The sequence below is a fragment of the Cibotium barometz genome, chromosome 32 (genome assembly GCF_041138505.1).
Source record: "Cibotium barometz isolate CiBa-2024 chromosome 32, ASM4113850v1, whole genome shotgun sequence".
Taxonomy (NCBI): Eukaryota; Viridiplantae; Streptophyta; class Polypodiopsida; order Cyatheales; family Cibotiaceae; genus Cibotium; species Cibotium barometz.
In genome coordinates this window covers 25,257,846-25,402,024 of record NC_141077.1, presented here as the reverse complement: position 1 = coordinate 25,402,024, position 144,179 = coordinate 25,257,846, and the positions used below count along the sequence as shown (strand labels likewise).

General features: G+C 41.7%; 2 protein-coding genes and 1 long non-coding RNA gene across 31 annotated transcripts; 2 read left to right on the top strand and 1 right to left on the bottom strand.

Moving 5' to 3' along the window:
* The first annotated feature begins 10,953 nt into the window (after nt 1–10,953).
* LOC147620012 (mitogen-activated protein kinase 13-like) lies at nt 10,954–14,368 on the top strand. Of its 2 annotated transcripts, XM_086772141.1 has the most exons (7): nt 10,954–11,202; nt 11,245–11,567; nt 11,901–12,030; nt 12,209–12,346; nt 12,468–12,800; nt 12,958–13,141; nt 13,294–14,368. In XM_086772141.1, exons 2-7 carry the CDS (start codon nt 11,341–11,343, stop codon nt 13,464–13,466), a joined length of 1,185 nt encoding a protein of 394 aa, XP_086628267.1. In that variant the 5' UTR covers nt 10,954–11,202; nt 11,245–11,340; the 3' UTR covers nt 13,467–14,368. The 2 variants fall into 2 exon arrangements, with proteins under 2 accessions (XP_086628267.1, XP_086628266.1); XM_086772140.1 differs by having other exon boundaries at nt 10,954–11,567.
* Nucleotides 14,369–44,502: 30,134 nt separating this feature from the next.
* Nucleotides 44,503–46,504, top strand: LOC147620011 (protein trichome birefringence-like 25). The gene is made up of 3 exons (XM_086772137.1): nt 44,503–44,954; nt 45,383–45,660; nt 45,746–46,504. The coding sequence occupies exons 1-3, from the start codon at nt 44,750–44,752 to the stop codon at nt 46,502–46,504; spliced, it is 1,242 nt and encodes a 413-aa protein (XP_086628263.1). The 5' UTR covers nt 44,503–44,749.
* Nucleotides 45,756–108,171, bottom strand: LOC147620010 (uncharacterized). Of its 28 annotated transcripts, none has more exons than XR_015261709.1 (5): nt 108,127–108,171; nt 107,467–107,660; nt 107,086–107,180; nt 106,756–106,833; nt 45,756–46,715 (listed from the first exon to the last, which is right to left on the bottom strand). It is a non-coding gene; the product is annotated as an uncharacterized LOC147620010 (long non-coding RNA). The 28 variants fall into 28 exon arrangements; XR_015261736.1 differs by lacking the exon at nt 108,127–108,171 and adding an exon at nt 107,211–107,259 and having other exon boundaries at nt 106,756–106,821; nt 107,068–107,125; nt 107,467–108,120; XR_015261735.1 differs by lacking the exon at nt 108,127–108,171 and adding an exon at nt 107,211–107,259 and having other exon boundaries at nt 106,756–106,925; nt 107,086–107,125; nt 107,467–108,120.
* Nucleotides 108,172–144,179: the final 36,008 nt, after the last annotated feature.

Here is a 144,179-nt window from a genome sequence, read left to right as displayed (position 1 = left end):
ATTCTAGTTCTTGAATTTACACCTCAAGAATACTTCTAAGAATCTTTAGTCAATTCTTGAGGTTCTTAGGGTAACCTCTCCTTTTTTGCTTAAGTCATTCTAGTTCTTGAATTTACACCTCAAGAATACTTCTAAGAATCTTTAGTCAATTCTTGAGGTTCTTAGGGTAACCTCTCCTTGAGGCTCTTAGGGTAACCTCTCCTTGGGGTAACCTCTTCTTGAGGTTCTTAGGGTAACCTCTCCTTGGCAGTCCCTTAATTTTAACTCAATCCTCAGCTTCCTAAGTCCTATTATCATCACACTTCTTAAGGATTGAGCCTCCTTGAATCAAGCACATCAATCCCTACTTTTCTCATCAAGATCCTTATTTTCATATGTTAATCCCATTTTGGATTAACAAATATGCTTCTCCATTTGAGGACATTAATAAGTGTCATGCAAAGGCACTATAAAAGTTGTACATTACGAGATATTGGCCACTCAAGGCCTTAGTTAAGTAAGTTTTGGGCGCCCAAGTGTGAATAAGGGCCAATTGTATATAAGGCATTTTCTCATAATGAACAGACACAATCCCCCTTTGTGCTATGAGAGTTTTTGCTTTTGTCTTGAGAGAGAGAATTCTAGCACTTATGCCTTCTCTATACTTGTATGTTGTATGCTAGTATGGAGGAGTGAGAGAGAGTGATTGCCTTGTGTGGTGGTGTGAGTGACTCTATGGTGACAGCGTGGAGGTGAAACTTGGAGGATTGGAGCTTCTCAAGTGAGCTTGGAGACCTCAAGGGACATAGGCTCGAAGTGTTGGCAAGTGCCCTACACGACAGTTGTGTTTTATTGCTCTTCCCAAAGGTGGATGCATTGAGTTCCTTCTTGGAGGTGTGGTACCTCATAACATTTTTGGCACCGTTGTCGAGGAAACACCTTTGTTTCTTCCATCCTCTTTGAGTTTCATCTCCCATTACATAAGTCTCATCATTGCCTTTTCATTTTGGTAGTGCATTGTGTATGAAATGAATGGATAAGATTTGAGTGGAAGTGAAAAGTTTTGAGAAATTGGTTGTTTTTATGGTGTGGTTGTGTAGTGGAGTGGCTTTGGAAGAAAGCTCCACTGTTTTTTCTAGTCAATTATTTTGATGTTTGTATCACCAGAATCGTTAATGTGAACGAGCAGGGTGATATTTTGTTTTTCTTTCCTTGTAAAAATTTATAAAAATCATAAAAATAAGGAGCCATTGATTGTGTCTTGAACTCATATTATATTCTTTATGCGTGGCACAATCATTTTGGAACTTGGAGGATTGGAGCTTCTCAAGTGAGCTCTCAAGTGAGCTTGGAGACCTCAAGGGACACACGCTCGAAGCATTGGTAAGTGCCCTACACAACAATTGTGTTTTATTGCTCTTCCCAAAGGTGGATGCATTGAGTTCCTTCTTGGAGGTGTGGTACCCCATAACATTTTTGACACCGTTGTCAGGGAAACACCTTTGTTTCTTCCATCCTCTTTGAGTTTCAGCTCCCATTACATAAGTTTCATCATTGCCTTTTCATTTTGGTAGTACATTGTGTATGAAATGAATGGATAAGATTTGAGTGGAAGTGAAAAATTGTGAGAAATTGGTTGTGTTTATGGTGTGGTTGTGTAGTGTAGTGACTTTGGAAGAAAGCTCCACTGTTTTTTCTAGTCAATTTTGATGTTTGTATCACCAGAATCGTTAATGTGAACGAGCAGGGGTGATATTTTATTTTTCTTGTAAAAATTTATAAAAATCATAAAAATAAGGAGCCATTGATTGTGTCTTGAACTCGTATTACATTCTTTATGCATGGCACAATCATTTTGGAAGCATCTGGATAGGTATTTTGCACCCAAACTCATCTCAGTCGACGTGGGAATTTTCCATGTGAAACAATAAGAGACCAATTCATGACGTGAACTACTCTCTGCAATCTCACGGCATGAAACGCTCCCAACACCATTGCCATATAATTAGCTCCACAATTCACGGGATTACCTTACTAAAAATCGGTAGCCTTATCTTGACACCTCTGGCACCACGGGTCTGACAAAATTAAGAACCGTGAACTAGTAGAAAACATTTCACGACGTGAACTGATTCAGAGCATTTCATGACGTGAACTGATTTCCTTTCACGATGTGAGCCGATTTCCTTTCACGACGTGAACTATTTCTGTAGTTTCATGCCTTAACCAAATCTCGCTCACGAACCTGTTATTGTCAGATTAAGATTAAGGAAGTTCTTGAAACCAGTAAAAATTATAACAAGGTAACGTGGATTTCTGAGTCTGAAGCAAAAATTTTGAACACGTGAGTGCAGAAAATTGTTCGACGTGAACGATTTTCTGACTTTTCATGCCGTGAACTATTCTCTGCAATCTCACGGCCTCAGAAAACAAGTCAACAGTATCTTACCAAAATTTAATTGGGGTAGCCAAATAGCTTATCAAATCATATTCACATGCACTTGAGGTCTAGAAAGCTCATATCGGAGACGACCTCACTCCTGATGATAGTGCATTAAATCACCCAGGATGTTCCTATCAAAAGAGTGTTGGTTCAGCCTCTCAGTAAGCACTCAATTGAGTGTCTTAAGGAATCTAGCCACCGTCGAGACTAGTCTGAAGAATCCATGGAAGAAGGGCTGCGATACTCTAGGTTTGGGAAGAGGAGAAACCACCCTTCCCTACCAGATCCAGTGGTATCATAGATATAGCGCGGGGATTTTTTGGTCTCCATACTAGCAACAATGAAGAGGTGCAATCCGCGGGCACAAGTCCGTCAACCAATGCTGGACTTGGTCCAAGGCAAGAACTACCTATCCAACCTTCAAATTCTAGGCTGTCAAATATCAGCACCCCCCAAATGAGAAGAGACATGGAAAGTGCAGCCAGGATAGGTCAAGTATTCTTCCCAACCTCAGAGGAAGTAGAATTAGATCTAAAAAGGATTGAAGTAGAACGGCATTTATGAGAATTGAGCTTAAGGAAACAAGAGCTCAATACTTGAAAGGCTAGGGCCGAACAAAAGGAGATGGGAAGTGTGAACTTACTTCAAAGAGGGATCCATTAATGAAGAGCCAAGACCGGAGGAAGGGTTTATAACCCTAGATAAAGGGGATAATCTACCAAGAGAAGCGGGTGAAGTGGAAGACTGCCTGTACACCAAGAAGGACATCGAGGAGATGATCAATCATCCCACGTTCTTATAAGACATGGAGCTTTTAAGTGTACAAAGGCGACTAATGATGATGAGCCATTCCAGAATGAAGTGGCCGGATCGTCCTATAGACCGGAAATGCCTAGAAGGGCCAATGTTGGAAGAGGATGAGCTCTAGGTAGGGGGGAGTAGCTCCTCAAAGACCAAGGGTGGATCGAACCATAGATCTTAATGCAGCCACAAGGACGGATTTGTTGAATATGGCTGTAAAAATGGGCCGAGGAATGGTCAAGGAACTAGGCACTGCTCTACAATCTAGACCCTCCCAAATGAAGCCACACATCATTTCGAAGCTCATACAAAAATTCTTAGGGGATGGGGATCCGATTCAACATGTCAAGATCTTTGAGTCCACATGTGAAACTTACGGGCCAGTAAGTGATGTAACCATGATTCATACTTTCTCACTGACCCTAGAAGGAAAAGCGGATCAATGGTTCTGAACCCTCAAACCCAAAGATAAGATTAATTTCACGTGGCGGCTCAAGAATATGTTTGTGCCAAGCTTTGCCAAAAGTGGTGATAGATGGAGTTCTGTGGCACAGCTGCACAACATCAAACAAAAAGAAATGGAGTTGATATGCGAGACTATGTGTCTTAGCTAAAGCACTTGAATTCAAGGTAAAAGGTTCTCACGAGGTGTATATATTTATATAATGGTTATTACTCTAAGTGAGATATGAATGTAAAAGAGGGAGAATGGATGGATTCTAGGTGATGTAAGCAATGATGCAAGTTGTATGATGTCATAGAGCCACATGGAATGATTTGAGAAAATCATGGAGAGGTGGAGTGATTGTAGGAAATTATAAGAGAATCATGTAGAGCTGGAGTGATTGTAGGAAATTATAGGAGAATCATGGAGAGGTTAAGTGATTGTAGGAGATTTGGTGGAGATGATTGTGGATCTAGATGCTTCTTTGGTGAGCTATAAATTAATTTACTCCCATGCTCATAGAGTAAATTTACAATGGAATAGAGTTCTATTTATGTTTGATTATTTTGTGTCTTTAATATTTATTCATGTTAATTATCTTCCTTGATCAAGTAGGGATTTCATTACTTGCTACAACTCTCATAATTTTGATCTTGCCATAGTGGGAGGAGGCAACTACGGGAGGTGGGAGCAGACATTGTGAGAGGAGGAGAAGGAGGAAGAGTAGAAGGAGTAGCCATAGTGAGAGGAGGAGGAGGAGGAGGAGGAGCCATAGTGAGAGGAAGAGGAAGAGTAGTAGCACCCAAAAGGAGGAGTTACGTCAAATGAGAGGAGGTGCTACAAAAGTAGTGCAAAGGAGGAGGAGGATGTGCAACCAAATGCAATGGAGGAGCTACAATAGCCCATGAGGGTGGAGGGGGAGATCGGCCATAGCTAGAGTAGAAGGAACATCACCAACTAGATGAGGAGTGGCAGCATCCAGGGGAGGAAAAGAAACTAAAGGAGAATGGTGGGGAAGTGGAGGATGGGAAACAACAAAACTAAATGAGGAGGTGTAGCTACATGATATGTTTGGTATGTCCATGTGTATGACATGTCATGGATGCTTCACTCTCCAATTTATTTACAATTAAAAACATCACCAATCTTGTCATGTTGGCCTAGTTTTCACACATTAGCTCAGTATAGTTAATTTAAACACTATGGGCTTTTGAATGTCTATTATTATGGTGGTGCTAAGTGGTTTTTTTATGCGGGCACAATACAAATGGGGACCATTTTTGGTAAGCATTTTTCACCAAGCAAACATTTTTCATATGTAGATGCCAACATGGCCTTGCTTATTTCCAAGTTAGCATGCATGTGCCAACAAAAAGGGGGAAAAAGGAACATACCATACACACCATTAAAAAATGAAAAAATGGGGAAAAAAAGAAACATATCACCATTAAAAAAGGGAAAAAAGAACATATCATACACACCATTAAAAAAACAACATATCATACACACCATTGACATACCATACATACCATTGACATACCATACACATTGGCCTACCATACATACCATTGGCATACCATACACATTGGTGTACCATACATATTGACATACCATATGTACCATTGGCATACCATATACATTGGCCTACCATATGTATTGACATACCATACACATTGGCCCACCATATGTATTGACATACCATACACACCATTGACATGAAGTGGCCGAGAATTGTTGTGCCTAAGAAAAGGATATATAAAAGTTTTCTTTGATAGTTATATTAGAATGTGCACTAATTTTTATTTGATAGTTATGTTAGAATGTGCAATGTTTTTTTAAATATTTAATTCTCTTATACATACGAGTATCACACACACACACACACATGTATGCATGCATACACATACATATGAGTATCACACGCACACACACACACACACACACACACACACACACACACACACACACACACACATGCATGCATGCATACACATACACCTTTTTTTCTATTAAGGTGTGTACCTATATGATCAATGATTTTACAATGATCGTTAAAGCAAAGAAATACTTGTTTTCGACTAGGGTGCACTATTCTATGTCATTTTGTTAGTTGGGAGAGAATAAGGTGTTCACGTGTGCTCACAACATGATCTCATGGCACTCTTCATATAGTCACTCCATGTAAGATAAAAAGATGCTGTCAATTTCTAGAATTTGAATGGTCTCTCATGTAACTCCTGAGATTATTGTGGTCAACTAAAGTTATTAAATATGACCATGCTTTCAGCATAATTGCACTAGTGCCTTTAGATATTAATATACTTTCTATCATAATATTATTCAATAATAATTTTATTGTTATTTTAAACTTGGGTCCAAGTCTTTGTTAAAAGGGCTACATAAAATAATGCATTTTTTCATTAATTTCATCATATTTTAGGCTTCCAAAACTTAAGAACTTGTAAGATGATTAAAATTGATGTTATTAAATAATTAAGTTATAATTTAGTGTAATTACGTCATGTACCCATGAAAGTGTGATAAACATTGCTTGAGGGGATTTCTAAGATAAGGAGGAGGGATAGACTTTGGACCATTTTCAACCCTATAGTAACATATTTTTTGAAGACAAATACATGTGGAAGATGAATTTGCTTACCATAGTAGTAGCTCAAAAACTCAAAGCTCGATGGTCTATTTTTTGACCACATCCTCCACTCATATGGGTTCCTATCGCTAAGATGAGTCTAGTATCGTATTATGGTCACTTGGCTCTTTTATGTTGAAAGCAAAGTGCAAGTTTTGGGATATATAGACCTTGTCAAGGTTAAAGAAAAGTTTCTCTAAGAAGATACAACATTTCTAAAAAAAATTAATTTACATAACATCTTCTTGGGAGTCCAGCAAATATTAACATAGCTAGCTTTGGAAAAGAGAATGAACTTGACAAAAGCTTTGTAATTGATGGTGCAAAATGAGGTATGTAATTATAGATTATGGCAGATTAGAAGTGTACTATAAAGTCATGCCCAAAGTGCAAGTTTTGGGATATATAGACCTTGAAAAGTGTCTCTAAGAAGATACAACATTTCTATAAAGCTTAATTTTCTTGGGAGTCTTATTTTGATGAAAACTCATCTAAAATAAAGCTTGAATTTACCAATCAAAGTTATAATTTTAGAAACCTTACCTCTTGAGAAATTAGATAGGGCTATATATATGTGTGACCCACACAACCTTTTATCATAGCGATCCACAATGGTAAAACACTGAGTGTTATGGGATCCAGTGGATGCTGGTAGAGGTCCTACAAAGTCCATAGAAATGAACAAATTATGCTTTGGAATGGTCTATCTTCTCTAAACCCAATGCATTAGATAAATAATATGCATGCATACGTGGTAAAGTTCAATAAAGTAGCAAAAAATAGCAACAAGGAGTTTTGTCAACTCCAAGATTGTGATCTTCTAGGCTAACTTCTTCTTGAATTTCATGGAAAAGTTTGAGTCCATATTATGCTCATTAGCCTAGAAGATTGTGATCTTCTAGGCTTGTTCTCGAATTTCATGGAAAAGTTATGCTCATTACCAACAAAAAAAACTATAAAACTTTACATTCACAACTTTTCATGCAAAATTTTGACATTCATGGATTGATTCAACTTTTCATGCAAAGAGTGTCAATATGTTTTCAAAACAAGAAGTTGAATACATAAACATGAATTTAAGATGATGAAGGTAATAGCTTTTTTGTGCTTGTAATGGTTTGCATTACCTTATTGGTTTTGTATTTATACTTTTAATCACCAACATGTTTGGTTTTCTTTCATCTCTTCTTTCCATAGCATGATGTTTTTGATAAGTATGGTTAGAATTAAAAGGTACAATACAAAACCACTTTATATGTCATTGCTACAATGGACTTGCTCACTTGGAGATAGGATTCCAATTCACAAGTCATGAAGAGTTCTTTATAACTTTACTTCACTTAGCATTACTCATAAAAAAAGAATAATTTCTCCATAAGGGTTTATCTTTGTTGCACATGCATGCACACACACACATACGCACAGAGAGAGAGAGAGAGAGAGAGAGAGAGAGAGAGAGAGAGAGAGAGAGAGAGAGAACTTTACCTTTCTAGAAGGAAAGTGAAAGGAAAAATAATAAATGGGTGATAAAAAGGCAAAGGAAAAGGAAGATGCTAAAATACATTTTTATTATTATATGAATATTGAGTTAGAGAAATTTCCAATACATCACTGAGTACTTGCCTTTATAAAGGCAAGCCAAAAACATGATTATTAGAATACAATAAAAAAGATCCCTTAGCATTTTGTTCTCTTTAGTTTGTTGTTAGTGTGATGTGTTTCGTTTTTTCCTAACTAGCATAGATATAGTTCATAGAAGACTCATGAAGATGGCATCAACACCTAAGCAAGTCTAGAGAATTAATAAAAAAGATCCCTTAGCAACTTCTTCTTTTTAGTTCATTGTTAGTGTGATGTGTTTTGTTTTGTCCTAAGTAGGAGAGATATATTTCATAAAAGACTTGTGAAGATGGTGTCAACACCTAAGAAAGTCTAGATATTTAATATTTTTTCTAAACATTTTTTTATACTTGATAAAAAGGTATTTTATATACAATAAAAAGTATGTTCACTTTGGCCAAGTCAACATTGTTTAAGGAGAAGCATGTGGAGGTGCTTTGGCATCAGTCAAATCACCTTAATATAACTTTTTAGAAATTTGTTATACATTGCATCCACCATTTGACCCACTAGCCACTCCATTCATGTCAAGGGGATGTGAGTGATGTATTAGCAAAAAAAATTCATACAATGACTACTAAGGTCCATTCTTTGACATCAAGTTTGACGTAGATAAAGAATATAATAATACATGTGGCGTACACAACATCATCCTCCAAGATGAGTGCAAAAATCATGATATATCAAGAAGGTGAGCTCTTGATAGATATTCTCTAAACGAAAAATCATGATATGTATTCAAGCACAAAAGTGAGATCTTTCTAGATATTCTATAGAACCCTCCTCAAGCATGATTGTAATTAACTAACAATAGTGTTGTTGCACTTGGCTCCTAGATTGAGCAAGTTAGCTCATTATGAGTGATAACGTAAAAGAGATTTACCCTAGCATATATGGAGCACTAAAAAGACAATAGTGCATCACCTTCTTTAGCTTTCTACCTTCTGATTAACTTTGATACCTTTTGATTAATCCATCCAAGTTAACTTTGTGCATCACCTTTTCAACTTTGTGCATCACCTTCTTTAACTTTAATACCTTGTGTTTGGTCCAACCTAGTTATTCTTAACTTATAAACCCATTTACATTTAGACCAAGTTTGATTATTGTCTCAAGCATCTAGCTTCCCATCCATGGCTTGTCTCATTCTAATATCCTTAAAAGTTTATGTACATAGAAAAACTCACAAACCTCCAACCTTCCTTACCAAGTTTTTGAATGAATTTCTTTAAATTATTTCCCTCAAATTCTCCCACACTAGTTGATTTTTTCTACCTTAATAGTCACAACTTGAATGAGCCATTATATTTATAGAAGGGTATAAAGGATGTGTCATACCCTAAAATTTTCATAAAATGCTAAAACGGAACTTGAATAATTTCATCATCATGACAAATTTTAACAATCTCATGAGCATGAGGAATATTGAATTCCACACATTCAATCTGTCGAAATTAATCTATCATCATTGACCAAGTTCACAATTGACATATGTAGTAAATGAAATCCTATATAAATAACAAGAGTATTGGATACATAATGAAAAATGATAATCAAATTGGATTAAAATTGAAGGTTAAGAAAAAAGAATTGGGATTATACTTGCAATATTTACAAAGGTTTTCATATTGTGAATTTGTGAAGACAGATCCAAACTATTAAATCATCAACTATCACTTCATAGAAAGTACACTTGGGGGAGGTCTAGAGAGAAGGATGGAGAGCTATCACTTCATAGAAAGAATTGGGATTATACTTGCAATATTTACAAAGGTTTTCATATTGTGAATTTGTGAAGATAGATCCAAACTATTAAATCATCAACTATCACTTCATAGAAAGTACACTTGGGGGAGGTCTAGAGAGAAGGATGGAGAGCTTTGGAGAGAGAGAGATTTGAGTGGTGTGAAGAAGAACATTGAACACTAAGGCAAAAACTCAATATTGCTTGCCAAAAAGACACAATTGTATTCCATGATATGATTCTACCGAAGCTTATGACAGTGATCATGTCTTTTGGTGTTGTTGTAGATGTGGATAATGTTCTTCTTGCAAGGGGGTTTCAAAAACAATGTGGCCATCATTTGCATAGTACAATGTGGAGTTGTACTAGGTAATGATAATGTTCTTCTAGTAAGGGGTTTCAAAACAATGTGGCCATGATTGCTCTAAGAAGGTATTAGCTATGTAATAACATATTGCCAAAAAAATTGACAATTTAGCAAAAAAATAAAGTGTCTTTTTTGGTGAGCAAAATGACGTTTTGGTGAGCATTATGTGTGTATTTGTGCTATCATCATCCTCATCATCTTCTTCTTCGACACATTGGTTATGGAGGGCCTATGTAAGATAAAGTAGTTTTTGCTACAAATTTTTTGCTTTGATAAAGTTCATCAGCACACATAACGCAAGGGTTCAATGTAGTATAAGTTTTTTTTTGGATGTTGCCTTTAAAGTCACATGAGGACATATGTATGATCTGTCAGATGTCCGTTTTGAAGTACTTCATCAAATTTACTATTGAGTAATGGAATTGTCACTCTTTATGCAAGTGTATTTCTTTGTTAGGGTAATGCCTATTCATAAGTGATACTCGACAACTTACTTTTGATTAAGAGGTCTACTGCTTTTGATTAAGAGGTCTACTGAAATGGGTCCAAAACATATAGGGCAACTGGATCAACAGAATCCAAAAAGAGGATATAAAGGAAGGGTGGGGTGGCATGGTTGAAGCTAGAGCAAATCTCTTATGACCACATCAAAAATCATGTGATCCACAATCTTTCCGTTCGATTGTTGTGCGTGTGTGCGCACACGCGTGTCATCAGGAAGTGTTAACTTAGTCCAAAGGGGGGAATCTCAATCAAATGAGTTGCATGTGATGTATCTTGTATGTATCAATAATCAAATGTACACACTATTAAACTGGTTGACTAAGTTCAAAGGAACATTGCAATGTGGGACTATATTTTTGTTACTATATAAATATAAAACGGAAGCCTCTCTGACCTAGCACCCATCTGAAGGAAGAACTGTTCAACAAGCCGCGTTTTCGCCTCTCTTCGACGTCACACACAGAGGAAACCCTAATTACCCTCAAAGACCATAGCCATAGCCATAGCTATAAACATAGAGGAACCCTAAAGGAAACTACGACTACCCTCAAAGGTCATAGCCATTTCTTCCACATCCTGCTATCGCCATTCTCCTCTCAGAAGGTCATAGCCATTTCTTCCACATCCTGCCATCGCCATTCTCCTCTCAGAAGGTCATAGCCATTTCTTCCACATCCTGCCATCCCTCTCAGAATACCCTAATTCTCTCTAAACAGTCTTTGAATTCCCTGCTTTAGCCCTTTCCTTTCTCCTCAAGCGCCTTCCTCAGAGAATTTTTCTGGGCATCAGAATGCATTCTGAGCAGGTCGAGCAGAAGCAGCAGCAGGAGGAACTAGGATTCTCTTACGAAAGAGACGAGCGCACATCCATCCCGCCTGGCGAGAATGGCATCGGCGGTTTCCTTTCCCCCTGCGGCAACTTCGCCCACTACAACATCTACGGCAACGAGTTCGTGCTCACCGCTAAGTACCAGCCCCCTCTCCGCCCCGTCAGTAAAGGAGCCTACGGCATTGTCTGGTAAGCATAGAGGAACCCTGTATTTCCAGTTGAAACCCTAATTTTCTGAGCATATTTTCACCCGAACACTAATGCTTTGAGCTTCCATCTACTGATTATTAAAAGATTTCAATCCCAACCCTACTTTCAGCCGAAATTCCAAATTTTCTGAATGAAAGCATAATGTATTGTGATAAGCTCAAGCTATTCTCTGACTGAACTTTGTATCAGATATGTTTTGACGAAACCCTACCTGTTTTGTGGTTTCCTGAACAGAACAGTGCATTTCATCTATGCATTCAAAATTTTTATAGCTAAAATTCAAACTGTTTTTTGCTGCTTTTGTGTACTTAGTGCTGCTTTCGACTCCGAGTCCAATGAAGAAATTGCAGTGAAGAAAATCGGGGCTGTGTTTGACAACAAGGTTGATGCCAAGCGGACGTTGCGAGAGGTCAAGCTTCTGCGCCACTTGGATCATGAAAATGTAGGTGGCCAATTGAAGCCCTAACCCCCATGATGGAGCTTGTGTTCGGTCTTTTTGTCGAGATTTAATCCTGAAATTATCAAGGTTTCTACAAAGTGCATCCCAAAGAGATCTTGGGTTTGAAGTTTCTTACAGCTATAAGGTGTTTGATGAAGCATTTTTAATGATTTCTGTGCAGATTATTGCCATTAGGGACATTATTCCCCCTCCCAAAAGGCAAGAGTTTGATGATGTCTATATAGTCACAGAGCTCATGGACACTGATCTACACCAAATCATCCGCTCGGGTCAACCCTTGACAGAGGAACATTGCCAGGTTCACTTCTATATACATTCACCTAGACCATTTGCAGGGCCTCATGCAGGTCGCTGGTTTCTTGGTGATGGTTTCTTTGTGTCTCTTTCTCTAACCAGTGAATGATGCTTTTGCCTTGCAGTATTTTCTCTACCAAATGCTGCGAGGGCTCAAGTACATCCATTCTTCCAATGTCCTTCACAGGGATCTCAAGCCCAGCAATTTGCTTGTCAATGCCAATTGTGACCTCAAGATATGTGATTTTGGGCTTGCTCGGACCACCTCTGAAACGGACTTCATGACGGAGTATGTTGTGACCAGGTGGTACCGAGCACCAGAGCTGCTCCTCAATGCCTCAGACTACACCGCAGCCATCGACATGTGGTCTGTGGGTTGCATTTACATGGAGCTCTTAAACAGGCAGCCATTGTTACCTGGAAAGGACTATGTACATCAGCTGCGCTGTATCATAGAGGTAAAGCTTGAGTAAACCCTTTGCTTAGGGGGACTGTGCATACCGTAATGTTTTTCTTTTAGCGCTTTCCAGGCCTCAATTTTGAGACCAATTTGGTTTTGTCATGCTGAATTTTTCATGGTGAAGTGAGTACTGATGATGGTTATGGAATTTGCAGCTCATTGGCTTGCCAAACGATTCGGATCTGGGGTTTGTGAAGAGTGAGAATGCCAGGAAATATCTGCAACAGCTTCCTAGAAGCACCACACAACCACTTGCAGAGAAGTTTCCGGAAGTTTCACCATTGGCTATGGATTTGATAGAGAAAATGCTTACCTTCGATCCAAGCAAACGCATAACAGGTACTTCTCCAGCAATTAATTAGTGCTAGTGTTCATGTGCTCATTGCTCCCATCCGGGCCTTTAGACCCAGGCCTACACATACACACATTTTGCTTGTTTATTAGCTCTCTTTGTTTGGACCACTCATTCATTATTTCTAATGACACTGCAGCGGAGGAAGCTCTAGCACATCAGTATCTGGCAAATTTACATGACGAGGCGGATGAGCCCACGTGCCCTACACCATTTGTTGTTGAATTTGATGAGCTCTCACTCTCAGAGCAAGACATCAAGGAACTTATCTATGAGGAGTCCATGCATTTCTATCCAGAGCTTCGGTCTTGAGCTGAATCAAACCAACCTTACTTTTCCAATGGATCACAGCTTGAATGCTCACTTGTGTCTTGACTACGATTGCTCAAGCTTTGTATGGCAGGTATTATTCGGGTACAAACCCTCCTAAGCTTGGGTTTAAGAAAGATTTTCTTGCTACCCTTACTCAAGTGCTGCAAGTGGTGCACACATCTTAGTCCCAATCATATCAAAATATACAAGGCATGTGCGTGCATTTTTCCTCCATGAAAGAGGAAGACTAGCAAATTGTTTGTTGTAAGGGAAGCTGCCATGAATTTATTTTCCATCAAAAAACTTTGTGGAGAGCTCACTATTGTGCAGTCCATCCTCAAAACTTTTATGCATTGAAGTGTGGTGTAAAATGGGTGTGCCATATTCTTTTGGGCGGTTTACTCATGTTTTTTTCTGAATTTTGGATGGTGAGGATTGCGAGTTGATTGCAAGCAGAGAGAGTTGGGCCTGTCTGCATAATGAATGTAGATGTTTAACCTGGTGGCTACTGCACATTAACAACCAATGGGTAGGCAAGATGGCGAAAAGACTTGTAGGACCCTTAGTCCATGCTCAGCTAATCCTTGCTAATCATCGTGAAAGTTTCCACATTAAGCATTGGTTGTATTATATGTGTGAAGAAAGATTCTTTGGGGCAAGAGCATTATTGTGCACACACTTAATGCTTGGCAACCAATGAGAGTTTGAGGTTCCATGATGCACTAACAACTACCATGTTGTCAGATGTGCATTATTGAAAGCGTGCTATTTTAAACTATTGAAAAGCATGACACTGTGTTCACACATAGAAAAGTAAGTGAAGAAGAGAGATGTCAGCACAAACTAGTGCATATATTATCTGATTGACTGGAATTGAAATATTTACAATGATACTTACAAGATCCAGCTCTTGATGTCTGTTTACTATTGGTGGTTTGAGTTTTGTAAAATTGGCACAGCCCTCGGTCCCTTGGATGCATGTGACGTCCCCTCTATTTGCTTTATCCACACCTCAAATATGCATGTCTTCAAGTCTTCTACCTAGTTTCGGAATGGATCTTGAAAAAACAGCAGCTCAATTTCATCTTTTAAACAAAGATCAATGTTATTGGCACACTTGTCCTCAGCCAATGAATGGAGTACAATCAGATTTCTATTTGATAAAGCCTATGACTGAAAACTCAATCGTCATGATGTCTCAGCTCCTCCAGTTGTTTCAATGTGAGGAACCCATCCTCCATCATTAAGCAAATCCACATGCTCAACCATCTGAATTCTTGGATGTTTACACCTGAATATGATCAAAATCCAAATCGTCAATGTAGCATACAAATGACATGTGATGGCTTATCTACTGTATAAATTCATGTCAAATCGTATGGTTATTGTGGACACCATGTCTCCTCTAGGTACCTCGAATTGGATTGTAGATTCTTCTTTCAACTATGCTTCCGAAACTGTCAGAACATCTAAAACATTTGATACTTTTTGTACTTCAGAAATGATTGAGACAACTTGGACTTTGGTAACTTAAGAATTGGGTAGAAATGTACGATCTGCCTAAATTGATATTCTCCTCATCATTCACTTAGTGAACTCGGGGTACCAAAGAGCTTCTGACTCTTCAAAGTTAGAAAACAGCACCTCCTCTTGAAACTTCATTGGTCCAAACTCTAGGATAATTCTTAGTCTTTGAAATTTTATCAAGAAAACTTTTTCTTGCTGAGTTTTGACTGTTGTTGAGATCTTGCCTGTGTCTATCAATTGAGTTCACTTCAAAGTCTTGGTTCCCACACTTCTCTTCTTCTGCCATAAATTTGATGTCTTTTTGTAGTGTGAATCATGTGCTCCAATATTTTGAGAGAGAGCATTGCTGATATCTTTGAGAAAAGATCCATGGGAAAAAACATTTATGGTTGACACTAGAGTATACTACCCAAGGCTCTAGCAACCTATGCTTTCATACCAATGTGATATGTACACTAACAGAAAAGTGCTATGTCAGAAGGCTACTGATATGCATAAACTAAATTATCTCATTAAAAATTAATGGCAGTGCCGTTGTGCAAAAACTAAATGAACGGAAAGATGAACCATGCAATGCACATCTAAAGTTGAAATATTGTATGAAAAGAGTGAAATCTACACAAACTAGAGGAGGGAGGGATAGATTTACAAGCTTCTGACTGGAAAATAACACACAATGTAGTATAGTAGTTTATGATTTCAACCCATTCAAGTCTTGGTGATGACTATATATATATATTTATCAAGTTCATGCTTGAGATATTCGATGGGGGTATGAGGGCCCCACATAGAGTGAGGTGTATAATTTCTATTTAGTAATTGTTGGGTTGAAAGAATATGACCTACTGTTTTTTCCTTTTTTTAAAAAGAATTTATATATTTGTATATATGTAAATACAACTAAACAAGACCTCTGACGTTTACCAAAAGAATCACTGGGATCAAAAGAAAATTCCCCATCAAGGGAAAATAAGCTTGATTTATACTTTGCGCTCAACCGTAGAAGTGAGCAAAAGTGTACTTTGAAGAATGGCAAATAAGCTTGATTTATATTTTAAGCTCAACCCAAGAACTGAGCATGCTAAGGTCTACTTTGCTACTCTATAATTGAAAGGATGTGCACACACGTGGTGGCGGCATGTACCAAAAGATGGTCATGTTATCACCACTCAGTTGGAATTCAAGAATAAAATAAGAGATGATTTTTTTTTGAAATTGCATGGTGCTCACAAGCTTAGTGAGTGGGATGAAGACACAAAATGGGAAGGGTGAGAGATTACAATCACATTTCTCAAACTCATGCTCTATGTCAAAGGTCTTAGTGATGATTTTCAAGGCGATCAAGTACATCAAATGCCTTATGAAGGACATAAGGGTTGATGTTAATGCTCAAAGACCAACCACGCTTGAAGAAGCTATCATGTTGGCGGAGATATATGAAGAAAAATATGCTATGAAGGGTCGTTATAAGAGCTTCAAGGGATTGAAGTTCCCCCATCTTCCCATGTGAGATCCACAAGCAATGCTCCTTCACAAATGTGTCCATTTTGAGGTACCCTACTGTCTATGGAAAGGATGTAAAAAGAATCTCAGATTTGGTAGTGGTGCTTCAAAGGCTTCAAGGCGGGGATGGAAAGGCCTGGCAGAAGTAAGACAAAGTATGTCAAAGAGGACCGGCTTAATGAGCATAGGAGGAAAGGATTGTGTTTCAAATGGGGCGAGACATGACATAAAGACCATCCAAGGCTGGAAATGCTACTCTCAATGTCCTACTCCATGAAGATGGATGGGGAAGATCGTGCAAAAGAAATGGATGAGTTTGTAGAATGCAATGAATTAATGGGAGAAGAGGAAATGGCTGATCTGGAACTGCTAAGATGGAGGTTGTATGCTAGTAGAAGCTAGGGTGTAAACTCATAGTGATAACTGATGAATTGTGTGAAGAAGGGGCTAGCAATGTAACTATATAGGCCTCTATATGTGGGGAATGCCCTAACATGACCACGTAGATCTGTGGTCATAGTTGGTGCCACCATCCACACTGTAGACTTAGACCATAAAGATGTATTAGAAAATGCATAAATAGCAATCATCCTACCTATCATGGTAAGCCGAGCTCATCGTGGTCCCCATTCGGTCTCCGTAATGTTAGGATAGGGTCTCCAAGAGTAAAGTCTACCTACTCCATTCGGTCTTAGTAATGTTAGAATAGGGTCTCCAACAATAGTAAAGTCTACCTACTCCATGCGTGGACTATTATGAGATAACAATCTAGTGTATCATGTAGCCTATTTGGCAGTGTGCCAAATCGAATCCAAGCCATCTCTAAACCATCTTGCCTTATAGGCCACCTTCTCATGTGAATATGGAGATGCCAGGTGCTCAGGCTGGTCAACCATGGCTACTCCTCATAATGGGTGCCATACAAACGTGAGCTAGTGAGTGCCTGAAAAATACAATATAAGAGTGGAGCATTGCTATACAACACTTACCCTTAATGTCCACCTGGAGGTGAAACACCTTTGTGGTCTGATATTGAGTCGACTCAAGATGTCACTCCATTTGATCCCTACTAAGAACCTTTGTGAAAATGTCTACACAATACTCTGTCTCATCGGGCAATAGACCATCTCAACCTCCTTAAACATGATGAGCTCATGCACAAAGTGATATGAATCTCAATGTGTTCTATGCAAGCATGAAATATAGGATTTTGAGGAATTGCCATGCAGCTCTAGTTGTCACATTGCAACATTGTAGGCTATCTCATTGCACCACTCCCATATCCTATAGAATGCTCCCCAGCCACAATGCCTCACATGACAAAGCATGCAACTTTCTACTCAGCCTCTTTGAGGAGAGTGCAACTATGGGCTATTTCTTATTGATCCAAGAAATGTATCTCGAACCAAAAGAAAAACAATACCCAATTTACTGAGTGCCTAGTGTCAAAGTCACTCACCCAATCTAAGTCACAAAAGCCATTGAGGGTCTTGCCCATAACATAGATGATGCCGTACTCTTGAGTACATTAGATGTATTGCAACACCCACATACCTACTTTTTAATGATTTGCTTGAGGCTTATTGGAGAACATTCTTAAAACACCAACAACAAAATTGATATTTGGTCTCGAGTATTACATAAGAAGATAAGACTACCAACCAATTTCTTGTATAAGGTCTAAGGTGATAGCTTCAGATCAACCTCGATTGGGGCACCATAACTACCTTGCATTTAGTCACGCCAAATGCCTTGAGTATCTTACTTGTATATTTTTGCAAGGAGAGATGAAAATGTTATCTGGCTTCTACTAGATCTCAAACTCTACACAAACTCTATACTAGAAACTATTGTGTTTGTGAGATATTTTTGTGGTGATCTACTATCAAGGTGAGGTCATTTTCATAGACAACAATGACCCTATACTTCCCTTGCTCACAAAGTAAAAGACATATAAATTCATATATGAAGGATTGCGTAAGAGACCGATACTCCACAAAGTAAGCATCAATCCTTTGGTACCATGCTTGTGGGGGCCTGTTTTAGCCTGTAGAGTGCCTTCCATAACTTGCAAACTTTTCTTTCAAAATTAGGTACCATGAACCTGGGTGGCTCTTTCATGTATAAATCCTCCTCGAGGTTCCTATCGAGAGGAAAGCAAATTTTACATCCATTTGGAGAACAAGCCATTCCCCTTGCATTACCAATGCTAGAATGGCACAAATTATGGTTAACGTGGTTGTAGGAGCAAAAGTTTCTTGAAAGTCAAAACCTTCAACTTGTGTAAAACCTTTGGTTTGACAACCAACCGTGCCTTGTGATTTTTCAAAGTACCACCAGATCTGTATTTTGCTTTTTGTAAACTAACTTATAGTCCTAAGTACCTCTCGCCTTGGAGGACAATCTACAAGGTCTCAAGTGTGGTTTTTTAGGATGGCACCATATTCTGCTTGCATGGCTACCATCCACTCTAAATACTCTTGTGCTTCAACAAAGGTAGTTAACTCTTGAATCTTTGTCATGAGATAAAAATTTACAAGATTCTCCCCAGCCCTGTTTTTCTCCTCTAACCTTCTGGATCTATGAACATCTTGAGGCACATCCTCAAGGCTAGAGGTTCTACTCTATCCAAAAGTTATCTGTACCACTTAGGGAATGGCTTACCTTTTCATGGGACATCATGCTCTTGTTCTTTGTCTTCAAAATCCATGTCCATAATAGGAAATGGGATGGGCTGCCCTCCATCAAACCACCGCAAGGAAGCTCGTGTTGCATGTGATCAAGATATTGCCAAGAATTACAATCATTATAAGAAAATGCCACCATGTCTTATACCATTGCATTCTCAACATAAAAATGCTGTCATACCTCGTGCCCACAAGCCACATTAACACAACCTATTTTTCCCGGTGCCCATGGAATTTTTTTATGTTGAGAGTGCAAGAGGATGGGGCATGGCCTTTAAGCATTAAAATCATTCATACCATGGAGGCATGGGTGTATTCCAACAAAGAAGGTATTCAAGCCATGTTGGCATGTCATTTTTCTATAAGGTGACAAGCCTTGATAGGTAAGAGGGGTTGCATTACCTCTCCAAGGGCATAGCCTCATTGCCAAGAATACAAGAATCACAAGTATCATATACAAGGTATCAAACAAGCAAAATGTTATAGTTACCGACATAAGAAGGGAGATGATAATGCGGTCAGCCCCAACACATATGCCCACAATGTACCCCTTGTGTAATAAATACCTAATGCCCCTAGAGGCACACACATCTATATGGGCTTGCAGAGGCTTTGGCATGCTAAGGTAGGTCCCCAGTCTGCCTAAGGAGCCCTCTTGTGTAATAAATACCTAATGCCCCTAGAGGCACACACATGTGTAATAAATACCTAATGCCCCTAGAGGCACACACATCTATATGGGCTTGCAGAGGCTTTGGCATGCTAAGGTAGGTCCCCAGTCTGCCTAAGGAGCCCTCTAGTCTTCCACAAAAACAAGCTTGGGGGAGTTAAAGATAGGAGGGGTTCCTTTGGACTATATACCCCCTTTCATCTTCCACATTGTCTTTGCATGGGATTACTTGTTAGATCTTGCAATCCCCTCACTACCCGTGCAAGATTTACACCTTCAACATCCCCCTCCAATCAAGCATGGAGGGAAGTGGCCAAGGACTATGAACTAGGGCTTTGATACCATCTTGGAAACTAAGAGCTTTCAACACGAGGAGGAGGAGGATGGTCATTGCCAATGAGCCCATGAGGGCTGCTAGCACCCCTAGACCCTAGAGGCACAAACAACTGTAAAGGCATGCGGAGGCTGTGGCATGCTAAGGTAGGTCCCCACTCCCCATTAACCAACCCTCTAGTCTTCCATAAGCTTTGGGGAGTTGAAGATAGGAGGGATCCCTTTGGACTATATACACCCTTTTATCTTCCACACTACCCTTGCATGTGGGATTACTTGGCATCCCTTCTCCCATCTTTTGTGATCCCAATACCCATGCAAGAATTGCACCAACACAAATGCCTCCATGTCCTTACATTCTAAAAATAAATTAAAATTACATGGCATGGCATTTTTTTACATGTTGAAAATGTAAGGGGATGGGCATTCCAATGCAAAGTCTTCAAGCATCAATAGTATTTAAACCATGGGGACATGGGTGCATTTTCAAGCCATTCAAATAGACAAATTCCCACCTCCGTGCCCTTGCAAATGCATGCCTCCATGCTTGCTATAAAAAACAATAAAATGCTTTCCTCCATGCCTGCTATGAAATTAGAAAATGCTTGCCTCCATCCCTTCTATTCAAACTATCAAATGTCTACCTCCATGTCTTGCATTATCAACATAAGTTTCACATGTAATGAATCAATGCAGTGATAGCTATGATCCAAGAACAATATAGGGATTGCCTCTATACTAAACGTTGAGTCAAGCAACAACTTCGAATCATATCCCCAATTGTGAATTGAGTGAGCTGGACTTTTGGTTTTTTCCCTTTTGGGGATTGGAGTAGAAAGTCATGGTTATTTTAAATTGATGTGTTTTATTTCTCTTGATATTTTTCCATTTCCCTCTTCCTGTTGAGCTTGGAATGTACCTTAGTCTTCACCACTTGGGAGATTGAATTTTTTGGAGCAAGAAGGAAGGTGGGCTCTCAAATCCAACTCTCCAACTCTGTAATTTCAAGAGATATTGCTAAAGGAGTGGTACTCTCTACCCTAGTCCTTTATGCTTTGTTAGTAATCCTCAAAAGTGTTACCAATAAAATTGTATATTTTAAATCATGTTACTCTTAGCATGTAGCTCTTGACCACCCGTATCTTTTTTGGCTCATATGCTACTACAAGCTTTCAAGCTGTGCAAAGAAATGCAAAAACATCTACAAGTAGACCCTCATGCTCTAGTTGTTCCATCCAATAAGGGCTTTCTCGACAAGCCCTTAAATCACTCTACTCTTAGCATGTAACTCGACCCTCATCTTTGGCTCATATTCTACCACAAGGTTTCAAATGCTATAAAGAAATGTAAAGACATCTATAGGAAGACCCTTATGCTCTCTATAAGCCCTTATTTAGCTTGTAATTATAGCATTCTATGTAAACACATCCTAAGCTACATGGTCCTTAAACAACTCCTCTAGTTTTGCAAGTGACCCACAAAAGCATTACTACTAATGAAAGATCTCTTTCAAATCCCCCTTTGGCAATATAAGCATCTCATATTATGTATATGTAACATAAAACAATAGTTAATTAAGGCAGTGCAAATCCAATGTGACCAAATCGCTCATGCCACAAAGCCTGCTTGTGCTCTTATTTGCAGTTTACTACGTAGGGCACTTAGCTCATTTTCAGATTGTTGCACCTTACTCCTTTGTCGACTATCTTGCCACAACAGCATCTAGAACTTTTGCTTCAGTTTTCTTGAAGCATACTTCAAGTCCCCATGATCTATCATCATAAAACAACACTTGACAACAAGTTCCTCTTGATATGAGATACATAGAGCACATCTGACAGGTTCTTCTCTTCACCTGCACTACCACAAAACAGATGGTTCCAGAACCCTTCGGCTAGACATTTAGCATTATTTCTAGCAACAACACTGATGGGTTTTTATGGAGGCTTAACTATACCAACCCTTTTTACTAGTCATGTGTTGGGATGCTCCACTATTCAAAATCCATAAATCATCAAAAACTAGAGCTTGAGTAGATGAGCATACCTCTTCAATGATGACCTAAGGTTTAAGCTCAGTCTTGGCATTGTTAATTGATTCTTTTCCCTTCCATGAAGACTTCATGGTCCCACTCTTCTCATCAGCCTAAGTTCTTTCTATAGTGTTTGACAACATGACCCTTCTTGTCAAAATAATAGTAGCTTCCTTAAAACTTCTTCTTCTTTCATCACAAGATGCAGTGCCTTTATGTTTAGCATTGGCCAAAAATGTAGCACCACCATCTCGAGAGTATTTAGCCCTCATCTCCTACTCAAGCAACATAGCACTAAATTCTTTAAATAATAGAGATGGTACTCTAACATGAGTGTTTAGTGTTGTGACCAAGCCATTGTACTTTTGTGAAAGAATTCAAGTGCACCTCCGGGATAGTACCTTAGTGGTCTTAATAGTCCCCATAGCAACCATTTAATCCTACATATTTTTGATCCGCGTGATAAATACTTCAATAGCTTCTCCTTAAGTAAGCTTCTCAGTAGTAGCAAGATGATTCTCTAGGTTCTGAATCTTGCTCTGATTTTGGGTCTCATACTAATTCCTCAGTATGGTGCTTTTTTAAATTGCAGTAGATGTGAAGGAATGTGATGTGTGTCAAAGGATCGGGTCCAAACTTGTTAGAATTACCTCCCCCTACACTCACCTCTTCACCTCCTCCCCCTACAACCACCCCCTACACTATTCACCTCCTTGGGAGCTCTTTGAGTGTTGGGGAATAGTTTTTGTAGGCCCCATCACACCTAAGTCACATCGAGGTAGCTATGAGTACATCTTAGTGGCATCATATTATGTAACAAAATGGGCACCCCCTACACGATTCACCTCCTTGGGAGCTCTTTGAGTGTTGGGGAATAGTTTTTGTAGGCCCCATCACACCTAAGTCACATCGAGGTAGCTATGAGTACATCTTAGTGGCATCATATTATGTAACAAAATGGGCAAAAGCAAGGGCTACAAGGAATACAACACTCTCATAGTAGCCAAATTTTGATACGATCACATAGTCACTCGATTGGGATGCCCCATCGAGTTGGTCAATGATAGGGGTAAGCACTTTGTTAATGACACCATGTTGGCTCATTACCAAACTTTACCTAATTTATCTTGTGTATACTATGACTGATCCAATAGGCAAGTGGAGAGTGCTAACAAACAGTTGGTTTATTTACTAGATCTTCCCTCATTTATCTTGTGCATACTACCATCAAGATAATAGCAAGCAAGTGGAGATCACTTAACAAAGAGTTGGTTTATTTACTAGATCTTCCCTCATTTATCTTGTGCATACTACCATCAAGATAATAGCAAGAAAGCGGAGATAACTTAACAAAGTGTTGTGCAAGTTATTTCTGTGAATGGTCAAGGAGCACTCTTACCAGTGGGACTAAACCTTATTAGGAGTGCATTGGGCCTACCACACACTACTTACAAAGCCACAATGCAACACACCCCCCTTTCATTTTGCTTTCTGCCTAAAGATCGTGTTACCTTTTAAATTTAATGGCAACATCTGATAGAGTGAGAAAGTCAAAAGACCCAAGCTTTGGAGCAACTATGTGGCATGACACATGCAGCTAGAAGCATTGGAAGAGACTCAGCAGCTTGCCCACATGGCTCTACAAAAGTGGAGCAATGCCGCTGCAAAGCTTAGCACAACAACTGCCACCTTCGTCAACCACAGTTCAAAGAAGATCATGTTACCTTGGTTTATAATTCTAAGTATCTTAAAAAGGTTAAAAAATTAGTGTATAGACTCTTCAAGGTCATGTTGCCCTGGTTTACAATTCTAAGTATCTTAAAAAGGCTCAAAAATTGGTGTATAGACTCTCCAAGGTGGTGGAAATCCTTCCTTGGGGTGCAATTATAGTGATTCTCTAGGAGCATGGTTGTTGTTGGAAAACGGGTTGTGTGTGAAGAGGTGGAGTAGTAAAGAGCCAGCTTTGATGTTTATTTTTTATTATATTTTTTTGACTTTTAATTTTCTTTTTATCTCCTTAAGCCACCACCAATCGTGAGCTCCAAAGCTCCCGAAGGTTCGGAGGCTCCGATGGCTTCGGGTGCTGTCGGAGGGCATGGGCCTTATTTTTCTCCCCTTTCAAGTTCAAATTCCTTTTGGGTCTCTTTCGTTACCTTTTATTTTACATCCTTTACCATACATTTGTGAATCGTAACTTTTTGACTTGGGTTGCACATGGGCCTCACCGACCCTTCCCCTTCTCTCTCATCTTTCTCCCCTCTCTCCCTCTCTCCCTTCCTTCTCTTTCCCTATCTCTTCTCACCAAGGCTCCCCTACTCTTCCTTCCCCTCTCCCCTTTCCCCATAGCCTAACCCACCATGTCCTCCCCTTGCTCTGCCCTCTATTCTTCCCTCTTCTTATTGATTGAAATAAAAAATCCCCCCTCTTCTTATTTCATTTGCTATTTTATTTTTATGGTATTTCTTTTTATTTTACCTTTTCTTTTTCCAAAAGAAAAAACTATCCCCCTATTTTTTGTTCTTCTTTCTATCTTCCTTTTTTTTTCTTTCCCCTTTACTCTTACTTTTTTCCTTCTTTCACACGCATTTTTTCTTGAACTTTGAATTATTTATGGATTTTTATTTATTTATTAGCCTCACCCCGCCATCACCCAACCCCCCCTTTCTTTCCCTCGCCTCCTCACACCCCACCCCCAACCTTTCCCCCTCTCTCTCTCTCTCTCCCCCTTTCTCTCTATCCTCTCTCTCTGTCTCTCTCTCTCTCTCTCTCTCTCTCTCTCCCCTCCTCCCCCACAATCGACCACCCATCCCCATAGCTTTCCATGTCTCTCCCTCTCCCTCTCTCTCTCTCTCTCTCTCTCTCCCTCCCTCTCCCTCTCCCACGACCACCCATCCCCCCCACCTTTCCCTCTCTCTCCCTCATCTCTTTTTCTCTCTCTCCATTACCCCTCACCCCACTAACCCCGCCCCCTAGCCTTTCCCTCTCTCTCTCTCTCCCTTATCTCTTTCTTCCTCTCTCCCTCACTCTCTCTCTCTCCCTTATCTCTTTCTTCCTTTCTCCCTCACTCTCTCTCTCCCTTATCTCTTTCTTCCTCTCTCCCTCACCCCACTAACCACCCATGCCCCCCTCACCTTTTCCCCTCTCTTGCTCTCCCTTACCTTTTTCACTCTCTCTTCCTTATCTCTTTCTCCCTCTGTCCCTCACCCCACTAACCACCCATGCCCCCCTCACCTTTTCCCCTCTCTTGCCCTCCCTTTCCTTTTTCGCTCTCTCTCCCTCACCCCACTTTCGGGCCCACCACCCCACTTTCGGGCCCACCTCTCTCTCTCTCTCTCTCTCTCTCTCTCTCTCTCTCTCTCTCTCTCTCTCTCTCTCTCTCTCTCTCTCTCTCTCTCTCTCTCATCTGCTCTCTCCCTCTTGTAAAAACAAACCAAAACAAACACACACACAAGAAATTCAAGAACCCCCCCCTCAATTTCAAGGAATCAATCGAGCTACCAACCCTTTTTAGAAACTAAAGTAAAACCTACTTCTTTTTATTTAAAAAAGTTATCTTAGGTGTTAGCTTCTCTTCTTATTGTCACCTAGTGCTCCACCATTCCCTCTTGCTATGGTAGATGGGGCACCTCCTCGCTTGACAATTCTACTAATGACACCCTTGGCCTAGAGATTTGGTATCATGCACATCATAATTTTCCACTTGCAATACATCTCCTTGGTTGTTAAGCCCATCGCTGACTTCAATCTCTCCAACTTGCAATTTGTTAGTACCAACTGCCTTGATGGGTACACTCACAAAGACGACACTCAGACCACCCACTCCCACTCTCTCACACCTGCTACTATAGCACCTTATGGGGGTGGTGGATTATCATTGACCTACGACACCACTACTTGCATGGGTATCATTCCCATGCCATCTAGAAGGCCCTTATGCCCCCATGGAAAAGACACAAAAAACAACCACTTTATCGTGGGGCTTTGCCCAACCACACACAGGAGCATAAAATAGTTCAACCAGCCAATGTTCCATGACCTAGCTCACAAATGCAGGGGGGCAGGGTGTGTCACTCACCTCATGAATACTTATGCTTGGGCTCCTCGTAGGTTGCACTGCCCCATAGGAGCACTCGAGAGCTCTACTCCACCACCACCGTCCTGACCCTCCTCGCACTCAATCTCACACACTTACTCTCACACACACATGCAATGAGCACACAAGAGCTCAAATCAAAATAGGTAAGCAAGACACAAGAGAGAAAGAGAGTAGAGAAGAAGAGCACTCTATTGATTATGCATAAGAGAATAAATGGTGAGAATACAAATTGACTCTTATCTTGGCCCCCAGCATTCACACCTTGATCGGCCATACTTAAAACATAGGTCCATGGCTATCTAAGCCTACCTAGGCTTGTGTAAACACTTAATCTAAGCATGCAATCTCAATAATTAATCCCATGGCATGCCTTCATAGACAAGCGGTGATTGCACACATAAAATATACAATATTAGCATTTCTAATGCTGATGGCCCAATGAAGTGATGGTTGCCAATGGATGGCGTCGACTTTGATGGAGATTCCATTAGAATATGTCGATTCAGATGCATCAATGCCGTATATTGGATGCATGGTGGCATTGGAAAGGTCGAAGGTCTTGTAAGTTCTGCAAGCAAGGCAACATGGTACCAGTAAGGTGTTCTTGTGGAAAATAATTAAAATTGAAGCCCAATGCAAACACCTAATTAATCAATGATAAGAAATATAGTTGTGTCAGTCAAATTTTTCTAGTTAAAGACAGGTAATATCATGGTTGGTCCAAATTCGATCTATACTACGATGGAGCAAAGAGCATGCCTTGGGTTATGGCCCTTAGTCTTTACACACTATCACTTTGGTGAAATCATCTCTAGCTATTATCTAGCCTCATCAATGAAACCACTAAGTGATTATTATATGATTTTGCCTTTTTTTTTAAAAATTAATAAGAAGATAAAAATATAAAAGTAGGGCACCACCCAGAGACCCAAGAAATAGCCCAAAGACCTTATACACAAGAGTATCTAAGAACCACTAAGTATCTCTACAATGATTGTTTTTTTAAAAGCATTTTATTGGTAGGTTTTAAGCCACAAGGTCCCATCCCATGGAGATCAAGGCTACGGTCCCAAGGCTCCATCAGTAAGAGCTAAAAGTCCTACCTAGACTGTACATGGTGATGGTTATCTTCTTAGGTTTTTTTGTATTTTTGGTTTGTTGTTTATTTTTTGTTTAAACTAGTTTCACTTTCACAATTCACTTAGAAGGATCTATTCTAACTAAATAGGGCACACTAAAGAAGGTTGAGTACTAGGCATACTTTAAAATCGATTCTAGAATGGGTTGAACTAGGACCAAGTGAACTAGGACCAAATCTTGAATGGTTATCCAAGTAATAACTAGAAAAGTGATAGACCAATCACAGTACAATGCAAGCAAGCACTTGAATAAACATTAAATTGGGAATTATAAAAAAGATTGAAATTCAAAACAATAACATTAGTTTAGGATGGGTTTAGAATACACCTAGTTAGTTGTATGGTTGGGAAGTTGGTCTTGTGAATTGTACTTGTAATGTTGAGAACTTCCATTGTGCTTCCTCTGAACCTTAAAAAATCTTCAAAAGTTAGCCAACAGATTGTCATCAAATAGCCGTAACTCATATGCTAGGTTAGAGTCAATGGAACTAAGCTCATTATCCTCACGATTTGCTTCTAATATATATCTCCTCTGGTGTATGAGGCAATGGTTTGAGTGCATCCTCACTATGATATGGCATGGGTACTATAGGTAAGTGAGTTAAGTAGCGACTGCTAGCTAAGCTCTCTAGGAAATGACCCACCATGCTCTAGAAGGGACAAGGAGTCGGTAACATTATTTCATAGAATGATTGTGTAAGTACATAAGCTCTTTCCCTCTTCCCCTTCTCTACAAGCTCTTCGTGTGCATTTCTTACTTGATTGGGTCCTCCCACTGGGTAAAGTACACTCATGATGTCATCATGTCGTTGTGGTGTCTCTCCTACCATTTCTTACTTGATCAGATCCTCCTCCACTAGGTAAAGTACACTCACATCATCATGTCATTGTGGTGTCTCTCCTACCATCATGGACTACAAGAGTCATGTCCCATAGTGCCTAAAATAAGTTCTAAAGTGCCAACATATGTATGACATTGTGTACAACGTGTGACGCTTACAATGGTGCAAGGGGATGAAATTGTAAGTATAATAGGTCCACAAACATGGCTCCACAACATCGCTCCCCTAGTGGTGCATAAAAATAGCATGAGTGGGTTTGGAAAAGGAGGAATATTTAGTTGCCCTTGATAGTACCAATCTAGGCAATCTGAGTCTAGGATAGGGTCACTTGTATTAATCCACGCAAAATTCATGCTCACGGCCTGTAGTAACAACAGAGTCATACTTCATTATCTTATTTTGACATGTGCTTTTTCTCATCATCTTTTTTTAATTTTATGGTTAGTCATATTTTTAGTATGTGTATAGGTGCTATATTGTTGTACATGTTAGTACAAGCTATATTGTTATGGGTTAGCTTTTTCCAATAGGCTCCCTCCTGCTATGGACATGAAATTTGTCAAGGAGTGAAATATGGGGGGTAAAGATTTAGGCTTTATGGAAACGCCCCCCTTCCTACTGTAGGTCATCCCTAGACTTCACGAAGGCTTATGTAAGATTTCTATAGCCATCATCTCTAGCTTTTATCTACTTGGTACTCTTGCTTTGGGGCGCACTTATTTGTTGATGTTGTTGGTGGTAAGGATTAAAGGTGGTAATATGCTTTCATAAGCATGGATAGAACTTGCAGCTTCTTGGAGAGGTGTTGACATTAATGGGAGAAATTGTTGGATAGCAGGCCTTTCCTCAAGCACTGGGCTTTCATGAAGTACTTTTGAAAATGGAGGCTGAGTATGTGTTGAAGAACTTGTAGAGGCATCATGGGAACTAGAGGCTTTGTTAGAGTCTTCTTTTCTTAAGGGCCAGGCCAGCTTTTAAACAGATTTTGCAATCCAAATCTTGTCGGATGTTTGCAATGAATGTATATTAATTTGTTTTCCCTTATCTGCTTTGGCATTAGGGTTGGTGAGATTATTGATTGGCCAACAGATGTGTATGTGAATGATGGGCTACATACATCTATTGCATCCTCTTCAACAACCAAAGCCATGTGTTACCCTCGTAGCCTTGAGCTTTAAGAAGACTAGTTGGAATCCATTAAGAGGTAACCTATGGTTTGGATTGATTTTTTTTTGTGATGGGCCGCTTGGGTTTTTTGATAGTGGGTTGGCAATTAAGAACTAGTGGAGAGGCTTTAGGGACCCACTTACGGGTAGGTTGCGGCTTTCTTTGCTGATGCCCTACTACTAGTTGGTTTGGTAAGGAGGTAGATGTAGATGTGGATCTTGAAGATGAAGAACCTTGTGGTGGTGAAATGGATGTTGATGGGGAGGGAACAACATTGGATCATGTCGATGTTGAGGCTTTGTTATTGCAACATTCAAATGCTTGTTGATGGTCCAACGCATTTGATGTGGAGGAAACTTTCGTGGAGGGTAAAAGTCTAGGGTTGGAATTTTTTGCCAGTGAGACACTCCTTGTGGCCCAATTGATTCCGCATTGAGCTACTATCATCCAGGTCCATCCAAGAACGACATATTCTTTTAAAGTTCCTACAGGCATGATTAAAAAGCTACCACAACCAAGAACGACGTATTCTTTTAAAGTTCCTACAGGCATGATTAAGCATTGAGCTACTATCATCCAGGTCCATCCAAGAACGACATATTCTTTTAAAGTTCCTACATGCATGATTAAAAAGCTACCACAACCAAGTGCCCGTTATCACCATAGATGAGAGTTCTAAGAAACCAAGTACTTTGGTATTTTTGGCACTTTTATCCTCTATTCTCATGTGACTTTTCAAGTTCAAGTTTACCCAATTGATTCCATGTAGCAAAGGAGAGTAGATTGTGACCAAGTACTTTGGTATTTTTGGCACTTTTATCCTCTATTCTCATGTGACTTTTCAAGTTCAGGTTTACCCAATTGATTCCATGTAGCAAAGGAGAGTAGATTGTGACTAGCACCTGTGTCAAGTATAGCATTATACAACACTGTACCATAGGGGCTATAGGCAATTCAATGGGTGTTTTGAGAGCTAGGATGTGATCTTCCATGTTGTTGATTACCTCTCCAACATAAGCTTGTGTAGTAGATTCAAGGTTTGCTTCTCGATGTTATTGAAGTTTTGCCTGTCTTTCCCTTGCCTCCCCTGTTGGGCTTGGAGCTTCCTTTGAGCAACCCTTTCCATGGTGGCTTTCTTGTCATGAGAAGCACGTAAGGATTCTTTAGTAAGGAAACCGACAGTTTCAACTCCGTTAAAGAGTCTCAACACATATAGTACCTTGTGTAGTATTTTCACAAACCCTAAATAGTCCCTTTTCAGTATATTTGAACTTTTGTACTGTAATTTATCTTTCCTCTGTAAGTTGTTCTAAAACAAACAACCAATTAGCCAAGTCATTACCATCGAGCTTTTCATTTACAGCTACCCTTAAGCTAGGGATCATGAACTCCCAAGGCATTACTGCCTCAAGTCCATACACCATCTTAAATGGTGTAAATAATCTTATATATGCAACTAGAGACACCCTGCAAACGTTCCTCCTCTTTTGTGGCATTAAATATTGATTGGACAATCCCTTTCCAACTAACACCATAAGCTTGGCCTGTATCGAAATCCGCAAGAGTCTATTGATGCGTCATACTCCCATCTGTGTGAGAAACCATCTATGAGAAAATGTTTATCCAAGATTTTCAAGCCTAGCTCTTTCCTCAAGGTAGACACAATATTATTGCTTATGTCGAGACTATCGGGCCGTACTTGTGCAATCTTGGCTTAGGACTTGTTTTGGGCATACTGAGCTATTTGGGCTGCTAATCGTTTTGCTATGCCACTTGCAAAGTCTCTTCTTCCTTTGATCTAGTAGTAGCCTAGATTAGTGCCTCTACTTCCTGCACTTCTTCTAATGTTCTACCATCAAGCATAAGCACTTGTGTAGGAGGTGGTTCGATAGTCATAGTTACAGTAGGTACAATAGGAGTTGTATAGACAGGGATATCCATGTGAAAGCTGCATGCTTGTAATGATGACACTACCCTAGGTGTCTCTCTAGAGTTTACCTCAGTGTTACACAAGTTGCATTAAAATGATCGCAATTGCCTAAAACATATATTAGGCAAACTTGCCTCAGTGTTACACAAGTTTGCCTAAAACATATATTAGGCAAACTTGCACGTGCACTGTTAACTTTTACCTTTTTTACTGTTACTTTTTTATTTTTTTTATTTTTTACGTTTTCGGTTTATAGTTTTACTGTTACTTATTTATTTTTTTTTACTTTTTACATTTTTGGTTTATAGTTTTCGGTTTACGGTTTACGTTTACCCATTGGAAAATAGTATTCCCAAAATCTCTTTGCCTTGGGCCTGCATGCATTAAATGTGTCCAGCCACTCAAAACTTACCCAAAAATCGGTATTGGATGACAAGCTTTTGGACTTTTTTTGGTTAGTGGCCTAATAGCCTACACGCATTAAATATGGCTAGCCAACTAAGTCTAATAACACCTAGTGGCCCAAATTACTGGGGGTTTAAGCTAACTTAATCTACGTTAATTATAATAATGCAAAAATACAAAAAACCTGTAAAACATAGAATTTAATCCATCTTGCAAATCTTCTCCAAATTTTTGTTTTAATCCTAATTTCTCCATGTAAGGAGTCTAAATTGGGATATATCCTATACCCGAAAATTGATTTTAAGGTCTTTAATTCAATTTCATGCCCAATTTATTTTTCTTCATTTTCAAATTTAAAAAATATAAAAATATAAAAACCAACTAAAACATGAAATGAAGAATTGAAAAACATACAGTTTTTGTAGAAATCGACCAAAGCTAAACATATATTTGCAAATATAGTAACAAAATGCAACAAGAAACATAAATAATGCAGTAATATAGATAAATTTTTCAGATTTTTCATATGTTCCTTTCTTGACAAACATTCAAGATGCATTGTGGCTATACGGTGGGGCTGTTTCCCGAGAGTGGTGCCACTTATCGAAGGCCCTTGCGCCATGGAAAAGACGCAAGAAACAACCACTTTCTGTAGGGATTTTCCCAACCACACTCGAGAGCATAAAATAGCTCGAGAAGCCAATGTTCCATGACCTAGCTCACAAATGCAAGGGCAGGGTGTGACTCACCTCGTGAATACTTGTGCTTGGGTTTCTCTCGTAGGTTGCATCGCGCGCAAGAGCACTTGAGAGCTCCACTCCACCACCGCCTTCGCACTCCAAACACAACTCGATCCTCCTCACACTCACTCTTTCACACACATGCAATGAGCATGAGTTCAAATTGAAATAGACAAGTAAGACACAAGAGAGTAGAGAAGAACACTCTATTGATTATGTGTAAGAGAATGAATGGTGAGAATACAAATTGACCCTTATCTTGGCCCCCAGTATTCACACCTTGGTCGACCATACTTAAAACATAGGTCCATGGCTATCCAAGGCCGCCTAGGCTTGTACAAACACTTAATCTAAGCATGCAATCTCAATAATCAATCCTGTGCCGCACCTTTCATAGACAACTGACAATCACACACGTAAAATATACAATATTAGCATTTCTAATGCCAATGGCCCAATGAAGTGACGGTTGCCAATGGATGGCATTGACACACCAATGAGGGTTAACACCATCCTCTTGGTCTTGCGTTAGGTTCCATCTTCTAGTGTGATGAGCGGTAGGCGTGGCCTACTTTGATACCCTCAACATGACCTCTTCTTTTGGACACCTTGTTGTTGTGTAGGATCTATGCTTTTCAAAGGATCTATGTAGGACCTTCTTGTTGTGTGGGATCTATGCAAGACCTCCTTGTTTTGCAGGTCTCCCTATGCTTGCCACTACATAATTTGCCAATTTCTTATGCTTCCCTAGCATTGTTAAACCCTCCAAGGGGATGGAGTATTCTAGCATCCTAGCCCATGATAACACTAGCACTTTGGTCTCACCACTTCACTCCACCCACCACCACACATCTTCATCTATTATCTCCTCACCCGCATTGCACCCCTCTCACCTAGGTATCATTTGCCTCCTAGTCTATGGAACTTTTCTTTGTCTCCACCTCAGTCAACCCTTATTTTGGGGGGTCATTCCTCTCCACATTGCTATGCACACGACCATCTCTCCAGGCTCACATCCACAGACACTTGCACTTTGTTTCACCTTGCCATTACTCACCCACATTGTACGACATCTCTACACACACTCAATCACTCATCCAAAGGCGACTGCTAACACACCCATGCTTCTACTATCTTCCATCCACACATGGGCTCTGGTGGTCCATGATCCCTTGCCACTTACCTCATAGACCTATTCCATTGCACATCGATCGTTCACTCCTCCACTACAATGCAACATTCCTCACCTTGACTAAGCCTCCTTTAGCCTCACCTACATCTCGAGTGGCTTCCATCTCCCTTGCAATACTCCAACTGTTGGGGATTATTACTTTTGTACCCTTGCCATCAGCTTATAACCCACCATCAGCTACCCTCACCACCTTGCCCCACCAGTTACACTCCACCACCACCTTGTCATCCTTGAGATCTGGCATGCCCTCGTCACCAACACCCTCCATTGCTTCACATATACTTTTACCAATGACTACCCTCACCACCCCACCACCACTAACACTCATCACCCTCACCCTCCAACGCACCTTCACCCTCCAATGCACCTTCACCCTCACCCTCCCCCAATGCACCTTCACCCTCACCCTCCCCCAACGCACCTTCACCCTCCAATGCACCTTCACCCTCACCCTCCCCCAATGCACCTTCACCCTCCAATGCACCTATGCTTTTACGGTTGGATTCCCTCACCACCCTTTCACCACTAACACTCATCACCACCACGCCACCATCTTCTCGCCAAACATCCCTCCACTCCCAGTAACTGGGATCCCAATGTAGGTATCTAATAGGGCACCCGTCATATAACTATAGGTGCCAAGAGGCACCAAATTCATCGGGGAATTAATATAGAAGTGCTTCCCTATCGTGCCCACCACCACTAGTCTCACACCAGTTAGACTATCAAACCCTCAATGATATCCTGCCCAAGACTTCTCTCTAAGAGCCATCTGTCTTGAATGGAGTTAAAAACCGGTACATTGTCTTCACCCAAAGTGGGAAGGCACAAGACTTGAAGAGGTACCCCTTTTCTTAAAAACACCCCAAATTATGAGTGATGAGGCCCTTCCACAAACTTCCTTGTGATCTAGTGGTTGGGTATGTCTGCATCCATCTACATAATCCTCTAACTAGCGCCCCCCTCAAGTGCCGTGTGCAAAGCATTGTCTCATCCTCCATGAAGCTCATAAGCCTATTCCAATCCAATAATGAGGGGAAAAGATTCATCCAAGTGGCCCACTGGATATTATGCATGGCTACTCCAACAAAAGGTCTACCAAATTCATCCACACAATGGGCTACCCGAAACCTCCTCAAATGACCATGAAAAAATATGAACCAAGAAGCTCCTCACGAAATCCCAACCTCACAGAAGAGATCTCACTAAAGGCGAAGAAGGTGGTCGGTGCGCTTTGCATCCAAAAAGATAAAACGTGGGCTATAAATCCAATCACCTCCCCTAATTGGAGTGCACCTCGTAATCTATTTGCAGAAGAAAGTCCTTCCAAGCCTCAGTGCCATGAAGAAATCCATTGACAACCAACTTATAAAGTAAAGTCTTATACTACACCTCATGGTTCAATGATGTTCAATCCTCCCTCTTGCTTAGGCATAATAATGATATCCAAGCTACTCTCACATTGGTGTATACAATGCCATCTAATCTAGATAAAAGAAACTTATGAATAAGCCAACAACGCTAACCAATGCATCCCTTATGAAAAATCTAGCATGATGTGACAAACCAAAGCAGCACTTGGTTATAAGCCAATAGCACTTGGTTAGATACCAAGGCTCTAGAAGCCAAATTAAACTTTTGATTAATGCTCATGAGAACATGAGCAAACTATTATGAAGATGAGATGTCAACAATGACAACCTGATAGCCAAGGTATCTGGTAGGTGAGATGTCAACAATGCCAACCTGATAGCCAAGGTATCTAGCAGGTGAGATGCAACAATGCCAACATGATAGCCAAGGTATCTAGTAGTGCATCCTCTCTCAATCTAAGTAAACCCCACATCCAAACTCCAATCTACTTTTGGAGAGTCACTAGCCTGCTGCTGCTGCCAAACAAAACATCTCCAAGGCCATGCAAAAAGCATAAAGGCATGCATGTGAGGCCTCCAAAAACATAGCAGTATCATCTGCTAACTTTGAGTCCAATAACTCTTTCTCTATGTGAAGAGGCAGAGCCTGAGGCCCGAATCCCTTGGGGTAACCCTAAGAAACCTTCTCATAGCCTCCACAACTATAAGGTAAAGTAGTAGCACTAAGGGGCATCCTAGCCTCATGAAACAGGAGATTTAAAAGCACTCACCACCACTGGGTTTCTCTTCATGGTGGTTTGGCCACCAATCAGTGGAGGTCAGTTATACTATTGCTTGCCCAGCATGCCCTAGATATACAGGAGCTTCGGAGTCAGTGTTTACCATTGTTTATGGGAATGTAGGGAAGCACAGAGGGTTTGGTCGGCGATTGCACACCTCTTTGGTAGGATTAAGAGGGATGCTATCATTTCTTTTGGTTCTATCATTTGGTTGACACAGTCTAGGCCCTCAGCTGAGATTCGAGGGGACTGACAGGAGCTTGGCCATTATGATTAGGCAGGAGTTGCTCGACAGTGTTGTCTTCTCAGGATTTACCACTTTCACACTTTGTCCACCTACGGCGGCATAAAGGTTAGACAATTCTTCGGAGATTATTGCTAGCATATCAGCCTGGAATATCTAGAAGGCTAGATGCACCCGGGCCATTGAGGGTACTCACGTTCTTGTTTCTCAGTGTCTTTGTAGGATTTGGAGTGATATTATTCACACCATCAAGGCTACCTGGGCCAGAATCCAAGTATCTTCGAGAGCTACGGAGAGGAAGCATGGCCAATTTATGAGAGAGTGTGACATTGGTATCTTTTTCACGTCCTCTCATTCGAGACCCTATTCGCAGCACAGGGCTCCTGATTGGTTGAGATCTCCACCTTTTTTGGTGTGGAATCTCCATTTTGTAAAAATTTTTCATACTTACTAGAAGTCTCCTTTCTGAAAAAAAAAAGCACTCACCATGCTCCTCGTAGACTAAAATTGTGCTAGGAGCCTCCCTATACATGCAAGAGACCCGTCTCAGAGAAACCCATGCATGTCATCATGCCTTCCAAGAAGTCCTAATCCACTCTATTATAAGCTTTTTCAAAGTCTTGTAAGAGAATGGCAAGGTATTGTTGTCTAGATTTAGCCCAGTCAATGGCTCCCTAGCATGAAAAAATATTATTAAAAATACTTTTCCTTAGAGGAGACCATTTTGTGTATCATGAAAAACCCTCTAAAGAACAGGCTGAAAGCCTCATACTCACCACCTTTGTTATAGCGATTTTGTAAGCAGATCCAAGCACAGTTATGGGCCTCCACTGGTGCCTAATATTAGTCTTGTCCCCACCTTTTGGGACAAGGTGAATAAGATTGTCTGTGAAAGGGAGGCATCATGCCAGTACACCACATTTCTCCTACAGAGCATCATCACAAATTTAATCCCAAAATTGGGAAAAAAAAAGGATGGAGACAAACCATCATCCCTTGGGCATTTGCCTTTTAAGAGTGCATGCAAAGCATGTCTCAGCTTATCCTTCAAAAAGGGGGAATCCAAAGAGGTGCACATATCATCTGTAATAATCTTGGGCATGCACTCCAGACTTTCTATTGTGTAACATCTCTATCCCCAAAGAGTGGCCCCCCCTGTAGTACAGAGCAAGATTTAATAAAATTCTGAGGTTATAGTCCTCACCTTTTCTGGGTCAATGTGAAATGCTCTTTGAGAATCTTGCAAGCATCTCAAATTGTCTACTATGCATAGGTCCATGCACTAAGAAAAATGGTTTGTTGCATCTGCAACCCATTTGTGTCCAAAATGCTTGATTAGCATGAAATGCAAACTTAGGCCACTATCCGTTGGCCACCTGTAACTCAGCTCTAACAATGGATAAGAGATCTAGGATCCAAGGGGACTTAGGATATTTCTCGTGTTCCCTCTAGAGCACATCCCAACCTACTTCTCATAGCTCACTCCTTGTCTAGAGCCTTTTCTTTCTTGGCTAAAGCAGTAAAGAAACATTCCTAGTAGCTAGTCCTCTCCAAGGCCAAGGCAAGTCTCTCTCAGGAGTGAGGATCATCACAAAGCCTCCAAATCTCTCTAACCTCCAATGAGGTATTTGCATCCTGATAGAGAGCGTCTGGAATGCAAACACTAGGTAAACCCTTCTATCACCCAAGTTCCATGAGGTATAAGACAATTTTGGGTATTACCAAAGGAAGATGGCGATAGAACCTCCTCTTATCCAAGCCCCAGTCATCCACATAAAACCTATCCAATCGTGTAAAGATGTATCCATCCCTACTTCTACGATTATGCCATGAGTAAGATAAAGAGTTGGGGCACCTCTGGAAAGCAACAATCCTTGCCATAGAAGGAGAGTATGAATCTCTCCCATAAGGAGGTTCCTTTGGAAAGCAACAATCCTTGCCGTGGAAGGAGAGTATGAATCTCTCCTAGGAGGAGGTTCTCTCCAAAAGGTTTGTTATACCCTCACGGGCACATCTTACAAGGCCACAAGGCCTCATAAGATGGCAATGTGTCTTGTGTGCATACATAACAAGGGCATAGTATCCATTCCAAGCAAGGAGGACTCAAGCTATTTATTATGCCTTGATGAAACATCCTTCTATTGGTAAGGATGACTCTACAAACTTGTCACTCTCACCCAATATATCATCACTGTGTGTATGTTCTTTGGGAGTGGCATCATCTTGTGCCCCATCATTCCCACCTAGAGGTTGGCCTAAGAGATGACCTGCCACTCTTGGTGAAAGGCTAGCCAAGGCAAAGCATTAGCTTGTGTCTCTTGAGGAGCATGTTTATGTCGCTTCTTATGACCCCTAACCCTAGGGTAATCCCACGTAAAATGGTCCACACCTAATGATAGACTCACTTAGGTCTACATGACATCTCCATACATTAAGGGACCATTCGGTTATGCAGAAGCAGTACAAAATCCTTAAAGTACTCCTCATCACACTGTCATGAGCCAACACCATAACCTTGGGAACAACATCAGCTAAAGCAGTGACTACTTGGGTAGCAAAAGTCAGAAAAACAGGGATGTTGGGCACCTATAGGACCAGCCCAAAGGCTACCCCAATGGCCTCTAAAAATGGCCAATAAACATGAGGAAGACCTGGGAACCTAAGTCTTATAGGGTAAGAATTTTGGTTTTCTGCTCTCTGCAAAGGGTCGAAGTAGGGTAACAATTTCGATCTTCTACATAGGGTCGAAGTAGGGTAATAATTTTTGTTTTCTTCAAAGGGTCGAAGTAGCTAGTGTAGGGTAGGGTAGGAAGAAAATCTTCCTTGGGGGACTAAAGGGAAAGGACTGCCCTTGAGCACTTCTCAGGTTACCTCCTCTATGTCAAAGTCTACTTGGAAGAATCCTCTCCCAAGTAGCCTTACATCTTTAAAATGGAACGCAGATTCGAAAGGCAATGCCACTATACATAGTCATGGGCCTCGATATAGAGGGGGCTGAGAACCAAATTTTTTTCCCAATAAATTTCATCTTGGATTCTTTCTCAATTTTGACAAAGAGGATTACAAGCTCCTCTTATGAATGGTTCACCCGGTCAAAAGGGATTGATTAGCCACATGATGCTAAAATAATAATAATAATAATAATAAGGCCAACATTTAAGAGTAATTCCATTCTTGAGTAAGGTAGAGGAAAGGTCAACAAAGAAGAGGGAGGCGGAGGGGAAAGCAGGAAGGGGAAGAAAGGGCAGCACGAAGAGCATGAGTGGAAAAAGAGGAGGTCTTACAGTGCATGTAGAAGTGGAAAGGGCAATGCGAGCAGATCAAAGAAGCATGAACTTAGCGGCGACGGGCAGAGAGAGAAACTAAGGGGTAGAGAGGAAAGCGAGAGAGGAGAAGGACAGGCATACAAGGGAACATCTACGTGCACAATACTCAGGTACTGATGGTCAATATATTGAGGGGAGATCTTTGTTCAACACTATATCCCCTTCCCCAATGGACTCTAAATCAAAAGAAATTTCTTATAATAGGTTGATATAAAGGTAAACTCTCCCAATATGAATTTGTTACAGGGAGGCTATAACCTATATAATGCACAGAGGGCTCCACCCCTAAAGATAGGAACAACGAATCGTGTGGTTTGCATATTGCTGGGAGGCTTATAGTTTGTGTATTGTAGAAGCTCATGAGGAATGAAGATGTTGTTGGCTCACCTCTTGTCAATGTTCTTACTACTAGTAGAGTAGTGTGGTATGAGCGAAAGTGTGGCTAGCTTTAAGGCTTATGCAGCACAAGGTAGCCAAATAGCACAGTAGACGTTGTAAGCAGAAGGCTTGCAAGTCGAGTAGTGTTGAGTGAGACTAGTCCTTGGTGGGTATACTTCCTAGAGAACCCTCTTCATCTCCTTCTCTTCATCCTCTTGGTAGTTGTATGAATGAGCCAAGACTGGCATAAACATCTACATTAATGGTCATGACATATCCACCAAATCTCTTCATTAAGGCATGGATGCATTAATATTAAGCATTTAAAGACCTTATGTTAACTAGATCCTTCTATGGTAGATTAGGGACACCTAAAGTACTATTGCACCATTTAGTAGTTAACATCATGGATGATTACATGATTAAATACTAACGTGCAAATGTTATTTAGGGCCATGCTGGTATTCTTAATGTTGCAGGTGATTTCCTGTTATATAATGGTAGATTGGGGACACCTGAAGTACTGTTGCACCATGCTAGTAGTTACCATCATGGACGATTTCATTATTAAATACTAATGTGCAAGTCTTATTTAAGGCCATGCTAGTGTTCTTAGTGTTGCAGGTGATTTCCTGTTATATAATAAGCTAGTGTTATTGGTGTTTATGCTTGTGCCCATCATATGATGTCATGTTGGGATTGATTATGAGGAGTCCAATTGATTGTGAGGAGTCCAATTAACTGTATGTAACCAACATGGTTGGCATTATTGAGTAGTAGGTGATGAGCACTATGACCGAGCTAACTAGGACATCGTATAGACGTAAGGTTGTGCATAGCGCATAATTATCATTTGCGGTATCATGGGGGGTTACTTCATTTATTTAGCCATATGCCGACATTTTGTTATTATATCCACTACCCATTTTGTTATTATATCCACTACCCATTTTGTTATAGTTGGGATGTGTTATATTTTGTGCACATGAGTGCAATTATTTTGAACCTTAGTCAAAAGACTTATGGCTATTTTTGTAAAAGATAAGTCCAATTCGGTAAAGAGATATATTTATGGCTCCTTGGGCTATTTTGGAAGAAATATAAAAAATGTTCGTGTGTGGAAATGGAGCCACTCATGTTGGGAGGGGAAGATTACACCCAATGCTTATCTTGTATGAATTTTTATCATGCTTTTATATGCATTCATATGTTTTTGTCGCAGTTGATTTATTTGCACATATTGTTCAATTTTAGTTTGAAAGATAAAAGGTGAGAGGTTTATCCTGCCCAAATTGTGTTAGTAGTGGTGGTATCAAAGCCAAGATATTAATTAATCAAGGAAAAAATTTAAAAGCATGCAAACGGGAAGCTAAAGTTCAAAGGAAGGCTACAAAGGACCCTTGGACAAAGAAGGAAGCAAAAGCAAGGACCTTTGGGCACGCTAGGTGCTTGAAACCTTAATACAAAGGCTTATGTGGTTGAAAGGCTTGAAGAAAGCAGGGAAGGCTTACCAAGAACCCCTGGACTAAGAAGTTCAAAGGAAGGCTTACCAAGAATCCCTGCACAAAAAAGGAAGGCTTATGAAGGACCCTTGGACAAATAAGGAAGCAAAAGCACAGACCTTTGGGCAAACTAGGTGCTTAAAACCTTAACAAAGGATTGTGTAGTTGAAAGGCTTGAAGAAAATAGGGAAAGCTCACATATAATGGCACATATCATTCATCATAACGGAATTTTCTACGGGGCATCTCTTCAAGCTCTAACACAGGGTGTTTCAAATTCCTTGGAGGTCCTAAGTTGTAAAAACATAGCTACCTTGTGTGTAGAGATCAAGATTCAAACCCCCCCCCCCCAAAGCATGAGGCGGCGCAAGATTCATCCCTTGAGGAGGATCAATATAGAAGAGCTTCCCTACCCTGCCCACCACTCTCACCAACTGGACCATTCAAACATTAATGATATCCTTCCAAAGACTTTATCTCTAATAGCCATCTATCCTAAATGGAGGAAAAGACTGGTACATTATCCTCACCGAAAGTGGGAAAGCACATGATTTGAAGAGGTAACCTTGTCCTTGAAACACACCATAAACCATAATAAGTGATGAGGCGCTTCCATGAAGTTGCTTGTGATATAGTGGTTGGGTATGGCTACATCCATCTATATACTCCTCTAATTGGTTCCCCTTAAGTGTTGTGTGCAAAGCATTGGCTCATGAGTCTTCCAATCCAATATTAAGTGAAAAAGATTCATCCAAGCAGCCCACTGGATGTGTGTGGCTGCATCAAGAGGTCTACCATATTTTTACACACAATGGGCTACCTGTTAGCCTCCTCAAGTGGAAAAGATTCATCTACACCACCCACTTAATGTGTGGTTGCAAAACAAGAGGTCTACCATATTTATACACAATTGAGAAGGATATGCATGACTGCGTTTAGGACTAAGTCTGGTCATCATGAGTTTTTGGTAATAATATCCTTTAGACTCACCAATGTTTCTTGCAACTTTTAGTCATATGATGAATTGCATATTCCTCAAACATCAAGATTTTGTGGTCATATTCTTTGACGACGTACTCGTCTTTAGTAAAAGTATTGAAGATCATAAGAAACATCTAGAGCTAGTATTCTTTCTTTTGGAGCTATTCTCTCTTTTGAAAAAAAAGCAACTTTATTCGAATTTTGAGAAGAGTAGTCTTTTTTGAGTACTTGGACCACATAATCTCATCCGAGGGCATTCAAATAGATCCAAAGAAGATTGAATCCATTGTCACTTAGCCTAGACCTCATGATATACATGATTTACAATGATTTTTAGGATTATGCAAATCATAAAAAACGTCTAGAGCTAGTATTCTCTCTTTTGAAAGAAAACTAATGTTATCTCAACCCTTAGAAGAGTAGTCTCTGTCAAGATAAAATTGAGTACTTGGACCACATAATCTCAAGGCATTCAAGTAGATCCAAAGAAGATTGAATCCATTGTCACTTAGACTAGAACTCATGATATACATGATTTACAATCACTCTTAGAATTATGCACAGCTATTATAAGAAATTTATCAAGAACTTTGAATATATTCCACATCTATTAACACATCTCCTAAAGAAGGCTATATAATTTCATTGGACACATAGGCATGATAATTCCTTTTTCATTGGACAGATAGGCATGATAGTTCCTTTTTCAAGCTTTGAAACAAGCTCTTACTTATGCCCATGTGCTACAACTTCCTGACTTTACTAGACCATTCTTTGTAGTTGATGTAAGTGGCTCTAGGATTGTGAGTGGTGACAAATTTTTCCTCGTTAAGTCATCTTAAAAAACATAATACTTAGGATTAATATTCAACTAAAACACTTGGAGGTAGATTAATCAATCTCATACATGCAATTATACACGTCCATAAGTAAGTTCGTGCTTAATGATTGTTAGGCATGAATGTATTACTAATAAGCATTTAAAGGCCTTCTATAATATAATCTTTTAACACTTATTATATGGATAGAATGGTCTTATTAAAAAACTTGGTTGATTAGCTCTCCAAGTAAGTTCAAATTTTTATTGATGAATCTCTAGGTTTAATGAAATTGAAAATTTAACCTCCAAGTGCATTGTAAGGCTTTGCATGTTTTTTATCAACACTACTGAGCATTTGGAGTGCAGATTAGTTAGAGAACCTTAGGTGAAACTTGCTAGAGTTGTTTCAAGAACTTTGTTTGGAGAGAGGGGGTGGATGGTGGACTATAAGCTTCAATCCTCTCAACCCCCTGACCACCCCCCTACCCCCCCAACACACACGGGGGGTGAGGGGGGGACGTGCTCTTAACTCACTTGAATAGCATGATAAAAGGAGGAGAAGAACTTGGTGAGGAAGATTAATGGCAGGATGTAATAGAATAAAAAGAGGCAATAAGCTTAAAGAGGGGATGTGGGTGGGTTTTCCCTACCTCTGAAGTGATCCTAGAGTTCACCCACACCCGCGACCCTACCTGCAACAACAAAGACTCTCTCTCTCACCCCCTCCCCCCCTTAATTTTTTTTAATGTAAGAACAAGTCGGTACTAAATTCAATTGGCACTAGGGTATAAAGAAAGGTTGAGAGGTGGGTATTCCCCACCTGTAAAGCAATCCTAGAGTTTACCCACTCCACTGCCTTGCCCACGATAGAGATGCTCCATCTCACCCCCGCTTCTTATATATATATATATATATATATATATATATATATGAGAATAAGTCAGCACTAAATTTAAATGCCACAAGGGTAAAAAGAAGGCCTAGGGGTTGGGTTTTCCCTACCTCTAAAGTGATCCTAGAGTTTACCCACCCATTACCCTACCTGTGATCCTAGACTTTACCCACCCACTTCCCTACCCGCACAACAAGGCCGCTCGATCCCACCCCTTCATATATGACAGTAAGGTTGTAGTGAATTCAAATGCTACTAGGGTAAAAAGAAGGGGTGGGGGTTGGTTTTTCCCTACCTCTAAAGTAATCCTAGAGTTCACCCACCCATTGCCCTACCTGTGATCCTAGAGTTTACCCACCAACCGCCCTACCGCGACGACAAGGACGGCTCGATCCAACACCCACTTCTTTTTTTTAAATGTGAAAGTAAGTGTTGGTGGTGAATGTAAATGCCACTAGGGTAAAGAGTCGAATCCACTACCTCCTTTGTGGGTGGGAGCTACCCCTAGTAGGCTAAAACCCAGGAGCCAACACACTTCTACTTCACCTACCAACATGCTGAATTTGGTAGCTATTTGCAACCCACAGCAACTGCCGCACCCACTAGCACTAGCTCCAGCAGATACATCATGGTGCTTCTTCACCACTGTGGCTCCTCAATCATGCTCTCTCCCACGAATCAAGCTCGGGAACTTGCTTTTTGATCTGTAGCCTTCGCATGCTTACATGAACCACTCTTCCCTCTCCCTGAACATGACCAGCCCAGCCTCTCACGGCAAATCAGCTGTTTCTTTTCTTCTTATCACCTTCCTCGTTTTCAATTGCTGGTGGTTCGTCTTTCTACCTCATCAGTCAGATGTGCTCATTTCCGCCAGCATCAGCAACCACAGCTGGGGCAACTCTACCTTTCATCGGACTTCAATCTCATTAGGTATCTCTTCGAAAAACTCTCATGGTATCTCTTGAAAAAATTAACTTTCATGGTATCTTTGAAAAAATTCTAACTTTCATCAGACTGCAATCTCGTTAGGTGTCTCATTCTGTGGCAACTCTAACTTTCATCATGCTTCGATCTCATGGATGACTTCCCCGGGCCGCGCAGTGTACTGGTTAGAGCATTGAAGCCTCAAGCAAGAGGTTTTGGGTTAGGTTCTCGCTACCAATTGGGGGGGGGGGGGGGGGGGGGGGGGGTGCGCGCGACATCACAAGGGAGTGGGAGAAGGACCCACTCATGGGTGTGTACAAATAAAAATGAACCAATGTACCCATAAATTTTGGGGGGGGGGGGGGGGTGTAAATCATCTGGAGTCTGGAAATTCACTGCTCTGACCTGACAATGGTTTGACACTTGCATCGCAGGGCACTGTGACCTTTCTCGAGGAAAATGGGTACCTGATATGAGACCACCTCTTTATACAAATGACACATGTAGATATATTCAGCCTTCCCAGAATTGCATGCAGAATGGAAAGCCAGACAAGGGTTACCTCAACTGGAAATGGGAGCCCAATGATTGTGAACTGCCACCATTCAATCCTGCCCAGTTCCTCAAATTGATGAGGGGGAAGAAATTAGTGTTCATTGGGGACTCCATCGCACGTAATCACATGCAAGCACTTCTGTGTGCTCTCTCACAAGTGTGGAATTTCTGCATTTTTCCTCAGAATGATTATCGTAATCCACATTCATTGAAATTATCCTAATTTGATGTTGTGTGTGCAGGCCGAGGATCCTCAGAATCTGTTCTCTGATATGAAAGACAAGGAATACAAATGGCGTTTTTCCTCTTACAACTTCACATTGGCAAACATATGGTCACCATTTCTTGTGAATCACACACTCGACCAGGGCATTTACAAGCTTCACCTAGATGTTCCAGACAAGGTATGGTCATCCCAGTTAGCCGACTATGACATGGCCATTATTTCCACAGGATATTGGTACTTTAGGCCAAGCATCTACTACTTGAGCAATACAATGCTGGGTGTTAATGCTCGCTCTGGGCTCAACCTCACAACTGTTAAATTAGTCCCTGTAATGAAAATCACAATGGAAAATGTCTTGAAGTACATTGTAAAGGAGTATAGGGGAATCACCATGCTAAGAACTGTGACAGTGGATCATTTTGAGCATGGTTCATGGAACAATGGAGGTGTTTGCAATAGAACAGCGCCAATCTCTCAACCAGATATATGGCCACCCTTGCCTTGGATGAACGATGAGATAAATAAAATTCAAATAGAAGAGTTCGAGAAAGCTATGGCAATTCTGAACGAACCTTCAAGGCTTAAACTTTTGGATGTAACATACAGTGCTTTCTTGCGACCTGATGGGCATCCAGGTCCTTACAGAATTCGGCAGCCACTGGAGCCTCCAAATGACTGCTTACATTGGTGCTTACCCGGGCCAATTGATATGTGGAACCAACAAGTCTTGTATACCCTTCAACACGATTCATCAACTGAACTAGACCGAGCCTAACTCATAACATTGAATCTGCAGTCCAAGGTGTACTCCAAATTCACATAGAATACCTGATCCCCGCAAATGCCTTGATATGTCAAATTTGTTGAGGCTTCTGAACAGTTTCATATCTGCAGTCCAAGGTGTACTCCAAATTCACATAGAATACCTGATCCCCGCAAATGCCTTGATATGTCAAATTTGTTGAGGCTTCTGAAGAGTTTCATATCTATTGTAATAACCATGTAGAATCAGGTTAATTATTGTATCCATCATTCTTTCTCAGGAATAATGCATGGCTACACTCCTAGCAATTGTGCTCACAAAACTTTTCAATGTCACCCTTTTTTTCTTGTTTGGAAAACTGAGCTTCATTCACAAAAAAAAAAATAAGGACACTCATTTGTTAGTGTGTACATCTGTAGGTCATGATGTGTGATGTCATCTTCCTCTCCTTCTACCTTAATATAGTATCAGAGCATTATGATCGATTGGCTAATAATGAGAGTGGTCTTGTTCAATGTATCCCTGAGCGGAGGCCTTCTAATGTGCTGTGCTCTGTTGTACAAGCATTAAACTAGATCATTTTAGAAGAATTTAAAATGGCATGAGTTGTAGCATGAGAAGTCAATAGAAGATGGATCAGAAATGATGCAATAGAGAAGTGGGAATGGATACTCATAGAAGTCTCCGAGACTAACTCTACGTTCCTCATATAGAGTCGTGAGGACCCACTTTGCATTAGCTTAGTGAAAGCAAGGATACATGTTGCTTCTGAAAGTGGGAAGATGATACTTTTATGTCCAGGGTACTCACTTAAGATTTGGATCAGCATAGAACGTACTGTAAGAGCCAAGGTTATATCATTGCTTAATGGGAGTTGGATGGAAACTGAAGCAAGATCTGCTTCTCTTAGGACTGTTATACTGTAAGTTGGTCCCTTTGAGGATCTGCAAACCTCTCTTGATAATAGGCACTGAGAAGAGTTTCAGTGAGGGACAGTCAACATTCACTTGGAAAGAGAAGGAATGGACACATGAGGCTTCTGACATTAATGCTCTCATTTCCCTGACCTGGCACTTTTCTCAAATGCCAAATCACTATTGTTTTGGCTGACTGCAAAGGAGCATTTGGCCAAATCATCCATCTTTCCAGCACATGAAGTGCCAAGAATGGCACCTCCACGTTTATGGATAACATTTACAAACTTTGGATTCAATGGTATTGTATTTCATGCATCAAATCCCCTATAACTGCTCTGCATGGAAAACCAGTAGTTTACAAAATGCATAGTCAGTATGCTTGGGTTGGTGGATGACTGCAAATCTCCCAACTCTGGCATGAGCCCGGTCGTTAGTAGTCAGTAGGTGGGGCTATGGCTGGTACTGCCGAAATACGATGGTGAGAGACCTAAAGGGCTAGCCCTCCCCCATCCTCCTCATAAGCCCTGACCACTCCAGCCTCTGTGGCCAAAGCGACAGTGCCCCATGTAATGATCCGGGTCGATGCCTTGTCCATAGTGAAGAATCAGACAATCCGCTGCCAAACGTGCTGAGCCTTTAGGCAATTCCAAAGACAAAGTCGCTAAGAATCTTGAGGGTGGCTACACTGCGGGCAAGCTGCTGGCCGACCTCCAACTGCCAGCCAAGTACCGACCGCCAAGCTCCTGTGTGCCATCAACCAAAGAAAGAGGGTGATCTTTCTAGGCCGAAAACTGTCCCAAAGCCTCTTCCAAAAATCTGAAAGGGAACGTTGTGAGAGGCCCTGTGAGATTGCCAATGTGCTGCTGCTGCCGGAGCCACAAAGAAGGGGACATCCAGAGTCTCCTCCTGATCCGCGGGGTCATGCCAAGTCACCTTTCCTGGGTCCCACGGTAGGCACGTGAGAGGTCGGCACTCCCATATCCATAGCCACCGTAATCTCTCCTTGGTCACCTTGGCTGGTGGTGACTCCCGCGCCCGAAAACCAATCACCCTCACCCTCTGCAAGCTGCAGCCACCACTGAAGTGCTCTAAGGGAAGCTCGGATCTCTCTAGTCTACCATGGCAGACCACTCATGGCAGACCACTGCCCTCATCTGCTCCGTGGACCACCACGAGAATATCATGTCTGATAAACACATCTAGCCACACTAGGGGAGTCAGGTTTGGGATAGGGGTCAGCCACTCCTGAGAGATAGCTGAGTCGATGTCAATGCTGAGCCTGGCTCTACCCCGGACCCCTACTGGGCCTCTCTTGCACCCTCGGGGGTAACTGCATGTGTGCAATCCAATCTCCAAGGGACGTGGCTAGTCCTATGCTCAAGGCGCTCATGATACATGAGGTCGGGCCCCTAACATGTGGCCACTAGGTAAACGGATCAAGGGGTTCCAGACCAAAGGTTGCCGGAGCCGCTCCTCTGAGACTACCGGAGCTATCTGTTTAAGGGCTGGCCTGAGGTGATCCCAAGCTCGAAGTAAGCTGGCTGCAAATCTGTCCTCAAAAGCAGGGCTAAAACCACGGGCCCGCATCTCTATGAAAATCCATTTGGTACTTTGCGGCCAAGGGCCACCTAGACTCAGGCTGCAGGCTGAAATCCAGGCCAAGAGGAAATCCTTCCAGGGCTCACCACCAGGACGGAATCCTCGAACGATCAGCTTGCCCAACAGGGCACAGCTCTAAATAGTGAGGTCAATGAGGCCTAGCCCCCCTCTACTACGTGGCTGAATGATCACTCTCCATGCGCCAAGCATGAATCTCAGCCCGAGAAGAAGTTGCAGTTGGCCGGGCATTGGCCCTAGTACCAATACCCCGTATCTGATGGTACCAGAGTAAAGTCTTCATCTACAAAGACCAATCAAGGTAGTTGGTCCCATCTAGGATGGATTCCCTGGGAAGTTGGGGAATAGATGAAGAGATGAGTCGGTGTAGAAGTCATGGTAAAACGACTAGGAAAGACACCTAATAAAAGGTGGGAAAAATACCCAAAAAATATCAGATAAATATGCTGAATAAAAGGTGGCATAAAAGGGATCAAATGGGGCTGCAGATGATCATTCCAACACTTGACCCCCGGGAGAGACTTACCTTGGCCTTGGAGAGGACTAGCCAGCACTATCACTTTGTTGCTTTGGCCAAGAAAGAACTGTTAGAAGTCATCTCCTGTCTATTTTTATACACCAGGGCCTTTGTTGTGGGTGTGCCCGCCCTTATGAGGTGTTTTCTCATTTTTCCCCACTCTCCGTATTTTTCCCCTATTTTTTTTCATTTTTCTGTGGCTTGGGAGGCAGCCCTGAGATGGCAGGAGGACCCAGTAGCTGGCCGACTGATGGCATTGGTCCACGACTCCATTTTTCTGATGGCCGACTCCTCACAGCTGGCCGACTGGCTGCATATGCTGGTCGTGGAGATTCAGGACCAGTTGGCTGTCTTTAGCATAGGCCGACTGGGTATATGGGGCCATATAAAATGGCCCCTAGCCCCCCATTCCATTTTGTATCAACTCCGGGATCTTCTTGTGTATATAGAGCAGAGTTACACGCCTCTATCTCTCTCTCTCGTGTGCTATGATTTTCTGCACTGCGTTTTGCTCGTGTTCCCAGATCTGGTCATCATCTCCGCTGCGTATTCTGACATGGTATCAGAGCCTAGGCTCTAGATAGTTCTTGGGATTGGTGTGAGCAAGAGGGGGACTGTTGTGTGGCTGATTGGTGGACCGTACAGGACTGTTTGGGAAGAGGAGAAGCAAGAGGACGGCGGGCTGATTTGCTGGACAGCCACTTGCAGGTGTTAGCTCTTCTTTGTTCCCACCCACCCACCCTTTTCAGAGTACATCCCCGCAATGGCAGATCTGTTTGAGATGGCCGAGAGGCATGTGAAGATCCCGACACTCCCCACGTTCCCGGTGGACCGTCAGTTGGACGGGAACAACTACGGCATATGGAAGGTAATGATGGAATCTGTTCTGGAGTCTTACGACCTCGCTGATTTCGTCGTTGTTGGGGTTCCACGGCCGAAAGTAGAGGAAGGGGAGTTACCATCGATCCGAAAGGACCGGGAGGCTCAGACACAAATGTGGGATCGTGTCAACGCCAAGGTCCATTCGTTTATCTTTCTCAACTACACACCGCAGGTAATCAATCATGTAAAGCATATGACGCTGGCCAGAGGTATATGGCAGCATTTGGCCTCTCTTTACAACAGGGTATCGCCCATGAAGAGGATTTCCTTGGAAGTACAGATGCGGGTTATGAGCCCTGCAAAGTCGTCAACGATGCGGGAGCATATTAACAAGCTGCAGGCTCTTCAGCACGTAGTTCTTTAGGCTGGGAAGGAGATATCGTCAGAGGACATGGCCATAACGTTGCTGTCGCACTGCCCTCTCAGTACTCAGCATTTTACTCGTCTTTGATTATTACCAGTGGCAGGCTCAGCACCATCACTTGGGAGGAGCTTGTGCCCATGGTCTTGGACTAGGAGGAACAATTCACGAACCCTTCTCAGGGTGGAGGTTCGGAGGCCTTAACTGGCCAACGGTTGAAAGGCCGTAACACGGGCAAAGGGAAGGCTTCCTCGGAGAAGTCTTCTGAGAAGAAGTCCGTTACTGACCGCAAGAAACTAAAGGCAGAGAGGACCTGTAATGATTGTGGCGAGAAAGGCCACTATTGGAGGCAGTGTCCCAAGCGGAAGACCGAGAAGGGTGAAGATTCCTCAGCAGCAATCATGAAGACTCCGGCTTTTGTGCACCTGGAGGTGATGGACACCGATGTTTCATCTTCTTCGGGGAGGGAGGATGTAAACCGGCCTTCAGAAACCAAAGGGCGGTGGAACAAACACTCGCACATAAAACACTTCAACACCATTGAGGACCTAGAAAAGGAAAACAAACAGGGGGAGCTAGAGTGCTCCTGCAAATAGTACACGGACACCGATTGGTCCCAAATCGCAGTGGCGCCCCTTGCGGTATTTCTTTAATTGAATTTAAGAGCTTTGATTACAATATAAGGCTGGTAATTCAGCCGTCCCAGTAGAACTCCTGAAGCCTGCAAAGAACCTGCATCTGGCTTCTTTTCCACACGGCATCCACAAACAAGTCCAGCCATTGTTCATATCGAAAGACTCTTCACATTGAGTCTGCATACAGAAGCTTTCTCCCATGATCAAGGCTGCCACAACCATCCATAGCCTCTCACACTATAAACAGCATCACACCCTGACACATCCAGTGCTTCTGCATCACAACACAGACTCCCAAACTGTTTCTCAAAAGAGTATCACAGCACAGCATACCATACAGTTGACACACCTGTACAAACCCTCTCTACCATCCAAGGGTACTATCCATCTCTGTCATGGATTCCCTGTCCCTTGTCCTATCAGTAGCAAGGCTGTACCAAACATGTGTCCACTCCTGTACCTTCTGCCTGCATGTGACCTATCTCCTGGAGAAACCCAAAAACATGTCTCTTCGAGAAAACCTACGACCTGTTTCCACATGAAACCCTTAGGCCTGTTCCCCTTTGAAACTTCTGTCCTGTTTCCATACATCTAGTTACCTATTCCCTCATGAAACATCTGGCAACATAGAGATGTCCATATCTGTAGGTCCCACTGTTCCTTTCTAGCAGGAAGAAAACAATCTGCTCCATGAGCACGCAGCCATGCGAGCTTGCATCACTCCCATGCCAAGAAACATAACCAAAAGACCTTGTACTTGCAGCCAAAAACCCAAGTACAAAGTTGAATTTGCGACCAAACAAAAACAGCCCATAAACTGTCCCAAAACAGTCGCGAACCAAAGCTTAGAGAAGCTGAAAGTTCCATCAGTTGAACGCCATCGACATGATGTCTATGTTCATGGAAAACCAACCTCTGTCCACCTTTGTAGCAAGAGAAACCAACCCTTGTCTACTCTTTAGCAGAGGGAGAGAAAGAAAAAGAGAGAGAGAGAGAGAGAGAGAGCGGTACTGGCTGTCCCCACATGTACGCCCTTGTTTCACCTGCAGTTCCCTCTTTCCAAAAGAGCCTCTCATGCCCTGCTTATCTGCGCAGCTTTTCACCAAGAAAGGGGAGAGTCCCACGCTCAGATCAGCCACTGCCCAACTGTCCTCTCTTCCACGCTGCCGCCTTGTACCTGCAATTCAGCCCACGTGCATCTACCATGCAACCGACTAGGCCCTGCAGTCCAGCCCCTTGCGCATAGAGAAGAACATGCGCTGCTCTGTCCAGCGCTGCCTGAACACGCCTGCACAGCAGAACTGTCCTGCGCCAGAATCTGTCCTGTCCGTACAGCTGTCCGTACAGTCGTACAGACCAGCCTGAACTCTCCTGTGTGCAGCCCACGTGTCCCTTCAGGCGACCAGCCCTCCTCAGAAAAGCACATGCGCATGCTGTAGGGATAGCCGCCTCTTTTGCCTGCTAGCCCTCCTTTTACCCAAAAAGCACACGTGGCCCCCAAAATAGCATAAGGGCCACGTTTCTTTAATGAAGGGCTTAATAAATGATTTTAAAGGTTTTTAAACCTTCAAAGCTAAAATTCCTTTGCCCCCTTTCACACATGGGGTTATCCACACATGGGCTTCCATCTTCACTCCCACCTGATGCCATTCACACTGTCCACCATGTCCCCGTGCACACCTGCATCTTGTCCAGAGAAAAACACAGGGTCGTAACATACCCCCCTCTTGAAAAATGGCAAGCGTCCTCGATTGCACTCAATGGCACAGTAAAACATCTCATGAGCAAAGATACCCCATATGGCAGAAACAATGGCCTTCCAATGCATCTGGATGATAGAACAATCATCCTGCACAATAAGCCACACTGTCCTCTTGCTTGTTCCTTTAGAACCTACAGCAAAAGTCTAAAACCAAATGGAAACACGTTACCTGTGTTAGCCAAAAACAAAACCATGCATCATTCTACATATGACAAACATATGCATAACACATGCATTCGCAAACAATATGCTCCTCAAGATGCTCTACCTACTCCAAAGTAACAGTCTAAGGGCTGCTCGCAAGCCTTACGCCCATGGGCATCCCGCAGGACCCACGACTGAAGGTAAAACATGAGCATATGCAAGCACTCAATGCATCCAAACACTACATCTACCAAGTACTTTCCCACATATGTCTCATGGCCATCCCGCAGGAGTTACACCCAATGGTGCATCCATGACATAATAAAGCACTTGATGTATCATACCAACATACATGCAGCACGTGACACAATGCAGAGTATTTCCCAATGTATTCTCAATGGTACCAGGATCCAATGGCACCAGAATACAAAAATACCTCTACCTCAACAAGTGTATGCATACATGCACAAATAGAGTTCGATCCATATTTCCATGAACCAAACCAACTCTAGGACTGCTCGCAAGACTTATGCCCTCCATAGAGTTATCCATAGTTGCAGTTAGAGTTCCAGGTGCGCGCGACTGTGAACCATACCCAACTTTACCATCTTATGTGTCTAGAACACAAGATCATAGAAGTCCCATAAGCAGATGTACTGTCAGCCTCAGTACCTTCGGGTGAATACAAAGATGTCACCAAGCGACTCCTAGATAACAAATGAGCCTGTCTGTAACAAGGGAGCGGAGGTGCTACCCCCCTCTTGAGCATCAGGCAATGCTCCAGACCTATGCTCTGCTGAACCTGAATGAGCGGTAACAAGAGTCGACTCCAATTCATAGGCATCAAGATAAAGCTGCAACTCCTGAGGTGAATCTGCTAAGTCACCCTCCTCCATCCACTTCGCATCCATCAGTGAACCTCCTCCATCCACTTCGTATCCATCAGTGAACAGCTCTTGAACTTCACAGGATAGCGACGGGAAACTTTACCCTGTACCTAATGTGCCAGTATCTGCTCGGGAATAAGAACCTCGTCAAGTTCCTCTGCTTCCGTCTGAGCCTCATCTGATACATCCTCAGGCACCCAAAACCTGCTTGCACTCCACCCAAGTGATAAGCACAAGTCCTCGATGAAGCATAGTAGATCACCACGAACTGTCTTCCGAACCCATGAAGCCTCTATGAAGATACCACTGGTGACAAACTGTCGAAAGCCATAGCCTTCAACGCATCTCCTGCACCATAACACTTCAACTGCTTCTTGTTCCTGGCCGACTACTTCTTGTCCTTGGTGTCTTTTCTCCTGAACTTCATCTTCAGCTCTTGCTCTTCACCTCAAATAGGCAAAGACACAAAATCCTGTACTGTGTCCTGCACTTCCTTTTCACTTTCCTCATGTTGAAGCTTTTGATGTGACTCTCATGAGACAACCACGAGCTCGCCCCCTTAGGAAAGTTGGCGATTGTCCCGACCAAAGCAACCACGGACTCGCCTCCTTGAGAAAGTCGACGATGTGTCCCGGCAAACGGAACCTTGTAAACCGGCCTTCAGAAACCAAAGGGCGGTGGAACAAACACTCGCACATAAAACACTTCAACACCATTGAGGACCTAGAAAAGGAAAACAAACAGGGGGAGCTAGAGTGCTCCTGCAAATAGTACACGGACACCGATTGGCCCCAAATCGCAGTGGCGCCCCTTGCGGTATTTCTTTAATTGAATTTAAGAGCTTTGATTACAATATAAGGCTGGTAATTCAGCCGTCCCAGTAGAACTCCTGAAGCCTGCAAAGAACCTGCATCTGGCTTCTTTTCCACACGGCATCCACAAACAAGTCCAGCCATTGTTCATATCGAAAGACTCTTCACATTGAGTCTGCATACAGAAGCTTTCTCCCATGATCAAGGCTGCCACAACCATCCATAGCCTCTCACACTATAAACAGCATCACACCCTGACACATCCAGTGCTTCTGCATCACAACACAGACTCCCAAACTGTTTCTCAAAAGAGTATCACAGCACAGCATACCATACAGTTGACACACCTGTACAAACCCTCTCTACCATCCAAGGGTACTATCCATCTCTGTCATGGATTCCCTGTCCCTTGTCCTATCAGTAGCAAGGCTGTACCAAACATGTGTCCACTCCTGTACCTTCTGCCTGCATGTGACCTATCTCCTGGAGAAACCCAAAAACATGTCTCTTCGAGAAAACCTACGACCTGTTTCCACATGAAACCCTTAGGCCTGTTCCCCTTTGAAACTTCTGTCCTGTTTCCATACATCTAGTTACCTGTTCCCTCATGAAACATCTGGCAACATAGAGATGTCCATATCTGTAGGTCCCACTGTTCCTTTCTAGCAGGAAGAAAACAATCTGCTCCATTAGCACGCAGCCATGCGAGCTTGCATCACTCCCATGCCAAGAAACATAACCAAAAGACCTTGTACTTGCAGCCAAAAACCCAAGTACAAAGCTGAATTTGCGACCAAACAAAAACATCCCATAAACTGTCCCAAAACAGTCCCGTACCAAAGCTTAGAGAAGCTGAATGTTCCATCAGTTGAACGCCATCGACATGATGTCTATGTTCATGGAAAACCAACCTCTGTCCACCTTTGTAGCAAGAGAAACCAACCCTTGTCTACTCTTTAGCAGAGGGAGAGAAAGAAAGAGAGAGAGAGAGAGAGAAAGCGGTACTGGCTGTCCCCACATGTACGCCCTTGTTTCACCTGCAGTTCCCTCTTTCCAAAAGAGCCTCTCATGCCCTGCTTATCTGCGCAGCTTTTCACCAAGAAAGGGGAGAGTCCCACGCTCAGATCAGCCACTGCCCAACTGTCCTCTCTTCCACGCTGCCGCCTTGTACCTGCAATTCAGCCCATGTGCATCTACCATGCAACCGACTAGGCCCTGCAGTCCAGCCCCTTGCGCATAGAGAAGAACATGCGCTGCTCTGTCCAGCGCTGCCTGTACACGCCTGCAGCAGAACTGTGCTGCGCCAGAATCTGTCCTGTCCGTACAGCTGTCCGTACAGCTGTCCGTACAGACCAGCCTGAACTCTCCTGTGTGCAGCCCACATGTCCCTTCAGGCGACCAGCCCTCCTCAGAAAAGCACATGCGCCTGCTGTAGGGATAGGCGCCTCTTTTGCCTGCTAGCCCTCCTTTTACCCAAAAAGCACACGTGGCCCCCAAAATAGCATAAGGGCCACGTTTCTTTAATGAAGGGCTTAATAAATGATTTTAAAGGTTTTTAAACCTTCAAAGCTAAAATTCCTTTGCCCCCTTTCACACATGGGGTTATCCACACATGGGCTTCCATCTTCACTCCCACCTGATGCCATTCACACTGTCCACCATGTCCCCGTGCACACCTGCATCTTGTCCAGAGAAAAACACAGGGTCGTAACACAGGAGATTGAAGGACTCTCCGCGACGGATACTCGGGAGTGGATTCTAGACAATGGTGCTTCCAGGCACATGACTCCTTCCCGCTCTGGTTTACAGGATCTCTGCAGGTTTTCTGGTCACATTCTTACTGGGGATACATCCAGTATCCCAGTTCACAGTGAGGGCAGGATGGAGATAGTTCCCGATGGCAGAGGGGGGAAGCATTCCTCCCAGGTGTTGTATGTTCCGTCACTTGGTTTTCATCTGTTGTCAGTGCATCAGGTTTGCAAGACTGGCGTACGGGTGGAGTTTGATGAGCATTTTGTTGCTCTCCGGGACAAAGCAACAGGCCTAGTGGTTTGGGAAGGCGGAGTGGAGAATGGAGTTTACAAGCTTTCAGCACTCTCTCTCTCAGGTCCTCAGGTTTGTGATAAGTGGCAGTCTGGTAATGGCCACTTAAGTGTGGATAAGCTACAGGTACAGGCTTTCCGGGACCAGATGGTGGATAGCTTGCCAGTAGATGGCAGCAGTTGTTTGGCAGGAACTCTCCAGTACTGATGTTGGTGGTTCTTGTGTTCGTCAGTCAGAGGAAACTAAACAGGCCACTTATGCTCTGATGTCTCGTAGTACTCGGGACAAAGAACCTCCAGTAGGTGAGGATGTTCTTTCCACAGGGACCTTTCGGAAAGCCAGGCAGGTGGCAGTTGATTACTTGCAAAAGGAGGTGCATACTCCAGGCTTTGTGGTTCCAGATTCAGAGGGGGTGGTTGACAGGTTTCAGAAGGCCTTGTGTGGTCTTCAGCAGGTTTCCAGGACTTGTTTTTGCACCGTAACAGGTGTTGATCCTTGTGAGCAGTGTGATGCCTCTTTGACTCAGAAGCAGAATGGTTCATTGATCTGGTTGATGGACACCAGATTGGACGGGAGCTTCCTAATGAGGCAATTGAGCTCATGGTTGCGGATGACTCTTTTGGAGGCAGGATTGCGTTTCCTGTGGTTTCTGCGGCATGCGAAGGATCATGGACTCTTGTACACAGGAGGGGGATTGTTGGATGGAGTCCGACTCCACGGTTGGAGTGACTCAGTTTGGGGAGGAGATCCGGACACGAGGAGATCTACTTCAGGCCCAGGAGCAGTTTTACGGAGCAGTAAGAGACAGTCATCTTTTGCCTTGTCGATGACAGAGGCAGAGTACCGGGCTACTTGTGAGATGGAGAGGATGCAAAGGTTGCATTGCAGGTTTGGGCTTCCACTGGAGGAACCCATGGTCATCCAGAGGCACTTTGTTCGTGAAAAGATCGTTGCTGATGACATCTTGCTAGAGTTCTGTTCGACGGAGGACAGTACGATGAACCTCTTCACGAAGTCGCTATCTCAGGATTTGCTCAGGAGGCACCCCAGCTCCCTGTGGTTGGTTTCACAGCCAGGAGCTGAGAGGGGATGTTAGAAGTCATCTCCTGTCTATTTTTATGCACCAGGGCATTTGTTGTGGGTGTGCCCGCCCTTACGAGGTGTTTTCTCATTTTTCCCCTCTCTCCGTATTTTTCCCCTATTTTTTCCCATTTTTCTATGGCTTGGGAGGCAGCCCTGAGATGGCAGGAGAACCCAGTAGCTGGCTGACTGATGGCATTGGTCCACGACTCCATTTTTCTGATGGTCGACTCCTCACAGCTGGCCGACTGGCTGCATATGCTGGTCGTGGATATTCAGGACCAGTCGACTGCCTTTAGCACAGGCCGACTGGGTATATGGGGCCACATAAAATGGCCCCCAGCCCCCCATTCCATTTTGTATCAACTCCGGGATCTTCTTGTGTATATAGAGCAGAGTTACACGCCTCTCTCTCTCTCTCTCTCTCTCTCTCTCTCTTGTGCTGTGATTTTCTGCACTGCGTTTTGCTCTTGTGTTCCCAGATCTGGTCATCATCTCCGCTGCGTATTCTGACAAGAACAAGCTTTGCACAAGGAGGGAGCTATCAGACACAAGTTGGCTGCGCTTCAGGGGAAACATGAGAAGCATCTCGAGTCCCTTGGATCCTAGATCCTTGTCCACTGTTAGAGCTGAGTTACAAGTGACCATGGATAGGCGGGCTAAGTTTGCATTTCATGCTAATTAGGCATGTTGGACACAAATGGGTGGCAGATGCAAACCGTTTTTCTCAATGCATGGACCTATTCACGATAGGAACAATTTGAGATGCTTGCAGGATTCTGAGGGAGAATTTCACATTGATCCAGATAAGGTGAGGAGTAACGCCTCAGATTTTTATCAAATTTTGCTCTCTGCAGGGGCCCACTCCTTGGATAAAGATGTTGCACAACAGAAAGTCTAGAAGCACATGCCCAAGCTTATTTACAGATGCTATGTGCGCCTCTTTGGATGCCCCCTTTTCGAAGGGATGAGTTAAGACATACTTTGCAGGCCCTCTCGAAAGGAAAATGCCCGGGAGATGATGGTCGCTCTCCGTCCTTTTTGCAGTTTTGGAATTACACTGGTGATGATGTTACTACTGCTCTGCAGTGTGGTATACTGGTATGATGCCTCCATTTCTCACAGAGGGTCTTATCCACCTTGTCCCATAATTCTACTTGGATCTGCTTACAAAATCTTAACGAAGGCAGTAAGTATAAGGCTTCAGCCTGCCCTTCATAAGATTATTCATGATACACACAATGTTTTCCTCCAAGGAAGGAGTATTTTTTGTAATCTTTTCATTTCGGGAAGGTATAGAGTGGGCTAAATCTAGCCAACAATCCCTTGCCATTCTCTTTCTGGACTTCGAAAAAGCTTATGACAGAGTGGATTGGAACTTCTTGTGTAACATGTGGAAGCTTACAGACAGGATTATACTTTAGATAACGAATATTCAGCACCTTGGTTCTTGACCATTGCACAATGTAGCGGAAGTAAGAGTGCAAGAGAGAGAGAGAGAGAGAGAGAGAGAGAGAGAGAGAGACAAGATATATTAACGTTTATGGAAGGCCAAATTGGCCTATGAGACAAATCTGTATACAACAAGTCCATGTCCTGAGTATCATGGAAAGAAAAACTGAAATGAAAAGCTAATCCTAGTCATATGCAACTCACTGTGCAGTCACTGTCTAGCATGCTATAGATGTACAATCATGATAGGTGGTATACTACTAATTCTACCCAGTGGAGATGGTGGGGTGTAGTACATCATACATGGGGCATGGGGCGAGGAGTACTCTTACATCTATTGTGCCCTGGTGTAGCCTTTGCACTCCCTCCTCCATAGCTCTACGGTATCGTGCCTGGATCTGGGCAGACTAGGCCTGATGGAGTAGCGGTGGTCTGCGTCCAGGTAGTCGCGGTCTCCTGGCAGCTCTGATCTCCGAGGCTCTCTATAGTGTGAGCCCTCATCGGGAGGTAGATGATACAGGGGGAGGGGAATGTGGCTCGCTGATAGCCTGAAGAAGCTGGTGATCTGTGACTAGGATCTCTGGCTCTGCACCTATAGAAGCCTCTCTCTATGTCGGTGTAGCTCAAGGAGGAAAAGGCCTAAGCATCTCTGATCAGGATACTCCATCACCTGGCTAAGTGGGCCAAAACCCTCTCTCAACAAGCAGTGGTATCTCCCTTTGATCTCATAATATACAGGACATCTGCATATGTGATGCTCCTCTGTCTCTACCTCTCTTTGGCATAATCTACATTCTCTGTCCTCTCTAGGGATTCGTGCTGCTCTCCCTGCCTCAATCTCCAGAGTGAGAGGAAACTCTAATCTGACCAATAGTCACCCTCATAGGGTGAGACATGTGTACATCCCTATAGCCTGGGCGTCTGACAAATCCATCCTCTGTGAATCTAAGGAAATGATCTCTGTAGTACTGCATCTTGGTGGGAAGGGGACCTGTTAATCCCATTTGGATTAACACCATGATCCTCAATTGAGGACATTAATAAGTGTCGTATAAAGGCACTATAAAGGTTGTACATTATGAGACATTGGCCACCCAAGGCCGTAAGTAAGTTTTGGGCGCCCAAGTGTGAATAAGGGCCAATTGTATATAAGGTATTTTCTCATAATGAAAGGACACAATCCCCTTTGTGCTATTGAGAGCTCTTCTCTTGTACTTGTGAGAGAGTGAGGAGTGAGAGCATTCTAGCATTGTGCCTCTTTCATGCTTGTGTGTTTATGCTTGTATGAGAGAGTGAGAGAGAGTGTGATTGGCCTATGTGATGGTGTAAGCAACTCCACGGTGACAGTGTGGAGGTGGAGCTTGGAGCTTGGAGTTTGGAGCATATATGCGAGCTCGGAGGCTTCAAGAGACACGAGCTCGAAGCATTGGTAAGTACCTCACGACGGTTGTGTTTCATTGCTCACCCATTAGTAGGTGAATGTGTAGAGTTCTCTCTTGGAGGTGTGGTCAAGCATAACATTTTTGGCGCCGCTACCGGGGAGACACCTTTGTTTCTTCCATACTCTTTGAGTTTCAGCTCCCATTGCATAGTATTCATTGTTGCCTTTGCATTTTAGTAATGCAGTGTGTGGAAAATGGAAGGATAAGGTGTGTGTGGTTGAGAAAAAAATTATAGTTTTGATGCTGTGAATGTTGTGGAAAGTAGTTTAGGAAAGGATTCATTGGTTACTCTTGATAAGTTTGATGTTAGCACCACAAAAAACACCAACGTGAAGAAGCAAGTTGTGTGTTGTTTTCTTCTTTTTTTCAAAAATTCAGAAAAATCAAAAACATAAGGGACCATTGATTGAGCCAAGAATTTACATTTCATTCCCTAGCATTGGCACAATCTAATTTTCATCAATTGGATAAGTATCATACACCCAAAACTACAAATTGCCGATGCGAAAAACTTCACGTGAAAGTGCAGGAAGTTATTCACGACGTGAACCATTTTCTTGCAATTTCACGCCGCGAGGTGGCTCACGAAATCTTCCTCTTTACTAGGCTGTGTTACATCCTCATATTGCTCATCATCTGCAGCCTGTTCTCCTGCAAGAATATCCTCGGATTCATTTCTCTCAGGAGAGGTCTCTTGCTCTTCCTCTTCATGATAAAAATATTCGTCTTCTGTATCAGACATGTTGCTGAATTTTTCAGCGATGACTTTCCTCGAGTCAACCACGAGCTCACCCCCTTAAGAAAGTTGATGATGGGTCCCGGCAACGGAACCTTGAAACCGGCCTCTGGTAGAAACCAAAGTGCGGTAGACTAGCAGCAGTCACCCTTCCACTTGTAGTCCAAAAATAAAAACAAATTTAATTGGAGCTAGAGTGTCCCAAATCTAAAATGAAACCGACACCTGTTGGCCCCAAAGCTTGGCGCCCCTTTCGGTATTTCTTTATTCAAATTCAAAAAGATGTAAGGCTGAGTACAACAAAACCAGCCAGGAGAATACACATGTATGTCCAATCTGGCAGCCCATAAGACCTCTTAGCACAGAGGATTCACACACAAATCTGTGTCCCACAAAAGCAACACTCTGTGTTTCCCTCTGATCAGCCAAGACCATTCAGCAAGGCAGCCTTGAGCACACATCTGGCATATCCCATGTACATGGTTCCACAATTCAGCACAAACATACATCCACTATCCAATCTCTGTTTCCACCCTTTCAATCTGCCATACCGTCCTCTCACAAGGGGCCAGATAACACAACTCTGCAGCAGACATAGGCCAATGGAAAGAAAGAAAGATGGACAAGTTCAGAGCTTACCAAATCAGCACGTGATTCTGCACTCGTGAGGCCAATCGTACCAGCCTGTACTTTCCTCCTTGCAATCACTTGACTGATACACCAACTAAGCTTTGGGAAAGCTTTGCCTGCAGTTGGAGATGCACCGCCCACTACTGTTCAGGTCTGAACAGAGCTGAAACTGGCTGTACCTGTCCGTACAGGTCAGTAAATCACCACTGTACCTGTCCGTACAGCCTCTGTAGCCACCTGTACCGTACAGGACAGCACTTACACAGCAGCCGCCTGCTGTCTATTCCTGCCAGCAAAGACTGTACCAGCGCCGCCAGACCCTGCACCTGTCCGTACACCTGTACCAGCTATCCGTACAACTGTACCTGCAGCACAACCGCCGCCAAAGCCTACAGCACAGCATGCACCTGCTTTCAGCCCCTGTCAGCGCCGCCTGTACCTACGGCAACCGTACCCTGTACAGGCAGCCTACACGTGGACTGTACGGCCTGTTTGTACGGGCTCTTCTGTGCGCAGCCAAAAACCCCCAGCAGCAACCGAATGCAGTCGACCAACCTTCTCCTCTTCTCCATGCTTGAAAACTTGCACGACTCTCCAAAAGCGAGAGAGAGAGAGAGAGAGAGAGAGAGACGTGTAACTCCAAAAGTGGAGTTCTCTCTCTCCAAAAATATCCTAGGGCCCCAACTTTAATATTTATTAAAGTTCCCTAGGGGCCACCCCCAAGGTTAGAACATCAAAAATGTTAATGTTCTTGGTCCCCCTTCACACCTGAGGATGTCCACACATCATTTCCTTTGTCCGGGCACCCCAAATATGAATCATTTAATATTTATTTTGCTCTGCAACCACCATGCCCACACTTGTGCTTTTCCATTTTCACAAGGTCATGACATACCCCCCTCTTGAAAAATGGCAAGCGTCCTCGATTGCATTCTGGTGATACAGCAAAATATCCAAAGTGAAATATACAACATGGCAAGATCAACGTCCCAATCTCTCTAAGCCATGCACATGTAACATCATTCACTGCAAACCAATGGTGTAGTAGTAGTCCAAGTTGTATACCACTATGAACCATACACAACCACAACATCCAATGTGACTAGTACACATATATCATAGAAGTCCCATAAACAGATGTACTGTCAGCCATCAGTACATTCGGGTGAGACAAAAACTGCACCAAGCGACCTCTAGAAGTCATCTGAGCCTGTCTGTATCAAGGGAGTGGAGGTGCTACCCCCCTCTTGAGCATCAGGCAATGCTCCAGACCCATGCTCTACTGAACCTGAATGAGCCATAACAAGAGTCGGCTCCAACTCAAAGGCATCGAGATAAAGCTGCAAAACCTGAGGTGAATCTGTTAAGTCACCTTCCTCCATCCACTTCGCATCCATCGGTGAATAGTTCTTGAACTTCACAAGATAGCAACGGGAAACTTTACCTCGTACCTTTCTTTCCTTATGTGCCAGTATCTGCTCTGGAATAAGAACCTCATCAAGTTCCTCAACTTCCGGCTGAGCCTCATCTGATACATCCTCAGGCACATCCCCACGGAAAGGTCTAAGGAGACTCACGTGAAATGCATTGTGAATCCTCCAGTGATCTGGTAGCTTCAAACGATAGGCTACCTCACCAATCCTTTCCAATACCTGAAAAGGCCCATAATAGCGCATGCTCAGCTTAGGGAATAAGCGCTCTTTACCCTTCATCTTCTTGAGCCTAGCCTTTTGAAAGCGCAAAAGAACCCAATCACCCAATGCAAACTCTAATGCACGTATGTGACGGTCTGCTGCTTTCTTTTGCTTTTGCTGAGTTTTCTGGAGTGCCAACTTAACTCTCCGATAAGCTTCATCCATACTCTCCAGCCTCAAAGATCTTATCCTTTGTATGCAAAATGGGTGGTACCTTCTTCCCTCCTTCCACAATCTCAAAAGGCGCCTTGCCCGTCGAGGTATGGATAATGTTGTTATATGCAAACTCCACCAAAGAAAGATACTTTTCCCATTGTTGCTTGTGCTCTGACACATAACACTTAAGAAGATCCAACACTGTAGAGTTAGCCTCTTTCGATTGACCATCTGTTTGTGGATGAAATGAAGATGAAAACTTGAGAGGTGTACCCATGTTGTCAAACAACGCTCTCCAGAATAAACTCGTCATCCATGGATCATGGTCACTAATGATAGACGTAGGCAAGCCATGATACTTGAAGATGTTCGCCATGAACAACTTCACCATACGATCAACTTTGATCGTCTTACGCACGGGAATGAAATGAGCCTGCTTACTGAACCTGCATATGATAGTCCAAATGCCATCATTACCCGTTTGTGTACGTGGAAGATCAAATATAAAATCCATGGCAATGCTCTCCCAAGGTCTATCTGGAATAGGTAAAGGCTGTAGTAACCCTGGTGTCTTTTGACGGTCAAACTTTACCTTCGGACATACGATGCATTGCCGAACAAAGGCATCAACATCTCTTCTCAAGGTTGGCCAATAAAAGAAAGTCTCCACTGCTTTTACCGTGGCGTCAATACCTCTATGACCTGCATACGGTGGAGCATGACTTTCAATCATAACCTTGAGGCGCAATTGCCTGGTAACACATAGTCTACCATGCATCAACAAAAACCCATCTCTGAGAGTATAGTGCTCATGCCGCTGACCCTCAAATATCTGATCATACAACCTTTCAAAGTCCTCATCATGGGCATACTGCTCTTTCATTTCATCAAGCTCATGATGATAAGCAAGTGAAACTGCTGAGACCTGTGGCTTGCGTGACAAAGCATCTGCCACAACATTCTTTTTGCCTTCCACATGCACAATCTGGAAGTGAAACATAGACAAAAAGTTTGCCCATCGCATATGCTTCTCTTAAAGCTTAGTTTGCATGAGGAAATAACGCAATTTTCCATTCCATGATGAGATATGCTATGGACATCATTGTATCGCTTTGGTCTCATAGGCCCATTGGGTCTTTAGTAGACGCTCTGATGATCTGTCTGCACAGTGAAATCAGCCCCAAGCAAATAGTGTTTCCATGTAGAAAGAGCGTGAATTACAACCAACATCTCTTTCTCATAAACCTGTAAATGCTTCTCGGCATCTTGCAATATTCTACTCTCATAGGCTATGACATGTCCTTCCTGCATGAGAACTGCCCCAATGCTACTTCCACATGCATCACACTGGACAACAAAAGCCTTTCGGAGGTCCGGTAATACCAATATTGGATCCGAAGTAAGCTTTTCTTTAAGCTTTTTGAAGGCTGTAATTTCTTGATCAGCCCATCTAAACGAAGTTGCCTTCTTTGTTAAGGCATGAAGGGGCAAAGCAATTTCAGCAAAATACCGTATGTACCGCCTGTAATAGGAACACAATCCCAAAAAGCTGCGTACATCATGCACGGTCCTCAAATCTGGCCAATTAAGAATTGCTTCCACCTTCGATGGATCCATACGGACTCCATGCTTAGACACAATATGCCCCAAGAAGTGTATCTCTTGCAAGAAAAACTCACTCTTCTTGCCATTAATCACCAGCCTATGGTTCCTGAGTTCTGCAAACACAATGGCCAAATGCCTTCTATGCTCCTCCTCAGTTTGTGAATGCACAATCATATCATCAAAGAGTGTGCCCACAAACGCTCTATGAGGCCGGAAAATCCTGTCCATCATTCTGTTAAATGTGGCAGGTGCATTTGTCAAACCAAAGGGCATAACCAAGAACTCATACAACCCAAAAGTGGTTCGAAATGCTGTCTAATGCACATCCTCGGGTCTAATACATTTCTGATGATACCCGCTTTTCAAGTCAATCCGACTAAAGACTGTGGAGCCCTGTAAGCGGTCCAAAATGTCATCGATCCTCGGAATGGGGAATCGATTCTTGATGGTGTTCTTGTTCAGCGCCCTGTAATCAATACACATGCGCCAAGAACCATCCTTCTTTTGTACTAAGAGTACAGGTGAGCAAAAGGGTGATGAGCTAGGCTGTATCAACCCTTTATTCAAAAGCTCCTGTACCTGACTCATAATTTCTTCTTGTTGGGCTGCACTAACACGGTACGGCGGTCTATTTGGTGGAGTACTACCCGGAATTAGATCAATGGCATGATCTTCTGGCCTTTCTGGAGGAAGTTCTCCTGGCAATGACTCGGAAAAACAATCTTGGAACCTACATAAGAAATCAGTCCTGTCCTTATCTAACATAGACAAATTAGACTTAGACTCATCATCTTTTGCATCCTTTACATAAATCAAGTACGCGGAAAGATGCTTTTTCATTACTTATGAAATTGCTGAAGCTGATACAATAGGAACAGATTCCCCTTTAAGTTTTACATCCAAAACATGTTCTTTCCCTCTATGAGTCAAAGTGATCTTCCTATTGTATGTATCCACCACCGCATGTACTCTGTGGCACCATGGCATACCCAACAAAACATCACATCCATCAAGTGGCATGATGAAAAACTCTTCGCTGTCCACATAACCCTGCAAATGAAGCTTGAGCTTCCCAATAATAGGAGTGACGGGTTCAGCATACCCTGGACAAGCCATGTTAGCCTCATAAAACGGCCCCATCTCCTCTACACGAATCCCCAATCGGCCAGCCAAATCTGGTGAAATAAAGTTGGCTCTAGCACCTGTGTCAAAGAATATCAAGGCATTTTGATCTCTTAATTTGCCCCATGCCCTGTACAACTCAGTCTCTTCACCACCTGGCAACAAGATCAGGAACTAACCCTACATAAGGTTTTGGTTTCTTTGACTTGGCCTCTCCTTTATTGTCAGAGTCCTTTTGGGACTTTCTCTTGGGACAATTAAAAGACATATGTCCCTCTTCTGTGCAGTAGAAACATTTCCGAGCATCCCTCAAAGCCTCTCTCTCCTCAGGAGTTCTCTTGGGCATTGGCAACTTCTTATACCGCGTCTCTGTAGACCCTTTTGCATCACGCGAAGCATGCCCTGACTTTTCAGATTTCTTGCTCGAGTTTTTACTTCCTTTAAATCCAGATGAGACTCCAGTGAGTAACGCATTAGCTGTCATAGCATTCTCTATCATCTGTGACATATTTGTTACTCGAGTCTTGATGCAATAGTCACGCACTTCCTTGGGCAGCCCACAACAATACTTCTCTACCTGCTCAGACAAAGGCACTGCACGGTAAGAAGTAACTGGGAGTAAAGCTTCCCAAAACTTCTTGTTATAATCTTCAAGATTGTCACACTTTGAGGCATCCAACTTGTGCCATGCTGTCATTACATCCACCTCAAAAGTAGATGTGAGCCATACGGAAGAGAACACCTGTTTAAATTGTACCCAAGTAGATGGTGCTATGTCCTGCAAAAGAAGAGTAGACCACCACTGCAATGCATTGCCTTTGAGAAAAGTCGCAGCTTTTCTCACCTTTGAGGACTCCGTGTAATTACCACCAGAAAAAGCAGCATCAAACTGCTGTAAAAAGGTAAGTGCTTTTAACTTATCTTTGATCCCACTGAATGTATCAAATTTCACAGCAGCTCCCCCTTATAATCCTTCGCCTTTCCCATAGGCGTTAGATTATCGTAAGGAAGTGGCTTCACAAGATTGCTACCCCTAGCATTCATGCCCATCACAGGGTCAACATTACCAATTCCCACACCTGGCATGCCATACATTCCAGCCATGTTTCCAAACATTCCATTATGCATACCGGGCTGCATGCCACCATTCATATTTGCTTGCATTCCAGGTTGCATGCCCCTAAACATGTTTCCTTGCATACCGGACTGCATACCACCATACTTATTCCCCTGCATACCAGGCTGAAAATTTGCTCCAAAAGTCCCTGGCGTACCCATGCCTCCCTGAGGATAACCCCCAGTCATAGATTGGAACACAGAGCCACCACCAAAATAACCTGGATGCATAGACTGTTGAGGAATAGATGGCTGTCCGAAGAAGGAACTCTGAGAGTTAGCACCAAAAGCATGTTGCATGTTCGGAAACTGTCCAAAAGATGGATCCTGTGGGAAGGCACCACTATGACCCTGAGGAAGCTTCTTAGAACGCACCTTCTTCTTCTTTTCAGGCTCAGAACGGGATCTCATAAATTCAGCAAACTTCTCACTTTGTGTGAGCTGCATAAACACATCCATAACACCGGCCAAACGATTTTTAAACTGAGCATCATCTTCCTCTTTACTAGGCTGTGTTACATCCTCATATTGCTCATCATCTGCAGCCTGTTCTCCTGCAAGAATATCCTCGGATTCATTTCTCTCAGGAGAGGTCTCTTGCTCTTCCTCTTCACGATAAAAATATTCGTCTTCTGTATCAGACATGTTGCTGAATTTTTCAGCGATGACTTTCCTCGAGTCAACCACGAGCTCACTCCCTTAAGAAAGTTGATGATGGGTCCCAGCAACAGAACCTTGAAACCGGCCTCTGGTAAAAACCAAAGTGCGGTAGACTAGCAGTCACCCTTCCACTTGTAGTCCAAATATAAAAACAACAAATTTAATTGGAGCTAGAGTGCCCCAAATCTGAAATGAAACCGACACCTGTTGGCCCCAAAGCTTGGCGCCCCTTTCAGTATTTCTTTATTCAAATTCAAAAAGATGTAAGGCTGAGTACAACAAAACCAGCCAGGAGAATACACCTGTATGTCCAATCTGGCAGCCCATAAGACCTCTTAGCACAGAGGATTCACACACAGATCTGTGTCCCACAAAAGCAACACTCTGTGTTTCCCTCTGATCAGCCAAGACCATTCAGCAAGGCAGCCTTGAGCACACATCTGGCATATCCCATGTACATGGTTCCACAATTCAGCACAAACATACATCCACTGTTCAATCTCTGTTTCCACCCTTTCAATCTGCCATACCCCTCCTCTCACAAGTGGCCAGATAACACAACTCTGCAGCAGACATAGGCCAATGGAAAGAAAGAAAGATGGACAAGTTCAGAGCTTACCAAATCAGCACGTGATTCTGCACTCGTGAGGCCAATCGTACCAGCTTGTACTTTCCTCCTTGCAATCACTTGACTGATACACCAACTAAGCTCTGAGAAAGCTTTGCCTGCAGCTGGAGATGCACTGTTCAGGTCTGAATAGAGCTGAAACTGGCTGTACCTGTCCGTACAGGTCAATAAATCACCACTGTGCCTGTCTGTACAACCTCTGCAGCCACCTGTACCGTACAGGACAGCACTTACACAGCAGCCGCTTGCTGTCTATTCCTGCCAGCGCAGACTGTACCAGCGCCGCCAGACCCTGCACCTGTTCGTACACCTGTACTAGCTATCCGTACAACTGTACCTGCAGCACAGCTGCCGCCAAAGCCTGCAGCGCAGCATGCACCTGCTTTCAACCTGTCAGCGCTGCCTGTACCTGCAGCAGCCGTACCCTGTACGGGCAGCCTACACGTGGACTGTACGGCCTGTCTGTACGGGCTCTTCTGTGCGCAGCCAAAAACCCCCAGCAGCAACCGAATGCAGTCGACCAGCCTTCTCCTCTTCTCCACGCTTGAAAACTTGCACGACTCTCCAAAAGCAAGAGAGAGAGAGAGAGAGAGAGAAAGAAAGAAAGATTTTATTAACGTCTTCCAAAAGACCGAACTCGGCCTATGAGACAAATCGGAGTACCTGTATGGGGTATCCTGTGTCATCCGAACAAAATGAAAAAGTACTGAATAAAAAAGCTGAATCTGGGTGTGCAGGGGATGGAGCTCTATTACTAGGAGAATGCAAAGCTATATGCATGGAGTATACAATCATGATATGCAACCGAGAGAGAGAGAGAGAGAGAGAGAGAGAGAGAGAGAGAGAGAGAGAAACGTCTAACTCCAAAAGTGGAGTTCTCTCTCTCCAAAAATATCCTAGGGCCCCAACTTTAATATTTATTAAAGTTCCCTAGGGGCCACTAAGGCCTAGATGCCACCCCCAAGGTTAGAACATTAAAAATGTTAATGTTCTTGGTCCCCCTTCGCACCTGAGGATGTCCACACATCATTTCCTTTGTCCGGGCACCCCAAATATAAATCATTTAATATTTATTTTGCTCTGCAACCACCATGCCCACACTTGTGCTGTTCCATTTTCACAGGGTCATGACACAGGAACTTCCTATCAAAGAAGTGTGGGATTGAGACAGTCCGCAAGCACACACTTGAGTGTCTTGAGAAACCTGACCACCGCAGAAACCAGTAGTGAGGAATCCATGGAAGAAGGGCTATTAATGAGAAATCCATGGAAGAAGGGCTGAGATACACTGGGTTTGGGGAAGGTGACAAACCACTCTCTCCAACCGAGTCCAGTGGGATCATTGATATAGCCCGGGGATTTTTGGTCTCCAAACCAGTCATGATGAAGAAACGCAATCTGCGGGCATGGGTTCATCAACTAGCGCTGGACTCAATCCAAGACAAGAAGGGCAATTCCAGACGTTGAATTCTAGGCTGTCAAATACTGGCACCCCTCGAATTACACGAGATATGGAAAGTGCAGTTAGGACGGGTCAAATATTCTTTCCCACCACCGAGGAAATGGAATTGGACTTCCAACGAAGTGAGGTGAAACGACAACTCCGAGAATTGAGCTTAAGGAAACAAGAGCTTGATACTCGTAGGACAACAGTTGAGAGAAAAGAGACAGATAATGTTAACCATCTCCAATCACGAGGAAAGGAATCTGAAATTGCTACAGATAGAGTCGATGGGGATATTCCAAACCTGGAACCCATCAATGAGGAATCCAGAATGGAGGAAGGGTTTACAACCATAGAAGAAGAGGGTAACATAGCCAACTTGGCTATAGAAGTTGAGGACCGGCTCTATACCAAGAAGAACATAGAGCTAATAATCAATCACCCTACATTCTTACAAGATATGGAGCTCTTAATTACACAAAGACGCACAGAGGCTACTATTGGGGAATCCCACCAGGATACCACAACCGGACAAGTCCATGAACCTGAGATACCACGAAGAGCCAATATGGGTAGGAGACGAGGTCTAAGAAGGGGGGGAGCAATTCCCCAGAGACCTAGAAACAATCCAACCATGGACCTTAATGGAGCCACAAGGACAAACTTGTTAAATATTGCAGCTGAGATGAGTAGGGGGATGGTCAGGGAGTTAGGTTCTACTCTAGAACCTCGACCTTCCCATATGAAACCCCATATCATCTCAAAACTTATTCAAAATTTCTCTAGGGATTTAGATCCTATCCAACATGTAGAGATTTTTGAATCTACATGTGAAACCTGCTGACCAGTCAGTGATGTGACCATGATACATGCCTTTTCGCTGACCTTAGAAGGAAAAGCTCATCAGTGGTTCAGAACCCTTAAGCCTAAGGACAAGGTTAACTTCACCAGGCTAAAAAATGTTTTTGTGCCTAACTTTGCACGTAGTAGTGACAGGTGGAGCCATGTGGCCCAACTACATAACATCAAACAGAAGGAAGATGAGTCTATGAGAGACTACGTTTCTCGCCTGAAACACTTAAATTCAAGATGCAAAATTCGGACAAATGATCAATTGTTACCTTGTTTCAGGAGAGGGGTTAGAGACCATAAAATGCATGATTATTTGGTACTAGCCCGGCCAGCTACCCTTGATGCATGCTATAAATTGGCAATCGAATACGAAGATAACATGTTGGAATTGCCACAACCTGAGGATGTTAGAACATCCGCAGCAGCAACCACAACTTCGCATGTCTCGAGTCATCAAGAAATTGGAACTCGAAGCAAACAAGTCGGACATATGACTGTGGATGAGCTCAGCAATGCCATATTGGAGAAATTAAATGTAAGGAATGGAAGAGAGATGTCGGGCCATGGACATAGTCACCTTTACCCCCGCAGGGAACTGGTGTGGTGCTCCATGTGCAGACTCCACTGAATGTCCACAGTTAAGGGCAATACCATTACTGTATTGTGCGCATTGTGTAAAATTGGGCAATCATGACACATCATCGTGTAGATTTCCAAGGTTTCAAAATATAGCACAACTACAACCAAATAGAGCCCCATTGGCCTTGCCGGTACCACCTGTGCAAACCACTACCACTGTTGTACAACCCAACCCTTCTTACTTACCTAGGGGGATGTTCCGGGTACAAGACGCTTCGCCCTTGCCACCACCAGTTCTACCGCCACAACCACCACAAGCCAAGATCAATCAAGTAGTGATTGAAAAGCCATCAAAAGATATTAAACTAGCGCGGGAACTAGAATTTAGTGGGGAATACTATAAGGATATGGGTGAGGTCACGCCAGATTATTATGTCCTACAGAATAACAAGCCAGTACCTGTGTTTCAAACCACGGTACAGTGGAAGGGCAAGGAAATCAACTCAAATCTGAGAAGAGGACCTTTACAATGCTATGGCTGTGGTGGGCCACATCGAGTAGCCGAATGCCCGAATAAGAATATGACTCATACACACCAACCACAACAAGTGGTGACCACACCCAATGACATGCCAGTGCTCACTTGCACTAAGTGTGGAATTGATCATCTGATCAAAGATTGTCCCTACCGAGCAAGTGGTTCAACTTCTACTGCTAATCAGGCTACCATTCGTACCATTAGTGTACAATCTGGGAATATCACACCGCTCAATGTCCTAACACGAGCTCAAGCTCAGTTAGGTGACAAAGGACGGAACTGGGCGGATGCTACTATTTCCAAATCTGGTCGCAGGAGAAGAGTGAAGAAATTAGGAAAGGGGGACACGCGGATTACAATCCAAGACAAATCCGAAGAAGATACAATTGATACCGGATCCACACAATCAAAGGAAGAGGGGGGTCAAGAGATCAATCTGGAAGGGTTAGACCTGGGAGAACAACCAGCAACCCCAAAGGGGGTTGGTGAATATCCTAATGCTGACGAAGAAATAAGGAAGTTAGAAGATGCCAAGGCCCTAGTTGAAAAGTACCAACAAATTTATGAAACTAAGCCTAGGGCCAGCCGAGTAAGGGATACCATCTATCCACTGGATGCACCACCCTACAATAGGGCTTTGAACCTACCCACCCCGATCTCGGAAGGAACTGCAGCAAACTCCCAAACAAACACAATGACTAGAATGTTCGAGGAAAATGAGTTGGGGGGGTCCATTCATTCCTTTCCCGTGGAAGAATACAAGACATCTCGATGGAAAGATCATTTGAACTGTTTGAGAAAGGTGTTTGAACGTTGCCGATTATATTGGATATCACTAAACCCTTTGAAGTGCCAGTTCTGGGTCAAGCATGGTGTGATACTAGGACACATAGTCTCAAAAAATGGCATATCCACTGATGATAGCAAGGTCAAGTTGATCTTGGAACTACCACCGCCCACCAACTACAAAGGTGTGCAGAGGTTTATGGGTCATGTAGGTTATTATCGACGCTTCATCGTATTTTATGCAGAGATAGCCATACCCTTGTCTAAACTGCTCATTATCTTTGAGTGGACCAAGGAGTGTCAAGAGGCTTATGATCGTCTGAAGCAAGCCTTGGCAATCGCACCGATTTGCGACCCCCCAATTGGGATCTTATATTCCACGTACACATCGATGCGTCAAATTTTGCAATTGGTTGCGTGCTAGCCAACCTGGTGAATTCAAATTGGACTATCCAATTTGCTTTGCTAGTCGTCAATTGAATGATGCAGAGGTGAACTACACCACTACCGAAAGAGAAGGATTGGCCATGGTCTACGCAGTCAAGAAATACCGACATTATCTCTTGGCTAACAAATTTAGATTTTTTGTGGACCATCAAGCTTTGCTATATCTAGTGAATAAACCTTGCACCACAGGAAGAATCACACATTGGCTACTATTGTTATTGGAATTTGACTTTACTGTCACGGTAAGGAAGGGAACACAACATGTGTTGGCCGACCACCTGTCCAGAGTTCCAAATGGAGAACCAGCAGCTGGTGTCGACGATGACCTCCCTAATGCTTGTCTATTCAAATTGGATATGATACCGGAGTGGAGCGAAGAGATTTCAGAGTATTTGGCTTATGGCTTCCCTCAAGACGTACCCTTAAATAAGGATAAGATGCGAAGGCTTATCAAGCTTGCAGCACTATATCAATTGATTGCCGGAGAGTTGTATAGACTGGGCAAAGACAATGTGCTCAGATGATGCGTAAGGGAGGATGAATTCGTGACCATACTGGAAGAGTCTCATTCCGGGATAGCAGGTGGGCATTTCGTCGGAGAAATTACAGCCCGGAAGGTGCTCCAAGCTGGACTCTGGTGGCCCACGTTATTCGGGGACACAATGAGTTCATCAAAAGATGCGAGGAATGCCAACGTTTCGCTATCCCGCAAAAAAGAGACAAGATGCCACTAACCCCCATCATTGTCAGGCAACCATTTGAGAAATGGAAAATAGATTTTGTGGGGCCTATAAGTCCAGCGGCTCATCCATCACAAGCCCGCTACATAATCGTAGCCACTGATTATTTCACAAAGTGGGCGGAGGCCAGAACTTCAAAGAAAGTAGATGCGCGAACAACTGCGAAATTTCTATATGAGCAAATCATATCACGATTCAGCTGCTCATTGAAATTGGTGAGTGACCGCGGCTCACATTTCATTAATGAGGTAATTAATCAATCGCTGTCAGGATTCCTGGTAATCCATCGTAAATCGTCTCACCATACTTCCACCAAGCAAATGGTCAAGCAGAAAGTACCAATAAGATTTTGTGTACCATCCTGACGAAAACTGTGGAAGCAAGTTGCACAAATTGGGAGCATAAGCTTACAACAGCTCTTTGGGCCTACCGCACATCCTATAAGGTGGCAACAGGATATACTCCTTTCTGTCTAGCTTATGGTGTTGAAGCGGTTATGCCCATGGAATACTTAGCCCCAAGCTTAAGAATTGCTATACAAGAACGTCTAACTGAAAATGCATTAGCTGAAAGACTAATTGACTTGGAAAAACTGGATGAAACCCGGTTGATAGCATCACACGGACTCATGGTTGAAAAGTTGCGCAGAAAACATTGGTTTGATAGAAACCTCAAGCAAAAAGAGTTAAAAACGGGGGACCTTGTCCTCATGTATGATGTGGGAAGCGCCAGGAAAAAGAAACTGAAATACCGCGGTCTGGGACCATTCCGTGTATCAGAAATCACACCTCAAGGGTCTGTCCGAATAGAGACAATTGACGGCATCCAAATAGAGGGCTATGTCAATGGGAGTAAACTAAAAAAATACTTTGGGCCATTAACCTAGGAGATGCTCTTCCAAGAACACCTCTTAAAACAACAGAAGCAATTAGCAAAAGAAAAGATCCAGCAAGCGCAAGACAAGGTCAAAGCTAGGCAAGCAAAAGCTAAAATGCAGAAGGGCCTGATTCATGTCAACATGGCATCCATAACCCTAGTGGACGAAGAGGATCTAAACATTGAAACAGCAAGACTCAAGTTGGGACTCACAACAAATAAGGGCATTGCAACAAGTGTTGCATTGATAGATACGGGATCGAGCCACAACCTAATCTCATATGATACTTGGATAGCCTTAGGGAGACCAAACCTGGAACACACGGATGCAAAAGTTCGTAGTGTGCACTTAACAACCACAAAGGCCGTTGGGTATTTAAATGTTAACATTCCTGGATCTGTGCCAACAAGTGCAATATCCAATGGGAAGACAGAACAACATCACTAACCATCGGTGAAAAAGCCATGTCCATACCATTATGGACCTCAGCAAATCAAGGCAAACAAATCACTGCAGAAGCAGTACCTCAGAAAACAAAATCTACACCCACCGTGTTCAAATTGCCTACACAAAGCCCAACATACAAGAGTACATATAAATGGGTACCCAAGATTCATCTAAAGGGTCAACCTGAGAAGGAGGAACCAATGAATGATGAACGTTCTCATGAGAGAACCCAGTTCAAAAGTCAACCATTGACACCACCTACAAAGTGGCAGAAGGTCAAGAACTTGCAGAAGCCTCATGACTGCCGCGTTGACAGTGGATCCGAAAGATTCTACTACGAGCACGAGGCTACTATCAAGGGAATACAACAATATGGCTACCCAAAAGAAAATCTATGACAGAAGCCACAACAGGTTTGAATCAATATACAAAAGAGAGTAAGAGCTTTCAGCATCAACTCCCCAAAAGGACAAACCCCACACCTGCACTTGTGTGGAGAAGGAAGCAAATTCAACAACCTGAGTTGAGAATGACTCAAGCAACAACAATACCCACATTAAATACAGAATTGAACAATATGTGAAGGAAAAAGCAAGGGTGTCCCCAGTATAAGCAATACACAACCAGACACCACAACAAAAATATTTAATTGGGTGGAAGGAACACTAAAAATTTCCCAATTAGAATTAAAAAGATTTCATCAAAAAATGCCTAGAAGCACCAAAGAAAACCTTTGGTTTCCATGGTAAAATTAAATGAAAAAAGAAAAGCAATGCATCATCATGTGCATGCGGGTGTGTTTGAGCACAAAAATTCGACTTTATAAACTTCACGTGAAACAGCAGAAAAATACTTCACGCGTACCCAAAATCTTTCACGACATGAACTATTTTTGGTGTTTCACGCCGTGAAGAACCCCAAACTGTTTCACAACGTGAACCTTTTTTAGTGTTTCACGCCGTGAAAAAGTGCAAAGAAATTCACGCCGTGAAACGGTAAGAACTGCGAAACCAATCACAAAAAGACACGTGGATTGATCATTTAACGTAGCCGCCCTGTCCGACAGCTACGCTATAAAGTCGATTTGCTTTCTTGATTTCGTCACTTTCACTGGTGATTTCGCGTTTTCTTTCATCGATTCCTTGCGCACTTTCGACTCCTTGCTCCTGACATCGCCTTCCCGACCTCTCAAGGTGGGAGCTTATACCTTTCCTTTCCTTCTTTTTGGTTCTTTGTTTTTTGTTGTTGTTTCTTTGAATGTGTATATTTTTTGACGGGTGTTAAAATTGTATCTCTTTTGATTATTATTACCGATTCATGGACTGATCAACAAATGAAAACGTAAAATACAAATGTAAAAACGTAAGATATCAACCTTCCAAGAAAAATCTGCATGATTACATAAGGTGTAGAACACGAAAAATCTAGCCTCATTTGTCGCACGAAAAATTGGCAAGTCTGCAACTTCACGGGAGACCTTCACGTCCCCGAACTTCTCGGGAGACCTTTTATGCCTTCAAATTCACACCTTCTACTATATGGGAAGGCCCTCACGAACCTTTCCCTTACATACTAACACTAATTAACACAAAAAAAACCCCCCCCAAAAAAAATGTGGCTTCCACCAGTCATTCGATTGACAATATATGGTTGTACAGATGTCTATGTCAGAATCTGAGTCCCGGGAGCAACCACCTCCAACACAAGCTAGTAGTGCCACAAGTGCCCAGAGTGCCAGCAAGCTGAGGACCAACTTCTTGGGCCCTTATGTCCAGTCCTTCCAGGGAACTCTCATCAAAAAACAGGTCACTACACCACATGGGAAAATCACTCTACAGTGCCACAGTAAGAAATGCCTCCATCTATTGGAAGATGCGGAAGTAAAAGATAAGCTGGAAAAAGTCGGCCTCGGCAGAATGGCTATAGTGCTACACAGAGGGATCGACACAGACCTCTGCACAGAATACCTCCATACATATGACAAGCAAACAAAGAGAGGAAAAATCACAAAGGCAGATGGTACCACGGAAGAGCTGCTTATAATAGAAGACCTCATCAGAGACGCTTTACAGCTCCCCGCGACAGTCAAGGCCCACAGACGCACAATAGATACAATGCCCATCAAGGAGATGCTAAAGAGAGATTCTTATAACTCCAATGGGGCAGAGTACAAGAATATCAAGGATGAAGCCACAAAGAAAGCTTGCAGAGCAATGTTGTTGATGATGCAAATCAACCTTAACAGGATTGCCAAAGCTCATGAAGAGGAGGAGGACGATTGGGCCTTTTTTATGCACAAAGAAATGGAAAATTATCTCAAGGCACATCAGTCCAAGGTCAGCAACCCATACCTGTTAACACAAATACTTAACCATGTGGCACAGCGACCAATGAAAGATGAACGAGAGAAACGCCTGTCGCTAGCCCTAATCCCCAGTCAACCTACCGAATCTACTGGAAGGGTGGATGAAGAATAAGCAGTGTTAATGGAGACAGAACAGCTCATAAAGTCAATCAAGAAAGATGGGAAGAAGAAGACTGACAAAAGGATGAGAGGGCTACTAGTGGATGTCACCACAGAATCTCAGCAATTGGAAGCGGCTGTGGCATCAGAGATCAAGATATACCAAGAGGCTCTCCAAGAAAAACTACAAAGCCCTACTATGCAGGAACAACACCAACAACTCTCCCCTCCAACGAGCCCTGCACAACTAATATTCAAAGACCTCTCCCCGCTCAAGGATTCACAACTAGCGGAGATACACACAGAGGAAGCTGAAAAACAAACACAGAAAGATCATACCTTGGAAGGACCAGCACACGAGGAGGCATCAGTTACACAACAAGAATTAGAGAAGCCAGCAGAATCTAGTAAGAGGCCACACTTCCCAGAGACATCCATGCCAAGCAAACAAAGAAGATTGGATGAAGATGAGCCACTCCCGCATCTTGGTTCTTTCAAGGATGTGGATTCTCAACAGTTCCTCCAGGATACATTGGAAGGCCTCGACACACTCCTCCATGATCCCCTTACAAGAATAAGTGCTGCCACTAGTACCAACTCGAAACAGGAACAGAAGGTATGGCGTTGCCATTTGTTAACAACACACATGCTGCACGACACGAGCGCCAGCCTATGAAAGCAGCTAGAAGAGGCCAATGCACGAATACAAAGTGTGAAAGATACTTTGGCGGCAGCAGAGGAAACTCATAAAGAAGTAATCATAAAGAGTTTACAGGCTGCAGAAGAATAGGAAACAAGATACAGCGCATTGAAGAGCAATAACTTAGTTTTGAGTCAAACCATTGTACAAAAAATAAATGAGAATGCTGACTTGAATGCAAGGCTGGAGCAAGCAAAGGAACAGATACAAAAGGAGATAGCTCACACACAGGGCTTAACAACTAAGCATGCCAAGGAAATGCAAGAGTACCAGGAGAGCGCAAAGCGTAATGAGGATATGCTTCGACAACAAATAGAGCTCCTCACAGCCAACCTCAAAGAAGAACAAGAAAGAGTACAAGGACTGCAACAGAAATGAGAGCAGGTTAACAAAGCGCATGTGGAAAAACTCAAGGCTCTCAATGAAATAATCATCACCAACCAAACAAAGGCGCAAAGAAGCCAAGAGACAATATCACAACTAGAAAACCAATTACAGGATGCACAAAGACTGGCAACACAACAGGTAACTCAAATTACTGAAGCCAATCAAAGAGAAGCTATTGCCAGAAGAGCACAAGAAGTGGCAACAAGAAGATTCGAAGCGCTGGATGCTGAGCGGATGATCAGAGAAACAGCCATTTCTATAGAGCTCAGCAATGCTGATATCCGCATGCAAGAACTAGCCCGCCAACTAGCCACACAGGAAAGGAGCCAAAGGCCGGAGCCCACAGATAACTTACGTACCCTGCTGGAGTTTCAATCTGCAAAAGAAAGAGATTCTTATATCTGCTACAATTTTTCAATATTTAACCCAGCAACATTTGCCAGTATTCAAGCACAAAGACAACTACTACTCAATTGGATCAGAGCTTGGCAAAAAATACCAGATCCTGCAATTGTAGCCAGTGTCAGGTTCATGAAGTTATTAGTGGTTCTGATAGACCAACCTAGAGAACCTTATGATGGCTATGAGGCTCAACATCTACAGTTCGACATGAACCAAGGACCATCAGACAGAGGTATAATGCTATATTACCATCGTCTAAGATGTCTTCCAGGTTATATGCACATAATATTTGAAAACATGATCGACACCGGGTTCTGGAAGTCCCATTCGGCATTCCGGCGCACACTCAGAAAGCTTCAGTCTCGCCGCAATTTCTATCGCCACATGAATTCGGTGACCAGGTCTTCAGACCTCGGTAACAGGTTCTGAGGACAGAACCTACTTCAGGAAAGGGGGAATGTTAATCCCATTTGGATTAACCCCATGATCCTCAATTGAGGTTGTACCTTATGAGACATTGGCCACCCAAGGCCTAGTTAGTAAGTTTTGGGCGTCCAAGTGTAAATAAGGGCCAATTGTATATAAGGTATTTTCTCATAATGAAAGGACACAATCCCCTTTGTGCTATTGAGAGCTCTTCTCTTGCACTTGTGAGAGAGTGAGGAGTGAGACCATTCTAGCATTGTGCCTCTTTCATGTTTGTGTGTTTATGCTTGTATGAGAGAGTGAGAGAGAGTGTGATTGACCTATGTGATGGTGTGAGCAACTCCACGGTGACAGTGTGGAGGTGGAGCTTGGAGTTTGGAGCATATATGCGAGCTTGGAGGCTTCAAGAGACACGAGCTCGAAGCATTGGTAAGTACCCCACAACGGTTGTGCTTCATTGCTCATCCATTAGGTGAATGTGTAGAGTTCCCTCTTGGAGGTGTGGTCAAGCATAACAAGACTCGACCAAGTCTCCCTAGTGCACATCTGGATCAAATCTTGTCTCAGAACTCTATTCCTCTCCTTTCAGGAGAGTGTTAAGTATGGGGAGTCATCATCATACTGGAAGGGCGGTAATCTATCCATGTCGAGCCCATGTGCTAAGAACCACTCATCTACTACAGCATACCATGATGGGTGATGGCCCTCTGTAGCAATACTCTGTGAGGACTCCATGGCCAAGCGGGGTAGTCTCTCTGGACCCATGTCTTTGATGCGTCTGATGTAGGCTATGGTCTGAAATAGAACCTCTACCATCATGGGGGGAACTGCAAGCTCTGCGCTGACAACTCATGTGGTACTGATGGTTTGCTGCAAATCATCCTAGAGATCATGAGGATCTGCGGTCTCTCCATATGACGCCAATCATGTGGGGAGGTTAGGGGCCCATACCGGTGCTGCATACATCATAGCTGGGGTGACTAAGGTGTCAAATAGCCATCCTTTGGTGCAAGGCTCTTGGAAGTGAGCCTGATGACACCGTCACTCCATCAATGCAAGGGCAGCATAACCTCGAGTGAGTCTGTCCTATGATGCCTATCTCATGGAGAAACGGCTCCCGTTACTAGTGAAGGTAATACCCAAGTATACATATGATTCAGTCACCTCCACCTGGCTGCCTCTATATGTGATCATTGTATCTTTCATAACCCATCTGGATGGGTGAAAGATCATAACCTTGGTTTTCCCAAGGTTCACTAAAAGGCCTCTATGTACAAAAATCATCTAAGGCGTCCATGTGGCACTGCAGTCCCTCCTGCGAGTCAGATATCAGAATGATTTCATCCACATAGAGTAATAACGTGACCAAAACCCCTGAGAGTGATGCACCACTCCCTCCTCCTCTCTCTATGAAGTCCGTGACCTCATCTATATACAGGCCAAAGAGCGTCGGGGAGAGTGGGTGTTGGATTATATCATCTCCAGATGGTCTACATCACCATTTTCATGCTTGTATTGGCCATTTATGAGGCCCTGCATTGGCATATCTTAGCAGATTTTATTCAACATTTTTCTACCATTTTTTAGGTATTTTTCAGCATTTATATAGCATTTTATGCTCTACTGTGCTGCTGTCGGCCTGCTACAGCTGGCCGACCAGCATATGGGGGAGTATATAAGGGCTGACCCCCCTTTCCCCCAGTTCATCTCATTTTTCAGCATTCACTTGAGGTCATTAGCAGCTGCTACTACTTCTTACCATTTTACAGCACCTACGGCTTCCCTCGTGCTCAGTTTTCAGCAGTAAACATCAGTTTCCAGCATTTATTTACAGGTCTTGTACCTGCGTACATCTGTGTTTTTATATTTGCTTCATTTTCTTTCAATGGGTAGCCCTGCTTCACCCCCATAGTGCTATGTATCTCCTCTGACATACCACCTGGGCATCTCACTCATCCCGTCACCCTCTCATATAAAGCAATGATCCCCCAAATCATATCTGAAGGCACCCCAAGAGTCTGCAATCTCTGTAGGAGCCGGTCCCGTGGCACTGTGTTAAATGCTTTGCGGAAATCCACAAAGCAACAATAGAGTCTCTGCTCTCGTGACTTGGCCTGCTCAATCAAGCTCCTCAAGGTGAAGATATGATCCACTGTGCGGAAGTTACTGCGGAACCCAGCCTGTCCTGGAGCACGAAGACCCTCCCTCTCGGCTAGAGAGCTAAGCACTGTCTCAAGTACTGATCCACATATCTTGGCCATAATATGGCCAACAATGAGAGTCCTGTAGTTCCCGGGGTCCATCGGGTCACCTGATTTGTGAATGGGGGTAATGATATTCATGCTCCATGTGTGTGGGAAGCCCTCTACAAGTGCCCTGTTGAAGAGATGTGCAAGGAAAGGAGCTATGGTGGTACAGGCATAAGAGAAGTGCTCACCTCGGATCCCTGTACGATATCTAGATCTCCCATGATGTAGCCTCTTAAGAGCTTTCTCTACCATACTCGAAGTGAAAAAAGTAGAGGTGGTGGGTTGAGGATCAGGTGGAGAGGGTAACGGGGGCTGATCTGGTACATGGTAGAGGGACTTTGTATAATCATACCAGGTGGTCAGACCAGTGATGGGTGTGGGTGGTCGTGGCTCACGAAACCGCCTCCAAGCCTCTTTCAAGTTATGCTCAAGAATAGTTGGTACAACTCCCAGTACTATTCGATTTCGTGTTTCCTCCTCTTCCGACGAGTCAGAGTTCGGTTTAATCTTTGAGCTTCACGCTCAGAGATCTTCCCTAGTTCTTTCTGTTGTTTGAGGCGAGCACGAGTTTCACGACACTCGTCGTCGTACCAACAATTCTAGGGCATCGTCCCTACTTTAGCTTTAGAGGGGGTTGTTGGAATATATCATCTCCAGATGGTCTACATCATAATTTTCATGCTTGTACTGGCCATTTATGAGGGCTTGCATATGCATATTTATTTAGGCAATTTTTCCCATTTTTTATGCCTTTTATAGCATTTTTATGCTATTATGGAGCTGTCAACCTGCCACCTACTACAGCTGGCCGACCAGCTCTCATGAGGGGTATATAAAGGTTGTCCCCCTTTCCCCTCGTTCCATCTCATTTTTCTGCATCCTCTTGAGGTCATTAGCAGCTGCTTCTGCTTCTTATCATTGTACAGCACCTATGAGCTTCCCTCGTGCTCAGTTTTCAGCAATAAACATCAGTTTCTAGCATTTACAGGCCTTGTACCTGGGCCTACACCTGTGTTTTCTATTTGCTTCACTTTCTTTCAGGGTTATTGGTTGTATGAGGGAAGCTGACAATGGCAGAGGAGTGGAGTAGATCAGTCAACTGTGATGTCAGTATCTCCATAAGTGCCACGGGATCCATGTCAAGCAGACCATGGTAAAGGGTATCCTGATATATGTGATCACAGTCATGAGTGAAGTGGACAGTGGTGTGATGGGTGGAGGTGGGTGCTGAGGCAGGGGAAGGGGGGGTGGCTATCATGGTGAAAGATAAGTATGTGTGATAAGCTCCGATGGGTATGGGGGGTACTGAGAAATCATGTATGACTTGAGCTCTCCCGAGAGCCTAGGATGTAATCCACTATGCTACTTCCACCTCCATGTGGAAAGCATGCAAGTCACTCTCGCATGCTGGTCACTCTCGCATTGAGTCTTCTTGCCTGCGTCATCTTCTCTTCCTGGATGGTTGCATTCATAATCTCCACTCCATTAAGTCCCTTGGACTTACTTGTTACCACCTTCCACACCTGAGAGAGAGAGAAAGAGAGAGAGAGAGAGAGAGAGAGAGAGAGAGAAGAGAGAGAAGAGAGATAGTAAAGACACAATACGCCAATTGGGTCCCAAATACTCTCTGCAAGGCCCCCACCAAGGATGGTGTATTTACTTTATTATATGATGAGAAAAAGACTGACTTTTGGAGATCTCCCTTGGCTGTAAACCTTCAGCCTAAAGATGACTTGGTTCTTGACCTTCAAGTTCACCTTTGCGTTAGGGATTCCCTTGGCTATCTTGGCCCTTGAATACCTTCAGCAAAGGCTGGCCGACTAGCTAGTCAAGGCCTTATGGACTAGCCGACTTGGCCCCTAGCCCATCTAGGCTTGGCCGCCTTGCTGCCCAGGCCTTCCAGGCCTAGTCAACAGCATGCCAAGCCATACCAAGGCTGTTGGACTTGGCCATGGGCCTCCTTGGCCCATGGGGGATTAACGTGGGATCCCCTTCTGCTTAACATGACGAGCCGCAGAGCCTCCAAATAGTCTATCAATAATGCCAGATAATCTCCAAGAAGTTCTTGTCAAGCCACACTGCTTTGGTCTTGAAACTTCGTGAGAAACTGTCTTTCTTTTCGGGAGAAACTGTCTTTCTTTTCGGCCACAGCCGTGCTTGAAACGATGTACGAGGATCTGTTCTGGAACCATAACTTCAACTTCATCCACACTGTCTAGTTCCTGTTCATCGTGGACATCGGAGAGAGGAGGTCCAATATAAGACTTCAACCAACTAACATGGAACACATCGTGTATGGTCCAGCTAGGAGGTAGCTTCAGCTTCATGGAAACCTAATTGATCTTTTTTAGAATGGAAAAAGGTCCAAAGCTCCGAAATGACAACTTTCAGCATCGCTTGCCTACCTGTTTCAATCTTTGCTTCATTATCCTTAGATATACCCAATCTCCTTCCGAGAAGATCACATCTCTTATGTGCTTGTTGGCCTGTCGAGTGTAGGCCTCTTGCGTTTTAGCAAACCTGTCTTTTACAAACTTCAAAATCTCCTGGTAAGACTCCATCAATCTGTTAGCTTCAAGCACTGAGGACAACGTCCTGGTTAAATAAGACTAGAATGGTCTTCCAAATGCCGCCTCATACAAAGTTCTACCAATAGCTGAAGAAAAAGAGTCATTCAACATAATAGCTTGAACGAAAGGTAAAAATTGTTCCCACTTACGTTGTTGGTCGTGAACACAACACTTCAACACGTTGAACACCAACTGATTGTAAATCTCTGTCGGGCCGTCCGCTTGTGGGTGGAATGCACTCAAAAAATTCAACTTAGTCCCAAAGTTATTAAATACTACTCTCCAGGAATGACTAGTAAACTTGGCATCTCGATCTGACACAATGGTCCTAGGTAAGCCACCTATGGGATACCAATGCCAGATAAACAATGTAGCAACATCTTCAGCAGTCACGTTAGCCCTACAAGAAATAAGCATAACAAATTTGCTAAAACGATCAACAATCATCAAACAATGCATATTACGCTTACCTAGATGGGAGGTAGGTTTGTCACAAAATCCATCGAAATATCCTGAAAAGGTCATTCGGGAATAGGTAAACGCTATCAATCCTATCTTCTTTCCACGAGGAGCTCTCACTTTTTGACAAACCAAACATTGTTGCGCATGAGTAAACATATCTGGCCTCATTCTGGGCCAATAAAACTGCCGCTCTAACTTCTCCAAAGTAGAATTCATGCCCCTATGACCACCAATAACAACATCATGGAGGAGAGTTGCCTGGAATTGTTTCAGCATGCAAAGTTGACATTTGTAGAAAAGCCAACCATCGCGTATCAAGAAATGGCATGGTCCAATGCCTATTCCCACCGAGTACCGAATTTCACAAAATCCGCGTACTTGTGCTTCATTTCATCTAGTCCTATACCAGCAAATTCCATTCGTGTGGATTGGATGTGGGACATGGTTCCTTTCCTTCTCAAGACGTCGGCCACTGGGTTGGCCTTGCCCAGAAGATACTTAACCATTCCACAAACTGCCGGAAAATCTGGCTCCAACGGTGTTGATGGTCACTCCAATTTGCGCTTCACATCGTCTGAAGCCAATGCAAAGCCTAGTGATCTGTGCGAACCTCAAAGACACGCCCATAAAGAAAATGTTTCCAATGCTTCAAGGCTTGTATCACCTGCCGCACGGAGTTCCCGATCATAGACCGAGAAGTTCTTCTCTGTAGGGATCAGCTTACAGCTTACGTGTCATGCAAGACATGTGCAAGCTAATCCCATAGCTATTTCCTTGAAGGGTAGCAAAATAAAGAACAAGATTAGAACCAGTTTTGGACCTGATTCAGAAACTGCAACAGCTAGGTGTGGTCACGGAAGACACTGGAGGAACACAGGATGCTGTCGGCCAGTGCATAAAGGAATATTCCCTGTCGGCTTCAAAGCAAAATGAAAACCAGCTTGGTGTGAGAGGGTGAATGCCAAAGAACAAATCATTTTCGGTGTGCCTTGGTAAGACATGACTGCTTCAATCTCTTGCTCAAAAGACTTTGTATCTAATGCACAGAAGAGACAACAATTGGTGCCAGCAAGTAATTGCTATAATTTAAAAGTATTTACTATTAACAATACTTAGTGAGAAAGACGTGCCCTTACCAAAGGGAGAGAAGCCACCATTGCTCACACTTGCAGCATTTACTGGTCGTTTGTCTAGGGAACTCGCCGACAGCAAGTCAACTAGTCCAGATGGGCTTTTCTTGGCTATAAATAACAATTGGTTGAGTTCTTATTGATCATTCAATCCATCTTGGATTGGGTCTTAGACTTAGGCATAGATTAGGTATTCTCTATCTTTTCAAGGCAACCAAGGGCTACAAGATTGTACATCCTTTTTGTACCATACGAATATACTCAAACTCAATGTCAAATCCCCATAGGATCTCCTCATAGAACGCTCCTGGTACAAGACTCGAAACCTGCAAACAAACCAAACAAACATGAAGGGGATGCAGGCCTGACTCACCTCCCAACCTTGACAACCGTGGGCAAGCCCACAAGTCTTGGCTGTCCCCATTGAGCCACAAGCTGAGCTAACTAGATGGACATACCGACCAATCTATACCTCGTGACGTCCCATACCGCCACGAAGCTACCCTCACGGGCCTCGAGACTGCTGCCAGCCTCGGGTGCATAAAGCAGGTGCACGTCTGCACTAGATCCAAGCTCCTGACCATAGAGCTCTCACAAAGACACGCGAGACTCTATGAACTAATGACTAACCTTGGCCACCCTTTTATAGGCTCTTGGCCGGTCATCGGACATCCACACTTGGGCGCCCGCACGTCCATACTTGGATGCCCGCCCTTTAGTCTATCCCTAACTCAGCTCGCCAATCAGCCTGCCTAGCTCCAAGCTTCCCCAAACCTTGAAGCTAGTCTTGTGTGCACACGGTAGATACACACTGTGCACATGACATACTCCCCTTCCTCTAAGAGCTCACTCTTGAGCTCACTAAAAAGCCAGGGTAATTCCTGTGAAGGGTAGTCAATGTCCCCCATGTAGCGTCCTCCTCAACACGATCCTTCCACTTGATCTTGTATTCCGTGATAAGAGTATTACGTAATCGTCTTTCATGAAATCCAAGAATCTTTTCCGGTTCGTGTGGAACAAATGTCATGTCCTCGACATCTATGATTTCTTGAGGAGCAACTAACTAGTCTGTTTCACCCAGTACTTCCTTAAGTCTACTGACATGTAGCGTCCTCCTCATCAACACGATCCTTCCACTTGATCTTGTATTCCGTGATAAGAGTATTACGCAATCGTCTTTCACGAAATCCAAGAATCTTTTCCGGTTCGTGTGGAACAAATGTCATGTCCTCGACATCTATGATTTCTTGAGGAGTAACTAACTGGTCTGTTCCACCCAGTACTTCCTTAAGTAGTCTACTAACATGAAATACAAGATGAACTTTCACATGAGAAGGCAAATCCAATTCATATGCAACTGAACCAATCCGTCGTGTGATAAGAGTATTACAGAATCGTCTTTCACGAAATCCAAGAATCTTTTCCGGTTCGTATGGAACAAATGTCATGTCCTCGACATCTATGATTTCTTGAGGAGTAACTAACTGGTCTGTTCCACCCAGTACTTTCTTAAGTCTACTGACATGAAATACAAGATGAACTTTCACATGAGAAGGCAAATCCAATTCATATGCGACTGAACCAATCCGTCGTGTAATACAAAATAGTCCACAATATCTAGGGGATAATTTCGGAGATCGACCTGTCCGTAAAGTCTCGGAATCTTTCAGAACTCGCAAATACACCATCGTTCCTTCTTCAGAGAACTCTCTGGGTGAACGATGTCTATTAGAATAAAATCTGAAACCGGCCTCTGGTAGAAACCAAAGTGCGGTAGACTAGCAGTCACCCGTCCACTTGTAGTCTAGATATGAAAACAAAATAGTTTGGAGCTAGAGTGCCCCAAATCTGAAAACAAAGCGACACCTGTTGGCCCCAAAGCTTGGCGCCCCTTGCGGTATTTCTTTATTCAATTTCAAAAGTATGTAAGGTTGAGTACAACAAAATCAGCCAAGAGAGTACACCTGTATGTCCAATCTGACAGCCCACAATACCTCTTAGCACAGAGGATTCACACACACAGATCTGTGTATCAAAGCAACACTTTGTGCCTTCCTCTGATCAGTCAAGACTATTCAGCACGACAGCCATGAGCATACATCTGGCATATCTCATGCATATGATCCAACATCTCAGCACAAACATACATTCACTGTTCAATCTCTGTCTCCACCCTTTTCAATCTGCCATACCCCTCCTCTCACAAGGGGCCAGATAACTCAAATCTGCAACAGACATAAGGCAACGGAAAGAGAGAGAGATGAACAAACTCGGAGCTTACCAAAATCAGCTCGTGGATCTGCACCGGAGGAAGTAGTTGTACCAGTCTGTACTTGCACACTTGTTTCAACAGCTCTGCTTCACACGTGTGGGAGTACCTGTCTGTACCTTCCTCTCTGCATCCACTTCAGTGCTGTACCTGCAGCCCTTTGATGCTGCACCGACTGTACCAAGAAAAGTACCGCCTGTACCAAAGAGAGCGCCGCCTGCAGCTGTCCGGCTCTGTCTGTACCAGAAAAATACGCCGCCTGCAGCTGTACTGATGCACCTGCTCCTGCTGTACCCCACTGTACCTGATGGTACAGCTCTGTACCTGCTGTACAGCCACCTGTCAGCAGTCGTACATGTAACTGTACCTGCTGTACGGCTTCTGTCAGAACCCACAGCTTCTGTACCTCCTCAGACTGTCAGCGCCGCCTGTACCCACAGAGGAAACTGCAGCAGAGTAAAGCAGCCGTACTGTACTTGCAGTCATACAGGGCTGTACGGGCTGCACACGTGGACTGTACGGCTGGTTTGCACAGAAAAACAGCAGCCAAAATCAATATTCAACAGTCGACTTGCTCTCACGTTTCTTCTCCACGCTTCCTCATGCACGATTCCCCCAAAAGCTAGAGAGAGAGAGAAGAGAGAGGCATGCACTCCAAAAGTGGAGTTGCCCCCTCCCCATATTAATCCTAGGGCCCCAACTTTAATAGTTATTAAAGTTCCCTAGGGGCCACTAAGGCCTAGGGGCAACCTTCAATAAAACATTAAAATATTAATGTTCTAGTTCCCCCCTTCACACCTAGGGATGTCCACACATCATTAACTCTGTCCGGGCACTCCCCATGTGAATCATTTGATATTTTGACTCAGCAACCACCATGCCCACACTTGTACTGTTCCATTTTCACAGGGCCATAACATACCCCCCTCTTGAAAAATGGCAAGCGTCCTCGATTGCATTCTGGTGATACAGCAAAATATCCAAAGTGAAATATACAGTATGGCAAGATCAACGTCCCAATCTCTCTAAGCCATGCATATGTAACATCATTCACTGCAAACCAATGGCGTAGTAATAGTCCAAGTTGTATACCACTATGAACCATACATATCCACAACATCCCATGTGACTAGTACACATATATCATAGAAGTCCCATAAACAGATGTACTGTCAGCCATCAGTACCTTCGGGTGAGATAAAAACTGCATCAAGCGACCTCTAGATGTCATCTGAGCCTGTCTGTATCAAGGGAGTGGAGGTGCTACCCCTCTCTTGAGTATCAGGTAATGCTCCAGACCCATGCTCTGCTGAACCTGAATGAGCCACAACAAGAGTCGGCTCTAACTCAAAGGCATCGAGATAAAGCTGCAAAACCTGAGGTGAATCTGTTAAGTCACCTTCCTCCATCCACTTCGCATCCATCGGTGAATAGTTCTTGAACTTCACAAGATAGCGACGGGAAACTTTACCTCGTACCTTTCTTTCCTTATGTGCCAATATCTGCTCTGGAATCAGAACCTCATCAAGTTCCTCAACTTCCGGCTGAGCCTCATCTGATACATCCTCAGGCACATCCCCACGGAAAGGTCTAAGGAGACTCACGTGAAAAGCATTGTGAATCCTGCAGTGATCTGGTAGCTTCAAACGATAGGCTACCTCACCAATCTTTTCCAATACCTGAAAAGGCCCATATGGTACCTTCTTCCCTCCTTCCACAATCTCAAAAGGCGCCTTGCCTGTCGAGGTATGTACAGTGTTGTTATATGCAAACTCCACCAAAGGAAGATACTTTTCCCATTGTTGCTTGTGCTCTGACACATAACACTTAAGAAGATCCAACACTGTAGAGTTAGCCTCTTCTGACGCTGACCATCTGTTTGTGGATGAAATGACGATGAAAACTTGAGAGTTGTACCCATGTTGTCAAACAATCCTCTCCAAAACAAACTCGTCATCCGTGGATCACGGTCACTAATGATAGATGTAGGCAAGCCATGATACTTGAAGATGTTCGCCATGAACAACTTCACCATATGATCCACAATGATCGTCTTACGCACGGGAATAAAATGGGCCTGCTTACTGAACCTGCATATGATAGTCCAAATGCCATCATTGCCCGTTTGTGTCCGTGGAAGATCAAATATAAAATCCATGGCAATGCTCTCCTAAGGTCTATCTGGAATAGGTAAAGGCTGTAGTAACCCTGGTGTCTTTTGACGGTCCAACTTTACCTTCTGACATACGATGCATTGCCTGACGAAGGAATCAACATCTCTTCTCAAGGTTGGCCAATAAAAGAAAGTCTCCATTGCTTTTACCGTGGCGTCAATACCTCTATGACCTGCATACGGTGGAGCATGACTTTCAATCATAACCTTGAGTCGCAATGGCCTGGTAACACACAGTCTGCCATGCATCAATAAAAATCCATCTCTGAGAGTATAATGCTCATGCCGCTGACCCTCATACATCTGATCATACAACTTTTCAAAGTCCTCATCATGGGCATACTGCTCTTTCATTTCATCAAGCTCATGATGATAAGCAAGTGAAACTGCAGAGACCTGTGGCTTGCGTGACAAAGCAACTGCCACTACATTCTTTTTGCCTTCCACATGCACAATCTGGAAGTGGAACATAGACAAAAAGTTTGCCCAACGCATATGCTTCTCTAAAAGCTTAGTCTGTGTGAGGAAATAACGCAAGGTCTGATGATCTAGCTGCACAGTGAAATCAGCCCCAAGCAAGTAGTGTTTCCATGTAGAAAGAGCGTGAATTACAGCCAACATCTCTTTCTCATAAACCTGTAAATGCTTCTCGGCATCTTGCAATATTCTACTCTCATAGACTATCACATGTCCCTCTTGCATGAGAACTGCACCAATGCTACTTCCGCATGCATCACACTGGACAATAAAAGCCTTTCGGAGGTCCGGTAACGCCAATACTGGATCCGAAGTAAGCTTTTCTTTGAGCTTTTTGAATGCTGTAATTTCTCGATCAGCCCACCTAAACGGAGTTGCCTTCTTTGTCAAGGCATGAAGAGGCGAAGCAATTTCAGCAAAGTACCGTATGTACCGCCTGTAATAGGAACACAATCCTAGAAAGCTGCGTACATCATGCACGGTCCTCAAATCTGGCCAATTAAGAATTGCTTCCACCTTTGCTGGATCCATACGGACTCCATGCTTAGACACAATATGCCCCAAGAAATGTATCTCTTGCAAAAAGAACTCACTCTTTTTGCCATTAACAACCAGCCTATGGTTTCTGAGTTCTGCAAACACAATGGCCAAATGCCTTCTATGCTGTTCCTCAGTTTGTGAATGGACAATCATATCATCAAAGAATGTGCCCACAAACGCTCGATGAGGCCTGAAAATCCTGTCCATCATTCTGTTAAATGTGGCAGGTGCATTTGTCAAACCAAAGGGCATAACCAAAAACTCATACAACCGAAACGTGGTTCGGAATGCTGTCTTATGCACATCCTCGGGTCTAATTCGTATCTGATGATACCCGCTTTTCAAGTCAATGCGACTAAAGACTGTGGAGCCCTGTAAGCGGTCCAAAATGTCATCGATCCTCGGTATGGGGAATCGATTCTTGATGGTGTTCTTGTTCAGCGCCCTGTAGTCAATACACATGCGCCAAGAACCATCCTTCTTTTGCACCAAGAGTACAGGTGAGCAAAAGGGTGATGAGCTAGGCTGTATCAACCCTTTATTCAGAAGCTCCTGCACCTGACTCATAATCTCTTCCTGTTGGGCTGCACTAACACGGTACGGCGGTCTATTCGGTGGAGTACTACCAGGAATTACATCAATGGCATGATCTTCTGGCCTCTCAAGAGGAAGTTCTCCTGGCAATGACTCGGAAAAACAATCTTGAAACCCACATAAGAAATCAGTCCTGTCCTTATCTAACATAGACAAATTAGACTTAGACTCATCATCTTGTGCATCCTTTACATAAATCAAGTACGCGGAAAGATGCTTGTTCATTACTGATGAAATCGCCGAAGCGGATACAATAGGAACAGATTCCCCTTTTGAGTTTTACATCCAGTACATGTTCTTTCCCTCTATGAGTCACAGTGATTTTCCTATTGTAGGTGTCCACCACCGCATGTACTCTGTGGCACCATGGCATCCCCAACAAAACATCACAGCCATCAAGTGGCATGATGAAGAACTCTTCGCTGTCCACATAACCCTGCAAATGAAGCCTGAGCTTCCCAATGATAGGAGTAACGGGTTCTGCATACCCTAGACAAGCCATGTTAGCCTCATGTAACGGCCCCATCTCCTCTGCACGGATCCCCAAGCGGCCAGCCAAATCTGGTGAAATGAAGTTGGCTCTAGCACCTGTGTCAAAGAATATCAAGGCATTCTGATCTCTCACTTTGCTCCATGCCATGCACAACTCTGTCTCTTCACCACCTGGCTGTTCCCCCACAAGATCAGAAACTAACCCTCCAAAAGGTTTTGGTTTCTTTGACTTGGGCTCTCCTTTATTGTCAGAGTCCTTTTGGGACTTTCTTTTGGGACAATTAAATGACATATGCCCCTCTTCAATACAGTAAAAACATTTCCGAGCATCTCTCAAAGCCTGTCTTTCCTCAGAAGTTCTCTTAGGCATTGGCAACTTCTTATACCTCGTCTCTGAAGACCCTTTAGTATCACGAGAAGCATGCCCAGATTTTTCAGCTTTCTTACTCCAGTTCTTACTTCCTTTAAACCCAGATGATCCTCCTGTGAGTAACGCATTTGCTATCATAGCATTTTCAATCATCTGTGACATGTTCGTTACTCGAGTCTTGATACAATAATCTCGCACCTCTTTGGGCAGCCCACAACAATACTTCTCTACCTGCTCAGACAAAGGCACTGCACGGTAAGAAGTCACTGGGAGTAAAGCTTCCCAAAACTTCTTGTTATAGTCTTCCAAATTTTCACATTTTGAAGCATCCAACTTGTGCCATACAGTCATAACATCCACCTCAAATGTAGATGTGAGCCATACGGAAGAGAAGACCTATTTAAATTGTACCCAAGTAGTGGGTGCTATGCCCTGCAAAAGAAGAGTAGACCACCACTGCAAAGCATTGCCCTTGAGAAAAGTGGCAGCTTTCCTCACCTTAGAGGACTCTGTGTAATTCCCACCAGAAAAAGCAGCATCAAACTGCTGTAAAAAGGTAAGTGCTTTCAGTTTATCTTTGGCTCCACTGAATGTGTCAAACTTCACAGCAGCTCCCCCTTCCTTATAATCCTTCGCCTTTCCCATAGGCGTTAGATTATCATATGGAAGTGGCTTTGCAAGATTGCTGCCCCCAACATTCATGCCCATCATTCCCACACCTGGCATACCATACATTCTAGCCATGTTTCCAAACATTCCATTATGCATACCTGGCTGCATGCCACCATACATATTGCCTTGCATTCCAGGTTGCATGCCTCCAAACATATTTCCTTGCATACCGGATTGCATACCACCATACATATTCCCCTGCATACCAGGCTGAAAATTAGCTCCAAAAGGCCCTGCATACCCATGCCTCCCTGAGGGTAACCCCCAGTCATGGATTGGAACACCGAGCCACCACCAAAATAACCTGGATGCATATTCTGCTGAGGAATTGATGGCTGTCCAAAGAAGGAACTCTCTGAGTTTGCTCCATAAGCATGCTGCATGTTCGGAAACTGGCCAAAAGATGGATCCTGTGGGATGGCACCACTATGACCCTGAGGAAGATTCTTAGAACGAACCTTCTTCTTCTTCTTCTCGGGCTCTGTACGGGATCTCATAAATTCAGCAAACCTCACACTTTGTGTGAGCTGCATAAATACATCCATAACACCAACCAAACGATCTTTAAACCGAGCATCATCATCCTCTTTACCAAGTACATCTTCTGGCTGTGTTACATCCTCATAAGGCTCAACATCTGCAGCCTGTTCTCCTGCATGAATATCCTCAGATACATCTCTCTCAGGAGAGCTCTCTTGCTCTTCCTCTTCATGATAGAAGTACTCATCCTCTGTATCAGACATGTTTGCTGAATTTTTCAGCGATGGCTTTCTTCGAGGCAACCACGAGCTCACCCCCTTCAGAAAGTTGATGATTGGTCCCGGGGACGGAACCTTGAAACCGGCCTCTGGTAGAAACCAAAGTGCGGTAGACTAGCAGTCACCCGTCCACTTGTAGTCTAGATATGAAAACAAAATAGTTTGGAGCTAGAGTGCCCCAAATCTGAAAACAAAGCGACACCTGTTGGCCCCAAAGCTTGGCGCCCCTTGCGGTATTTCTTTATTCAATTTCAAAAGTATGTAAGGCTGAGTACAACAAAATCAACCAAGAGAGTACACCTGTATGTCCAATCTGACAGCCCACAATACCTCTTAGCACAGAGGATTCACACACACAGATCTGTGTATCAAAGCAACACTCTGTGCCTCCCTCTGATCAGCCAAGACTATTCAGCAGGACAGCCATGAGCATACATCTTGCATATCTCATGCATATGATCCAACATCTCAGCACAAACATACATTCACTGTTCAATCTCTGTCTCCACCCTTTTCAATCTGCCATACCCCTCCTCTCACAAGGGGCCAGATAACTCGAATCTGCAACAGACATAAGGCAACGGAAAGAGAGATAGATGAACAAACTCGGAGCTTACCAAAATCAGCTCGTGGATCTGCACCGGAGGAAGTAGTTGTACCAGTCTGTACTTGCACACTTGTTTCAACAGCTCTGCTTCACACGTGTGGGAGTACCTGTCTGTACCTTCCTCTCCGCATCCACTTCAGTGCTGTACCTGCAGCCCTTTGATGCTGCACCGACTGTACCAAGAAAAGTACCGCCTGTACCAAAGAGAGCGCCGCCTGCAGCTGTACGGCTCTGTCTGTACCAGAAAAATACGCCGCCTGCAGCTGTACTGATGCACCTGCTCCTGCTGTACCCCACTGTACCTGATGGTACAGCTCTGTACCTGCTGTACAGCCACCTGTCAGCAGTCGTACAGGTAACTGTACCTGCTGTACGGCTTCTGTCAGAACCCACAGCTTCTGTACCTCCTCAGACTGTCAGCGCCGCCTGTACCCACAGAGGAAACTGCAGCAGAGTAAAGCAGCTGTACTGTACTTGCAGTCATACAGGGCTGTACGGGCTGCACACGTGGACTGTACGGCTGGTTTGCACAGAAAAACAGCAGCCAAAATCAATATTCAACAGTCGACTTGCTCTCACGTTTCTTCTCCACGCTTCCTCATGCACGATTCCCCCAAAAGCTAGAGAGAGAGAGAAGAGAGAGAGGCATGCACTCCAAAAGTGGAGTTGCCCCCTCCCCATATTAATCCTAGGCCCCCAACTTTAATAGTTATTAAAGTTCCCTAGGGGCCACTAAGGCCTAGGGGCAACCTTCAATAAAACATTAAAATATTAATGTTCTAGTTCCCCCCTTCACACCTAGGGATGTCCACACATCATTAACTGTGTCCGGGCACTCCCCATGTGAATCATTTGATATTTTGACTCAGCAACCACCATGCCCACACTTGTACTGTTCCATTTTCACAGGGCCATGACAAAATCTGTCTCTGTCTTGAGCACTTCTAATAGATTCTTTCGCAACTTGTAACATTTCTTGCATATCTTGCAAAAAATTACGTGTTGCATCATGCTGAAGTCCTGAAAATCCCACTGTAACAGGTGATCGAGGTTGAAAACCATACATAAGCGTGAAAGGACTAAAACCTCTACTCGTATGCTTAGTACTATTATATGCAAATTCTAACATAGGAAGATAATCCTCCCATGAACTATGTCTTTTGGAGACATGCTCGAAGCATATCCTCCAAAATCTAATTAACTCTTTCAGTCTGGCCATCAGATTGAGGATGATCTGAGGAACTCAAATTCAAAGTTGTTTCCAACTTCTCAAAAACAAGTCTCCAAAAGTCACTTGTAAACTTAGAGTCCCTATCACTGACTATGTCCTGCGGTAACCCGGAAAGTCTAAACAATTGCTCGATAAACTGCCATGCTAATTGCGTAGCTGTAATGAACTTCCGTGTCAGTAAAAATCTAGCCATTTTTGTCAAGCGATCCACCACAACCCAAATAGAATCGTGGCCTTGACGTGTTCTTGGCAATCCGATAATAAATCCATGGAAATACTTTCCCATTTATTACCTGGGATTTGCAAAGGATGCAACAACCTAGCTTGTCTAAAGCGTTCAGCTTTATTTGCTTGACAAACTTGATACTTGAGAACATAATCTTCTACATACCCTTTCATCTTTGGCCAATAAAAAGTGTGTTTCACTAAAGATAATGTCCTGTGTACCCCAAGGTGTCCAGCAGAAGGGGCGTCGTGACACTCCTTAAGAATCTTGGACCTAATGTCTGGGATCTATGGTACACAAATTTTGTCATTACGGAATAGTAAACCATTCCCAATCATCTACCGACCTCCTGCAGCCTGAATGGTAGGCTGCTCAGTCATTGAGTCTTGGTCAATCAATGAGCTCCCGTCCTCGATCTTCTACCAAAATGGACCAAAATAACTATCAGTCCTGCAAAGCTCTCTCAATGACTGAAATGAGTCGGTAGAAATCTCGGTGAACGACAAAGTATTCACCTCTCTAATTCGACTAAATGCATCTGCGACGTTCATGGACCCCTTTCGGTAACGAATCTCAAAATCAAAATCTTGCATTAATTCAACCCATCGAGCTTTCCTTCCTCTTAAATCATCGGCATCACACACATACTTGATTGACTAACAGTCAATACCACAAACTTGGAGCCATATAAATAATGTCTCCAAACCTTGAGAGCGTGAATGACAGCATAAAGCTCCTTCTCTCAAGGCTTGGCCAACGAAATTGAGTGTCGTCTAGCTTTTTACTTTCGAAAGCAACAGGTCTACCATCTTGAAATAGAGCAGCCCCGATTGCATAGTCACTGGCATCAGTTTCAAGAACATAAGGCCAACTAGGATCGGGTAATACTAAGATAGGTGCTTCCTTAACTTTATCTTTTAAAAGTCTGAAGGCTATATCTAGATCATTATTCCAAGTGATAGGCTGATTCGACTTACGTCCACAACCTTTCAACAAGTTGGTCATCGGTAGTGTGAGCTAGAGTAATCCTGCACAGATTTTCGAAGAAAAACAACAAAACCGAGAAAAGAACGAAGTTGTTTCACTGTCTGCGATATAGGCCAGGCCAGAACCTTCTGAACTTGGTCATAGTCAATGCTCAATCCATCTCTAGTAATCTTGTGTCCCATTCTCCAGGTGTTGTCCTTCTTTATCCTAAGCAACACAGGTGCACCCCAAGGTGATTTACTTGGACGGATCTTGCCCATCCTCAAATAATCTTCGAGTTGTTTGGCCAACTCATCTTCCTCAGCTTGGCTCATCGTGTAAGGTGGAATACTAACAAGGTGAGCACCAAGGACCAAGTCAATACGATGATCTATTGCCCTTTCAGATGGTAAGCCTGATGGCAGTTCCTTAGGAAATACATCTTGAAACAAATCAAGTATCTTCTTTAATTCTTTGCTTTCAAACACACTTAATTCATTAACATCCATAGTAGAAATGAGAAATGAAGAAAGTGGAATCAAGACACAATGGAAAGCAGTATACAAGAAAGAATCCATTATATTTCCAAAATCAACTGTATGTACAAGAGGTCCCTGAGAGGGATGTATACAATCACCTAAGACACTATACTGGGTGTTCCTATGTTCAAAAGAAAAAGTATGACTAGACCAATCTATCTGGACTTGAAGAGTCTTAAACCACTCAATCCCTAATAACAAGTCTACATGCATTCCAGAGTATCTTCGTAGTCCTGAATTCGGATCGGTAGCGTCTCCACCTTTCGATCCCATACTTGCCGACCCACAGGTAAGCGTACCTCATAGGTATGATCGCTAGGTGTTGTGTCAAGATCCAATTTCTGCACAAGTTTGTAATTAACAAAATTGTGTGAGCTGCCAGGGTCTAGAAGAATGTGGATTCTATGGCCATTCACTTCTCCATAAACTCAGAGAAGATCATGCAAGCCAAAAACTTTAGAGTTGAACAGACAATCAGAACATGAACTAGGGCGAGAAAGTACGGTAGCTGACGTACCTGTCAAAGACAACTGGTTAGCTGCCTTTGGCTTGGATAATGCGTTGGTCTTGGCACCTTTTTGCTTCAGGCACTCCTTACGCATATGTTCTTTTTCTTCGCAGATGAAGCAACGTCTCTCCTTCTTGAGCTTCAAAGCCTTAAGGAGACGTTTTTTCTTCGCTGGGGTCGAAGTTGAATTCTTCAAAGGTTGGTTCGAAGACTTTCCTTCTGTCGTGCTAGCCATCGGTACAGAGAACTTCCTTTTATGTTTGTTCCCTTGCTCGGTCGCGGGTTTAGACTTGGAAGAGACCATTGTATCATTATAGATACGAGCGGAATGAATGGCCTCGCCCAAAGTTTTGCATTTGTTGTTTTTAACCTGTAAATGGTACGAGTCGGGTAAACCGGCTACGAAGAAATCCAAAAGAGTGGTAGGATCCATCTTCATAGCTTTCATCTGCAAGTCCCTAAATTTCTGGAGATAGACCTCATAAGTGAGGTTCTGCGAGGTCATGGTCAAAGTAACAAACCGGGCAACAATATCATAGTCATTCTCTTTCTTGAGGAATTCTTTCTTGAAGACTTCTTCGAGTTGTGCCCAAGTCATTGGTTTAGGGTTGAGTTCTTTCCACCAAAGCAAAGCTTTGCCTGAGAGGAAACCTGCTACTAATTGGATCTTTTTGCCATCGTCATATGGATGAAACTGAAAATGGACTTACCACTTATGTAGCCAAGTGTCCACTATCTCTTTGATACGCTGCTTTTGCTCGCTCCCAAACTGTTCCGGAGTAATACTGGGGCCTAAAGCAGATGCCAAAGTATCCATACCCGAAAGAGTAGATAGGGTAGTGGTCAACAAAGAGATGGAGTTCTGTAAAGCCTGCATCTGGGCAGCGATTTGTGCTTGACGTTCCGAGGAAGAAGCTTCAAGAGCAACTTTAAACTCTTGGAAATCTAATTTTGAAACAAAATCGTCGAAAAGAACACCATCGGTGGCTTCCGTAGTTAGCTGGCAGGTCTTCACATTCAGGAATGGGCTCCAACTCGGATTCTTGGGTCAACATCTTGAAGAGGGCAAGATGAGAGAAAAGATTTATCTTGCACAAGGAAGAGTGCTAGAGAGCTTGAGAGCTTGAGAGATGTGTGGCAAGAAGCCTCCTTGAGGGGAATTTATAGGCTTTCCCAAAAGCTTACTTATATATATATATATATATATATATATATATATATATATATATATATATATATATATATATATATATTCTGTTTTCTTAAAAAAAACACTTATAAAGCAACACTTGGGTTTTTTAGGCCCTTTCACTAAGGTTCGGCAAAAAACGAAAGCAACGTGGGTTTTTTTTATTTATCCAAAAAAAAAACCCTCCGGCCGGCGACTTTGCTTTTCGCGAATTCCTACAGCACCTTAGCGCCGCCTTCATGCCACCCGTCGACTGCCCACGTGCGCCGCCTACAGTGATTTTGCGCACGACTGGTACCCGCCTGCCTGCACAAACACGCCCAACTGCCCGCGTGCGCCTGAAATTGCCTGCGTGTTCACTTGGCCGCCTACGCTCTTACGTGCCTGCTTGGCTGCGTGTACCAGTCCACGTGCCTAAGTGTACTAGTCCGACTACGACTGGTCTTGTGGCTAGCTTCTTCGCACTTAAGACTGCGTAGCCATGTATGCACAACCTCCTAGGCACCACCTCTCTCTCTCTCTCTCTCTCTCTCTCTCTCTCTCTCTCTCACAAACATATAGCCGACTGGCTTTTTCTACTTCTCTCTCTTCCTCAAACTGTTTACACAGTTGAAAACACCTACAGCCCTTCTTCTTGCAAAGCAAACAACCCATACAAGACCAAAACCTTCATCACGGGTTCCTACGATGCAAAAGCAACATACTGAATCTGAAAAAACAGCATTATATACAGAAAAACAGCAATCTTCTCGAACTCATACCTTTTCTTTGACCTCATCTTCTCTACCTACTAACTTGCTCATTCTCGAGGCTTGCTCTGATACTACTGTCAAATCTCCATAGGATCTCCCTGAAGAACGCTCCTGGTACAAGACTCGAAACCTGCAAACAAACCAAACAAACATGAAGGGGGTGCAGGCCTGACTCACCTCCCAACCTTGACAGCCGTGGGCAAGCCCACAAGTCTTGGTTGTCCCCACCGAGCCACGAGTTGAGCTAACTAGATGGACGTACCGACCAATCTCTACCTCGTGACGTCCCATACCGCCATGAAGCTACCCTCGCGGGCCTCGAGACTACTGCCGGCCTCGGCTACATAAAGCAGGTGCACGTCTGCACACTAGATCCAGACTCCTGACCATAGAGCTCTCACAAAGACGCTAGATGGGCAGAGAGAGTTGGCATTCGAGCAGAGGGACAGGCAAGGTTCAGGAGAGGTTTCTCTACTCTTGACCACATCTTGACTCTCCGGGCCATTATTGAGGAGGGCAGGTCGCATGGGCGACGGATTTATTGTAGCTTTGTGGACTTCCGCAAAGCATTTGATACAGTGCCCAGAGCCAGATTGATGAGGCGATTACAGGAGATGGGGGTACCCACAGAGCTCATATGGGGAATTATGGCTTTATACAGATCAGTTGCAGGACAGGTACGCACCCCAGAGGGGGTCTCTACTTTGGTTCACTCCACTATAGGAGTGAAGCAAGGTTGCCCGTTATCTCCTTCACTGTTTGGTATGTATGTGGATGAGGCTTCTGACTACATTGAGAGATTGGGGGACAGAGGAGCCCAGCTAGCAGGTACATGGATCCCACTATTGTTATATGCTGATGATATTGTGTTGATCTCTGACTCTCCTGAGGGTATGCAGCGTCATCTGGATGCTTTACATGAGTTTGCACATGATAGTGGATTGTCTGTCAACCTTGGCAAAACCAAGGTTATGGTGTTTAACACCACGCCACAGTGGGTTCGGCGATCAGCTTCCACATTTACATATGGGCAGGAGATTGTGGAGTATACAGATGCATATACATATCTTGGGGTAGTATTCAGTGGGCCAGTGTTTTCGATGAGGAGAGCAGCAGAGACTAGATTGACTAGAGCACATGCAGCCCTGGGTGGTTTGGAGAGGATGTGTTCGCAGGTTCAGTTTCAGGAACCTCGAACAAAACTCTGGCTTTTTGACACTCTAGTGACATCAGCTATGCTTTATGGAGTGCAGATATGGGGACCTTCAGTGGGCCATCACAGCGCAGGCGGGTGGAGAGGTATGGAGAGGCCTTTGGTATCTATGATTGCTAGGCTTATTAGAGCCAAGGCTGTGGTACCTCATGAGATTATTCGAGCAGAGCTGGCGGCTGCCCCTCTGGTGATTGAGGCTCTTACGAGATCAGTCTCCTACATACATGGCTTGTGGGATCTCCCCCGAGACAGATATGCACGCCTCGCCCTGGAGTCCTCCCGACAGTTAGCTTTACAGGGAGACACGGCTTGTTGGTATGGACAGATGACATCTTGGTTCCAGGCACATGGTTTTAGCATGGACAGATTGCCTCCCTTCCAGTATTCTCTGGAGGCACCCTCTCTCACTCTTACACGGACAGAGATTACCAGACTCATCCGTCAGGATTTAGTTCAGCTGGACATTAGGAGGACATGGATACAGCCGACTGAGGAGCTGGGCACGAAGATGGCTTTCTACAGAGAACATTTTCTTCAGCTCACAGCAGATGGTTTTGTGATCAGACCCAGTTACATGGATGTACACTTGTCTCATGCAGTACGATGTGCTATTGGTCAGATTCGCACATCCTCACACCAGCTTGAGATTGAGATTGGCCGATATAGAGGTATACCAGCTGAGGCCAGGATATGCCGAGTATGCCATGGGGAGCCAGAGACAGAGCTGCATTATATATGCCATTGTACTGCATACTATGAGATACGTGGTCGTTTCCACTGTTTATTCAGAGAGGGTTTTGGACCACTTTCCAGAGTCATGGGGTACCAGGACCAGAGGTGTTTGGGATTGTTCTTGCTTGAGCTGCGGAGACATAGAGATAGCCTGCTTAGGCGCACAGAGAGCCAGACTCAGAGGCACATTACAGACTTCTTTAGTCCGGCCATCACTGCGCCAGATGGACCACAGCAGCAGCAGGACATGGATACCGCCCACACCAGAGGTACACTGATTGATCGTGCGATTGAGCTTGGGTGGTCCAGACGCCCACGACCACGGAGGAGGGCATCCCAGCATAGACGGATGTTGCAGCGGCAGATTCGGATTATTCTTGCGAGGCATGCGAGACACCCAGTTAGGGTGCTGACCACACAGGATATTGAGGAGATCCGCCAGTGTCCGATGCGGCACATATTATGAGATGGAGGTACCTCCATAGTGTACCTTCCAGTTCCAGTTTCATTTTTTAGGTGCCAGTAGTATCATCTTTATTTTTTCATTTTCTGGGTTTTTTTATCCAGACATTGTATCAGATCCACCATGATGTAACTTTTGGTCTCATAGGTCATTATGGCCTTTTGAAGACGTTAATATAACATTTCATTTCATTTCATTTCTCTCTCTCTCTCTCTCTCTCTCTCTCTCTCTCTCTCTCTCTCTCTCTCTCTCTTCTGCTTGCATTTTGCATCAAGCATGTTCCACGATGGTGTTTAGGGCTGAAAGAAGACTCCCATAGCTTCCGCATATTACATTACGGGACACGTAAGCTACTAGATGCCCATTCTATTGCAAGACCGCTTGATAGCGATGTTACTCGCATTAGTGTGATCACCTGAAATGGGTCATCCCAAGAGGCTAATGCTAAACAAGGAGCCTCAGATAATGCAACCTTGAGATCCTTGAAAGCCTATAAACCCCAAGGGGTCATCTTATTCTGTTACCTCCAAGTCTTGGCGCCTTTAAGCAGATTAGTCAATGCTGCCGAGACATCAGAAAACTTGTCAATGTGGGTGGAATATGCCTGGCAAATACCCACAAGCGACCAAATGTCATATGCCGTTTTCGGAATCTCCCAATTAAGGATTTCCGCCATCTTTGCATAGGCTAATCAGATGCCTTCAACACTGATTATATATCCGAGGTAGTGAAACTCGAATAAAATTCCGATTTCTTCACAATTTCATCACTTTTTCGACGTCAATGTCGTGCTACTCTTCTATAGCTAAAAAATCAGTATGTCGTCCAAAAAAATGAAGTCACACTTTCCTATCAAGTCCCTGAATACCCGCATTATCATGCGATTAAACGTAATTGGAGTGTTTGTTAATCCAAAAGGCATGACCACAAACACTTAGTGGGCAAACTCAGTTCGGAATGCGGTTTTGAGGGTATTCTCGTCCACAATTTGTACCTGATGGTATCCACTTTTGAGGTCAATTTTTGAAAACACCTTTACTCCATTCAGCCTCTCTAAGATGTAATCAATCTGAGGCATAGGAGACTTGCTCTTTATCGTCAACTTGTTGAGCGCTCAATAATCTACGCAAAGCCGGGAAGATCCATCCTTCTTTTTTGCGAGAAGGATCGGGGCTGCGAATGGAGACACACTAGAATGTATGAAACCAGACTGCAGCAATTCGTGGAGTTGACAATCCAACTCCGTCTCCATGGCCTTGCTAGGGCGGTATGGAAACTTATCGGGGGAGGGGGGAGGGGGGGGGGTTGAAACCTAAGAGAAGCTCAATTTTATGGTCCTCTGGTCTAGATGAGGAAAGTTTGGGAGGCATGTTGTCTCTAAGAAAGATCTTCTAGAACCGGTCATGTAGGGCCTTGTACTTCTCCAAAGCACACGTCACTATCTGGGTAGTCTGAACATAGATCACCGCACACTGTGCACCTTTCCGAATCTCTCCTTAACGTGGATATAGCTAATGACCGGGTATCCCTAGCTCACACTTAATGATCACCAGGCTTTTGACACATTTCGGGTAATCCAAACGTGTGCTGGTCCCAATCAATGTCGGGAATGAACTTATGAAACCAATGGATCCCTAAGATTATGTCTGCACCTACAAGAAAGGCAACCATGAAATCATGCACAAATTCTATGCCCTGGATGACTAATTTAGCCCGCCGAGCTTCAAACTTGATGCTCGTTGTCATGCTCGTGCTAAATCCCTTCACTTTCTTATCTACCGAGGTCAACGAAAACCAGGCTTGCCTAGCAGCCTATTCCGTGACCACATCCCCTGTACTGCCGCGGCCCGCTATCAAACAAGATGACGACTTTTTGGCCACTATGTAGCCAAAAGTCTTGAGCAATTAGTTTCGTTCGTACTCAGAGTCATGGTTGCCCTTCTGCTTATCTTCAAGCTCCCGACTGACAATGGCGCCAACCAAAGGTGTGGAAGCTGGAGGACTAGCAACCTAGGGGGTCGGTGTGGGAGGTTGGCTCACCACATCAACTGGGTCTGGCGTAAGGCGAGGTCCGTTGTTCGAGTTCTTGGAGCCAGAGGCTTCCGAATAGACCCTGAGTGGGTCTAGTTCTGGCCCTTGCCAGAGGCAGTGGCTACCTTGGCTACTCCCGGCTAGAAGGTCTTTGGTTTTCCGTTGTTATACTTCATCTCAGCACTTTGCCCAAGCGAAAGTGCTCGATCAAAGTCTCTGGTTCGAACATGCACACATCCCATTGGATTTGCGTGTCCAAACCATAGAGAAATTGACCTCTTTTGACTGCATCTAATTTCTACAATTGTAAAGCCAGGTGAGTGACTTTATTTGCAAATTGGAGGACAGGTAGCACAATCCTTGATACTCGTCCTCGAGTCGCTTAAGATAATGAGGCGGTAGAAACCGTTGCTTGAGGTCAGTGACAAATTGGTCCCAAACATAGGCAGCAACTCCATAATTGGAATTGACCTAGACCCGATGAGTCCACCATGAGATGGCTTCCCCTTCGATGTAGCAACTAGCTAACACCACCTTCTCTATGTCTGACTTCATGCAATTCATGTAGCGCACGGGAATGTTGTGTTAACTCCTCTATGGAGATAGCTGAACCCTAGATCTAGGAAGGGGCATGGGAAGGGATCTCGGGGAAAAAGAAGGGGGGGGGGGGGGCAGCTTGTAAGACCTGTGGGGGGGAGGAAATGGGTGCCGAGGTTTCTTGAAGAGGTATCCGGTTCTCCAAGGCCTTTATAGAAGCCATACATGCCTACATCTACTCCCCAAGCATGGCTAGTTCATGAGAGAGTGGGATCATGGCAACTTCTCATATTGCACCTTACGGGCAGCACAAGGCACCTGATTGGTTGAGATTTCCCCCTACTTGACCTGATTATTATTTTTTAATCATACTTAAAAGAAGCCTCTTTTTTCCAGAAAAAAAAAATGATGCATTATTGCACCTAACAATGCTAGCTTATGGCCAATTGAAAGATTTTGGCTTTCAAACCAAAAACACCAAAATAGAAACCTTATGCAATTTAAATTGGATCTCTTTATTACAGACCTCTTCTCGGGGACAAGCATGCCAAAACTAGATCCCTTCTCCCAAAAAAGAGGGTTTCTCAACCACCTGAGACACTGCCTGCTGGTGAGGAACCCTATTATATCTTTGACAAGGATATATCAATCAGACTTGTTTTCAGCATTTTAACAATAGGTACTCAAGAAAGAGAGCTGGTTTTCAAACCACGTCATCACAGATTTCAAAAAATTATATCATTAGAAGTATCCACTGATAAGGCATAGAAGAAAGCCAAGGTTATATTCCAAACTTAGCATCAAAACCTTAATAATACTTGACAATACTTGAACTCACAGTTTTGGTGGAGCTTACACTTTTGACAACATGATGTTTGGGGTCAACAAAGTACCGCCTGCAAGAAATGAAGCACGGATCTTCTGAAAGAACCATTCATATACAACATAATTCTGCAATGCCAAATGCCCAAAAAGCTTCACCTCATTGTTGAATAAGCCTAGTTATATAATAGAGAGGACCTAGATAACCCTGAACGTGATTGATCATGTAAGTAGCATCCAAGATGTCAAAAAAACAAGCAGAAAACCAATTTGCAAGCAAACATGCAGAAGGTATTAGCTGCGAATGTTCCAGCCATGCTTGCATCAAGAAGGGTAAGAACTATTAAGAGCTGACACTCAACAGCTGATGCTACATGCATTGGTTTAGCTCAAATTAGAGCATTGAGGGGTTTACCTGAAGCCAGCCTGTAAGGTGAGGTACATCATCAAGCATGGCCCCTCGGAACTCCGAGTGACATGGCTCGCAGCCGTAGAGGACACCTTCTGTCCTTTCCCTACTCCATGATTGTCTTCAACAGAAATCCTTCTGGATGGTTTTTGGCTGCTTTCTTCCGTTGCACCTCTTCAAGTGGGGAGAAAGCATGGCCTCTGTCAAAGAGCAACATCTCTCACCATTGATGTTGGTGAAGTTAAATGCAGAGATGCTTTCGCAGATTATATTCAAGCCCAAGTTCGGATACGAACACAGGCAACGCAAAGAGGATCACGGAACTCAATTGATTTTCTCCTGTGAAGGTCTGTATTAGGTGTCTTTTGGTATATTCTAGAACAGATTATGCTGTAGCAAGGGTCGTAAATGAAATTGAAGGGCATGAAACCGCCCTTAGATTAACAGAAAATCATTAGTGGAAAATCTTGATTTCTAATTTGTGAATAATTACTATGAAGGACTAATTATGAACTGATTTAGATAAGGGCAAGTAGCTTTTTAGCAATTCTGTGTAGTAGTAATTGGTTTACGGGAGCATAAGCCCTTCTCTTTGAATTGCAAAGAGGAGGGAGGATCTGTAACGCGTTTCTCCCCATGGAGAGCAGAAAAAGAAAAGGAAAATACCTTCAGATTCATCAGTGTAGCGAGAGAGAGAGAGAGAGAGAGAGAGAGAGAGAGAAAGAAAGAGAAGGTGTTCGTACGAGCGGCAGGTGAGGTATTGATTCGAACTCAGCCAGGATTCCTTAATCCGAGTCCCACCAAAGTTGTTCAATTAAAAAATTTCCCCCAAAAAATTCATTCACTTCTTATTTTTTTGTTTTTGTTTTTTGAGCCGAGGTCAGAGCCGAGCACACTCGTTTCTGAGACTCGAGCAGAGAAACGCTTTTGCCATTAGCTTCGTCGTCTCGGTCGTGAGAACGGTTTCGCTACTTCCTTGAGGCATGACCTCAGGAGACCCATTTACTGGGCATGACAGCGACCAAGAACTCCCGAAGGAGCCCAGGTACTATGGGACTTGCCGTTAGGCTCACCCCCAAAAAACTCTGCAAACCCAGCGGGTTTCCGGAGAGGAATTGCCCTCGTGAGGTACTTGGAGTGCATCATAATATCCAGAGAGATCTCATCCAATGCCCAAACGAAGCATCGAGCATGAGCTAGTCAAGGAAGATTCAAAGTATCAGGAAGCCGAGTGAAGGGAAGGATATCCCATAGTGGGTCGGTGAACAGAGATACACTCCAGCACCAACCATGAGACGCGGATCTTGGGAAGGAAGGAGGGGAGGCAAGTTGAAGGAGTGAACAAGATAAGATCTGGCAGTGTTTGCTCTATTTTTGACAAAGCTTTTCCTCTTTTGGTTGGACTTTTGCCTCCTTGGGAAGGAAGGAGGGGAGGCAAGTTGAAGGAGTGAACAAGATAAGATCTGGCTTTTGCCTCCTTGGGAAGGAAGGAGGGGAGGCAAGTTGAAGGAGTGAACAAGATAAGATCTGGCAGTGTTTGCTCTATTTTTGACAAAGCTTTTCCTCTTTTGGTTGGACTTTTGCCTCCTTGGCTTTTGGTTTTACGAGATGTGGTTAGGGATTAATTAGATGAGGTTTTGAGTTTATGGATAATTGCACTTACCGGCTCGATGGGACCTACTTTTAACAGTGTTAATAACTTCTGGATCTCAGTAGAGATATATCCCGACTCTCCTTCAGTGAGAGAAGAACATTTAGTGTCCGTGTTGTGCAAGCTTGATTGTGGTCGTTTTCCCATCGTCCAATCTATGCTACAGTCATGTTTGGCTATCCATGGATGATCGCTTTCGGCATTGTACTTGCAGTCATAACATAGAAACTACATTCCATGAGGTAAGAATTGATGTGGAACTTGAGCCACTTGAGAAGTTATGGGTGAGTTAAATGATGTAGGATGGTTGGGAGAGGGGGGGAGATGAAGGAAGCCTCAAGGTGGGGTTAGGTATTGTGGAGAGGGGGTTGGGTGGGGGAGGGGTGAAGATGTGGTGGTGGGTGAGAAGGAAGTGGTGGTGGTGGAGAGTGGTGGGGGTGGGTGAGAAGGAAGTGGTGGTGGTGGGTGAGAAGGAAGTGGTGGTGGTGGAGAGTGGTGGGGGTGGCGTGGAGGTGGAATAAAGGAAGTGGTGGTCGAGCTGACGAAGGGGTTGGAGGGTGGCATCAAAGAGCTAGAAAGCCAAGAAGCAAAGGTAGTGGAGGTGGTGTCAAAAGTGGACAATACACCAAAGGTAACTAGAGGAGTCCTTCAACAAAAGGGTGGTGATGCTCGCTAGAGCTGAGGTGGGTTTAGGATGGGGCCGAGGAGGATAGGGGTGTTGGAGTACTCCACCCACAGACAGTGTCTGTTAAGACATTGGCTATCATTACTCCGAACACGCAGCAACACCTTTAAGCCATACTTTTGTACCGTGCAATGCACTTCATGTAAAATCATTATGAGAAATCTCTGAGCTTACGACTTGTGTAATGTCAGAAGATAGTCAAAACCAACCTTACTACTTGTGTAATGCTGTAGTGTATACATGGACTAGGAAATTAGCCTAAACTAACTTTTGGGCCCTCGAACAAGACTTGGTGGGTGGTTGGGCATTGTACATATGAATCTTGTATATAAGACATTTTGACTAATGCAAAAACACGTAATTCTATTCTCATAATTAAGTTTGAGTTTCCTGCTCTTGTGATTGAAGTTTGCTTGTATGCTTTCTCTTCTGCTGGGCAAGTTCTCTTCTCCCTCCCTCCTTCTCTCCCATGCTCTCACTCACTGAGGCATCAAAGTAGAGGTTGAGCTTTCCATAGCTCTTTCTCTCTCTTTACTCCCCACCCATTTACTAAGCTCCCTTGTAGTGACAACAAGGGAGGCAAGGTTGAGGACCCTAGCTCTCCACGAGAGAGGGTTGCTCTACTAAAGATGGCTAGAGGTGCCATACCCTTGCATTCTTCCCATTCTTCTTCTTCTTCTTCTTCTTCTTCTTCTTCTTCTCTCTCTCTCTCTCTCTCTCTCTCTCTCTCTCTCTCTCTCTCTCTCTCTCGCAAGGCTCAATGTTCTCAAATAGGTAAACTTCTTCAGTATGCTATTGCTGTCAAAAACACCTTGGCTTAGGACTCCCTTGCTATGTTTGAGACACTTTTGCCATGATACTCAGCATGCTTGGAATGAGTGGTTACCTATGGCGGATTTTTCTTACGATAACACAAGTCATATAAGCATTGGCATGTCACCTTTTGAGGCTACTTATGGGTATAAAGTGAATGCACCAATGGTGATTAACTAGGAGGAGATTGCAAATCAAAATGCAAAGGATGAGGTGGAAAGAATGCAAATCCTCATACAACAATGCAAGAATAATTTGAAGAATGCTCAAAGGAGTATGAAGCAATATGTTGATGCCCATAGGAGATTTGTGGAATTCAATGTGGGAGATTGTATGCACACCAAAATCTAGATATGCATCTCTCAAGGGTAATACATGCACTAAATTGACTCATAATAAGTACTATGGTCCATACAAGATTGAGAGAAGAGTTGGGCAAGTAGCTTATAAGTTATTGCTACCAGTAACCACACGTATACATGATGTGTTTCATGTCTCTCAATTGAAGGCTTATGTGGGGCCAATAGTGGAAGTACAAGATGAGCTACCTCTAATGAATGAGGAAGGTATTATTGAATATATACCAGAAAAGATGTTAGGCACTAGAGAGACGGTGTTATGCAACAGCTCTTTGGTGGAGTACCTTGTCAAATGGAAAGGTTTACCCAAAGATGAAGCTTCATGGCAACCTGCCTCAATCTTGGGAGGTTATGAAGGCATTATGAGTGCATTTGGTGGATCAAATGAGGAGGCATAATAGTGATATTGTTTGCTAGAACTTCTTGTAAATCACTGTTAGAGAGCTTCATACTACTTGGATATCATGGAACTTGCATTTGGAAATGTTGGCAAAGGAGGTACCATCATGGAGAGCAAGTTTGGGGTTGTTTTGCATGCTTAAGATGTAGTTTTTTTGGCCATTGGAAGCAATTTACAACCATGGATTATTTAGGAATGTTCTCACATGAATCACTCTTTTCCATATACTTGGTGGACATGGGTTTGAACACTTATGTGGATGCCCAACCCATTCGGAATCCTAAATGTTATAAGGTTTTGAGGACGAAACCTATGGGTGGGGATGGTTTGTAATAAAGTGCTAAAGGACTATGGTCTTGGGCATAGCCCAAATGTGGGGGCCAAGGTATTACTAAGTGTGAAAGGGACCAAAGTTATATAAGTCAATTATAAGGCCAAGTTATAAATTATAAGTCACTTTTATCATCTTTACTCAATATCAATCAAGTCTTGCTCATGCAAGCTTCCATGGTGACCTTCACCCATGTATTGGACTCTGTGTAAATGATGTCTCATGTTCCCGAATCCATGCTAATGAGTCATCTCCTTCCTCCCTTCTTTCAGGTTTCAGGTTGCTAATGCCATTAATAGAAAAGCTTCTTTACTTGTAACCATGAAAAACTTTTGGCATTAGATGCCTTGAAGCTGTGAAGACATTATCTTCTTGGACTGAGATTCACTCTAGAACCTGATCACAAGAGCTTAAAGCGGATATTTCCTTAGAATGATCTTAACATGTGTCAAAAGAGATGGATACAGACTTTATAAGAGTTTGACTTTAAAATAAAGTACAGGTCAAGAAAAGGAGGACGTGATTGTTGCTGATGCCCTTAATAGAAAAGCTTCTTTACTTATAACCATGATTTCAAATCCTCTACTTATTGAAATCAAGGAGAAGATTGGGATATATGAGTTATAGGGTTACTAAATGAAGGTGCTAATATTTCAATAACCACATGTATGTTCCTAAGGAAGGGAAATTCAAGAAGAGAATCTTGATTGAGGCTCATGATAGCCCCATTGCATGACATCCTAGTTATGTGAAGACATTTATGGCAATGAAGAGGAGTTTCTTTTGGCCTGAATTAAAGAAGGATGTACTCCACCATGTCTACCAGGCTTGACATGCCAAAGGATTAAGCCAAAGAGAGTGAAATGCCAAGAAATATGCATTCCTTAGATATTCCTCAAATGAAATGGGAATGCATAAGTATGGATTTTATCACTGGATTACCTTCAGTAAATGCAAGATATGACTCCATATTAATGGTAGTTAACAGGTTAACCAAGGTCGCTCATTTAATCCTAGTAAAGAAAACCTTTACGACACTCGATATCACTAAAGTCTTTATGTTGTTGGGGAAATTTTTCAACTCAACAGATTGCCTTGCATAATTATAAGCGACAAGGATGCCAATTTTACCTATTGATTTTGAACAAGTTTCTTTGAAGGTGTGGGAACTTCTCTCAATCTCAGTACTGCTTATCATCTTAAAGATGATAAATTATTTGCATTTAGTGGAGTTTGCCTCTAATGCCCCTTATCATCAAGACATCAATATGAGCCTATTTAAGGCTTTATACAACCAAGAATGTCTTACATCCTCTTGAATTGGTCTCAGGCCCTCTGATCAAGGTTGAAGTTTCTAGAGGCAGATACTTGATGGATTGCCAAATGCAATCCATTAAAAAAGGACATAAAGGCTGCTCAGGATAGGAAAAATCAATATACCGACTTGAAGAGATCTAGAAGGTGATATGGTATTCCTTTGTGTATAACCCAATAAGAGTTCTCTCTCATTGGGAAAGTACAAGAAATTATCACCTAGATATTGTGGTCCCTATTTGATTATGCAAAGGATTGGAGATTAGGCTTATGAACTTCTACTTCCCTAGTATCTTTAGATCCACAATGTTTTTCATGTTAGTTTGTTGACAAGATTGAGGACATATCATAGAAGATGACCAAGCTAGTTCGTTGAATAGATTAAGGACATATCTTCAGATCTATAATGATTTTCATGTTTGTTTGTTGAAAAGATTAAGGACATATCATAGAAGATGAGTAAGTTACCATGCCAGTTCAAGGGCACGTGGAATAAGAACTAGAGGAATTTTTAGATGTCATGAAGAAGCCTCTTAGGAACCAAAGCTTGAAGAAATATTTAATCAAGTGGAAATTCTTTCCAGTCAAAAATGCGACATGGGAGAAAGAAGAGGACATAGTAAAAGATTATCCCTAGTTCGTGACATGAGAATATCTCGTGTAATAAAGTGTTTTTAAGATGCACATGCACATGGGATGGGCTTGCACACATGAGCTTAGGATCATTTACATGTGGGATTAGGGCACATGGACCTTAGGACTATAAAAGGCATGTGCTCTCTAGGACTATTGTAACCTTGGATATACCTTTTGAAGTCTTTAGACTATCATTATACTTTACTTTCCATTCTCTTTAGTGTTAATCTCTCAAGCTTTCTTTAATCTAGGCTAATTCGGCTAATCCAAGGCTAGCCTAAATGTTACTTTCTTTCATCTAACCTAAGTGTTACTTTCTTCCATTGGTATCAAAGCTCTAGGCTTAGATCTTGATGCTTTGATTAGGAGATTAATCATTTTTGGATTATTGTTAACTCAGTTTTCATAAATGCATTTTCTTGATCATGATTAGTGTTAGTCATTTTGAGAATTAATTTTTACACAGTTTTCAGATTTGTTAATTTCTTTATTTGAGAAGATTAGCAATGAAATTTGTGTCAATCATTTTCAATTTTGTATTAATGACTATTTTCAGAACCCTAATCCACTTTACTGCCTAATTTCTTGAAGTTCTTAATCTTCTTGATCTTGATTTCTTGAAATTTTCTTGATTTCTTGAAATTAGGGGTTTATATAAAAATTTTAGCAACCAATATTGAGTGATTTCTTGCTTAGGGAGCTTATCTTTTTCAGAGATTAATCCTTAGAGCCCTTATTTCTTCAAGATTGAAACCCTAGATTGCCAAAACTTTGAGTTCTTGAAGGAATACTGTAAGGAGAAGGTTTTTTGCAAAATCTTGGTGCAGTTTCAAGAAGTGTGTAAAATTTTCAAATTGCTATGTAAGATTTGGTAAAGTTTTAATATTGCTGTGCAAGATTTTTTGTAGAAATTTCAGATTATTATGCAAAGTTTTCCAGGCTGCTATGCACAGATTTTGTTTCATGTGCAAAGTTTTTGGAGCAGTTCACAGTTTTCAAAGGTTGTTGTGCACAATTTTTCAAAGATTTTGTATGGAACAGTGCAAAGTATTGAAGATTGTGCATATTTGTCAAGAGATTGCAAAGAGACAGTGTAGAAATCAAATCTTGAGAAGAATGAATGATAGTGAGTGTTCTTCGAAATTTCTTTCAATCTTTATCCTATCTTTATTGTTATCTTGCAAGAAATCAATGCTATGCAAAAGGTTTTTCCATACAGAGGACAAAACACTTGATTGTAGACAAAATCTTACAATAGTTTTTTGTGGTTTATTGCAAATGTTGATGCCTAGAAGCTACAATATTGTTAATCTTGCAAGGTTTATGTAAAATCCATAACAATTTGATGCTTGAGAGCAACTTAAATAATTTCCTTACCAAGAATTGAGCAAATAGTTCAAGATTAGTACTTGTCTTATGATAAGTGATTAATCTTGGTGAATTTGGCAAAGTTTTGTGTCAAATGCAAGGCAATCTGATGCATGCAAGACAATTCCCATGTATGCATGCAAAGATTAGTGAAATAGATGACATATTAAGAAGTTCAATGCATTCAAAGCTTAAGGCAAGCAAGAAGACCTAAACATTCACAAAAAGGTGGTGTAAACCCCATACATACATCGTATTCACAAGCATCATTGCCCTTGGTTACAGGCTTAGCACAAGAACATTGCTCTAGTGTTTGTTGGCATAGCCATTCCTAGTTTTACTAATATTACCTGAGAGGGCATCAAAGGGTCTTGACAACAGTAGCAAAGCCTAACATTATCACAAACAACCAAGTAGTTGAGGACCAAGTCACTTGAACAACAACTTCTGGATGTCAAGTTGAAGTAGTAAGAGGATTCAAAGCATGGTCAAAGAAGTATGAAGAGACATGATGAGTATGCAACCACATAAAGGGAAAACGTACTTGCAATCCCTTCGTCTCTACTTATAAGATCCTCTCCAGCACTATGTTGGGTCTGGCTCCAAGCATTCATCACTACATCAGAGACCTCTAGCACTACATCAGAGACCTCCAGCACTACATCAAGGACATGGTCACAAAGTCAGTGCAGCTCATCAGGCATCATCGCAGCACTACATCTCAGGCCTCATCGCAGCACAGTCACTGCAGCTCAGTGCAGCTCAGTCATTGTTTGCTAAGAGAGCTTTATGTAGCCTCGTCACAATAATTACACCAAAGAACCTAAGCATAATGATGAACACTAACACAAGAGCATAAGGGAAATCACATCAATGTAAGGGTGGCAGCAGTTGCTTCATACAAAGCGCAATTCCTGCGCTTCCCAGATTTCTACATCTTAACTCGGCGCAAGGGAATTCATACGCAAAGCGTCATCGTTTCTTGTTGAATTCAAATAGCTTAGTAAATAAGCAAGTAAAAACTACATCGCCCATAGCTTAGATTTTTAGTTAGGATTCTTTATACACAGTACTATGGGCTACCTGACATGATCAGATTATACATCACTTTTATCGACTTTGTGCATACATTTGGGACATCTAGACTTTGACCATCGGATCCTTCATCGTCTATTTCACGTGATGAGGACATAGTCCATTCAGGCCATAGATGGAGGATAGAGTTGTAGAGTTTATTGTCTATACATGTTCATCACCTATGGGATGAGAGAGATTGGCTCATTCAATGATCCTTTAACTATTGGTCATTGAGATACTTCTTAGAAACAGATGGATCAGTTTTTCTCAGTTAGGATGACTCCTATGGTCCCTTATTCGAGTGTCCTACATTCTTGAGTAGTCACGATTATGTTACTGAGGATGTATATATCGACAACGGCACAGATGATGATGATGATGATGTATCTAACACACATACACATCATGATATTGATGTATCGCACACTCACACACATGATGATAGTGATACATGTGCACATGATGCCAATGACACATATGCACATGACAATGATGTATGTGATAGCTATAGTGAGAGTGATGTGTGTGAGTTAGATCATGTGGGCATGATCTTGACGGGAGGGATGGGCAGTGAGCATATATCGAGCACTACGTGTGATGATATTCCTGTGCCTGTCTATGTTCCTATAGATCATTGCGATGCATTGGATGATTTTGAGGGCATTCTAGAGGATAAACTTGAGTTCCAAATGCTAGATGAGTAAGGCTACTCTTTTGAGTCTTCTATTCACGGGGATATCTATGATTCTATCTCTACTCCTAGATCTCATAGCATACCCAGCAGCATTCACTTGGGTTTATTGCATATATTTGGGCAGTCAAGAATTGCACATGAGCATAGTGATGACTTTGTTAAGGTGAGACCTTGTAGAAGAGAGGATTATACATATAGATCTAGGGATTTTTTCATTTAATCTAGATATCTTCTTAGATCCATTATTATTAGAGATAGATATGTATTGGGATCTAGGTCATATAGGGGCATCATGGATTGGTGTAGATCATTCCTCTAGGGATGACCTTAGTGATCTTGGAGATTCTGAGGATGGTAACTCTACTTACCTCTCATGTGTAGACACTCTATCCATTTCAAGTGACGATGTGTTATAAAGAATAATATTAACTATTTATCTTGGGTGACCCAAGTGTGATTAAAGAATAAATTGGTTATGAGTGAATTCAACCAACTGTGACATGTGTGGCGCATGTAAGGAATGTGTGTGTTTGATTGTGAGTGAATCCGATCAAATCTTTTGATTAATTCTTGAGAGGGTGACCCAATGTGGTATAAGAATTGAGAGTGAATCTCATTCTTTAGAGGGTGACCCAAGTTGATTGTGAGTGAATCCGACCAACTATGACACGTGTGAGACGTGTGGTATGAGTTTGATTAACTCTATGAATACATGCGACACGTATGAAGACATTGTGAGTGAATCTAGTGTGGGAGTTTGATTGTGAATGAACCCGATCAACTCTGTGACACGTGTGATGCGTGTGAGGACATTGTGAGTGAATCCCAATGTGGAGTGAATCCGATTAATTATGTGTGATGCATGGTTTATGTGTGAAGCATGGTAGTGAATAATTTCCACTTATAAGTAGTGCTTTTGCAAGTGATTCCAAAGTAATTGTAATCTAGCATTGTGGACTATTTTTGTGATAGATTAGGAGTTCGGAATAATTAAGGTGGACATTGGACGAGAGTAAATGCCGAGCACATGTGTGCTAAATATTTGATTTTGTATGGTTGTACATATATTGGGCAAGGTTTATTTTTTACGAGGTACTTCAAAAGCATTGGACTAAGGTTCAATTTTGTAAAAAGTCCACTTTTGAAAAAATCTATGCTATTTATGGCTCCAAGGGCTAAATTTATGATAATACGATTTAAATATCCCGTGTGCGAGTGGAGCCACACACATCCGCTGGGGGGAGGGGGAGATTGCACCCAATCTTGTGTTCTTTGATTTTATGCTCTTGAAGTTATGCTATGGTGTCTATGATTTATTTCCTTTATCATTCAATTTTGGAATTTTCAAATCTCCACGTACCAAGGTCATGTAACAGTGGTATCAGAGCACGGCAAATTCAAGTATTGAATTTGGGAAATGGAGAATTGAAGAAAAATCCATAAATTTATTTTTTCTCAAAGGTTATTGGCTTGGAGTAAATTTGAAGGCTTTTCAACAAATTTAAATTACTTGCATGGGAAGAGGAGGATCTACAAAAAGCCTATAGCAAGGGTACAAGAGCTTTGGACAAAGACAAGATTCATTCAAAAATCTAAAGGGGAAAGAATGCAAAAGTAAAGAGACCTTTGGGCAAAGATTTAATGGTTTATGGAAAAATTTTGGGCCGTCAGATCAAGATTTCAATCAAGGGTTGAGGTGCAAAGCCACCTTCATGCATAAAACCACTTTTGGTGAAGTGAAACCACCCTTCTTCTCCCAAAACCACCTTCCTCAATTCTAATCCTCTCCATAATCCATCTGTATGGATGAAATCATCTCATTATTGATCTAGCTTCAGAATTGCTAACCATACACTCAGCTCAATTTGTATAAAGGAGGGCTCATATTAATCCTGCAATTCGAGAATTTTTAAATTATCCTCACTAGAAGAAAAACGTTGCACTGATCTCAAGAGAGGGAGAAGATTAGAGTTTTAGACTTTATTTTTTTTTCAAAGCTTAAAGATACATTTTTTTTCCTCTCCACCCTTGGGCGACAGTGGGCTTCTTCTCCTATTATCTTCTCCTTCCCTCCAATTCGCATGTTGTTGTTGGGTTCTCCTTTGTGTGCAGTTTACAAGCCAGCGCAGTCGGTTTGGTGAAGCTTTTTACAAAGCTTGGTAGCTTTGATTAAACCTTATACATTATATAAGCTTAATTTCAAAAGCTTTCAAGGGTTTCAAAGAGGAAAAGGGGCACAACTCAAAGGAAAAATTCAGAATTTTCAGAATTGAAAAAAAATATGTAAAAATTCTTCATATTCTTTTAGCAATCTCTTGCAACAAAACAATTTTGGGCGTTATTTCTTATCAAATTTTTTTTTAAAAAATTCGAAGTGGTTTTGAACGAGCTTCTTCCCGAACTGTTGACATCAAGGCATTACTGGATTATTATTCTTATTCTTTGTTGGACACCATCGACTTTGACTTGAGGCAGAGCATTGAAAAAAATAGTTAAGTTTATTTATTTTACCACAATTCATGCTATCTTAATATTTTGCCTTCTTTTTTTTAATCATGGCTACAAATCCACAACCACCTACTATCCAAGATTAGCTAAACGCACTTCAAGCTTAGTTGTTGACCAAGAAGAGGCAAAGAGAAGATCTTGAGCGGAAATTTTCTCACAAGAAGTGAAGACATGCATATTCCAAATTTGATTCTTTGGATTCTGAGGAGGACCCTTTCCAAAGGACTATGTGAGCTACTCTCAAAGCTCAAGAGTCTCGAAAGGGACACAAGATCAATAGAAAGGCTTTTACTTTTTAGGATTATGATGGCAAAAAGGATGCACATGTCATACTCGTATGGTTGAGCCACCTTGATGATTATTTTTCTAGAGATAAATTTTCTGAGAAGGATAAGGTGAAAATGTGCTACTAATCATTTGGTAGGTAGTGCAGCTCTTTGGTGGAATGTTATTAGACAGGGCAAAAGAAAACCAAAGTCATGGAAAGAATTCCAGAAACTGATCAAGAAGGATTTCTTACCTCCATCGTATAAGAGTAAAGCCAGACAGCAATGGGACATTTTTAGACAGTTTACCTCCATCGTATATATAAGAGTAAAGCCAGACAGCAATGGGACATTTTTAGACATTTCACCTCCATCGTATAAGAGTAAAGCCAGACAGCAATGGGACATTTTTTAGACAGTTGGAAAAGGAGAATGTCATATTATCTTGATAGATTTTGGCAAACTTTATTACAGCTTTAAACTATAGAGAAAGTGTGTGAAAAAGAGTAAAGGAGAAAGTTCATAGCCGAATTAAAATCAGTCTCATCATTAGAGTGGAAGTAAGCATGTTCCATCCTCGTTCTCTTAGCAACGCCATTTCTTTAGCCTTAAACTATAAGAAGAAAAATGGATATTTCAGAGACACTACAGTGGAATCTCACATTCCTCAGTTTCCTCGATCTAACCATCTTTTGAAACCTTTTCAAAAATTTCAACGTAAAGGTGAAGTAGTAGAGAATCGAGTTCACGATCACACTCATATTCATGGCCGTAACTCGCCGTTGCCTTCGTCTTCAATCATGTTCACAAGAGAATGGAAAGAAGATCGAATCATCAAAGAAGAATAACAATGGAGATCACAAGCCTCGTGTGATTACATGCTACAGATGTGACAAACAAGGACATTATGCATACGAGTGCCCAAAGAAGACAAAGAATCAAGTTGTAGCTATGAACGTGATTGAAGACGAAGGCGATGGTGACCAACCAGTTTTGCAAAAACTAAGTGGGTTTTGGTTGTTGTGGTAGATGGTTTCCAAATTACCCTTGGTATTTAATTAATGGTATATGGCTTATAGCTCATGAAAAATAGGAGTTGTGCACTCTATTTTAGTTCAAAAAAAAGATAAAGACCATGCATAATTGAAAGTGAACTTTAGCCCCTAAAAAATCTATGGTTTGCATGAAATTCAAAAAAGGTATGGACTATCAACCACCCATATAACTCATGCACATTCACTCAATTCAAGTATAAATACCTCTCCCTCTAGGAGAATTCCATGAAATTTTTTTTAAGAGATAGGTGAGTGTACTTTGTTCAAAAATTAGTGCAGTACTTGCAAAAATACCTTTAAGTCAAACCAATGAGTGATAGCCCAAGTGGTGAAGGTGTTTTTGCCTAGGATCAGGAGGTCCTCAGTTCAAAATCCCACAAGGTGCTTCCTCAGTGTCATCACCTACATGCAGATAAAAAGTGCCCATAGGCGATGAAAAACAATAACTATGAGAGGACCTTGGGCCTAGGGTTAGTCCCCGAGGGGGGGAGCTTTAGGTCACATTAATACATGCTAGAGTAGTCAATTCTTCTGTAAGATGTGGGAAATTGTTATTGTACATCTTTGGGTCTACAAGGAAAAATTTGTGGATTTCTTAAGGAGAATGAGGCTTCATCTTCTGTCTAGTGGTTATCCTCAAGTTTATTTCTAAAGGGTACATTGCTTAAATGCTCATAATTCATAATTTCTTTGTTATTTCTCGTAGAAGTTTAGTAATTTACATCTAAATTAAATTGTCAATATAATTTAATAATTTAAATATATTTTTCTAGTCAAGAGACCATTAAGGCCTAGCTTTTATTCATTTCTACATTAATTTAATACCCAAACCTTAGAAAAACATTTTTTGTTGTTTACTTGTCTTTAATCTTAGAATAGATGTGAATATTCAAATCCCAAACTTAGGATAAAATCTTAATTTATCAAATTATGAAAGAAGCCTTGGGCTAACTTTATTTCTACAGAGAGAAAATAGCTTAAATACATTAATTGGATATAAACCCTAGTTTAGATTTTTCCTTAGGTTAATTTATGAGTAAGGAGATGAATTAAAAGCTTTAGAAATTACTTTTAAGTTTAGGGTTAACCTTAGGCATAGAGAGATAAAGTGGAAATTAGAATTGTAGAGAGAGAAAATGGTTTTATGGTGTTAAAAATATTTTATATTAATTTAAAGTTATTAAAAGAATGTTTATAATTCTTTTGAGAACTGTGTGCAAAGAATTCTAGATAAATAAGAAGAAACAAGGAGAATTCTAGAGAGAGAATAAGAAATAAGGAGAAATCTAGAGAGAGAAGAAGAAATGAAATTATAGTGAGAGAAAGTGAATCGATGTTCTAAACAAGTAGAGTTAAGGCCAAGAATATATTAAATTTCTAAATTTAATTTTAGGAGATCAAGATTGATTTAATTATGATTAGATTATGCCAATTTCTCTCATTTACCAAGTGTAATAATGCATGAAAAAATATGAAATACATGAACAAAAATTAACTTTCCCACTCTAATAATCCACACTAAATGGGGCCTAAAGATTATTTTTTAGAGTGGATTCCACTCCTAAACACTATTACTAAGCTATTTCTTGATTTCATGTAATCTAAGCCTTTTGGGCTTCAAAATCATGTAAATCACGATTTTCCCTTTTAAAGATATCAAAACCAAATACAATACAAGGCAATATTGGTTGATACCAATAGTGGATGGAAGAATGGAGCTAAGCTATAGGCTAGTCCCTATCTTAGCGGAGCCAAATATGTTTAAGTCAAGAGCTTACCTTAGCCTTTTCCAAATTGATACTTTACCGTAGAGCCACAAATACAAATTCCCATGTGGGCATGCTAGCTTATGACATCACATCCTCACTCCTTGTCACACTGGAACACTTCCTTTGCTGAGGGGGTGAAGATAGAGCTTCCTTTATATAGATGGAAGTAAAAAGGACATAGCCTTTGTGGTAGTTCTCTCTCACAAATGCAATTGCCTATGTGGGTGTGCTAGCTCATACATCACGTCATCACTCCGAAATGCTTCATTTATTAAGGGGGTGAAGGTAGAGCTTTCTTTGTGTATGGATGAAAACAAAGAGGAGATAGCCTTTGCGGTACTTCTCTCTCACAAAAGGTCTGGATGGAAGGGAGATAGCCTTTGCGGTACTTCTCTCTCACAAAAGATCTGGATGGAAGGGAGAAGCCTACAATTATACCCACTGAAACATGAATCTTTCTCCAAGTACAAATTTAAACTATATTCTCATAATAACAAAAAATTGAATAGAGAAAAATAATACAAGCGTAGAGAAGGTGAACGTGAACACTTGAAAAATACTTCACCACACAAGACACAAGCGTCGAGTGTTATCTCCCCCCCGACATGTGTGGCTCCTTCTCCCACACGCGGTATTTATGTCATATTCATATTTTTAGCCCTTGGAGCCAACAATAGCACCTTTTCCACTTTTGGGCTATGGCTTTACATGTAAATAACCTTGTCAAAAGTTTCTAAGGTTCATACATGACAAAATCTTTGCCCAATGATAAATACTAATGGGCCTTTACACATAAAATAATATTGTGCACACTCGCACATAGCCACATGATAGGCTATAAATGATTAATAAAATTCTAATACATTATTAGCACATGATCTTCATCTTTGCACCACTGCTCAATCCACCATCCATACGACACCTCAATTGGTACCCTTGTATAATGCAACACCTCAATCGGCACCCTCGCACATCTCATTACCTATACTCATAGACATAATCCTCAATCGGTACCCTCGCACATCTTATTACCTATACTCATAGACATAATCCTCATTAGTTAAATAAATTGAACACATCAATTAATCCCAACGCAATCATAATATCAAATTACAGATACCAACTAGCGCGGTACACACGGGTGTCACCAATATAAAATAAGAAATATAATTCCCAGTACTCAAGAATAATTCTCATAACATTCCCTCTTGTTTGGGTTGCAACTGTCCTTAGTTGTGTAAATCCATGAGAGGATAGCTTTATTTGGTGTAGAAAACTTGATCAACATATAATGCAAATATGCAACAAACCAATCAAATGAATATATGTGAAACAAGTATAAGTGTCCCATATCACAAAGGCATATTCCACACACACATAAGATGGTAAAATATAGAAGACATAAATGTGTATGGGATAGGTACATGAAATGAAGACATAAATGTGTATGGTATAGGTACATTTGATGTCCCCCATACCACCAGATTAATTCTACATATCACTCCTTCAAAATAGAAGTTTGAGACAGATGACTAGTTCTTCCCTCTGAAACTTAAATACCAACACAAATTTTTTTAATCTTAAAAATTTATTATTATTAATTATTATATTTTTAAATTTAAATTCTTAATTAGGATGTTATAAATTAATATCTAAAGTGTGAGAAATATTTAGAGTATGCATACTAACGTCTATTTTTACTTATTTATGAAATGAGATATGAGTGAGATGTTATTTCTCTGAATAATAAATTTCTTTTTAAAATCTTATTCTAAAGGTTGAGAAGGTCGTAAGCGAAAATTAAATTTATTTTCTTGAATTTAAGAGTTATAGTCTCCCTTGGAATGTTTATAATTTCTAAACTATGAATCTCTTGGTAGACTTAGCATAATGAAATCTAAATATTTCTTTAGTTATCCAATTTGATCCAATCTTAATGTTGAGTCTATGGTTTGCTATGGTTTACTATTTAGGTCTTTAGGTTGTAGAAATGATAAAGCAAATGCAAAAACAAATGTGAATTGTTTGCAAAAGAAGTGAATTCATACCTCTATCGTTTGATAGTATATTGATGATGATACCCTCTTGCTTGAGATGTTTGTTCATCGATTGTGGATGTAGATATGAAATGTTCTTCTTTTTCATCGAAAAATCTTTAGCACAATTTCCTTCTTGACCTTCTTGACGACATCTGTAACATGTAACGACATATTTCTTAGACTTTTTGTTATTAATGGTGCAGCAGCAAATAAGTGTGTGTTTTCTTGTTTTCGTTAACTTGTCTTATTTCTTTTTAATTGCTCCTGCTCAATCATTTTAAAAGTTTCTTCTGAAATTCCTCTCGAAGTTCCTGTTCTTTATATAAGAACTTGCAAAGAGAGTCAATTTGTTCTTGTATTGTGGGGCGTTATGGTAAATCTGCCAAAACTGAAACTTAAGATATAACAAATATTTTTTTATTAGAAGAGTGTTAGAAAATGCAGATCTCATTGTTGTGATGTTGAAATTATCTGGTAAAAATAATTTAATACTCCAAGAATATGTGAATCTATATACTTTCTATGCATAAGAAGTATAAACTTTTTAATTAAAAATCAAATATTGAAGGAAATGAGAAAAACAACAACTAATATTTTAAAAGTTGCTATTGCGATAGTACTAAAAATAACAATTCAAGTAAAACTTGACATCATAAAATAAAATATAAAGTGGTTATTGATATCAAGGTAGGAGAGACTTACCTTAAACTGATGAGTTGTTTGCTCTTTAAAAAAAAAATTTCTTGAAATTGATAAAAATGTTAAGCATAATAAATTCAATAATAAGTTTTATAATGCTCTAATAATACGGATGTGATTAGATACAATAACTTTTTCGGGTAATAATTTAAATTTTAAGGTAGTGAAGACGAGGAAGAAATTCCTTATTAGATACTATTGGGTCGTCGTCTATGCTATATCCCTGAATAATATTTATGTGTTCCATGATTTGACAAAAGTGGATGTTCGGAGCGAAAACTCTGGTGTTGCCGATAGGTATCGGTTCTTCATTTATAGCACAAGTTGCGCGAGCAACTGCTTCGCGACCTTTGCCACATCCGCCACCTCTTGCACCTTGGTGGATGGGGGTTCCACGACCCTGATTTGCTCGACCACCTTGAGGAAAAGATGTTGCTATCTTGGGGCAGTTGGCCTTAAAGTGTCTTGGCTCATTATAATTTAAACACACAAGGGCCTCTCTAGAAGAAGCAGCATATACGAGAGGGGAACAAAAGAGTTGGTTTGCCGACCTCGGTTGTAGTAGGAAGTATTTTGTTGGGGCTTCTTGTACGACTGATCTTTAGGGTTTGATTCAGGGTAAGATCTCTTCTGAGGCTTAGCTTTGCCAAACTTTAGCTCTTTTACAAGAGGATTTGCTCATATGAGAGAATCTTGCAATGTGCCCGGCCTCATTTCTTCAAGGCGGGAGTCGAAATGTTCATTCAAACAGAAGCAGGCTACTTGCTAGGAGGTAGTCATGGATGGAGCCAAGCATTCCTCGTGATGATGTTTCCAAATCTTTGACCATTCATCGTCTTGTTTATTATTGAAAATTTGTAGTAATTGCAGAGTGCCATTCATATGGGTAAATAAGCTAATCGGCTACACTGTGATATGACTCGTGGGAGTTCCTAGGGTGGATAAGGGTCATGTGGAGATGTCCGGGTCATAATGCTATAGACAAAAGAATTTTGGTAGTAAGAACTTCCCAATTTTTAGGATAGAGAATCCATCAGGATCTTCACTTTTGTTGGTGTAGTCTCTTACATCTATTTTTGTCTCAATTGGAAGCTCTTGGATTTTATGTTGGATTGTATTAGATGAGTGGATAAAAGACTGAATAACTGTCAATACATCGCAAAATTTAAACATAATATAAACATGAATATAATGAATGACTGGTATCAATCCAACAACCTTGATTAAGTTAATAAAATGAAGACATAAGTTTAGCTATTTTACTGTAACTCTCTCTTTTAGTATCAAGATTTAAAATTCAAGACATAGGTGGGTTAATGTCAAATGACATTACTAGTAGGGAAAGGTCATAAGTGATTGCTTAAGGTCATAAAGAAGGTCTCTAAACTAGGTAGGACTTTAGGGTTTATCCAACCTTTTAAAGAAGGAGTTATGATCATGAACTTGGTGTTAGCAGAGTTCCATGCGAACTCACATGTAAGCAAAAAGGGCAGAATAATAATTTCTAACACATCTCTTATTATCGCCAATGTAAACTAGATCAAAGAGAGATAAACTTGTACATGTCATAAACTTGGGAACATCACTGGTTTATCCTTGAATAGTTCTCACTAGGATTGTTCCAAACTGGAACAATCCAATTGAGTATGATTTAACTTACCACGAACTGGACTAATGTCAAATTGAGTCTTTCTAACAATGGACAAAAATCCATGGCATAATTTTAGTAAGTCTTAACACATAAGTCTTAAGGAGAGTCTAAAAGATTTTCTCTAAGAGTTGCATGATGGGAATTCTTTCCTAGTTGTTCCACCATCTCTTGGTTTTAGTATGTCTTAACTTACGATTGCATGAGTAAAGTAAGAATATATATAAAAGACTACTTAACACCCTCATATAAAAATTATGCTTGAGGCTTTGCCGATTTAATTTTGACCTCACAAGCTTTAAACTTGGGCGCATGGATGATGGCTTTTTTTTAAAGAGCTTTAATAACAAAGTTTTTTTTTAAATCTCATAAGTTTAGAAGCTAAGCTTTTTGGCTAGATATAGCTATGCTATCAGCTATTAATGCATACATTTAATTCTATCTTGCTTTGGGCAAGAACAAAATGTGAAAAACGGAGAGAAAATAGAAGAACAAGAAAAGGCCAGATGGAAGCCCACGCAAACTGAAATATGAAGCTTAAAAAAAAAACTTTATAAGTTTAAACTTTGTAAAGCTTTAAACTAGAGCTTTTTGAAAGCTTTATGCAAAGCTTCTCTATGGCTATAAAAGAACGGCTAGCAACACTATGTAGAGGAGAAAAAGAGTCACTAGCCTTTATGATTGGGTGGAGAGATAGAGAAGAGGGAAAAAAAAAGCATTAATACCCTTAATTTTCCCTCCTAATTATACTTTATTCCAGCAATTTATCTACTACAAAAAGTCAATATAGGCTATTTCTCCCTTTTGCTCTTGAGAGCCCACCATATCCATCCATTATCAAAATTTGACTCTTCTTGGTTTAGCAATCCAACAATTGAACCCAAGCCTCCTTCAATTATTAATTTTATCCGTAGTACATACCAATCAACAAGAGGTTAAGAGATGAGGAAAATCATTTTTCATCAAAGGGGGTTGTTTTTGGTTTTACTGAGTGGCTTTTGACAAGAACGTGGCATAAATTAGGAGCCCTTGATCTAGTGTTCAGTCCAATTATCCAAAAAATTCACATAAACGGTTGAACCTCTTTACCCAAAGGTAGGCTAGATTCACTATTCTTTTGTTCAAAATTCACATAAACGGTTGAACCTCTTTACCCAAAGGTAGGCTAGATTCACTATTCTTTTGTTCAAAATACTTGAGAAAGCACATGCTATTGCCCCCAAATATTAAGAATTATTTGTACACTCCCCGATTCAAGTTGACAGAGGCTTGTAGGCTTTTTAAAAATATTTTCATACTCCTTGAAATTAATTAAATCAAATCTACAAGAGATTTAGGCATACCTTACTTCAAAATTATGTTTTTGGATTTAAACCTTCAAGATATCCTTGTACTTGCCAAAGCTCTGATACGACCTGAAACATGAATCTTTCTCCAAGTACAACTTTAAACTATATTCTCACAATAACAAATAAATTAAATAGAGAAAAATAATACAAGCATAGAGAAGGTGAATGTGAGCACTTGAAAAATATTCGCCACACAAGACACAAGCATTGGGTGCTATCTCCCCCTCGGCATGTGTCGCTCCTTCTTTCACATGCGCTATTTATTTCATATTCATATTTTTAGCCCTTGGAGCCAATTATAGCACCTTTTCCACTTTTGGGATTTTGCTTTACATATAAATAACCTTGTTAAAAGTTTCTAAGGTATATACATGGCAAAACCTTTGCCCAATGATAAATACTAATGGGCCCTTATACATAATGTAATCTTGTCCACACTCGCACATAAAATAATATTGTGTACATTTGCACATAAAATCTAGCCACATGATAGGCTATAAATTATTAATAAAATTCTAATACATGATTAGCACATGATCTTCATCTTTGCACCATTGCTCAATACACCATCCATACAACACCTCAATCAGTACCCTCGTATAATGCAATATCTCAATCAGTACCCTCGCATATCTCAATCCATACAACACCTCAATTGGTATCCTCATATAGTGCGACACCTCAATCGGTAACCTTACACATCTCATTACCTATACTCATAGACATAATCCATGTTAGTTAAACAATCAATTAATCCCAATGCCATTATGATAAATAGGCAACCATAATATCAAATCACACATACCAACTAGCATGGTACACACGGGTGTCCTCGATATAAAATAAGAAATATAATTCCCAATACTTAAGAGTAATTCTCATAACACCTATTCAATCAAGAAACCATCCACCAATCATATCTATTTTCAAGAAAAAAACCATCTAGTATGCAAGAATTCAATAGCATACAAGCAAGCAAGACACGTGTAAAGTGGTTAACATCTTCCTTAACTTCTTTCTCAATCCCTTAATGTTAAAAAACATATTGAGAGTATAATTACCACACAATCTTTTAGGTCCTCCCAAAACTCTAAGAAGAATTTAGCTATAAACCCATTGCATCCAAGTGTTTTATCATCCTTTTGAATTTCTCTATCCAACAAAGTAGGTTGATCCTCACTTTACCATTCTTAGAAGAAAATTTAATAGCTACTAGCAGAGTTGTCCTCTTTAGAGCTAAGAGTATTCCCCAAATATTATCGTACCCATATGTGCAATATCTATTATACATGTTCCCATCCACATCAGTGGTCCTTTTGAGCATTGATCACCTCAAATGTTACACCCATTTGTGAGCCATTTCTTTTCTTCTGGATCTGCTATATATCTTCCATTCATATTGTACCCATTTAATGATCCATTTCTTCAAGATCTTCTATACATCATCTTCCATCCACATCAATGACCCTTTTGATCACTCCTTTTGGTTTTGAGAGAATTGAAGAAGTACTTAGAAAGGTGTCAAAGATGCTACTTCCCACACCCCAACCTAGGCTATAATGAGTACATAACTTGGCATTGGGAACTTACTTGTTATACCAACACCAAGCCATGCTCCAAGGTGGTGCTTTGCTCACTCTCCTTGTTTGCTTAGTGTAACATTACGGTTGCTCCATCACACAAGGTGGTCTATTCTCTCACTCCTCTCTCACACATAAGTAAGAAATAGGAGGCATAATAGTCTCTCAATCTCACCCTCTCCATAATACACTTGAATATAGAAACAACTCTCTCAAGCTCACTCTCTCCATAATACACTTGAAGACCTTTGAAGTTCAACTTTCTTTTTGCCTTTTTCCCAAATATCTTATGTTCCTAGGTACTCCACATTTCTAACTTACATTTCTAGCTTCTTCTCACTAAAAGCTCCAAAACCCATTCCATTTCTACCTAGATCTAATCCCTTTCACATTCTAAGTGCATCCCCTCATTAATACTTTTCCAGTCTACCCCTACCCCCCCACCCCTCTTCCCCCTCTATCATGGGGTATTGAAACCATTTCAGCATCCTCATTCTCTCACTTAACCTCCCTTGCACAACTAATCTTCCTTTCTCAGCCTACATAACCTTGCAGGGAAGATGGATTACTCTCGTCACCCTCCAAATCCTTAAATGAATTAGCTGAGTATAAGGATGAGGTAGAAGGGGGATCCTTAGCATGGGGTTTTATAACATCCATATTCCACTTAATCTCACTCCCTTTACAGCTCCTTTTCCCTTATCCTCCTTAGACCACACCCCTTCTCCCTTGTTGTTATGCAATTGCACCACCTCAACTTCCTTCCTAAGGCCCCCTTCTCTCAAACATTATGTGGATTAAATCCACCAATAGCACCTCCCTCCCTCTCTCCAATGACAACATTCTCATAACCCTTGGAGGATTTTCCCTTGGACTCTTCACTTAACTTTTGGTTTTCCTCCTTAGCAAACTTGCGCCTCTTTTCCTTTAGAGTTAGACATGTCGAATTAGGCATGCCCTTGCGAAATGGCCAAACATGCCACCATGGATAATGACCTCGCAAATGATCCAAACTTCAGTTTAATAATTGATATGTCTACCTCTAGTTAAAAAAATTTATGGGTCACCTTCTTTGTGCCACACGTGATACATACTTTATTAGAAGTCTTGCAATAGGATTTAAAATCTCCATACTAACATTGAAAAGGAAGGGTACATGGATGGTGTGTCATGCTACTTGCCATGTAGGAGGTGGAGAAGCTATTGGATTGCATGCAGGGAATCTCTGGAGGAAAGAGTTTAGGCAGAGAGAGATAAGGAGGCCCTGGTGTCAACTTGGGTACATGGTTAGAGATTGCTCAAACCCTCCAAGATTTCTTGCTCCTAGTAAAATTATTTAGGATCGCAACTTAAAGACTATAGCGGTCTCAGTCCAGAGTAACCGAGGCCCTCTACCAAGTTTGGACAATTCAAAGGGGCGGTTTTTTACGCAACTAGGGTCCTCTAAGACTGTCATTGTGGTTGACCAAGTAGAAGAAGAAAGAGGCCAAATTCATGTAACCATTGAGCATCAGGGGCAGAATCGACAAATTTCAGTTATCCAAGCCCTAGTTGAATTTCAAGGTAAGCAACTTAAGCTTTTAGTTGATTCTTGCAACACTCATTCTTTTCAATCACTGTGACGTATGTGTAAGCTAGTGATAAGTCAAAAGTTTCTAAGCCCATGCAAGTTGAAATACTCTTCACCCATCATGAAACATATTTATTACAATTTTCCTTGCTTGGTAATGCTAGAGAGTGCCAATTCAAAATTCTACCTCTAGGGATCTATGATGGTATTCTTGGTATGGATTGGATCACCAAAAATCAGGCCGATATTCAATGTCGTAAGGTGACCATATCTTTTCTAGACCTAAATAAGAATAAGGTTCAAGTAATTAGAACTCTTGGGTCTTCATCCCTCTAGCTAGTGAAAGCTTCCAAGTTACTATAGGGACTCAAAAAAAGATAGGCAATTTCTATTGTCAAACTGAACCTCTAGTAACTAAGGAGTCTGACCCTAAGGAGCTAGAATGGCTAGATGTAGATGTATTCCCTGAGGATCTAGCTGACATGTCCCCAATCTAGGAAGTATACCATGAGATTGAGCTAATTCTTGGAGCCCAACCTACTGTAAAGCGTGCATACAAAATGGCAGTTCCAAAAGGCAACAATTGAAGGAATGATGTTGTGGCTAGGAGCCTTGTTTACAACATTTTGCATTTCTTGTCAATATGACAAGAGGGTGTCTTTTTTACCTAGTGTTTATGTATTATAAGTGTTTGAAAGAAAGTGGCAACCTAGATTTAGCCTAAGATTAAGGAAAGCATGAGAGATTAGCCTAGGATTAAAACAAGAAGAGAAAGCAAAGGACTAGTAAGATCCCTGTTCCCACCGAGCAACGGATTCGGGGTACTAGCAGCGGAAGTAGCACTTCTCGCGCAGGACAGGGGTCCCACACTCGGGGCCTCGCCCACGGATATCCGGACAAGAGACTAATCCGTCGGTTTTTCCAAAATCGAACCCTGAAAAACTTCCTTCACCCGGAAAGTACGGGCGATTCCACCAGGATAACTCTTTACTCTAACGTAGTAAAGACCATTACTGATCAAGCTGATCCGCCGACTGCACCTATAAAGATACTCAGTCAGATCAAGGAAGAAACTTACACTTGGATCATTGGGATCAACGCTTTTTTCCCCATTAAGAGGCACAGCCGTTGATTCCTATCCATAGAACAAATACTATCCGGGATTTACTTTATCTATCGTAAACAGAAATTGAGTCTCGATTTACGGATCCATCAGTCCAGCCTAACCCCATCTAGTCCCATGGGTTAGCCAACCGCCCAACCACTGTAGTGATGGGATCCAATTAAGAATTTGGTTAGGTTTGTCCCGGGTACCAAGGAAAAGAGTTCCAAGGCTCCCTAGCCGAAAGTTCATGCAAACATAAAACTAGTCACACCACTTACACACCCAATATGAAATTGCCTTTTTCTTAGCATCAGCTAACTTTAAAACAATCCTTTAATGAAACCATTATGTCACTGATGACAGTCCTCATAGTCTCTAGTTGAATCCTTATTTCCAGTCATTCATTCATCGGTATACTTATGGCATCATTGGCAACCAGAACACTCACCACCTGTTCACTCAGGGGCCTTTTCCATAGTTCCTAGCTCATAGTAACCGGCAATATATTCATATAACAGAATGGAATCTCCGTGGAAGATCAGCAAGATCAACCCACAGATCCATATAAAAGAGCCATGGACTCATTCGTTGAGAACCAGCAAGGTCAATCAACCAGATCCATGCCCGGTTTTAGAAAACAATTCTTATTCTTTATTCCAATATCTTCCACGACGCACGTGTGGGTATCTTCGGCGACCCAGAGCCCGAGCACCGTATGGTCAGCACCCTCTAGGATCCTTCGCAGGTGACCTAGCGCTTCACTCATAGGCCGCTTCCTTGGTCCCTCATCCACCGTACCGGAAGCTCACCATTTAAATCGAACCGAGGCTGGTCAAGACCTCGGTCGACCTTGCTACGTGAGACGTCCTCCATTGACTCTCCGTCAGAGCAGTTGCAACTTTAACAGTTAGGTCTTCATGACCTTAATCCACAAGATGGTCAAAATGCTTCCCCAGCATTCTTGACATAAAACAGTCATTTACAAACAGTCACAAAATACAGTTTCTAAATCGAACTCTCGTCTTTCCACATTATCCCTCCTTAGTCCACATTACTTATTCCACATTCCATTCAATGTGTACTCATTCTCATCCATTTTCTCATATCGACGACACATTAATTCACATTCACATCCATACATCCACATCTATATGCATACATCCATTTTTACATCCTCATTTATACATCCACATCCCATATCCACATTCATACATACACATCCGTATCCACATCCACATCCACATTCACATCCATACATCCACATCTACATGCTTACCTCCATTTTCACATCCTCATTTATACATCCATATCTCATATCCACATTCATACATACACATCCACATCCACATCCACATTCACATCCACATCCCATATCCACATCCACATCCACATTCACATCCATACATCCACATTTACATGCTTACCTCCATTTTCACATCCTCATTTATACATCCACATCCCATATCCACATTAATACATACACATCCATATCCATATCCACATCCATACATCCACATCCACTATCACGTCCTCATTCATACATCCACATCCACATACATATATACATCCATATCCACATTCCCATTCACATCTATACACCCACATACATACATACATCCACATCCACATTCCCACATTCACATCTATACATCCACATCTACATCCATATTCACATACATCCACATCCACATTCCCATTCACATCTACATCCACATACATACATACATCCACATCCACATTCCACATTCACATCTATACATCCACATTCACATCTATGCATATACATCTTCATGCATACATCCATTTTCACATTCATACATCCACACTCCCATCTCCACATCCACACATCCACATACATCCATCCATTTCCACATTCCTATTCATATAATCCCATATGCCTTCACATCTAATCTTTTACATCACATCCATTCTCACCCTATCACAACCCATATACATCTTATCCTATCACATACACTTCTTACCTCATCCCATACACATCTTATCACATCTTAATTCATCTTATCACCTCCTAACTTATTTCATAAGCCTCTTATCACCTTTTATCACATCTTATACACCTCTTATCACATCCTATTACATCTCATATCTATTTATAGAATACAAGAGAATTCTTATATTCGATATAAGATTTCTTTACACATTAATTTATGCATAAATTCTATTTAAGGAGATTAATACTTTCGAAGTAAAAATCAATCTTTTATGCATCTTCCTATGCATAAATTCATTTTAAATGAAAATGACACTTTTGAATTAAATTTCAATCTTTTATGCATTTTCCTATGCATAAATTCAATTAAGATGAGAATGACACTTTTGAATTTAAAATCAATCTTTTATGCATCTTCTTATGCATAAATTCAAATTGGTAGGAATTACACTTTTAGAATAAAAGAATTTCTCTTATGCTTCTAAGTTATGCATAAAATCCATTTATGATTAAAAATCACACTTTTAGTATAAAAAGAATATCTTTTATGCATACCTCTATGCATGAAATCCAATATGATAAAAGTAACACTTTTACAATAAAATAATCAACTTTTATGCATACCTCTATGCATGAAATTCAAATATGATAAAAGTCACACTTTTATAATAAAATAATCAACTTTTATGCATACGTCTATGCATGAAATCCAAATATGATAAAAGTAACACTTTTATAATAAAATAATCAACTTTTATTCATACCTCTATGCATGAAATCCAATTATGATAAAAGTAACACTTTTACAATAAAATAATCAACTTTTATGTATACCTCTATGCATGAAATCCAATTATGATAAAAGTAACACTTTTATAATAAAATAATCATCTTTTATGCATACCTCTATGCATGAAATCCAAATATGATAAAAGTAACACTTTTATAATAAAATAATCAACTTTTATGCATACCTCTATGCATGAAATCCAATTATGATAAAAGTAACACTTTTACAATAAAATAATCATCTTTTATGCATACCTCTATGCATGAAATCCAAATATGATAAAAGTAACACTTTTATAATAAAATAATCAACTTTTATGCATACTTCTATGCATGAAATCCAATTATGATAAAAGTAACACTTTTACAATAAAATAATAATCTTTTATGCATACCTCTATGCATGAAATCCAAATATGATAAAAGTAACACTTTTATAATAAAATAATCAACTTTTATACATACCTCTATGCATGAAATCCAAATATGATAAAAGTAACACTTTTATAATAAAATAATCAACTTTTATGCATACCTCTATGCATGAAATCCAAATAAGATAAAAGTAACACTTTTATGTTAAAATAATAATCTTTTATGCATACCTCTGCATGAAAATCAATTATGCATAATATAAAAATCAATTTCTCTAGGATTACAATGAATATCTTTCAATTAATCTAGGATGATAATTCCTAGAATATGGTAGGAAGTCCTCTTTTCATGCTTTGAATGAAATTATTTTATGCGTAATTTTTATAAAAATTTTGCCATAGCTCCGCTGCTATGACTGATAAATCTCAATTTTTCTAAGGGATAAAGCTTATCATTAAGAAAATAATTAGAATGATCCCTAATTGGATCATTAATCCATAATGGATTGAATCATCAATATTCATGAAATACATAAACTAAAAGCATAGAAAAAAGCCATTAATTTGGCCTCAAGCATAGATTAATCTTGGATTAAGGAAAAGCTTTATGAAAAGCTTCATTTGGATTGAGAATGGGTCATGAGTATGACCATTTCTTGAGTTAGAGAGAGAAATTACATAAAAACCATTTGAATTAAGCATAAATGAAAATTTATGTAATTCTTAACTATCATTAATCAATTAACTTCAATAGCATTCATCAAATTATGTAACTCTTCACTACCATTCATCAATTAACTTCAATAGCATTCAAAAACCATTCCAATTAAGCTTCTCAAGCTTGAGAGGGGTTGAGAAGAGAGAAGCATTGAGAAATTATAGAAAAGATCAAAATTCACCATTTATCTTACAAATTGCTTGATTCTTTGTTCACGGTAGAGACCCCCAACCAATCAATTGGTTAAGTATGTTGATGGAGCCACCAATGGGGATTGAAGAAAGAGGGAAGCTCCAATTTCTTCAATTTGGAGAGAATTTTAGAGAATAGTAGAAATTCGCATTATTTCAGCATAACTCTAGTATAGTAAAATTCTTCTATTTTTTTCAAAGGACTCATGTTCTATTTATAGGAGAGGGAAGCTCTAACCAAAGCTAACTGAATTCTAGAATTTTCCAAATTCAGTTTGGTTGAATTTGGACTAGATTTGGACCTAGTTTGGTTCGGTTTGGTTCCATTTTGATTTGGTTTGGTTCAAGAGAGAGGAGAGATAAAAATATCACATTATTTTTGAGTTTAAAACTCATTCAAGCATGTGAAATATGCACCTCCTTTAATGGACTCCCCTTCCTTACATATGTGTCAAAATGGAATCATTATACCCAAAATATCTCATATACCCAAATTATCTCATATTTTTGAGATTGCTCATAGTTTGTTACTAATAAACCTTGTACATAGTCAACTCTTCATCTTATGTGAGCATTTACTCATTTTTGGGTATCTTCTTTTACAAATTGGATTTATCTCCTCCCTACACATGGATTGATGCTATTGGCCCATAGGAACCTTAATTGGACCATAATCCAAAAATTTCTAAAAATCTAGACCCTTAGGCTAAGGTCCTTTATATTCATTTTCAATTAATTTTAATTGCACATTGGAAAGTTCTTTTTGAATTTCTGTTTCAGGGGAACTTATTTTAATAAGATGAGTTATTTTTCTATCCAAAAATATTCATAATCTAAATATTCTCTCTCTAGAATATTTTCTCTTTCTATGTTAAAACAGGCAGAGACGAGATCTCTTATATTTCTGAAGAGGGAATTGATTACAGGGGAATATGCTGGACATTTTGAGAGGCTGGGGAGGAATCTTACATTCTCTCCCACTTGAAAAACGCGAGATGTCCTCATCTCGCAAACTTGAGATAATTTCGCGAGATGCACGAACATGAGACTTAGAGAAAGATTTAATTAAGATTAACCACCAAATAAAAAGTCTCAAAGAGAGTAAGGGTCAAGACAAGAATAAGATCTAAACTTTATTCATTCTTAGAACATATACAGTAAGGATAGAAGAACTCTTTACACTTCCATAAGCCCGTCCATCATATGATCACAAAAGCAGTACTCACAAGCTGCGCACGTATAAGGTAACTCATCTATGGGAATAATTCTGTTGGTTATTGCCGCACCTATCTCAGTGGTATGAGGTGATCTAACAAAAGGACCTCTGAGAGGCAAGCCAAAAATGGGATAAAGGCATATCTTCTGATGAGGAAGAAAACACGCCAGTAAGAAGACCCGCTCAGAAAACCCAACATGCCTTGATCTCATCACGCAGTAGTATCGGGGTCCCAAATCCAAAGCTTCAATAACCATAGCCAAGCAAACATTGTTACGAAAGTGCTGTTGACCCCACGGTGTTACCCTAGTTATGTCTTGATAGGTCCGCCATTTGGTCTGAGCTACAGAAGTTCCCAAGTGAGGGAAAAGTGAGCTCTCATACAGTTCTATAAAATCCTTCTTCACAGACTCACTTGCGTCTTGAAGGTGAGAAATCATCATGGATAAAACTAATTCCTGTTGCCAAGCCATGAAGGAGATTAAGAAGAAGGGAGATCGATGGAAGTAAGATTACTGTGAGCGACAAGTAAAAGTTACGGCTTATATAAAGGAAGGAGCTAGCGTAACTTAGAAGCCAACGGTATCTTGCCACTGAAGCTTTACCGTCTTTCCTTGATTTGGGTTTGGCACATTTTTCTATAGAAGGCATTAAGAACTTTGAGAGATGAAGAGATAAAAGAAGCTCGTAGGCTAAGTCACCTACTTTCTTTGAATTCAGATAAGGCCCACAATATCTGGGGGATAATTTCTTATACTTCCTAACAGAAAAAGAACTTCTTTTGGGCCATACTCGAATGAAGACCAAAACCTTAATATCCAAAACACCGATTTTCACTTTTGAACTCATTGTTCTAACTCCTTAAAACAGGTGGGACTCCTGAGAAGTATTCTAGGGAAAGGGTCTTCCTTTTTTAAACAAAATCTTTCTTTTATTTTAGAGAGAGAATAATTATAAGATCAGAAAGGGAGATTCTTACTCCTGCATACCTTGAAGGCTGGGGGGAGGAATCTTACATTCTACCCCACTTAAAAAGTGCGAGATGTCCTCATCTCGCAAGTAGAGGACAACTCATTTTCTTAAGATCTAATTTATTCTGGGGTTCCTTATATTCAGGTCAACCCAACAGAATACGGGGATAAATATCCCTTATATAGAACTCATCATTAAATAACAATTCATTCAGATCATATTATTCATATCTTTAACACGATAATGGTCCATTAGATCGAAAAATTTCCTTTTGAACATTCCTCCACGGGAATTTCAGTTAAGTAAGCTCTCAATTTGACATCCCTTAATTTGATCATCCGTGTCAAGTATTAACAGTAGCAATTTGACAGCACAATCCACTAATCTCATAGTGATTTGCTGAAATCATTATCATCATTTATCATCACAGGGACTCGTCCCAATCATCCACATTGTGGTTTCGCTCAGCTTATTACATTTCAATCAATTTTCAGGGATCATCATTTTTCAATTAGAATCCAAATCAATTCATGAGGTCCCAAACAGAATTAAAAATCATATCAACCACATTCGAATTCATCAACTGGATAACATTAATGCTTATAATTTCAAGTCTTAGATTTACTTGTATATACTGCCGGTAAAGAGCTGCAGTTATACCCTCGGTATATACGGACAGTCATGATACTCGAAATATAAGGTAAATACCATCATGTCTAGGCCTCAAGCAAGTCAAGGTTCCATACAATTACGGTACTTCTAATTGAAGTCCCAACTACTAATTTACGAATTTTAATTTGAATAACAATTTGTATGAATTATATCACACAATTACAACCTTTTTGTGCGTCTTGATAAACTTTTGACATAATTGGCTCCTCAGTTGATCTTATTGGAGATCTATGACATATGTCTGATAAACAGATTTTTCTTTATCCGATCGTCCGTAAACAATCACTTAAATAAAAAAAACATTTGTATACAAGTTGCAATAAGTACATAGAGTGGCTCGGCTCCAAAATTCAAAATCTCCTCGAGAGACGCATAAGACGACGGTACTGGGCCATAGTCATGCCCTGTTACATAATTTATCTAATTGCGAAGGGAGCTATTATTTTCTCCTTAGGGATAAATCGACTAAAGAGTCTATAAACTCGGCAAGCAAGTCTGAAATTTTGAGGCGTTGAATGATATAGAATGACGCCACGTGTCATTTTCAGCTTTATCAAAATCATGGCCAATGAGAGGTTCTGCCTCAGCATTGCATGCCAGTTGCAAGAGGCGTGGATATATAGTCCTGCAAACCACTTATGCTATTGTCTCTCCACTAGGTTAGGAAAATATAATTCCTCGAAATGGCATACGAGTCTTGCTCGGCTTGTTTGAGTTGAAGCGGAAGAGATGAGATGCTCGAAGGCAAATGCAATCATATCTTGAGACTGGGTGAGGTCGGGAATACCAGATAAATGGAGAACTTCCAACTATAAAAACAATTTCTTTCATTACAATTTCTTCATTAAAGAAGCTTACGGAATGAAAATACATTATGAAAATGCTGTTTCTGAATTCTTATTACCAATTTCAGATAAGAATTTAATTATCCTTATTAGCTTTCAATTTGGCTCTGATACCAACTGTGAGATCCCTGTTCCCACCGAGCAACGGATTCGGGGTACTAGCAGCGGAAGTAGCACTTCTCGCACGGGACAGGAGTCCCACACTCGGGGCCTCGCCCACGGATATCCGGACAAGAGACTAATCCGTCGGTTTTTCCAAAACCGAATCCTGAAAAACTTCCTTCACTCGGAAAGTACGGACGATTCCACCAGGATAACTCTTTACTCTAACGTAGTCAAGACCATTACTGATCAAGCTGATCCGCCGACTGCACCTATAAAGATACTCGGTCAGATCAAGGAAGAAACTTACACTTGGATCATTGGGATCAACGCTCTTTTTTCCATTAAGAGGCATAGCCGTTGATTCCTATCCATAGAACAAATACTATCCGGGATTTACTTTATCTATCGTAAACAGAAATTGAGTCTCGATTTACGGATCCATCAGTCCAGCCTAACCCCATCCAGTCCCATGGGTTAGCGAACCGCCCAACCACTGTAGTGATGGGATCCAATTAAGAATTTGGTTAGGTTTTGTCCCGGGTACCAAGGAAAAGAGTTCCAAGGTCCCCTAGCCGAAAGTTCATGCAAACATAAAACTAGTCACACCACTTACACACCCAATATGAAATTGCCTTTTTCTTAGCATCAGCTAAATTTAAAACAATTCTTTAATGAAACCATTATGTCACTGATGACAATCCTCATAGTCTCTGGTTGAATCCTTATTTCCAGTCATTCATTCATCGGTATACTTATGGCATCATTGGCAACCAGAACACTCACCACCTGTTCACTCAGGGGCCTTTTCCATAGTTCCTAGCTCATAGTAACCGGCCATATATTCATATAACAGAATAGAATCTCCGTGGAAGATCAGCAAGATCAACCCACAGATCCATATAAAAGAGCCATGGACTCATCCTTGAGAACCAGCAAGGTCAATCAACCAGATCCATGCCCGGTTTCAGAAAACAATTCTTATTCTTTATTTCAATATCTTCCACGATGCACGTGTGGGTATCTTCGGCGACCCAGAGCCCGAGCACCGTATGGTCAGCACCCTCTAGGATCCTTCGCAGGTGACCTAGCGCTTCACTCATAGGCCGCTTCCTTGGTCCCTCATCCACCGTACCGGAAGCTCACCATTTAAATCGAACCGAGGCTGGTCAAGACCTCGGTCGACCTTGCTACGCGAGACGTCCTCCATTGACTCTCCGTTAGCACTTGCAACTTTAACAGTTAGGTCTTCATGACCTTAATCCACAAGACGGTCAAAATGCTTCCCCAGCATTCTTGACATAAAACAGTCATTTACAAACAGTCACAAAATACAGTTTCTAAATCGAACTCTCGTCTTTCCACATTATCCCTCCTTAGTCCACATTACTTATTCCACATTCCATTCAATGTGTACTCATTCTCATCCATTTCCTCATATCGACGACACATTAATTCACATTCACATCCATACATCCACATCTACATGCATACATCCATTTTTACATCCTCATTTATACATCCACATCCCATATCCACATTTATACATACACATCCGTATCCACATCCACATCCACATTCACATCCATACATCCACATCTACATGCTTACCTCCATTTTCACATCCTCATTTATACATCCATATCTCATATCCACATTCATACATACACATCCACATCCACATCCACATTCACATCCACATCCCATATCCACATCCATACATCCACATTTACATGCTTATCTCCATTTTCACATCCTCATTTATACATCCACATCCCATATCCACATTCATACATACACATCCATATCCACATCCATACATCCACATCCACTATCACGTCCTCATTCATACATCCACATCCACATACATACATACATCCATATCCACATTCCCATTCACATCTATACATCCACATCTACATCCACATACATACATACATCCACATCCACATTCCACATTCACATCTATACATCCACATCTACATCCACATTCACATACATCCACATCCACATTTCCATTCACATCTACATCCACATACATACATACATCCACATCCACATTCCACATTCATATCTATACATCCACATTCACATCTATGCATATACATCTTCATGCATACATCCATTTTCACATTCATACATCCACACTCCCATCTCCACATCCACACATCCACATACATACATCCATTTCCACATTCCCATTCATATAACCCCATATGCCTTCACAACTAAACTTTTACATCACATCCATTCTCACCCTATCACAACCCATATACATCTTATCCTATCACATACACTTCTTACCTCATCCCATACACCGTTTATCACATCTTAATTCATCTTATCACCTCCTAACTTATTTCATAAGCATCTTATCACCTTTTATCACATCTTATACACACATCCTATTACATCTCATATCTATTTATAGAATACAAGAGAATTCTTATATTTGATATAAGATTTCTTTACACATTTATTTATGCATAAATTCTATTTAAGGAGATTAATACTTTCGAAGTAAAAATCAATCTTTTATGCATCTTCCTATGCATAAATTCATTTTAAATGAAAATGATACTTTTGAATTAAATTTTAATCTTTTATGCATTTTCCTATGCATAAATTCAATTTAGATGAGAATGACACTTTTGAATTTAAAATCAATCTTTTATGCATCTTCTTATGCATAAATTCAAATTGGTAGGAATTACACTTTTAGAATAAAAGAATTTCTCTTATGCTTCTAAGTTATGCATAAAATCCATTTATGATAAAAAATCACACTTTTAGTATAAAAAGAATATCTTTTATGCATACCTCTATGCATGAAATCCAATATGATAAAAGTAACACTTTTACAATAAAATAATCAACTTTTATGCATATCTCTATGCATGAAATTCAAATATGATAAAAGCCACGCTTTTATAATAAAATAATCAACTTTTATGCATACCTCTATGCATGAAATCCAAATATGATAAAAGTAACACTTTTATAATAAAATAATCAACTTTTATGCATACCTCTATGCATGAAATCCAAATATGATAAAAGTAACACTTTTACAATAAAATAATCAACTTTTATGCATACCTCTATGCATGAAATCCAATTATGATAAAAGTAACACTTTTACAATAAAATAATCATCTTTTATGCATACCTCTATGCATGAAATCCAAATATGATAAAAGTAACACTTTTACAATAAAATAATCAACTTTTATGCATACCTCTATGCATGAAATCCAATTATGATAAAAGTAACACTTTTACAATAAAATAATCATCTTTTATGCATACCTCTATGCATGAAATCCAAATATGATAAAAGTAACACTTTTATAATAAAATAATCAACTTTTATGCATACCTCGATGCATGAAATCCAATTATGATAAAAGTAACACTTTTATAATAAAATAATCATCTTTTATGCATACCTCGATGCATGAAATCCAAATATGATAAAAGTAACACTTTTATAATAAAATAATAATCTTTTATGCATACCTCTATGCATGAAAATCAATTATGCATAATATAAAAATCAATTTCTCTAGGATTACAATGAATATATTTCAATTAATCTAGGATGATAATTCCTAGAATATGGTAGGAAGTCCTCTTTTCATGCTTTGAATGAAATGATTTTATGCGTAATTTTTATAAAAATTTTGCCATAGCTTCGCTGCTATGACTGATAAATCTCAATTTTTCTAAGGGATAAAGCTTATCATTAAGAAAATAATTAGAATGATCCCTAATTGGATCATTAATCCATAATGGATTGAATCATCAATATTCATGAAATACATAAACTAAAAGCATAGAAAAAAGCCATTAATTTGGCCTCAAGCATAGATTAATCTTGGATTAAGGAAAAGCTTTATGAAAAGCTTCATTTGGATTGAGAATGGGTCATGAGTATGACCATTTCTTGAGTGAGAGAGAGAAATTACATAAA

What these genes read in the sequence shown, in the direction of transcription:
- LOC147620011 (XM_086772137.1), top strand. Translation starts at nt 44,750, where the DNA reads ATGAACCACTCTTCCCTCTCCCTGAACATGACCAGCCCAGCCTCTCAC. An exon ending in TCGGACTTCAATCTCATTAG is followed by an intron (nt 44,955 to 45,382) that starts GTATCTCTTCGA and finishes CTTGCATCGCAG; the next exon opens with GGCACTGTGACCTTTCTCGA. An exon ending in TTCTGTGTGCTCTCTCACAA is followed by an intron (nt 45,661 to 45,745) that starts GTGTGGAATTTC and finishes TTGTGTGTGCAG; the next exon opens with GCCGAGGATCCTCAGAATCT.
- LOC147620012 (XM_086772141.1), top strand. Translation starts at nt 11,341, where the DNA reads ATGCATTCTGAGCAGGTCGAGCAGAAGCAGCAGCAGGAGGAACTAGGA. An exon ending in GGAGCCTACGGCATTGTCTG is followed by an intron (nt 11,568 to 11,900) that starts GTAAGCATAGAG and finishes TTGTGTACTTAG; the next exon opens with TGCTGCTTTCGACTCCGAGT. An exon ending in TGACAGAGGAACATTGCCAG is followed by an intron (nt 12,347 to 12,467) that starts GTTCACTTCTAT and finishes TTTGCCTTGCAG; the next exon opens with TATTTTCTCTACCAAATGCT.